Source organism: Elgaria multicarinata, chromosome 20 (assembly GCF_023053635.1).
Source record: "Elgaria multicarinata webbii isolate HBS135686 ecotype San Diego chromosome 20, rElgMul1.1.pri, whole genome shotgun sequence".
NCBI lineage: Eukaryota > Metazoa > Chordata > Lepidosauria > Squamata > Anguidae > Elgaria > Elgaria multicarinata.
Genome location: NC_086190.1, coordinates 990,230 through 1,127,324, shown reverse-complemented (window position 1 = coordinate 1,127,324; position 137,095 = coordinate 990,230). Strand labels below are relative to the sequence as shown.

The window sequence follows — 137,095 nt, the reverse complement described above, 5'->3', positions numbered from 1 at the left end:
GTGTTCAGCATTATTGTTGGCTCTCCCGTTTTGGGGATTGTCTTGCAACTCAGGCCTAGAATTTGTGGGGAGGTTTCCAATAAAAGATGGGAGGTTTGGGGGAGGTGGCGGTGGGGGTCAGGGGCGAACCTTGCAGGGCTGTGCCCCTTTCTCACATCACCTGAGTGCAGGTTCTGTTTAGGAGAAACTCTTTGGCCTTTGTGCTATTTGTGGGTTAACCAAAGTAGACATGAAGTTAAATGTCTTTTTATTTCACCGGCAGATTTCTTTTTAAAAATGCAAATTGCACAGGTTAGTGAGGGGGGGTTGATCATTAGCAGGCATGGTGTAACCCCTCCTTCCTCCCTTGCTGCTGTCCTGAGGGAAAACTTTCCCCTGTGAGGGAATTTGCACTGGGCAGGAAGGCCCCTTTGGCACCAAGAGGGGATTCCTTCCCCTGCAAAGGCCAGCCGGGGGACCCAGCGGTCCGGCTCTCTGTGGAGCTGTGCAGGGATGACTATTGATTCACTACTGTCATAAAAAGTTGTAAAAACCATAACATTGCTTGCATGTGGCCGGCCGGCCCCCTCCTCCAAGGCCCTGATCCACACCCGGCCACCCTTGGGTGCTGAGCATCCCATCCTTCCCTGAGGCATCCCTTTCTGCTCCGCTGCCTGGGGGGGGGGGATGGGGGATTCCCCTTGCTGGCTTGAGGCCCAAATGTGTAAAAGTGAGGAGACTCCCAAACGCCCGTTGCTACAGGGCCTGGAAAGCAAGGTTGTGCAATGGGCGCCGGTCACCGTGAAGCTGCAGCAGCAGCTCTGGGGAAGCGCGGCCATTTGGCCCAGGGTGCCGCAAGGGATGTGAACGTCTCGGAACCTGCCGCCCTTCCATAAAACGGCGTTAGTGCCTCTGTGTTCAAGCAAGCCCGCCATCCATTTATTTATTTATTCATTGATTTGCCATCCGTCAAGAGCCCAGGAAAAAGTGTGGCACAATTTTGTGGATGGCATCAGCACATGCAGAATGGTGCATGCATTTCCCACAGAGTGGCCTGAACAGGCCGGAACCCATACGGACGTTGCATGCTGATGACGGCTGGCGCCCGTGAAGCATGACTCGCGCACCCGACCCCCAGCCAGCAGAAGTGCTGCATCAGCGTAGCCTGTGCATGACTCGGCATGTGCTCGCCAAGGAGCCGCCAGCTTTGACAGGTCATGCATGTCCTCTGTGGCAGCCCCGTAACAGGCGGGGCTTTCATGCTGCACTAACTGGGTGCACAACGGGACAATGGAGGCATCCCATGGGAAAGCATGTCCCACATGTGTTCTGCTCCTTCTCGACGTAAAGTCTGTATTGCCTTGACTGTCTATGTGGTGCAGCTAGAAAGACTTTTCATGAGATTCTGGAGACCGTGTCATCGTCTTTGTCATCTTTCTCCTCCTCGTTGGGTGGCTGGCTCATCAGAGCCAGGGTGTTTAGCTTCATCAAGCACAAAGGGAAGGCCAGGGCATCGCCAGCCGTACTGGTCGGCGGGGTCTCCAATAGGTGTATAGACTAAAAGGTGGCGGCATCAGTGGGGCAGAGTTTTATTTTCAGCTGGTACATCACAACTAGCTCATGAAAAATCTCTTCCTCCAACGGAGAATTACTCCAAGACAGGCCTTTAGAATGCAACCCTATGCATGTCTACTCTGAAGTAAGTCCTCATGAATTCAATGGGGAATGCTCCCAGGTGAGTGTGTCTAGGATTGCAGCCATAGGGCACAATCCTATGCATGCTTAGACACAAAAGAAGCCCTATCATGGCCAGCTGGGAGCTGTAGGGCTTTTTTTGTGCAAACATGCATAGGAGCCTTAATTGCTTCAGGGCTCTCTGGCAAACCCTGACCAGGTGCTGAGATGGCGAGCAGGTTGTCTGAATCCACCCTGAAATGCTGATGCTTGAAATAAGCTTTGTGTTCTTGAGAGTGGAGCCTGCCTTGAGCAGCTGTGTAAACCTACAGCCACAGCAGGTGTTCTCTAGGAGAAGGGCCTGTCCGTATTCGGGATTCCTGGCCAGGTTACAATTGGGGGTGGGGAGGGGGAGACAGGGTGCCCCCATGGCTCCAACTTGCCCTCTTTTGGCAAGCACCACAAGCAAAGTGCTCTGCAGATCCACCCTGCATGGGGCTCACCGCAGGGGTCAGGCTGGCGTGAATAACGCCATCTTACCTAGACTGAATGCATTAAGGGATGCATGTTTCAGCCGATTGACACCCAGGATTCTCCTTAAACGATGGTGCCATTTTGGAGTATACCGTTGCATTCTAGCATTTATTTCATTGAATTATTAGTGAAATGGGAAAGTATCGAAGCCACGGAACAAAACGAGGAATGTCTTTTGCTTTTTTTTTCACATCAGAAACATCACACGGTTTCCCCTTTTTTATATTTTCTTTGTCTTTTCAGAGTGAAAGAATTGAAAAAGGCCAAGGAACTTGAAGAGAGAGACGGCAGCAGCATCCCATAGCGATGTGGCATTGCTTTTCAGACTGTTTTCATTTTCTGTTTTTAGCAGAAACATGCAACAACAATTACAAAAATGATTTAATTATTTAAAAAAAAGAAAAAAAAAGAAACTGACTGCAATGCTGAGAATATCGGCTGCAGGATTTTAATGGTAATGTTTAGTCATTACATTTGCACTTTCATGGACAATTTTTAATTTGTTCAGCAAGACATCTTGGAACTCAAATCTTTGGTTGGATCATGGGGGGGAGGGGGGGCCAGTGACACACCCAGAAGGAGTTTTCACGAGTTGCTTCGTTCCGCTCAAAAATGAAAAACACACAAAAAGAGAAGCAATTAATTTTCCTTTTCATATAGGGCTGTATTCAAACAAACGACGTGTGGAACTGTACAAATATTATACCAAAAAGAAGCAAAAACCCCACAATTCAAGAATGCTATTTCTGCACCTGTCAATCATCTCTGAGACCCGGAAACGTGGGAATTCTCTGACCGCCTCCCGCCTCGCCTGGGCCTGCCTCCCCCCATCTCCTTTGCACGTCTGTCTTTCTGTTCTTCATTCAAATCGCGCTCCACAACGCAGTTGAATGCAACTTTTTAGACCTACTGGTTTTCAATACATCCGTGGGAGTTTTTTCCAGAAAGCTGTCAGTGTTTTTAAGGCAAACGGGTATTTGCAAGGGGGTGGGGATGGGATGGGATGGGATGGGATGGGATGGGATGGGGGGGAGGGCAAGAGAGAATGGGTGAGCGGCTCAAGCAAAAATTTCCTCTTCGGTTTTTGTGTTGTTTTTTTGGGGGGGGGTGTCCTCCTTTCTCTCTCGCCTTCAAGTATGTCAACTGCCATATTGCACTTCTCATATTTGGCACTTTATTTTCTGGCCTTACTTCACCCAAGATTTTTACTTATTTAATTACAATGATTTGTAAAGCATTTTGGTAACCTGCAGACCTCTTGTTCGACCGAAGAGTCACGTGCAAATAAGCTGACTGGACATTTATACCACCGAAGGCGCAGGTGTGGTGCTGCATTCCGGCCAGTAAATTTCTTGTTTTGGCTATTTCATCAAAGGGAAAAATAAAAATGAAAATCTAGGCAGTTTCTGTATATAGAGAGAAGGTAGAAATGGCAATGAGAAATAAATATTTGAAAGGGAATATATTGATTAATTGCTAAATATTTTATTCGCAAAGGGTCAATAACTTGGCAAGAGAAATTTGCGTATTTGTATAGTTTTGTCTGAATGAACGAGAAGCGTGTGGATGTTTGTACATATTGTATATACTAAAACAGATGTGCATGAATTCAAGGCAAAAAAAAGAAACGAAAAAGCAAAGCATTAGTGGCTTATGGTCTGTAAAATGAAACAAAAACTTTATTTCACTATAAGAAACTTTATTTTAAATGTTCTTTAGAAGAACATTTTGCTAAAGCATGAGTAAACTGCAGAAGCAAAAGAGCTAATGTATTTAGACTTAGGAAAAAAAGGCAAAGTAACATTACTTTAAAAAAAGAGATATGTTTACATTTGATTTTGGCTACCAGGAGTTTATTTAATTTTCTTTTAATCTTCTTGATTATCTTTTTATTTTGTATTTAATTTCTCCTCTTTTTTTGCCAATGGTGCCAAGTAAAAGTGAATGCTAATATTGCTTAAGAAAAAATTAAGTTATTTTGCAAAGCAGATAATCATAAGAATACAAAATCTTATCTAGCTTAACACCATACACTCACTCCAATAAAGAACACTTAGAATGAACATAAACTAAAATAAAAATAAAATAAAAAGAAATAGTATGAAAGTAGAAAAAAATGTTTCACATGTCCCATATTTCCTGCTGGAAGTCAGACAATGTACTAAAAATTGCACAACATTTTTTTAAAAAAATAAGTAAAAAATTTAAAAGATGCAAGCAGGTTTTGTAGGGGTGTCATGGTATATTGCTATTTCCACATAGAGAGGAGCCAAAGAAGTCTGTTTTGAAATAGTCATTTCGATAATGTGAAACGCGGACCGCAGAGGAGGGGCCGGGGCCGGGGCCAGTGGGAGACCCTGAAGGCTGACTTCGCTCCGCTGGGCTGGAAGTCCGGGGGTGCAGTTAGGCCCAGCAGTGGACCCCATCCGGCAGCCCCCCGCCCGCCCGCCCTCCCTCCTCCTGCGCGGGTCCCGCTAGGCCAGGCCAGTTGAAACAGGCCAGTCAGGTCGGCCGGTGGGCCTGACCTTTCTAGCCGTTGGGTCGGTGGAACCGTAATTGCTCTTGCTTGATCCCAGTCACCAGGTGAAATGTTTCGTCTTGCCGAGAGGCTTGTTGTGAAGCCTAAAAATACTCACAATTCTGTGCAGCTTTTGAACTGGTGTCTTTAAAAGAAGTTTGGAACACAGGAGGTCGATTGTGGCCAAACGCCATGAACAAAAACCGACCTGGGGTCAGGGCTCTTGGTGCCTTCTCTGTCGTGATAATTGTGTCTCTCTCTTTCTAATCACTTCTTTTCACTGCCAGGACTGAGCGATGCCCGTGGTGTGTGCGCTGAATGACCCTCGTGCTCTCTGTACCTTTGTCCATTGCTGCTTTAGGGGCCCCAAGTCAGTGAACAGGAAAGACAACGAAACCCAGGCCAGACCGGGGAGGGGGCAAGGGATTTGGCTCCCTCCGCGCTGGTGTGGAGGCTGTGATCTCAGGCCCAGCGCTGGGGTTACTGGAGGAGGAGGAGGCCCTTTGTGCCTGGAGCAAAGGGCCACCCAGAGAAGCCAGGAGGGCTTCCTTTGGGCGACTCTCAAACGGAGGGACCGCCTGGCCCTTTTCAAACGGATCGCTTTTTGCCTCCTTTGGGACTGATGCTGCATCTCCCCCCTCGCCAGAGTAATGACCTCAGTGGCCATTTTTGAGCCTGCCTCCATCCAAAGGCCCTCTGAGTCTCTCTCAAGGTGTTTCACTGTTAATCCTTCCAGATCCACAGGCTTGGTGGTGCATCGGTTGAGCGGCAGCTGGGTCTCAAAGTGCCGGGCTGGAGCTGGCCCGCTGCACAGGTGGACATGCCAGTGCCCGCCAGGCGAGTTGAGGTTCACGGCTGCTGTCCCTCCCCCAATTCCGTGGGGAGCCCCCAGCGGGGTCCCCGCCGGAGTGACACCCTGTGATGCAAGTCGGAGACATGCCAAAATGCCTGGCCGTGCCAGGCCCCTCCACTCGGGGCATCACCATGACGCTTTGGCACGTCCCTGTTCAAACATCTCCCAAGAGAGTATCAATTCTCTCCCCCCCCCCTCCACCCTTCCCTGGGTTGCGGGGCTCGGTCAGGAACAGGGAGCTCCCTCGGGGCTTCCTGGATCTGCAAGGTTTCTGAGTGCCAGGGGCCAAGATCCTCTTGTGTCTCCCCCAAAAGCAGAATTGCTCCTTTGTGTGACATCACATGTGTGAAGCGAAAGATCCTGTGTGAACGAAATAAAGAATATAACATGAACCCCCTCTATGGTTGCACGCTTAATGGCAGTTCCACACAGTAGTTGGTGCCCAAACAGAGGGGAGGGGGGGTCCCCGAGACTTGCATGTAAACCTAGTATAGATGTCTCTTTTTGTAAGTTTTATTTTTGTAACTGTGCATGTTAAAAGCATCACTGAATCAATGGATCTGTTGAAGAACTCAGCTGCTGGAACCATGCAAAATGTTTTGAATTGCCCTTAAAATATGGAAAATGTTTTCTGAATGCTTTATATTCTTTCTGCTGTAAATTAAAAAGAAGAAAATTTCCCCATTTGAATTGTGCTTTTTTTTAAAGAACCCTCCCCCCGCATATCTATTGTTGCTCCTTTAAAAAAAAAAAAATCTGCGAGACGGCCAGATAACTTGGGAGTGGGAGTATTTTCACGCACAAGGGTTGGACTCGCCTTTGGGTCTCTCCCAAGCGCCAGCGCCGTGAATGTTGTTAATGCTGGCTGGGGAGAGCTTGGAAGGCACCTTCAGGAAAATGCTGGCCCGTTTAGGAATCTTTAAGAGAAGATTTGAAAACAAGACTGCCAAGATCGCATTACCCTTACAGAAATCTCTGGTGTGGCCACACTTGGAACACAGTGTGCTGTCCTGGTCCCTGGCCCTAGAAAGAGTTGGAGAAAGGTGCAAAAATACTAAAAGAGAGAGAGAGAGAGAGCAAAAAAGATGCAGGGGCTGCAGCACATCCCCTTTGAAGGAAGGTTATAACAGCTGGGACTTGTTTAGCTATTAGAAGAGGCGGGGAGGGGAGGCATGATGGAGGCGCAGAGGGCCGTGCAGGCTGTGGCGAAAGTGGAGACGTTTTTCTCCCTCTCCCATAACCCCGGAACCCAACGGGCTCATCATCACCCGTGAAGCTGATGGCCGGGGGGGAGGGGTGGGGAGGAGAGGGGCAAGGTCAGACCCCCTTGCCAGAGGCGCAACGGGGTGGTGCTCCCTCACCCCCGGCTCCTTGCGTGCGGAGGGCGCAGAGCGTGCGCCTCTCTACCGGGGAGGGAGCCTCATTGAACTCAGCGGGACTTCCCGCTGCGTAGAGGCGCACAGCCCCGAGCCGGAAGGCTCCGGTGAACAAAGTGCTTTGCGAAAGGCGCCAAGTCCAAAAGTCCCCAAAAGGTTCGGGGACATGTCCGTATCGATGGTCGTTGCTCCGCCGCTGCACGCGCACACCGCTTCGGGAGGGGCGAACCACCACAGACGCGAGAGGCAAGGCGAAAAGCGACGACGCCAAGCTCCGATGAAACGGCGGCCGGGCGGGCGGGCAGTCAAGGCGGGCTCCTTGGCCTCGCGAGCGGCAGAGAACGCGGGGCCGGCGGCTCGGCTTCTCCGGCCGGGCCGGGCCGGGCCGGGCCGGGCCGGGAGCAACCCCCCCAGCGGCGGCGGCAACAGCCGCCGCCCTCCGGGGCTGGAGAGGGCGAAGGCGAGCCGCCTCCCACAGCTGCGCGCGCGGCCGCCGAGCCCAAGGCGGTTCTCGGGGCCCCGCCTTCGCCTTCGCCCCCGCCCCCGCGGGAGGGGCTTCCCAGCTGGCCCAGCCCCTCCCCTCCCCGCAGCCCCAGCGCAAAAGCCCCGGGGCGGCGTACCGTGAAGGCAGCGGCGGCGGCGGGACGAGCGCAAAGTTTGCCAGCATGTGAGTCCCGGAGGGGAGGGGAGCGGAGCGGAGCGGAGGGGCGCGCCCCCGGCCGGGCCCCACCGGCGCAGGCCCCGGCCCTTCCGCGCATTTTCGCTTTCGCCCCGAACGGCCCCTCCCGCTCGGCAGGCGCGGCTCGAGGCCCCCGAGCTGGCGGCGGTGACGGCCCCTCTGCCGGGGCAGGGGTCCCGGAACCGGCCGGGAAGCGCGCCGGGAGCGGTGCGGCGGAAGGGCGGCTCCACCCCAGCAGGCAGCCTTGTTCTCCTCCTGCTGCTCATCTCCGCCCTGCCCGGGAGGGGGGCGGTGGGGGGTCTCGCCTCTCCCCTTCCCTTTCGGAGCGCACCTTTCAGCGCCGTCCTGGGGCTCCGCCGGCAGCCCAGCCGAATGCAGGCAGCAGGCAGCGGGACTCGCTCCCGAGGGCCCGAGCGGGAGCGGCTCTCCCGGTGCCCCCCCCCCCTCGCCCAGCCCCTCCCGGTGGGTGCTGGGACCTGCTGGCCTCAGAGCCAGCGGCGCTTCTCAGCCCCGCCTGCCAGGAGCACGAAGTCGGGGGGGGGGGAGCTCTTCTTTACCTCTGAGGAGCCCCCGCCGCTGCGCCCCTGGAGTTGGATCCGGGCGCTGGAAGAACGTAGCGCGCGCTCGAGCCCAGCAGAAGGGCAGCCTTGCAACGGGCGCCCCATGGGCCTGCGACGGCGCCCTGGAGATCCGGAGCCCTCCAGGGTGAGCGCAGCCAGCCTGCCTGCCTGCCTGCCTGCCTTTCCCCAAACCAGTATGGCCCCAGCAACAGCCGCACTGGCCCTACCTAGCAAGTTCTAGTAGTGCCGTTTCCCGCTTCAAGCAAGTGTCCGGCACGTCCGAAGGCCTCCTCGTTTGGAGTTTCGCCCAGCAACAGTTGCTAGACTGGCCAGACTGTGCCTGACCCATCGCAGCTGGGCTCCCCGTCACTTCTGACAGCCATCCTGCGGCTGGTTCTCTTTGTGGGCGCGAGGAAGGAAGGAAGGGGCTGATGCTGCAGATCCGAGGCGCGTTGGCAGAGTGTCCGTTGGCACAGTGTCCGGCAGGGCTTCCTCCTGAGAGTAACTGTGTGTCAGCGTTGCAGCGGTAACTTCGGACACATTCATCAGACAATAGGTCCCATTGGACACCCATTATTATTATTATTATTATTATTATTATTTATATAGCACCATCAATGTACATGGTGCTGTACAGATAACACAGTAAATAGCAAGACCCTGTAAACCTGCGTCAGATTGTGCTACACTGTCAGTTTCATCTCTATTATGATTTATTTACTGTATTTATACACCGCCCCATAGCCGAAGCTCTCTGGGCAGTTTACAAAGAATAAAAACGATGAACATTAAAAATCAATATATACAAAATTTAAAACAATAAAAGCTGAAAATACCCTAGTTTAGTGCTTTCAGTGGGTGTGGATTTCTCCACCCGGGAATTTTATCTGCGCACACAATGCTTGTTTGTAGCAAGGGAAGTTTGGGACTTCACTCTCAGGAACTAGGAAGTGGTTGTTTCCCCTTCTGTTAACTAGGAACTGTTTGCTGAGGTGGGGCTGCTGTGGTGTCGCCATATAAAGGATCACGGAAAAGCAGTTGGCAAACGTTAAGCAACAAAAACTTTAGTGAATCGGTACGGGCAGATCTTGGTTGCAGCTGAAGGCCACCCTCAGACTTGCAGTTTTGGGTCTGGGGGTTAATAGGGAAAGAGGTGTGGTGCTGCCTGTCTCCCCCTCCAACCTCTCGCTTCTTAAGTGGCATGTATCACAACAAGGCTCCTGGATTGAGGCTTTAATTAATATACACATGTATTTTCATTCAGTTGGTTAAAAGGCAGGCAGTTCATCAACGTTAAAGTGCAAAGTCCTATGCATGTTGAGACAGGAACAAAACCTACAACTCCTGGCATTCCCCAGCCAGCCAGGGATTGCACCCTAAACGCCGTAATTGATTGATGGCCCTAAAGAAAATGAGGTCGAGTAGAGATAGAAGGTTTTGTCTCAAACTTTAAACACTCTCAGTCGCTAACTGGTTTAAAACTTAACTGGCAAAATTCTGCTTTTCAGCCCCTCCTCCTCTCTGTCCCCTTCCCCTGTTGTTCCTCGTGGTTTTAATTTTTAAAGGCTAAAGTTTCTAAATGGAGCTGTTTTACAAAAGTTAAGGGCCTTTTTCCAGACTCCAGTATCCAATTAGATGAGGATGCTAATTTAATAGTGAATATGCTGCCTGAATTCTTGACCGTCAGCAGTAGTAGTGAAAACCGTTGCCGTGTGTAGCAGCGGCCCTGGGGTCAAAAGCAGCTCTATAAAAGCAGAGGACGCGTTTCCTATAAGCAACTTACAGCTGGCACTGCTGTTAAGGCATGTTGTCTTGCATGCCTCATAGCCTTCCCAGGGCAGGGATGGAGATCAGGTAGTCGCACACACACACACATATTGTTGGAATACCGCCCCCATTATCCCTCACCATTGGCTGTGCTTGCTAGGGCTATTGGAAGTGGTAGGCCAAGACATTTAGAGGGACAAAAGATTAGGGATTAATCTCAGGTGAGGCTGCTGGAGGACTCTTCTTGAGGGGGAGAAGTGTGTGTATGGGAGAGGGGGGGTCCCCCTCATACTGATATGGCAAGCGTGTTGTCTCCTTGAGAGACAATAAACAGCCTGTGGGTTCTGCGAAGGTATCACTGAGTCTGCAACTGTGGTGCAAATCAACGAAGTGAAACTAAACTATGTTGATCTGAATTGTGAAAACAGTTGAAATATGCGCTTCATTTAGCATAAACCAGGGCTAACAAAAGCCACCCGGCCGAGAAGTATAAGGGCGACCAGCTGACCCAAAAGCACAGGTGGCACTCGTGTAATGTTCAGCCTAGATTTCTCCTGCCCCCGCTTCTGAATGTTCTGTTTCACATCTGCCACCCCTGCATGGGTGTCCACTGGTGCGGGCAGAAAACTGTCTACCTGTGTAGTTGTGTCAGAGAAGTCACGTATGGACACAGTGATGAGAATGTGTCTTTCATTTATCTTAAATTGTAGGTACCAGGTAGGTTGGCATGTGTGCGTGTGTGTTGTTTAAACAAATTGTTGTAAGCCACCTTGGGAGGGCTTCTGCGCTGAAAGTCGGCCAAGAAATGTTTTAAATAAGAAAAATTAAATGAATGAATGAGCAAAGAAAAACACTTGATCGTGGCCACAACTCCAGAAATAGCCATTTTGGCCTTCTCTACCCTGCAGGTCAACCAGCGGTCCCACGGGAGCGGCCTCTGCCCCTGGCAGCAACCGCCGTCTTCAGCAGACGCAAAACCAAGTTGATGAGGTACGTACGGCCGTGGTGTCCCATTGAGACCCCAGGAAGGCTGATGAAACTGGCTTTGCCTTCCCTTTTCTCCGGAATGAGCGGGGCTCATCCTCTCCTTGCTGACTTTCTCTTCCCAATTGCTTACGGGTGGAGCTGCAAGAAGCTGCTTATTGTGGCACGCCTGCTGTGCAGAAAAGGGCAACCCACAATGATCCGGGGCTGGAGCAGATGAGGGGAGGTTACCACTGCTGGGATTGTTTAGCTTGGGGAAAAAGGAGGCCAAGGGAGCGTGCAAAAGGAGGCCTGGTGTGGAGAATGTGGATAGGGAGACATTTTCTCCCTCTCCCAACGGGGTCATTATCCCATGAAGCTGATGGGTGGGAGGTTCAGGACAGATAAAAGGAAGTACTTTGCACTGTACATAGTTAATTAAACTATGGAATTCACTACCACAAGATGTAGTGATGGCCACCAATTTGGATGGCTTTAAAAGGGGGGGATGAATTCCTGGAGAAAGAGAAGGCTATCAATGGCTACTAGTCCTGATGGCTATGTGCTACCTCCAGTATCCGAGGCAGTAAACCTGTGTGCACCAGTTGCTGGGGAACATGGGTGGGAGGGTGCTGTTGAGCCATGTCCTGCTTTGTTGGTCCCTGGTCAACAGCTGGTTGGCCCCTGTGTGAACAGAATCCTGGACTAAATGGGCCCATGGTCTAATCCAGCATCAGGGCTCTTCTTATGTTCTCTTAGCTGTGTGATGCTTTGACAAAGGTGTGAAACCTGCAAGGGAGCATGCAGCTGCTCCCTACTGTGGGTGTGGGTGTAAAGCCCCTGTCCCCTCTTAAGTGCTGAACTAACTGGACATCTGCAAATGTGTCAGTTTCAGGTACTGTTGGTAAGAAAGGGGGCTTGCCTTCATCTCTCTATTGTTGTTTTTTGACCTTAGAAGATGTTCTGCTGTTCCATTTGTAAATATTTTCTGTTATAAAAAGATGTAGCCTTTGCACGGGTGGTTGATATCCATTGGGATTGGTGGGGTGGAGGACAAGAGGTAGCCAGTGAGAGGTGCAGCTAGAGCCGGCTGCAGGGAAAGCTAACTGACTTGGGTGCTGTCCCTGTTCTCCTCCCTTGTGGTGACAGCAAGAACACTTAAACACTGCTATGCAAAACACCTGATTAACAGCAGACCAAAGCAAGGCTTCAAGGCTCCACTTAGCATCCCCCTCCCAACACACACACACACACACACACACACACCCTCCAATAGGTCTTCTTTCAGTTGCATGATCTTTTTACATGGAATTTCCCACAAAACACCATCACATCTACATGGACAGAACTGTAAGATTTCCATATCCTGCATTTTCCAGCAGCACCATGGTGCAAAAACATGGAGTTAAGGCATGGTTGGGGAGTGCCTTTTGATACGAGGGCTGAATGTCATTTCGGGGAAGCTCTCAGGAGCTACATTCCAGTGGTGGGAGGAGCCAAAGGCAAAAGTGGGCAGGACCGAAGGCAAAAAAAGGTGAAGCTGAAGTACCAAATCTGCTGGCCTTTCATTGGCTTAAAGTGCTTCCTGCCTGTAACAGCCTTAGGAAAGGCATTTCAACATGGGAGAAAAACTGCATAAAATCTGGGAAACCACCCCATAATAAGCAGGTGGAACCCCAGGTGGGGCGGATTGGGCTCCTTGCACCTCTGATCTAAGCAGGGATCTTTATAGTTTGTAAAATCTTGTGTTTAGATTAAAAAACATCAGGATGGGTGAACCTTGGCTTAGCAGCAATTCATGTGAAAAGGACTTTAGTGTCTTAGTGGATCACAAACTTGAATATTGTCAGACTATCTTGTCTTGAGATTATTAGTGTTTGGTCATGTACTTGTGTGGAGATTCAGAATAATGGTTTAATCAAATCACAGCAAAGTTAGATGCTTCATGACTTGATTCGGACACAGCGATCAGGAACTAGGCGTGAATATAACTCAGGCAGAGTCACATACTTCCAAGGTGTTTCATGATTAGTGATAAGTGCGGTCACCAGGCAGAGGGCCCCAGCTCTCCTGCCTTAGCAAGGTTTGAGGAAAGGAATCCATCATATTATTCATTGCATTTATTACATTTCTATTCCACCCAATAGCCAAAGCTCTCTGGGTGGCATACAAAGGTTAAAAACCTTAAAAACAGACTACTGGGCAAAAACTTCAGCTACAAAAATACAGCAGACACATACATGTCTAAACAATATCCCATGTCCTGATTAAAACCTATCATACCTGGGAGCAGAGAAATGTATGAACCTGGCACCATGAGGATAACAAAATTGGTGCCAGGCGGGCCTCAGTGGGGAATTAATTCCATAATTGCGGGGGAACCACCAAGGCCCTCTCCCTGATCCAAGAGAGGTGCTCCATCAGAAGGGTTGGCTTGACATACAAAGTCATCAGAAGCTGTGACAGTTCCAATTGTGCAAACTAGCTGTCTGGAAGAGAAACCAGAAGCATCTAGTGCACAACGCGTTGCAAATGGGTGTACGGTGTGGCTACGGGCCCTTTGCCATGGTGAGTGTGCCCAAGGATTAGCCACAGATGGGGACAAGCGTCCATGAGTTGCCCACAACCTGTGTCTAGCTCCCTCAGCCCTTTATCCCTGGCTGCCTGGAACAGTGGAAGGCAGGGCAGCCCTTCCTGCTTAAGCTGGTGCGGGGGGGACGACACGACCAGCTGCAGACAGGCAGGAAGTGTAGTCATGGTGCAGGGGGCGGGGTGGGGAGACACACTAGTTTTGCTTCTTCCGCTGGCTCCTCTCCCACTGCCTAATGCAAAGCCCAGTGATAAACTGGGCCTTCTCACTCTGAAACAGAACAAGGATGTCACCATCTCTCTGCCTGAACAAATACAGGGGAATGGGACAGGATACCTGCGTAACAGTGTCCTGTTAACCTTCTAAATGTCACATTACCGCTATGCGTGCATCAACTTTGCGCATCTGTATCAAAACACGCTTCCCTATTGCCGGCCCCGTTTATTAAGTAAATAAGCTAACAAACAGGTATGCTAAGTATACCTGTTCGTTAGCTGACTTTTCAGGTGGTATCACGAGAGCAAATGCGGGAAAAGGTTTCGGAAAGGTCTGTGGTACAAAATAGGGCTCCCCTCCAATTTTTGTTTTGTTTTGTTTTGTTCCGGTATTTGACCTCATTCACAAGATATTGTACAGTTCCACTTACAAACTTCTATAAATACTTTGTGCAATAGAAAGATGTTGCAGGAGCGGCTGGTAAGGGTTCATGCTGACTTTTCAGGTGGTGGATATCATGAGAGTCAACGTGGACAAGGTCTTAGAAAGGGACCAGAAACTGTCTGAGCTGGACGACCGTGCTGACGCCTTACAAGCCGGAGCATCCCAGTTTGAGACCAATGCAGCTAAGCTGAAGAGGAAGTACTGGTGGAAGAACTGCAAGGTAACAGGGGAGCTGGAGGGCTGCCTTGGGCCACTGGTCCATCTAGCCCAGGGTGGTAAGAACCCCGAGCTTGGAAGCCATGGCGGGTTCTGGGTTTCAGGCAGGGGCTTTTTCATCACCACCACCACCACCGCCCCAGCCCTACCTGAAGGGACTGCCGGGGATTGAACCTGGGGCCTCCTGTGCACAGAGCAGGATCTCTTCTCCCACTGAACTCTGGGCCTTCCTGGGTCCTGCTCTTCATGTGAAAGTCTTAAAACATAGGGAAGTCACCTCTTGTTAGGGGGATCCCACTGGGGGCGCTGAAGAGTGCCGAAGGATGCCCCCTCCCATCACCCATGTTTGCCTGTATTCTGCCTCCACGCATGCAGGATGTTCTGACTGTACATCCTCTCTTTCCCTAGGCACCCCCACCCCCCGCCGCCAAAAAAACCCCATTTCCCTTTCTCTGCTCTGCCATTTTAAGTTGCTTATAGACTTGAATATGGAGTGAAACTTGGACTAGACTCCACATGCAAGGAGAGATCTGGCTGATCCTAGACTTGTGCCCTTCAGATAGGTGTAAACTGTGGCAAGGAGGGGGCTGGAATTCAAATGGCAGCTGAGCACTGTCCTACCATAGAATAGTAGAGTTGGAAGGGTCCTGTAAGGCCATGGAGTCCAACCCCTTGCTCAATGGAGGAATCCACCTCAAAGCATCCCACTTCAAAAGTTCTCCACAACTCTGCTTTCCTCATGCTAATGGCCACTGTTGGGTGGGGGAAGGATGTAGGCAGAGGCCACTTCAGCCTGGGTTTCTGAATCACACTGGGCTTAAGGTACAGTACGCCTCTTCTTTTCTTCTCAGGGTCCTGTCTACAAGGTGAAGGGGTGTGTGTGTTGGTAGTGGGGGGAACCTCTCTTCCTAGGCAGGGTGGCCTCCTCCAGTTTCCATTTCATGCTGCAGCCCTTTCACTTGTGCCAACAAATGTCCATTGGTTGTAGTTGACTCCTGTGAGAAGCCAAGGATGGAGGCCATTTGGTTTTACTCAGTAACAATTAATGCTCCAATTTTACAAGATATGAAGAGGTTAAAGTCTCATATGTATGGGAATATGGTCTTGTTTCCTTGATTATTTTTGCAATGTTGTCATCTTTTAAATAGTAAAACCACAAGTCACAAACTATGTTTCACATGTGTTGAATTCTTGCAAGACTTTTACACGAAATAAAGACAAAATGGAGGAGTATAGATTAAACCTGCAAGTTCTGAGAGCTGTCTCCATAAGTTAAAAAACCCTCTTTGTTTTTCTTGTCAGATGTGGGCCATCTTGATCGCAGTGGTGGTCGTTCTCTTAATCATCATCATTGGTAAGTTACAACGAGGTGTGGAACAACATAACCAGAAGTATTCCTTGGGACTGGAGCCCCTTTTCTCCTGTGCTTTATCCAGGGAGCCTGGTTCTATAGAACCATTGAGTCTGAGTTACCTTATATGCCCCAAGGACAGATTGCAGCCCTCTGTCTCAGTTGCCATCTTGGCCATTGTAAAATGCTGCTTTCCCACTGGAAGGTCCTTTGTGATGACATTGGTTGGCTTTTTCCCCCCAAGGGAAGTAATTCAGGATTTGTAATCAAGGCACTTTGAGAGCCAGACTATCTAGGATTTTACATATTCTGTGTGTGTCCCAGAGATTCATGGTGGATGCATATGTATTACAATCTGATCTTAAAGTTCCATGTAAGAACATCAGAAGTGCCCTTATGCTGGAGCAGACCAAGGATCCATCTAGTCCAGAACTCTGTTCACACAGTGGCCAACCAGCCATCGGCCAGGGATCAACAAGCAGGACATGGTGCAACAGCACCCTCCCACCCATGTTCCCCAGCAACTAGTGCACACGGGCTTATTGCCTCGAATACTGGAGAGAGTACACAACCATCAGGGCTAGTAACCAGTGATAACCTTTGCCTCCAGGAATTTATCCAACCCTCTTTTGAAGCCATCCAGATTGGTGGCCATCACTACATCTTTTGGTAGTGAGTTCCATAGTTTAACTATGTGCAGTGTGAAGAAGTCCTTCCTTTTATTTGTCCTGAATCTCCCACCAATCAGCTTCATGGGATAATGGCCCCATTGGGTTCTAGTATTTTGAGAGAGGGAGAAAAATGTCTCCCCATCCACATTCTCCATACCATGAATAATGTTGTACACCTCTATCATGGCTCCCCTCAGTCTCCTCTTTTCCAAGCTAATCCCAGCTGATGTAACCTTCCTTCATCGGGGAGATGCTCCAGCCCCTTAATCATTTTAGTTGCCCTTTTCTGCGCTTTTCCCAGCTCTATAATATCCTTTTTTAATATAATATCCTTTTGCGGTGACCAGAACTGTACACAATATTCTAAGTGTGGTCGCACCATAGATTTGTATAAGGGCAGTATGATACTGTAAAATGGCTGGAAGAAATCCCTGCAAGATTTTATTGCCTAACCGTATCAGCTCAAATAGATTATTATAACTATTCGGGGTGGGGGTGGGGGTGCAGGTTTATAAGGGAGACAGAGTTATGTGGTAATGTGTAAGAGTCCCCAGGAATACCTCTGCCCTGATCCGCTTAGGTGGTGCCTTGGCTTTCTTGAGGCTCAGAGGTAATGATATCATAAGTGGGGTGGGGGCAGTCTGATTTATGTGGTGTAAGTCAAAACAACGTCTGGCTTTGTAGACCAAAGCTCTTACTCCAAATCCATCTCTAGAAGATCATCAGAAGCCCCTGCAGAACATGCTCTGAGGTGAGGTGGATCACAAGGTTGGTGCATTCTGCAGCATCCAACTTTGCTTGTTGTTAAGTGTCAAAGTATGATAAATCTATTAAGTCAAGTTAGGTTCTTTCTTTAAGGAAACACTCTGCTAACCAGGCATAGTTTTGGAGGCCTCTGCAACAAAAATAATAAACTACTGTTCTCTGCTTTTTTTCTTTTTCTTCACTTACAAAATATAGTTTGGAGCGTGTCTTCATGAACTGCCAGAGAAAACACTGAAGCTGTGTCAACAAGAAACGTCGGTTTTCTACACATAACTTGCTGAATTGCCCAAGCTTTCCTACGGATATGCACAAATCAAACATTGTTTTGGATAGAAATGTTAACGCTGTGTAGTTTATTGACTGTGTGCCTTATTTAAATGAAGTGCTTCAACTTGTAAATGCAATTAAGACTGGTTGAGGCTTCTAAGAGCTGTGTGAACTTGAGAGAAGAAAAATTTAAGACTTCATAATTTCATGATCTATAGAGTATTGAAACAACCACTTTCTGGATATATATTTTTTTAATAGATCGTTTGGGGCCTGTCCTCATTTGTGCCTTCCTGAGAGAAATTATTCTCTCACTCACAATTGTGCCATATTGAACAGCTACTGCCTTAATTGGGTAATACCTGTTTATTGATTTGGAGAGAACTGGCCGTTATGAGCAAGTACTGTCCATCTCACACTGCTCTGAGACTAGTGAAGTTGTACACACTGAGCACATAAAATAACCACCAAGACATCTTGGCTGTATTTAGGACAAAAACATAGTATGGTTTCTGCCCTTCTCACAGTAAACTGCCACTAAGTGCCTTATTGCTCGGGCCTGAACAAACACCACAAAAGTATTCTTAAGCTTTTTTTAATTCTGAGTGCACTAAAGTTTCTGGGGTTGTTCTGGCAAAACTAAGGCTGTAAGAAACACTTCCCTCCGCAAACCAACGAGATGTTTTTTTTAATTACGGATGGCAGAGAGCTCACCGTCTTCTCCCATCCTTCAAAGCGCACCTGGTGTACCTCAGTCCTGTAGGGAACAAGGCTCACACAATCGCTTCCCTTTGCCATTACCTCACTTTTCTCTTATCTCTTGCACTCCTGGTGAAGCTTCTCCAGCTTGGAGACCTAAATTGGAGACATAAACGATAGCAGGAGAATTGGTCCTGCAAACTGTTTTACCAGCGTGGCCAAACATGTGCAGTGCTACGTTTTCTTATAACTGTAACAGAAATTATTAGGAAAGCCTGAACACTTGTAATATTTGTAACCTGGTAGTTTTGAAGGCGGGGAGGGGGGACGCTTGCCTGTCTGCAGGGTGAAAATGAGCATTATGATTTAAAACTCCTGGGGTTTTGCACTTCCTTTATAAATAACAAATGATTGCTCACGTGTTGCTATCAGTGCTGTTACTAACTGTCTGAACTTTGAGCTTAGCCCAAAGCTTAGCTCTGGAACCTAATAATCATATTTTTTCCTAATACTCAGTCTTAATTACTGCTTTCTGGGTAATTGTGGGGGGCGGACCACGTTCCTCTCACCAACATCCAAGCGCTGCTAGCAGGGGAAGAGAAGCCCTCCTTGCAATTGTTTAATAAAAGTGGATTCTAAGTCTCTTCTGTTATCTTCTCTTGTACTGCTGAACGATTTATTTTTTTATTATTGTGTTGGGGGGGGGGGGGTGAATTCCAAATATGCAGACAAATAAAAATACAGTAAATTTAAACCTAATTCATTGATTTATAATAAACAAACTAAGTAACAAATATAAATGATTGTGAGAGACGGGAGACCATTCCACGCGTTCCCCTCACAGATAACTGCATGACTGGCATCATCGTGACAAGCTCCGCCTAAGGCCTTCCCCGCCCCCCGCTGGGCCTGCAAAGGGCCACATCGCGCCTCCCTCACCAGCCTCGTCCTCGAATCGCGCGCCAGCGCCGTGCCGCCCTGCGCAGGCGCGGCCACGAGCAGCCCCGCCCTTCGCGATTCAGAGCCCGCGCGCACGCGCAGCGTCCGAGAGGGCCCCGCCCATGCCGAGTCCGGCGGGGGCGGGGCCTCGCCCAGCACGAAAACAAGACCTCCCGCGGGCTCCTGCCGGCCCCGACCAATGGGGGCCCCGGAGAGCAGCCCGGCCCTGCCTCGCCCCGCCCCTTTGCCCAGCCGGCCAATCGGAGCGCGACTCGGGAGGCTCGCTAGCCAATGGCCGCGTTGGGCGGGGCCTCCCTCACGTTGCGCGGCTGTGTGAAAGTGTGAGGCGAAGAAAGGGCCGGAGAAGGAGGCGGACCGGCGGCCGAGGGTGAGCGAGGGAGCGATATGAGGGGCGGCCGGAGCCTCCCTCCCTTCCTCCCCCTCTGGAGTGACTGTAGCGCAGAGGCTCCTCCTCTCGGAGGGGGGGGGGGCGCTTGAGGACTAGCAGCTTGGAGGGGCCGGGGGGAGTCTGCGTTCAAGACTCCTAATTGAGGGGGAGGCGGTATGTAAGGAGGTGGGATTCGGACTTCGTTGTTGCTAATTGCCCCTCAAGGAGGACCTTTCTAGGGAGCGCATGTGCAGAGTTCCCTCTCTGGGCCCTTCCCCAACCTGGTGCCCCTGGAGTGCAGTTCCCATCGTCCCCAGCCAGGCTGCCCCATTGGAACTTGCATCCCATCCCACGGGTGGGGCAGCAGCACGTCGGGCCTCCAGCCCCTGGCCCCATGCTTGATCCTCTGGCCCTTTGACCCCCCCGGTGGGGAGGGGGGCCAGCAGATTGGGGAGGGTCTTCCTTCTCCCAATTTCTCCCCCCCCCCCTCAAAATCACTGGTTGGCTTAGCTCTATAAGGTGTTTGGGACCCCCTGACTTATTTGGGGGGGTCCCCCTTTTCAGTGGCCCTCCTTCCTGGTCTTAAATAAATAATAAATAGATTTTGATCCTGTGAAAAAGCTGGGAAGTCTGTTTCTTGCCCTGGAGCAGGAGATCTCCTAAGGATCCACCCCCACCCCAACACACACACAAACACACAGAGACTTTTCTCTCCCTCGTTTCTTTCACAACCTCTCTTCTCCCCCCCCCCCCCCCCCGTTCGCCACAACCGCCACTTTCCCACATGGCCAAATCTTGTAGAAAACTAGCCCTTTAGGGGCTCCGGTCTTCTGCACGTGAGCCGTCCGTCACCTGCGCTTCAAAATGATTTCATAGTGGGGAAAAGTCTCCACAACTTGCTGCAAAAAAATGCCTGGCAGAACTAGGCAAGTGTCTCCTTGTTGGTGCCCCAGATTAGTATGTGAGCCGAACATGCAGGCCTGGTCTGCGCTTACTTCAGCAGCGCCGCTTCTGACAAACAGGTGACAGGGATGTTGCCTTGTCCAGACGCATTATTCTATAGATTTCTCAGGAACCTGCTTCATTTACTTTATGCTTTGTTAGCAAGAGGATCAGCAACACTGCTTCCCGAGAAGTTAACTTACAGATGTTTTTAGGAAATGTCATGACCAGAACATGCTGGTAAAATGGTAGTTCAATTTTCAGATCTCTCCGCTCATGCAGCGTGTCTTAATGTTTGCTTTTGTTGTTGATACTGTGTTGTCCCTTTCTTTTCTTCTTCTGAAATCACCTTTTGTGACACACCTGCCTTACAGGTGTTCTGAAATGGCTTCTTCAAACTTTCTCATATTCAGAGATGGAATAAAGATTCATGGGTGTCTTTTGAGCTCTCTTGCTCTGAAGAAAAGCACCTCTTGCCTCGTATGAATAATAGCCTACGTCCAGTGGGTTTTCCGCAAAGTATTTCAAGCAATTGGTGCTAATATAGTTAGTCCTGTGCCAAGCTCTCAGTTGGCCAAAGTTTCCCATCTTTCATCACTTCATCTGGTAGTTTGCAGAAGTTTGTATTTACACGTGCTTGTTATGTAACTGAGTCAAAATTGATCAGGAAGTAGTTTGTAGGAATTTATGAAGGCACCTGGGAGATAAGCTTGTAAAAGTTGCTTGCCTGGGTTGGCTGCGTGTCTCTCAGGCAATTTAGAACCTGAAAGAAGAAAACCTCCATCTGGCATCCACTTTCCTGCCTGGTCCCCCGAGTAGCTTTTACTTGCTGCAAGCAACCAAGTGAGTGCCTTTTTTAAAAAAGAAAGAAAGAAAGAAGCTGGTATTAAGGAGTCTTGACGAAGTCTTTTAATCCAGTATTCAAAAGATGAAGTAGTGATAACATGGTGAAACCTCAGTCACTTACCCAGCAATGGAATTGCATCCGCTTCTGACATGATGGAACTGAAATCACAGAAGGTGCTGGGCATTTTATGCAATAAAAGTAGTTGTAAGAAGTCTCATTGCTTTCAAGTAAATGGATCTGCGGATTTGAATTTGGCATTATGCAGGTAGTTTTCCATTTTAGCATATTTATTGCTGAGATTATACTGAATTATTTAAATATATAAGCCCAAACCATCCAACATTAGGTTTTACTTAATTTCTTACTGTGGGGCAGTCTGGAATATGGGGCTCCCAGCTTTTCTGCATTTCGTGTGAAAGACGTTGATATATCTAAAGCTTAGATGCGCCCGCTTTGTTCCTCTGACTTTGAAGCTGGAGGTGCCGTTGGGTTTTGTGGGGGGAAAAGAGACACAATCCTGGCATCTCCTGCCTTGGCTCCAGCCCAGACCTTAGGCTCACATACAGCCTCTTCCCTGCTACTTTGTTCCTGCTTGCGAGCATGACAGGGAGCCATATATATATTTGATCATAACTTCAGAATATGTCTGAACTGGGAACAATGGTTTACTGCTTCTCAGCAGCCCAGGATTTAAACCATGGTTTAAATGTATTTTACGATCCTGTCTTATTTGGAAGCAATTAGTTATAGTTCCCAGTTTGGGAACTAAGGGCTACGATTTGTTTCACTTCTCCTGCAAAGAGAACAGGAAGGGGGTTGCATGGTGGCCCATGCCGCTGACACAGGTCCCGGTTTAGTAAAACTGGATTTGGTTGTGCAGTGTTGGCATTTGGCAGGCTGGCAATGAGCCAAGAAGCAGCATTTCAGGTTGTGAGAGAATGAATAGACTCTTCCACGTTATGTAATCCTGGGTTATGTAATCCTGGGAGGAATGGAGACGAGGAGCGTCTAGAGAAGGAAGTCCTCCAATTGGGTGGTGGCATTGGAGCCCTTCACAGTGTCCTGCAATGGCCACTCCGGTCATCGTATACTTGGGTTACCTTATGATACCTGCTAATTCCAACCCCTCCACCACCACCACCCCTGTTTGCTTTTAGCACTCTTTATAGATCGAAAGTCAGTTTGTGACTTTAAGACAGCCTTCCCTAACCTTGTGCCCTCCAGGTATTTTGGACTTCTAGGCCACATTTGCATGGAACAGCAAGCCGTAATCTTGGTTTATTGTTCCATGTAAACATGGCCTAGAAGTTCTGTCCTGGCTTGAAAGGGTGCTTTTGTACAATCCTGCCTGTTCGTAAACGAGCTGAGTGCTTTTGCATGCAGCCTATTCGCTCCCACTTGGCTCCTCCCACCAGGATATTCACTATAAGAGTTTGAAAGGGTGTTTCTGTAACTTTATTTATTTATTGGTGTAGTGGCTAAAGTGTGTTGGACTGGGAGTCGGGAGGTCCGGGTTCTAGTCCCCACTCGGCCATGGAAACCCACTGGGTGATTTGGGCTAGTCACAGATTCTCAGCCCAACCTACCTCACAGGGTTGTTGTTGTGAGGATAAAATGGAGAGGAAGAGAATTATGTACACCGCCTTGGGTTCCTTGGAAGAAAAAAGGCGGGATATAAATGCCATAATAAATAAATAAACAAAAAGTCTTCTGATGAGCCTGATGTGGTCCTGGAAATCTAAGGGCCTGGTTTCTGAGGCTTAGACGTTTCAAAGTGAGCTTGGTGTTTAACCTAACACTGGATTATTGCCCTTATTTAGGCTGGATGCTCATCACTTGTGTTTTTCTTTACTTTTCTTTGCCAGGTTGAAGATGTTACCGTGATGTGAAAGGAAGATGGCATCAGTGAGTGCTTCAGGTGCTTTGAGCGTCAATAAAGAGCACTGTGGAACCGGTTCCCCATGTAAGACTGGAAGCGGTGGCGCATCTCCCTCCATCAGAGAGGATGCAGCAATACTTTGAACTGTACCCATTCAGGCTACCTGCTTGTAGACATCATTTTTCCTAGTAAAATGAACAAAGAATTTGATTGCTTTGGTCAAGTTCATGTGGTTTTCAAGCTGGCCTAAAGCAAAAAGAACCTGAAGTTGACCATGAACCTGACCGTGGCGATCAACAGCTCCACACTGTAACTCTTCACTATGAATGAAAACCTACTCCAGAGTGACTGCTTGGACCAGCAGGAGAATTGGTTGCCAGCCGCCTTGGCTGGAATTGGGAAGCAGCAAGGAGGTGGCCAGGAGCAGCCAGACGGCCCCCACAAAGACGAGACCGAAACCTTCTGCGGTGGTAGCGCTGAAAGCAGTTTGAGTGGACATGAGCTCAGCGAACTGGAGTCCAGCGGGCACAGTTCCCCTGGCCTTGAACCCAATGGCCACTCAGTCCGAAATTCCAGCGGAGAGGACCGATTCGAGGGGGGCGGCAGCACTAACCGGTAACTTTCTGTTAGTTTGGCTGTATTCTCATTCTAAAGGTGGATTTCTTGAACTTGGCCAAGGGCCTAGCATGGAGCTGCTTGACCTGAGTTTAGGGGCCAATTCAAATATCAGGTTTCTGGGTGTATGCTTCAGCGTGTTTGTATACCAGTGAACCTGAGGGCTGGGCCTCCTTGGGGGGCAGAGGATATCTGGAAGGTGTAGGCAAAGTTCCAGAAAAAAAGGGGAGGTTGAGGCAGCTGGAGCCTTCCTTTTCCAACCCCCTCCCTGCCCGTACCGGCCAAGACGTCCCTTGACAGGTGTTTGATATGAGATAAACGCATCCCCTCTGCCCCACCATTTGGGACGAACTGCCAGTTTGTTCTACTATGTATTCCATCAGCAGAGTTCCAAGAGGGTGTCAGGAATGCCCTTTGAAAGCCAATGTTGGGCTTCACAGGATTGTGTCTATCGTTGATACTGGGGACATAGGGTAGCGCTAAGTTCAGAAGAGTGGAAACACTTGGGGTGCCATCTGCATATGCCTCACAGTGCAGCATGTGAACGAAACAAACGTATCTTTAGCAAATGTGTATCATGCAGTATACTCATCACTGGGATTGCACCGTGCCTCGTGAAGTGTTTGTTGTTACAGTTTACATAAAAATACACTAAAACATTTCAAAACCGCAATTATTGTTATTTATAACATTTCTGTATCGCCCTGTAACCGAAGCTGTCTGGGCAGTTGGCAAAGGTTTAAACCCTAAAAATACAGGAGCAGTCTAGGCTCTTCACTTATCCTTGTGCAAAGGAGATGCCGCATGAGGATGGGCCTCTTCCTAGAGAGACTGTGGTGTTTTTTGTTTTCATCTGCAGCAGGCCGTCGCACGAGGACCAAAGCAATGAGAAACTCACGATGGTGATCCGGGAAATGAAACAGTACCTCCCTGTTGAGAAAGTGGAGAGTTGTGGCAAGGCCAGCACCCTCAGCACCCTGAACTATGCCCTGAAGTGCATCCGGCAGATCCGGAGTAAGTCACAAATGTAGTCGCAGGTTCCTGGGTTCCGTCCCTCAGTCACACTCGAGGGGTCCAAGGAATGGAGCCCAGGAGGGGTGGGGCTGCGAGGACGTGTGCATTGTCCACATCGCATGGACAGTGCAGGTTACTGTCATAACTTGACTTTCGCTTCTTAGAAAGGGGTCATTTCCGTATTTTTGCCCGGCTCGGTTGATGGCAGGACTGCCTTCGCAGCCTTCGAAGTCGCCCTCTCTCCCCACTGTTGGATCTCCTCCCAATTTCTCGCTTCCCTTCTTTTCTAATCAGCAAAGAGCAAGGCTTTTGGGGCTTTGGGTGAACCTGGAGGATGTTGGGCAGGTGCCCGTGTGCACAGCGTCAAGGAGCTGGCAGCAGTCACATCTGAGCATGCTCCAAAAAACACAGTAAGTGCCCCAGGCTCACCGCCACTCTCTGTGTATGTGCGAAGGCGTAAGAAGTCGCTGAGATGCCGCCCGCCTGCAGGTGCTCAGAAGGCCCTGCGTCGTCATGGCATGTAGGGCTCCCGTGTGCCTCTGTGGTTATGCTGAGAAGGAGGGTGACTTTTGAGCAAAGCCGTGTCTTCCCTTCCAGGACACCTTTGTGGCTGTTTTTTCCTTGCTGTCTGGGCAAGTGGTGCATATCTCCAAGCAAGCGGCCTCCGTTCTGAAATGCAAGAAGAAATCCTTGGGCTCCTTCTGCTTTGCAGAACTGTTGGCGCCTCAAGACTTGGGCGTCTTTTACACTCACACCAACCAGTCCCATCTGCCACTTTGGAACATGGAAACCCAAACAGGACTGGCTGTGCGCAGGGAAACCCAGATTTGGGCATAAGGAGTTATAAAACATTCAGAAGGTTTAAATATGTTTTTCGAGTAAGTGCAGAGCGTCTCATTCGCCTACAGTTTTTGGGTTGCTGTTACCCATTGATTCAGCTGAGTTGTGCCAAATATTTATTTTGTCTGTATGCCTCCCAGTAACCAATGTTACCAGGGTTGGGTTATTAAAGTGTTGAGCTGAGCTCCCGTGTGCCCTCAGATTCCATGTGCAGAGCAAAAAAACAATAATCCTGTGGCACTTTAGAGGCGAACGCATTTATTGTGGCCTAAACTCTGTGAGTGCCTGCCTGCTTCATCAGACCCAAAGAGCCCGAGGGGGCTTCTCCTGGCTTGTGGGATGCTCCCTTTGCGTTATGCCTGTGTTGCTCGCTGTGCGTTTGCGTGGTGTGATCTTCTGTGCTCCCAAGGCCCAGCGCTGGTTTTCCTTTCCGGAGTGTTCGCCTGCATCAGATTGCCTCCTGCGTTGCTTGAGCGTACCTCACTCATTGGTCTCTCTGTTAAATGTTAGAAGCAGCACAGGCATTGTTATGCTGTGCACCCTGTGCCGCACGGCTGGAATACTGGGGCTGTTGAGAGACCAAACATGGGGGAAACCAGTCAAATCCGGGGCAGGGAGGGGCAGAGGCAACCAGGGCGGCCTCAGTCCTGCCTCCGTGCCGCTCCCACGGCCCTCGATTCCTGGGATCCACGTGAGCTTTGTGTCAGCACAAGCAGAGGAGGGATAAGATAAATCTGGCATGATACCATGAATAGGGGCTACACGGATTACTAATTCTACACCGTGCATGCTAAATTCTTACGTTCAGCCTAAATCCTGATAACTTCCTTAAGCAATTTGCTCATGTAATTTTCCTTAGTTTGTCAAAAGAATATCTGGTGATAAATGTTTCAAAGGCAAGGATTAGTGCCAGGGATTCTATTTGGCCAAAGTACAGGCAGATTCACGCACACATGAAATGGGGGGAAACTCAGCAGATCGTCTGATCTGATCACATCCAGGGACCATTTCGGGGGGATATATGCTCCATTTTTTTGAGATCCTCTCTTTCCTTGGAATCTCCCTAAGCATCACTGGCACATCGTCCTGCTGCTGAATTATGTTTACGGTGAGGAAGGAAGCAGTAGCTTGTGTTGGCCTTCCAGTCGTTGAAAGTCCTTGTTTCCTGGCCTCCATGGAGAGCCCAAGATTTCCAAGCAGTTTTTGGGGGGGGGGGAGGAGCAGTTACTTAGGTGCAGAGCAGAGCACTGTGGTGAGGAGGGGAAAATACCAAAGTAGTAACGCTGGTCGCTTTCTCTTTTTTCTCACAGCATCCCTCTACGAGTGTGCCCATGTGAAGTCCTTCTTCTGCAGGCTCAGGTGAGGATTAGGCAGGATTATATCAGGGTGTTCCTTGGACCACATTGTGTCTTGGCATCTAGAGGTGATGTTATCCACCTGTAGTACAGGTGAAAGGGAGCCGGGGTGCTGTAGAATCAGAGAAATGGCTCAACATGACATTTAGGGCTCGCTCCTTTGGCTTTCCTTGTAAATGCTGTGAAGGATAGGTACAAAGGCAGTTATACAGAGGGAGTGCTCATCTCTTTGGTTGCTGCTAGATTTGCCTTTGCCAAGTATCGGAAAGGAGAAGCTAGACACACTGAGGGGGGGAAACATCTCTTGAAGATATGGGACATGATGAGATTAGCTCAGCTTAAATGGAATCCCTTCCAAGGCCTCCCAGAAGGGTTTGGTGCTGATGCTGCTCCACGGACTTTAGGGGCTGGCAGTAGTTTTGCTTCGTTTTCTCTTGGCTGACTGGTTCATTCTTAGGAATACAGCCCAGGATTATTGAGCCGGTCTTTGAGGTCAGCATCTCCTGGCACTGCCAGGAGGTCAGCATCTCCTGGCATTGATTTGTCAGGGACCTGTTTGCCCAAGGAAGTGAAGCACCCCGAAGTCATCAGCACAGCAGCTTTGCTCTTGCACTGGGGGTCCCTCACAGCCGGGTGGTGTTTGGAGCAGGTTCCGAATGAAGCTGGCGAAACCGTCGTTCCATGTGTCTCTTGCAGGGGAGGCAAGGACCAAGGCCAAGAGAAGCACTTCCACCCGTTCCAGATTACCCCGTATTTGGTCCACGTCTGTGACTCTGACCCCAACAAGGCAGAGCCTTGCTGCCTGGCTCTGGCTGAAAAAGTGTACTCAGGATATGAAGGCAAGTCCCGGAGAGCGCCCATGTGAAGCGGGCCAGCCTAGAACCCCAGGCTATCGCTGGGGTCATATCCTGCTGTGGTTGCAGCCCATCTCCCCCTGATGTGCTTTAATGGAACTGGATTGCACCCAGTATCCCTACTAAGCAGCAGGAGAGGTGTTGCAGATGCAGGTCATGCTGCTTTCCGTTCTCCCTTGAGCCACTTGGACAGGATGGTTCAGGCTCCCTGGCTCTCGTCCAAGGAAGCGTGGAGCTCGTCTTCTGAGCCGAAGGAGGCTCAAGATGGGAGTTGGTTTTTAAAAGCATATTCGCCCCCAGCAGCACAGCAAAGAGCTTTGGGGGCCTGTCCCAGATGCCACATCTCACTCGGTACTTCTTGAATTGAGTGGTAATGGCACGTGGGTCAGCTGCTTGAAATAAGAATTTCTGTAGGCAAGTGTGGACCTCAGGGGATCTCTGTCTCAGCTGATAAGAGGACTTCTTTGATTCTGTTTTTGTTACAATGGCTCGCTCCTCGAATTCCTGCGGAAAAAAGGATCTTCACCACCACTCACACCCCGGGCTGTGCCTTCCTGGAGATAGACGACAGGTAATTATTTTGTCTTTCCCTTACGTATGAGATGGGATGATGGAGGGGGAGGGGGGGAATGGTACTGGAGGGTCACAGACTGTATACTGCATTGCTGGGAAGCCAAGGACCCTTCCCTAAAGGGTTCTGAACTCTGGGCGCCCCTTGACTCCAAGGGCAGCTCAGCAAACGGTTGCCAGAAACCACTGTGGGACTGGCCGTTGTCCTGACCCCCGTTGGTGAGAACTGGGGAGTCTCCCAAAGCCGGATCTTCCAGCGTTTCTCGGGTGATGCCAGCTCCATTGCATCCAGTAGCAGCTCAAAAAGACAAGGTAGATGCCAGCTTTTTTAGGACCAATAGTCTCCCAGCTATTTCGTTTTTCATTTCTGTTTCACAACCTCTGTTCATTAGCACCATTTATGACACTTTAACCAAAAAAAGGTAGTGGGCCCATGCAGGTAACATGTCCGTGGCCTCCGTTTCTGCTGAGGCTGAGCCATCTCTTGCTTCCCTTCTTGTGGAGTTGGTGCAGCCCTGGTCTTGCACCTGTTAAGAGTCACCACCTGTTTTGTTCTTGGCAGAAATCAGCTGCCCCAACAGGTACTTAGTGACTGATTTGGATGATTGCGGGGGTGAAAGAACCCGTGGTGAGATCTGTCCCCGCCCCAGCAAAACTGCGGTGCGCGTAACTATTACCTGCGATGCAGCACAGGTTGCTGTGTTGTTTGAACGCAGCACAGCAGGGGGGGGGCTTTGTACCCGTCCCAAACCCACGTAGTGGGAGTGGGGGCTGCATGAGAAGCACATCGCATTCGGGCAACTGAGACACGTGCGGGGGGGGGGGGGCGAGGAAAGAACACACACTGGGTTCTTTCTCCCCTGGGGTCATCTGTAGGCGTCCACCGCCTTCTTTTTCTGAGGCTGGAAGGGTTTCTGTAGCAGGACGGGATCTGCATTGTTGTGCTTTTGTAACCAAGCAGCGGCATGACTTGATTCCAGGGCCGTGCCTCTGCTGGGATACCTGCCCCAGGAGCTGATTGGCATGTCCATCTTGGCGCATCTTCACCCGGAAGATCAGCCACTCATGGTTGCTGTCCACCAAAAGGGTAAGCCTGAGCAGCCTCTGCTCCTTTGGGCCTGAGGCGCTGCGTCCTCCCAGGTTCCCCATCCGGAGCCAGCAGAAGTGGCCGGAGGTGAGGCCGCCTGGAGCAGCTCTCTGCCCGGTCATAGTGCTGCATCCCAAGAGGGGGAAGAGAGCCGGGTGGGTGGGGCAAGGGGTCAACAGGGCTGTCCTGAATTTGCAAGAAGCATCTAAGTTCTGAGGCTTTCTGTCATTTAGCCAACGTCTCCAAACTGGGCAAGAATTCCCTGCTGTGGTGGAGTGTGCTGTAGCATGTGCCACGTCTAGCTTGCCCTGCCTCTGAGTGGGTGGTGGGGTGGCTGGGTCGTTGACCCCTTCGTGGCTGCTCGCCTGCTGATGGCTCAGGGCGATGGCAGTGCAGCAGGTCCCCTGTTCCGTTCACGAGGCGCTGCATCTGCCTGCTCAGCAACCTTCTGAACGGATGTGCCGCAGCCTCCCGTGTCTCTGGTTTGCTTGCAGTCCTGAGGTTCGCAGGCCGCCCTCCCTTTGAACACGCACCCATCCAATTTTGTACTCGGAACGGGGACTATGTCGTCCTGGATACCAGCTGGTCCAGCTTCGTGAATCCCTGGAGCAGGAAGGTTGTCTTCATCGTAGGACGGCACAAAGTTAGAACGTAAGCCTTGTGGAGTTGGCATGTTTTTCCGTTCGAAAGGGTCGCTCGGCCACTGAGCTGCGACCAAAGCGTGTCTCGTTGATGTGGGTCTGCAAAGCACAAACCGTAATACTAAGCCGGGAGTTCTGTTAACCGTGGTTTGTTGAGTTAACCGACAGTGGCCTTGATGATGACCAAACAAGCTGTGCTTCCTCGTGCCTTTTCTTGGCTTCCTCCCCCGCTCCTTTCTGCCTGCTCCTTCCCGGCAGCTTGAAAGCCTTCGTGGCCATGCAGGAATGGCTCCGCCACCTCAGCTGTCCGCTTGCCCTCCGCCCACTGCCTAAACAGGGCAGGGGCGATTCCTCAGCTGAGCCAGACAAGCTGCCCTCTTTCCCCAACCCTTCCAAGGTGCACCTCGGAGTCTGGACCCCAGAGTTATGTTGGGTTATTGTGCCAGAACTTTTCTCTTTCTGGAACTCTGTTTGTGCTCAGAAACAAACACACATCACACAGGTCTTACACAGCAGAGCTGGTTTATTTCCTTCAGGCTTCTGTGCAGTTCAATTCAGATCAGTTCAGATCAGCACACTGAGGCATACACAGAGAGCAGTGATCCAAGAGCAGTGATCAGAGAGCAGTGATCAGTAAGCAGTGATCAGCTCCATTTTACACAAGTGAGAAACTATATACAGATCTACACAATTCTTATCTACATTACATACAGCTGTGATGAGGCTAACTTAGAATCTTGGCAAGGTTCCCAGAACAGCCTCTATCTCAAGGTAATTGCCCACAGATAGACTTTCTCTGTTTAACCCTGAGATAGCCATACACACACAATTTTAATGACTAAACAAGTATTTCTTTTCATATACTTAACAGTCCTCCTCTTGCGCATGTTGTTTAAATTGTGTTACAATCTGAGACCCAGCTTTAAAAGCATCTCTTTGTGTTTTACCATTGAACGTTCCACCTGTCCTTCCTCATTTTGTTTTACTTTGAATACCCATTTACTGTTAATGGCTTTACGACCTTCAGGTAAAGGTATTAGCTCCCACGTTTCATTTTTTTCCATTGCTCTGATTTCCTCTGACATTGCTTCATGCCAGCCCTGAGCTTCTGTAGGTTCCATTTCCTGAATTTCCTCAAATGAAGTAGGTTCATAGGCTATTAGTAAAGCTCTATGAGAAACCTGTTTGCTTTGGTATTCATCTGAGTAACGAATTGGAGCTTTGCGTTCCCTTTCTGGTCGCTTTGGCATAGTTACAGGCACAGTTTCCTCCTCCACAGTTTCTTCCTCCTCCCTCTCTTGCTGAGATTGTTCAGGAATTTCTTCTGTTTCTACAGCTTTTTGTTCTACAGGCAAACTTACATACTGTTTTGTTTCCTGCATTTGTTCATGAAAAACTACATCTCTGCTCACAATTACACTTTTGTGATATGGAGACCACAAACGATAGCCTTTTGTTTGTGTATCATATCCCAACAGTTTACATTCCAAACCTCTTTGAGCTAGCTTTCCTGGTCTGTTTTCTTTCTGAATATGAGCAAAACATTTACTTCCAAAAACCCTTATATGTGACACTCTAGGTTTTCTTTTGTAAAACATTTCATATGGAGTTTTTTCATGTACAGAGTGGTAAAGCCTGTTTAACAAATAATTTGAGGTGGACAAAGCTTCTGCCCAGAACAAATTAGACAATCCTGACTCTCTCAATAGAGCTCTTAACATGTTCTGCAAGGTTCTGTTTTTCCTTTCTGCAACTCCATTTTGAAATGGTGAATATGGAGCAGTAAGGTCATGTTGTATACCCTCATCACTGAGGAATTTTTTAAATTGGTTGCTAAGAAATTCACCTCCCCGGTCCGTTCTTAGATTAGCTATAGGTTCTTTAAATCTATTTTTACTCCACTTAACAAAGGCTTTAAACTTTCCAAAAGTTTCACTCTTCTGTTTTAACACATACACAAATCCAAATCTACTGTAATCATCAACAATAGACAAGAAAAATCTGTTTCCTCCTTGACTTGTCTCAAAAGGACCTGCAAGATCTGCATGAATTAATTCAAAAATTCTTTTTGTTGTTCTCTCACTATGTTTTGGAATGTTTGACTTATGACACTTGGTTTCACTGCATACATTACATTCTACATAGTTAGAACATGGTTTGATTTTCACCCCTTCACACAATTCTGGAATCTTAGAAATTGTTTTATAGTTAGCATGACCAAACCTTTTATGAGTTAAATGGATACACTCTTGGTGTGGTTTGCAATTGGCTATTGTTTTTGTTGTGACTTTGCTGGCTACAACTTCATTTTCTGTACAAGTATTAATCACATACAAAGAATCTTTCATTATTCCCTGCACACACACCTTGTTTCCCTGTTTTATAGTACAATTTTCTTCAGTAAAACAAACCTCATACCCCATTTCTGTTAACTGAAACACACTTAGAAGGTTTGTTTCCAATTCTGGTACATATAAAACACTTTGTAGTTCAACTCCCAGACAATCAAAATATACATTACCCACACCACAAATCTGGATTTTTGTTCCATTTGCAAGGGTAACACATTTTTGCTCTGAAGTAGAAGTTTCCAAGGTTACAAATGAAAGTTTGTCTTTTGCCATACTTATTGAAGCCCCAGAGTCCAAAAACCAAGGATTCATTGTCTCTTTGACTCTTGCTAGAAGACACTTCTTTGTTGATTCAGCTTCATTCATGTTGTTCTCTTCTCTCCACTTTGCTGTTGACTGCTTTTTCTTCTTGTTGTTGCAATCCCGCCGTAAATGTTCCGTGGAACCACAATTAAAGCATTTCCTTGCCTTTAATGCAGCCACCACATCAGAAGATTTATGGCTTTGTTGAAATTCAGCCACAGGATGTTTAAAACTCTGTTGTTTTGAAGCTTGTCTTCTTTCATAGGTTTCCAGTAGTTTTCCAGCTACATACTCGAGGGTTAAATTTTTCTCCTCTTGACTTTCCATCATGGTGACACCCGCGTCGTACGATGAATCAAGACTTGACAAAATCACATAGACTTGGTGTATAGTTGTAAACTCCATCCCTCGTGCCCTGAGTTGATTGAAGATTTCTCTCATGCTTTTCAAATGGTTTGACATAGACTCCCCTGGTTTCAGCTTCATTCCATACAGTTTCCGGGTTAGAATTATTTTACTGCCCGCTGTTTCTCTTTGATATACAGCTTGTAGCGCATTCCAGCACTCTTTTGATGTATTCAAAAACTGAATGAAGGAAATTTGAGAGTCTTCCACAGCTAATGCAATAACTGCCATTGCTTTTGCATCGTCCTTAAACCATTTAGCATTCTGTGGATCTGCTCTATCTGGTGGATCCTCTGTGACTACATACCACAGTTCAGCCTGAATCAGATACATTTGCATTTTGTAAGACCATAATGCATAGTTAGAGTCATTCAGCTTTTCTAACAATTGATGCAAACCAGACATATTAGCTCCTGCCATTCCCTCTGCTTTAGGAATTGGTATCTCACCGTCCTTCTGCTCAGAGTCCTCCTCAGAGTCAGCCGACTGAGATTTTTCCTCACTTTGCAGCACTGGCTTTAGCTTGATGTCTTCCTTCATCAACAGTTTTCTGTTTTAGCAGACTCCTGGTTCTGGTTCTGATACTGCACCGTTCCCACCAAGTTCTGGTTCTTCTGCCTGGGTTAGGCTGGCGTAGACTTGCCTGGGTTAGGCTGGGCTGGGCCCATAACCTTTGTTGGGTTATTGTGCCAGAACTTTTCTCTTTCTGGAACTCTGTTTGTGCTCAGAAACAAACACACATCACACAGGTCTTACACAGCAGAGCTGGTTTATTTCCTTCAGGCTTCTGTGCAGTTCAATTCAGATCAGTTCAGATCAGCACACTGAGGCATACACAGAGAGCAGTGATCCAAGAGCAGTGATCAGAGAGCAGTGATCAGTAAGCAGTGATCAGCTCCATTTTACACAAGTGAGAAACTATATACAGATCTACACAATTCTTATCTACATTACATACAGCTGTGATGAGGCTAACTTAGAATCTTGGCAAGGTTCCCAGAACAGCCTCTATCTCAAGGTAATTGCCCACAGATAGACTTTCTCTGTTTAACCGTGAGATAGCCATACACACACAATTTTAATGACTAAACAAGTATTTCTTTTCATATACTTAACAAGTTACGCTAACCCTTTCCTACCGTTGGGAACGCAGTTTTGTTCCTGGCATAGAATCTGTTTGAAAAGAGTCGTGGCCCTGTTCCTCGGACGTAGCAGCTTTCTCTGCGTTCCTGTGATCCTCATGTTCTTCTGTTCTCTGGGAGCCCAGAGCTCCATGTTGCTTCCCAAAGCTGTGCAGCTGATCCTATGCTTTAAATAACCTGCTCCTTTAATCTTATTTTGCAGCCCTTTCCTCATCTGGTTTCAACATGACGTGTTTCCCTTTGCAGGAGCCCTCTGAATGAAGACGTCTTTGTGGTGGGAAGCCAAGAGACGAACCGTGTTGACAAAGAGACCTGGGCACTGCAAGGACAGATCTATAAGCTGCTTCTGCAGGTGAGAAGGTGGGGGGGATCCAAGCCGGAGGAGGAGACGGTGTCGCCTGGGGTGGGCAGGTGTGGCTGTCAGTGGCGTTGACCAGGCCTGCAGCGAGCTGGAATGTCTGGCTCCATCCCGCCACAGTTGGCTTAGGAAAGACTTGGTTTTCTTTTATTTGCAGCCAGTTCATAGCAAAGGCTCTAGCGGTTATGGCAGCCTCGTTAGCAGTGGATCTTACGAACATTACATCAGTGTCACCTCTTCCAGTGACTCCAGTGGAAACTGTGTGGAGGAAATGCCGAAGGAGCCGGTGAGTTCCTCCATGTCCCTGGTCAGGCCCAGTTGGCCTCCAGTGGTGGGAGCAGACATAGGTCTGTGTGGGATGCAGAACTCTGGTGTGTTAACTAGCAAGGAAGCCAGTGATGGATGCGGATCCGAAGGCTTGAGCTACACAGGGCTAGATTTGTCTGTCATGCTGGATTTTCAGAATATGTCAGGAGGAACCACTGGTTCAAGGCAGTGGCTAGCAGATGTCTGTCTTCGTGCTTGCAGCCCGGCCAAATTCAAGGGAGGCACCTGGCGATTGCCACCATACCAGCTCCCACCAGAATCTGGAATTTCTTTTGAAGTTCTCACTTTTGCTAGGAACTGCAACAACCCTTTCTCATGCACACATATCCCTGCCTGTAAAAATTGCCAGAGGCAGCTAAGGTCATTGATTATTTGAGTTGTACTCTACCAAGAAAACAGCACCCAGGGTAGGCTTACAAACTGAAAGAACTTGGATAAAACAAATACATTAAAGACAGAATAAAACTAGCATCCAGCCCAACAGACTGGCTTGCACACCAGCGAGCTGCAGGAATAAAAATGTTTTTGTCTGCTGGTGGAAGGACAGCACAGAGGAACACATACAAGCCCCCTAGCTTCCTGCAGCAGGGAGATCCAAAGCCTGGGAGCAGCTACCGAGGAGGCCCTTTCTCACATGTCCATCCAAAGAGCTTCCTATGGCACCGGGAGCGAAAGAAGGGCCCTCTCCCAGGTACCTCAAAACCTTGGCGGCCTTATGTGGGAGAATGTGGTCTTCCAGCTGGCCTCTTCCCAAGTCATAGGGGGCCTTAGAGGACATCACCAGCTCTCTCTGAGTTTTGGCCACAACTTTCTAGACCAGCTGAAGCCTCCTAACAGTTTCCAAAGGAAGCCCCACCTAGAGCACATTACAGTAGTCCCAACGGGGCGTAACGCAGGCATGCGCGACCATCGCTAGACAACCCTGAGATTTCAGAAGTTTGCATGGAGACGTTTCCCTGCCTGACTTCTTTTGCCATTTGGAATCTTGGCAAGGGTGCTGAGCGGGAGAGTCTGGAAGCCCCTCTGGAGAGAGCAGTTCAACCCAACAGCCTCAGAGGGGCTGAGGGCTCCGGGGCTCAGCTGGGGCGAGAGGCACATGCGGGTGGGTGAACCCCCGATTCCCCCTGTGGATGCCATTCTGGAGCCTGGCAGGGCCTCTTCTCAGGACCCTCTCGGGGAGAGGCACAGTTTAATCCCTATGGACTGCCCTACGCCCAGGCCCAATCCTTGTGCAGAGCCAGGTGCAAACCTGCTTTCTGCACACTGCCCCTGGGGTTGTTTTCCAAGCACTGAGGATGGCAGACACAATGCTGGTCTGGGCAGAGATACGCAGGCAGCCCCGGCACGCCTGGCGTTGTCCCAAATCCCTTGGGTGTGAGAGGTTGCTGTTCTCCGATCTGAGGCCCTCCCCAGAGGCCTTGGGGAGAGCAGGTGAGGCCCCCCACCTGCAAGTGTCAGCCTCCAAGTCACCCTGCCCACTGCAGGGGGCACTGCGGAGCTGCTGCGCTTGCACTGCGGCCATCCCTTGGGAACTGAATGGGGACACGCAGGGCACCTGCCCCCCACCCCCACCCCCTTGAGCAAGTGTTTTGAGGTTCTCTTTGCCAAACTCTGGGAAGTCCTGAGCTTTGCTCTGTGCGGGCCCAGAGGCCCCGAGTGTGCCTGCGCAGGTGGCCACGTGGAGAACACCGGCTGCATCTGAGCTTGCTCTCTGTCTTCATGACCCCTCTGCGTTGTGTGCTTTGCCCCCATCAGATGACCCGCCAGCAGGTCTTTGTGGATGTCAACCGGCTCAAGAACGTGGGTCAGCAGCTGTACATTGAGTCACACAGTAAGTCTCCAAGTCAAAGAGGCGCAGCTCCACAGCCTGAGCGGGCGAGGGCCCGTCTCCCAGGCCCAGGTGGCCAAAGGACCCGGGCTGGCAGTGGCTGAGAGCCCCTCAGACGTGCCCCATGCACAGGGGTTTGGCAGGGCGGAGGGTGTGCCCAGCCCCTCCCCTTCCAATGGGACACGACCCCTCACATTGGTTGCGTCTGGTGGTTTGGTTCCTCTGCTGTTCCCTGCCCCAAGCAGCTGGGCAGTGAGTGGGCAGCTTATTTTGTCCACTGTGGTGGAGGCGGTCCTGTGTGCCCCAGAGGATGGAGGCCAGAGGGGCCGGCCATGTCCGTGCCGGCACCTGCGAAGCAGCCCAGGCCCCTTCCAGTGTTCATCCTGCAGCCGTTCAGGGCATGATCCGGAAACGTGGGAATGTCCAGGAGGCCAGCCGGGAGTGGTTGGGCGAGGGGCTTCTCAGTCCTAAGGCCGCTCCTCCCCTCCCCACCTTCTTCCAGGCAAGCAGCACACGGCCTCCAGGTTGCCCCACGCCACGAAGAACAGCCGCCGCAGCAGCGCTGGGGAGCCCCCGGCAGCACCCTCCTTCCAGGGCTCCGTGAGCAGCAGCAGGCGCCGCCACCTCCTCTCCTATCAGCAGATTAACTGCACGGACAGTGTTCTCAGGTGATGCGACGTGCCGGAAATGGGGAGCGCCTGAAGTTTGACTTCCTCCGTGCCTGTGGGTGGCAGAGCTCTTGTCAGGAGCTCTTGCGATGTAGCTGCCTTCAGTAACTTGAGAGAGAGCGAAGCGTTCGAAGGAAGAAAACTCCACTTCTGTACCTCATTTTGGAGATGGTGATTTGTCTGAGGCTCTCTCAAAATAGTTACAGTTTTTCCACGGTGGTTCTGCCATTTTTGTCCTTTGGTTTTCCTTTTGGTATCATTAATTAGTTCATTTCATGTATTTGGGAGTATTGTGGACTTCCTCCTCTAGAAATAATAGTGAAATAAAGATTCAACCAAGTGCTTTGACAGCTCACAGAACCACATTCCCTGTTCCCTCCCTCCCTCCTCCTAGACATGCAAGTAAGGTCAGGATCCGTCTCAATGAGAGACGGATCCTGACCTTACTTGCAGCCTTTAGCTCTTGCTTCCATGAAGCTGAAAAATGTAATTGGCAGCCTTAAGCCATCTCCGTCTTACCCAGTTCTGTCAGTACTTCTTACACGAAGGACTGGACCCGCATGACCTGCTCTGCGTTTCCGTAATTGTAGCCGCGTTCCTAAAACTTAGAAGGAAGAGGCCTGTCTGTCTGTCCGTCAGAGAGAACAGTTTCGGTGTTACCGGCTTGTGGCACTGTTAACGGAAGAGCCCTGATGTGAGCTTGCTTCTGTTGAAGCCTGCAGAAATGTTTTTTCCTGGCCTGGCCTGGCCTGGCCCGCCCTTTCCTTCGTTCCGAGTGAGCTCTCAAAGGCCCCTCAACCAGCCCAGTGGCCCTGAGGGCGCTCTCAGCGGGCTGAGAGAGAGGGACCTGTGGCGTTACACCCCACAAGTCAGTTCCAAATGTATGTCTGCAATTTGTAAGTCTGTGGTTTGTAGAATGTTGGCCTGAGTGGGCGGAGTTAGAATCTCTTGGGAAGGGGGGGGAGCGATATATAAGGGAAGGACTGAGCGGATTGTGAGTTCTGTTCTTGTTCTTGATCTTTTCAGGGAATCTTTTCAGGGAGACTTGTTAGGGACTCTTAGAGTCTGTAGTGCTCTCTGTGTTTATGGTACTTAAGTTCTGGGAAATTTGAGAGTCAGTGTAGTGAGTGGTGTCTTTAGGGTGTGGTGTGCACGTAGTGGAAGTATATTAATCAATACTGAGAATAAAGAAAGTTTGAGAGTGATTGTGTGAGAAAAAGGAAAGCGCGAATGTGAGAGTGACAGGACTGTATGGAAGGTTTCAAAAAGGTTTTTAAATGTTGTTATTTGAAACAAAGCTTATGAACTTTTAAAAATAAATTTTGATTGTTTGTTTTAAAACTACCACAAAAATCCCACGTGTCTGTTTGGCGTTTATCATCTGAAGTTTACACATTCAGGACCCACTCTGACAATCATTCACCTAAGCAGATATAACTCACAGCGCATTATTATATATATTAAAATCCTTCTCCATTTTAAACCCCTTTCTCCACATAGTTTGGTGGAAGGTGGGCTTTATCCCTTGCCTCAGGCGTATCAAGCGGTGGTGCTTGGCTTGAGCAGGGAGTAGCCTCGGCCGGGTCTGGTGTTCAGAGCCTGTGTCGCCCCATAAGAAGTGGTGGCAGACGTGAGGTCTGGTGTTCAGAGCCTGTGTCGTGGCAGGACCCTCTTGCCAGTCTCGGTTTTTCTCTCTCACACGCAGATACCTGGAGAGCTGCAACGTTCCTGCATTGAGACGGAAGTGTGAGTCTTCTGTCCACATGTCATCCTCGGAAGAGGAAGATGAGAAGCCAGCCCTGCTCAGCCAGGATGTGGTGCAGATCTTGGGAGGTGAGTAGAAAGGCAGGAAACCTGGAAGAACGTCAGGGCTTCTACAAGGCCATCTAGACCAGCGTTCTGGGCGCTCAGCGGCCATCCAGCTGCCCATGGTAAATCCCCAAGCAGGACATGAGGGCAACTGCACCCTCCAGCCCATGTTCCCCAGCAACTGGTGCATACCTGCGTACTGCCTCTGATACTGGAGGTACAACATAGCCATCAGGACCTAGTAGCCATGGATAGCCTCGTCCTCCAGGATTTTATGCAGCCTCCTCCTAAAGCCATCCACGTTGGTAGCCATCGCCACGTCTTGTGGGAACAAATTCCACAGTTTAACTCTGTGCCGGGCGAAGAAGTTCTGAATCTCTCGCCCATCAGTTCCATGGGAGGACTCCGTGGGGTTCTAGTATTACGGGAGAGGGAGGGAAATGGCTGTGGCCATCTCTGTTCCGAAGACCCAGGGCTTCCATTTACTGCCAGGGAGAGTAATGAGGCTGCTGCCTGCAGTTGCCCACGTGCCTCTGCACCGTCGGTTGCTTCTTTTGCCGTTCTTGGCTGGGAGGGCGCCCTGGGGAAAGTGTCCAGGACCAGGGCGATGTGCCACCTTCCTCTGGCGTGTTGGGGTCTAAGAGCAGGCCTGAAGCACTTTTCCCCTTCTCTGCCTGTGTGTTGCCACTAGACTGCTCCCTCCCTGTGCCTCTCCAGGCCTGAGGCATCCCACTCAGGGAGCTTGGGGCAGTCTTGCTGCAGGCTGCATGAGGATCCTGTCCCTGTGAGCGCCCACCCCAGGGGCCTGGCCGAGGCTCCTCCCTCTGTGTGTGGCCTGGAGCACTGTGGGCAACCTGCCCACCTGCCAGAGGCCTTCTCCAGAGCCGCCGGGCTGCTCAGGGCCTTGATTGCAAGGAGACCTGGTGCGTCTCTTTCTCTCTCAGCGCCAGACAGGGCGGAGTCCCAACCTCCTCCTCCTCTTTTCCCCGTATCGTTTCTGTGCAGCTGATTCTCGGCAGGATAACCTTGATTCAGATGCTCTCAGTCCAACTGCATCTGAGTTCCCTGGCTCCCTCTTGCAGCCTCAGCCCACTCCAGTAGCCCAGCTCGGCTTCTAGTTGAATATTTGGCTGGTGGCAGATGAGGTCCCAGCGTGGATGATTGCCAGTCTGGAGAAGTGGAGGGCTAACCTTTCTCCTCCTCCTCGCAGAAGCGACTGCACTGGAAAAGGCCCCCTTGCCGAGTGAGCAAGTGGATCTGCTCCACGCCAGTGAGCCAAGCGCTGCCCCGGAGGAGGAGATCCAGCTGGTGGGCCTGACCAAGGAGGTCTTGTCAGCACATACACAGAAGGAGGAGCAGAACTACGTGGACCGCTTCCGCTAGAGGTTGCTGCTGTCCTCATACCGGCCGTACCTACAGCACGCCGGGGCCGGAAGCAACCACTACCTTTCCCAGGAGCGAGGTAGGGGCTGCGCGCGTGCGTGGGTCTCTGCCCCCTCAAAGCCAGCTTCTCTGTGTTCAAGGAAGAGGCTCTCCACGGGGGATGCTTCGTGCCCATGGGACCTGTCTCTGGGCTTGCCCTGGGATTCTGCCAGAGAGCAAACTGCTATCCAGCCAGGAGTAGAGCTGGCCCAGAATTGACTTCGCTTCCGGAATACTCGTGTGCACAGGGTACGTGCCGCCTTTAGGGCCACGGCCTAGGTGGCAGAGCGACCTGGTTAGGTGCTCAGGAGGGTGCCATGGAGAGATTTTCCAGAAGCAGGATTTTTATTACGAGAGTCATGAAAAAGAGAACGTATAAGAACATCAGAAGAGCCCTGATACTGAATCAGACCAAGAGTCCATCTAGTCCAGCACTCTCTTCACACAGTGGCCAACCAGCCATTGGCCAGGGAACAACAAAGCAGGACATGGTGCAACAGCACCCTCCCACCCATGTTCCCCAGCAACTGGTGCACTCAGGTTTACTGCCTCTGATACTGGAGGTAGCACACAACCATCCAGGCTAGTAGCCCTTGATAGCCTTCTCCTCCTCCAGGAATTTATCCAACCCCCTTTTGAAGCCCTGCAGATGGGTGGCCGTCACCACATCTTGTGGTAGCGATTAACTGTGGAATGTTGTCCAGAGAAAGGAGGGCTCTGAGGGAATGAGAAGTGCAAAGCCGGCCTTCAGCATTTGGCAGGAAGGAAAACACATGAGGGCATTAGACCTTTCCTTCCTTACGATCTGCCCCAAAACCACGCCAAGGGAGGAGAGCCAAAAGGCGCAGGGGAGCGGGAAATCCAAAAGGCAGCCGGGCCAAGGGAGCTGGGTGGGGGAGTGCAGGAAAAGGCCCCCAGAGCCCAGAATCGCGTTGAGCCCTGGGTTCAGAGGTGCAAGGGTGGCTGCAAGGCCAGCATCTCACGGAGGCTTCCTAGAATCTCTCTGGCACTTTGGGCTTTCAGACCAGTTACAACCTGAGTGCCGCTTTGGGCAAAAAGGCAGGAATCCATAGTCACCTTGGAAAACAAGCAGGACGGAAGAGCCGGGGCGGCCCCGAAGGGTGATTTCCCATTGAGGAAAAGAAGCACCATTGTCTCTGAATGGAAGGAGGCGGGATCTTCCGTGGGGACCCTCAAAAACGCGAGGTTTTCCATTGCTCGTTGAGCAGTGGTGCAGCAGCAGCGCCTTGATTAAACTAGGAAACGGAGGAGCTCAATCGTCCGTGTTTCCAGGGGGTCCTGGCCGGTGGGTGGGGGAGGCGCTCCCCCGTAAGAGGATGTGAACGGGAAGCGCAGCAGCTTTTTGTCCGGCCGTGCCAGACCAAGTGGGAACTGTGCGGACCCCAGATGGTGTTCAGGGGATGCTCTCTGGCAGCACCATCTCCATCCCTCAAGGAAGGCTGAAGTGGCCCGTGCTCGTCCTAGCGAAGGCCCAGCCCAGGAGCAGCCGAGCTGTGGCCTCACGCGTGGCCCCTTAGGGTCAGCAGCACAGGGCCCATAAGGCTCTAGCGCCGGACCTCTGGGGCCTCCCAAGCCCTGGTCCTCGGGCTGTGCCCTTGCTGTGAAATCAGGTGCTGAGTGCAAGTTCCTGGTGCGGCAGGAGTGGGTTGCCGGATGGGGAGAGGGTGGAGGAGAAGGGCTTGGGCCTGCTTCAGCCTTTGGGAAGAGGAGGAGCCTTTCCCCTGCAGCCCGTCGTCTGAGGTAGGATCTCTCTTTGCTTAGCTGGAATAAACCCCGGCAAGCACAATGGCTGCTCTTGAGTCTCTGCCTGCTCACGGTTTGCCTGCCTTTTGCTTCCTCCGTAGGAGACTTCCCTTCCCAAGGGACCAGCCCAGCAAGCTCGAAAAGGAACGGCAAGCAGGAAGGATTTCAGCTCCAGAAACAGCCGGCCTCGTCAGGTGGCTACGGCAACGCCCAAGCTGGCAGCTGCAAGGCTTGGTCAGTGAAGCAGGCCCCCGGCCGGCTGGCCACCCACCCATGCTGCCGCCAGGAGCTCCCGACCCGTCTTTGCGCTGTCTGTAGGGAACTGCAGAATGGTTACAGTGGGTCAGCTGCTGAGGCAGTTTTGGGGAGATGCCTCCTGGAGGGAAAGGTGGAGGGGCTGGAGGAGGCAGAGGGGGGCAGCAGCAGCAGCAGCCTCCCCAGCGTCGTTTTGCTTAGAGATTGCAAAATGCAGATCACTTCCCACCCCCACCCCCAATATCAGCTAGGCAGGCATTGGCAAGGAAGGGAAGTCTCTCAGAGGGCCCCGAAGGCCGCCGTCAGGCTCTCTAAGAGCGAGGGGCGCTGCCCCGTGCCACGTCTGAGCACTCCTGGGGGGGGGGGGACACGGCGGGAGCTTTGCCAGAAAGATCCCATGGGAAGAGATTCAGCCCGCATTGCTGCAGCGTTTGGGGCCTGTTGCGTTAAGCAGCCTCTCGCCTCTTTCAGGATGAAAGAGGAGGTGCTGAAAGAGGACCTGGAGAAGCTGGCTGACATGGAAGGGAAGCAGCCCCATTTCACGGAGGGGCAGCGGCGGGAACTGGCCGAAGTCCACCCCTGGATCCGCACCCAGACCATTCCCCAAGAAATCAACACCCAGGTAAGGCTGCCGGGAGGCAGGAGAGCCGCTGCGCCTTCTCACTCTGTGGGGAAATCCCCGGAGTATTTGCTTGAACTATTGTCCCAAGACTTGGAGATGGGCAACGAGGTGGCTGTGAAGCCGTAGATGCTTCCCCCGAAAGGGCAGCAGCCCTCTGGCCCACCTGAAGGAAAGCGGAGGCTCCTGCAGAATCCCTCTGCCAGTGGGGTCAAGGCGGGCTCCGTCTGGAAGCAGGGAAATCCTGATCCCCAGGTGTGGGCTGGCCAGCCGGCCAGGGCTGTTCTACTCACAGGGTCCCTTTCCTTCTCAGGGCTGCATCACCTGTGAGAGCAGGAGAGCCAGCTGCGGGGTGGCATCGCCCGACGCCAGAGACCCACCGGAGGAGGAGCAGGACGGAGACCCTCCCCTCCCCAGGCACCAGACTAGCGAGACGGGCCCCTGGTGCTTTTGGCCCTGCCGGTCTGGACCCCCAGGCCTTTCCCTCTAGCTCTGCAGCAGGTCGGCCCAAAGTGACCTCCTCCCCTTCACCCCTTTTCATTTGGAATGGACGCATTTCGCATCTGTCCTTTGTTTGGGACAGGCAGCAAGGAGCATGCTGCGAGGGACGAGCAGGACTGGCTCCACGCGCACAAGACTTCCAGCTACCTGAGGGCGGCTGGGGGGGCCCTCTGCCCCCAAACAACAGATCAATCTTTGCCCCGACTCCTCCACATGTACCTCCTGGTTGAAGCTGGATTTGTGGTTGGAAATCAGGTGCTGGTGGAACTCTCCGCCATGCTTTCAACCCTTGCTTTAGGGTAGATTCCTGCACTGAGCAGGGGGTTGGACTCGATGGCCTTATATAGGCCCCTTCCAACTCTACTATTCTATGATTCTCTCTCCACGTGGTGAATAGACGGTTATGTTTGAGAGGTTGCTGGTGGACCAAACCTCTGCCATGGAGGGGGCGCTTCCATTTTTTATCGGTCAGTAGCAGGCAAGGAACCCGCTCAGCCGTCGAGGAGGTCCTGAGATGGCCGGTGTGAATTGGCCCCAAGATCCCCTGCGGAGCACACAGAAATCTCCCCCCACAGCCCTTAAGCAGTGTCTGCATTTGCCAGCATGTGAATTGGGGCCTTCTCCAGGTTCCTCTCCTCTTCCTCATGCCCCATGTTTTGCACACGTGCTGGTGCTAGGCCCTGTCAGGCCAGGTAAGTGGCATGACGAACAAACCTGACAAATCACACTTGGGGCGTTTTGTGTACTGTGGATTAGGGCTTCTCTCGTTCAGGAGTTCAGAATCCTGGTCTCATCCAAGTGTCGCTTTCTCTGATGGGCTGCTACCATTTTTAAGGGTGTGGTATAGACAGAGGTAACTGAAATCCTGTCCGTCACATCATCCCAGCTTTTCCTCTTTTCCGTTTGCCTTGCATCCAGTGCTGGCTCACGTGCCGCTTCAAATATGTACAGGAAAAGAGGAAAGTCTGCTTTCAGTGTAAAAGGAGGGAGGTGCAAGCCTGGATGTACATAGCCATGCCTGCATACACACACACACACACACACAAAGTAGAAAACCAGTGGTGCACCTGGCAGGGCCACAGGCCCAGAATTCCTCCTCTAAACAAAGGCCGTGAAACGTCACTCAACATAACTTGCCTAGAGAGGACACTGGGGCCACAGCTTGGCTGGTCCATGTCTCACTTGGGTAGAATCCCCATAGGGGCCACCGACACTTGTAGCCACCACAGAGCGATGCAGAATCGGTGTTTTCTTCAGATTGACCACGCAGGATAACAACCTACTCCAGCTCGGCAGGGCATGCGATCTTGGCCACAGTCGGGCTGGAGGACGGTATTCTGCTCTGTGCGCACATGGCTGGAACGTCCTCCTGTGTGAAATGTGACGGAGGGGAATGGCTGCGCTTTTCTAGCAAGACTGAGCGTCACCGACCACTTCTTGGGAAAGCAGCAAGAGATTCAGTGACAGCCAGCATTCCTAGTCACTCGTTTTATGTGTACCCTACCTTTCTGCCAAGAAACGGCCCTCAAAAGAAAGAGCATCTTCTCAAGGCAGCCCACATGCCGGCTCTGGAGACTTCTACTACGCCCTTAAGGTAGGAAGTTCTCTCTCGCATCCTGATTTTTCTGGGCATCGGGCAAGTTCCAGTAGAGGAACTGATGCGCAGGAGGGGCGCTTCCTGCCGCCAGAGGACGCGGAGCCTTGGAGGCCCTTGGGTCCCCATGGCAGGCCTGCAGGATAGGAGAGGGGTGTGTGTGCTGTGGCCCCGCCCCTATTTGTCAGCAAAGCTGATTCTAATCTGAAGTTATGATGAAGGCTGATGGAGCCTCTTTAAAGGGTGACAGGCTGCCTTGAACGGGTTCCCTGGCGTCTCCAGCTAAAAAGGTTCAGGGGCGTAAGTAGGGGAGAAGGCAAAAGGGGTTTGCCCTAAGATGCTTGAGAGCACTGCTCAGAAGAGGCACGCTTCTTTTGGTGTGAAACAAGGTCATGATGGTTGATGATGATGATAGCAGGTTCTTAGCAGGATGGTCCTGTGTCCTTAAAGGTGCTGATGTCAGAATCCCAAAGGCTTTTGCCATAAACAGCATGGTGGCATTTAGGGTGGCCAAGTTGCGTTCCTGCAATGTTGGGATAACGTACCGTTCTGCTTACCAAATGCTTTTAAAACAAAATTCACTGAATAATGCTATTATTCTCGGGTTCACACCTCCTGCTCTTGCCTGGTCTGACATTGATACGGGTTTGCAGCAGCCAAGGAGGTTAGGATTCAAAAGGCGGAAGCGCTTATTGCTTTAGTACGAGACCCTGAAACAAAAACCGTATCTCCCACTATGTGCAAAGTTTATATATTTAGGCAGTTGCATTGTGTTTTGCTTTTTAAACGCTTTGAGATGAACCTTTCCTTATACCATTTTTGTCTACTATATCTAGATGGGATCTTTTGGTTAGGGTTGGTTGCTGTCAAGGGAAATGTGTGAACTCCTTAAAAAAAAAAGTCTTGCTGATAACTGTCTCACTCTAAATGATGATGTAGTTTGCCTTTACAAATGGATTTTACCATTTGCACATATGCTGGGCGAGAGTAAGCCCCAGCCTATTGATGCTGGTGGGTTCCTGCCTTGAGCAGGGGGTTGGGCTCGATGGCCTCGTAGGCCCCTTCCAACTCTGCTATTCTATGATTCTATGATAAGGGAGTCCTGCCGCCGTGTCTGTCCTGTCCATGTGTCCTCCCTGCGTCCCACACCCTGCCCCAACAAGAGCTTCACGTCCAGGATTTTGCTTCAGAAAAGAGCGTCCTCCTTTCCTGCAGCCTCAGGACCACTTTATGCTCCACCTCTTGTGTAGATTCATTCATGAAAAAGCAGAGCAGAAGAGAAAAGCGTCTCTTGAAGAAATGTCCGGAGTGTGGTGAATGGAGAAGGGAGACTGTAGAGATTTATGTAAACCGTAGTGGCCATAAATGACAGGCCAGGGCATGCATTTTTGCTTGGCTTAGTGGACAGTCATAATTTGGGTTTGCCACTGTGGTGGTGAAGTCAGCTAGAAGAACTTGTGAGAGCAGGAGTAAGTCCGCTGCAAAGGCCAGTGCGATATGAGAGGAGGCCTCCTTTCTGTTTCCAGAGAACGGGGCCTGGCGGCTGTGTTTCCTGGGCAAGGGCTCAAAAGAAGAGGCAAGCAGTGCAACTAGGGTGGAAGGCTCTGATAGATTCCTCATTAAATAACAAACCCAAATTATTTTGGACACTGGTCACTGATGCCTTGGGTGATGCTTCAGGCTCAATTACCTGTAATATTTCAGCTGACATTTGGGAGAGCCATTTCTCCAAAATTTTTATGGACTCTAGGGAGCAGTCAATTGAAAAACGTTCTTCTCTGGAACCAAATTACCTACCAAAATGGGACCCAGTTTCCCCACTTGAAATAAAGACTTTAATTAAATGTCTTAAACCAGGAAAGGCCCCAGGATTAGATTTAATAACCTCTGAAATCCTGAAGGCCAAGCTAGATTGGTGGGCTCCCCTTCTAGCCAAGCTTTTCACACATATTAACAACTCTGGACAGCTCCCCTCAGAATGGCTGGAGGCTGTTGTGATACCAATATTTTAAAAAGGTGACAGGGAGGATCCATCCAATTATAGGCCTATTAATTTACTGTCAGTTGTGGGGAAGCTGTATGCCAGTTACTTAAATACAAGGCTCACCACTTGGATAGAAGAGGAAAATGTCCTGGGAGAAGAACAAGCCGGTTTTAGGAAGGGCAGATCAACTCTTGACCATTGTTTAGTCCTAAACCATCTGGCAGAAAAATATATGAATTCTTATGGAAATGGTCTGTTTGTTGCTTTTATAGATCTTAAATCTGCCTTTGATACAATATCAAGAGAAAGACTATGGACTAAGTTACCACATTCTAGCATAGACAAAAGATTGTTGCACCTTATTAAATGTTTATATCAACGGACCACGCTCCGAGTAAGGTGTGGTTTGGAGAGTAACCTGACAAAACCTATTTTAGCCAACAAGGGGGTCCGCCAGGGTTGTATATTAGCCCCTACATTGTTCAACCTCTATCTAAATGATTTGATGGGGAACTGCTTAGCATCTGACTTTCATACACCAAAACTGGCAGAGACCAAAGTCCCTCTATTGTTGTATGCAGACGATGCTGTCTTAATGGCATTTTCCAAAATAGGCCTTAAACACTTACTTTGAGTTTTTATGACTTACTGTAAGGATAATCTACTCACAGTTAACTTCAGTAAAACAAAAATTATGGTATTTTCCAGGCGTAGAACAACAAACAAGTGGTTAATAGAGGGACAGCACATAGAGCAAGTTAAGAACTATAAATATCTGGGTATTGTGTTTTCCTCCACCCTTTCCTGGGCTACCCATAGGCAGTCTGCAGTTCAAGCTGCCCAGAATATCAGTAAGGCAGTTTTTCGTTTTTTTATATCAAGGGAGGACAATTTATTCCTGCTGCCCTACAAGTATTGAAGGCTAAAATTCTGGCCCAGTTGCTGTACGCTATCCCAATATGGATCCAGGGATTTAATACAACTGCCGAGAGTGTTCTGTCAAACTTCTTGCACTCACTTTTGGGAATGCCGAGGTGTGTGCCATCTGCTGCATTGCGCCTGGAGGCTGGCCTAGCATCTATAGAAGGCAGGGCTTGGTCCCTTGCCTTTCGATATTGGCTAAAGGTTGTATATGCCCATTCATCCCAAAGCTATCTTTACCTTTTGCAAAGGGATGTTTTTACCAGTTCATGGTATAAAGGTTTTACTGTCAAATTGTGCATATTAGGTCTATCAATGGATTTTCTACATACACAAGATTACTCTGTGGTAAAATCCATAGTAGAACGACGGATTAAAGATATAGATTTTCAATATGCTATGACAAAGGCACGCAGTTCCTGCTCTCCAGTACACTCTGGTCTAATTTTTGAATTTCCCAGATATGCTAGATATCTGGGCTATTTGACCATCCCCAAGTACCGACATGCTTTTACAAGGGCTAGATTTAACTGCCTTACTTCTGCAATCTTGGAAGGGCGTTATCAGGGCATCCCATATGCCCTGTGGTGACAAAGCAGTTGGAACACTAGACCATGTTTTTTTCCAATGTAGCTTCCACAGGGAGGAGAGAAATAGATTTCTTGGCCCTCTTATGAGAAAATGCCCTGGAAGGACACCCAAACAGTATTTGGAATATTTTCTGGCAGGTACAAACAAGTTAACAACAGAGTTAGTGGCTAAGTTCCTCCTCTCCATACAAAGGAATCGCAAATTGATCTTATCTTAATTGTAACTTCTATCCCATGCTGCTGTTGCTTATCTTTTGTACAAGGTGTTCTAACCATGCCTATATATTTTAAATATGTGTATGTTTTAAATAACTCTTTTAGCCTGTTCGTATAATGAACTAATGACTGTGATTTTATGGTTTTAAATTAATGATTGTTGGTATAGTTGGTATAGTTTCTATTGGGTCTGTGACCACATAATAAAATGTATGTAACTCCGTGCTCAGGGTGAAAGAGATTTGACGCTCCTGCCCTCAGTGGTCAGAGGCCAGAATATTTCATGTGCTAGTGGTCTTCAACTGGTCCAGACCCAGGATCCACCTCGGATTCCCAACCTGCAGAATGGGGCCCACTTTCCCAATTTTACTAACTATGCCTACATATTTTAAATATGTGTATGTTTTAAATAACTCTTTTAACCTGTTGAACAAAGACTGTGATTTTATGGTTTTAAATTAATGATGGTTGGTATTGCTTTTATTGGGTCTGTGACCGCATAATAAAAATCTGAATCATCATCTACCAGGAAGGGGTCCTTCTGACCGAAATCTTTCAGTGGGATTTATAAACTGGCTATTGGGTGTTGGACTCATTTGTATGACACTTCCAGTCTACTGTTGTGTGATGGGGGAGTTTTCTTTCGTGGGGGGGAAACGAATAAAAGCTAAACCTGCGCCTTTTGAGTGACTTCTTAAAGTTTTGAATGTGTCGCTGCGCCTTTGAGGGTGAGCGAGCAGCAACCCTTTGTGGCGTGGCGGTTTAGGCGCAAGGAGCGAGGAACGCCAAGGAGGGTTGTGGGGGGGGGCGGGGGGGAAGAGCGCCAGTTGGCGGGAGCAGCGCTTCTGTCCCAGACCTCTGGAGAACCAGGACCCCTCCCCAGCATTTCTGCCGGGCTTCGGCTCTCAGTAACGCTCTGCCTGCAGCCCTCCTTTCTTCCACAGTGCAGCTGGTCGCCTCTCCAAGCCCAGGCCAGATCCAGGCATGCTTCGCTTGTGTGCCTTCGGACCATGTGTGCCCTGGGAGCACGAAGCGTGTGCTGGCCCCCCTCCCACGCCCTGTGCTACTTGCACTGGCTCAGGCCATGCAGGGCTCTTGAGTGTGGCGACCGCCTCCCTCCCCCCTTGTGCAGGGGTTTCAGCTCTGGGCCGGGCACCTTGAGTGGTGGCTAGCACTAGCCCAACACCCCAGGAGAGCAGGACAGCAAAGCAAAGCTCTGGTTGGGCTGGGGGAGAGAGGGCACCATGGAACTTGTACACGGAGAGGAGGACTACGGGAAGGGTCTGTTTTACCAAGTTATCCAGAAGGAGGAGAAAGAGGCAGCCGGGCGGCCACCACCTGTCAGGGATGCTTTGAGGTGGGTTCCTGCATTTAGCAGGGGGCTGGACACTGACTCTTCTGTGAACCACTCATTTCATTCAGAGGCTGGCTGAATAGCGCTGATGGCCACGGGCTTTGTGTCCGCTCACGCCGCTGCTCCTGCCGAGCTGCATTTGAGGTCAGCTCTTGTTTACTGCTTGTCATGAAGAGATTTGTGGTGTGTCTTGGAGTGCGCTCGAGCCGGAGGGGAGGGGAGGGGAGGGGAGGGGGGGTTCCTTCCTTCCTTGAAGCCGGTTTCTCCTCTGCGGTGGATGGCTTTGGTTGGGCTCTATCTGATTGCAAGATGAGGCCCGGGCGGGAGAGAGATGGATGGCAGGCATCTGGGCAATTGCTGTAACCCATTTGTCACTGTCAGCCGCAGTGTTCATTTGAGTTCGAAGGACAGGCAGTCATGTTTGTGCCTAAAGGGCAGGGTGGGGTGGGGTGGGGTGGGGAGGGGGCTAGAAAGCTGATTGCGGCTGATTGGCACAAAGGAGGGGTTGCCCTAGGACAGCCGGTCCCACTCCAGCTTGAGGTGTCGTAAGCGTGCCTCTTACCTTGCCACTGTTTTCCTTCATTGGAAAACTGGGATGGCAAAGATTGTGCCTGACTTGCTGGCTGAAGGCCCGGCCTACCCAACGGCGTACAGAAACGCTGGGAGTTGCAAGGCATTTGCTTGGGAAACCACGTGCCTGAATGGGACCCACTGAAGGTAGAAGAAGACTACTCTGTTGTCACACAGCCTTAGCAAAACCAGAGCTTTATTCATCCCGCAAAGTGCAAGGAATGTGGACCATTTTGCCAGCTTCAGGGTGTTTTGTTTTTTTAATTTTATTTTCATCAGGTTTTAAGTTTCCACAAGTCTATATGCTGGATCCTAGTATAGTTCAAGATCACATCATAAATTAAGAAGCCGTGGGGTGGGGAGGGGGGCGGTCGGTCGGTCGGTCGGGGCTGTCCCAGCGCCTGTCACACGCAGTATTTCCAGAAGCATTCGGAGAGGTTGCCGCGCTTCTTGTACTGTTTCCTGTTTGTCGCCAGCAAGCGGCTGAGCATCGTGTTGCGGGGAACGTTTCCCAAGAGCGCCTGAGGAAAGAGAAAGGCCTGTTCAGTGACAGCGGCACTTGCCCCAAGCCCTTGGCACAGAGCAGAGAAGGAGCCACCGGAGGGGGTGGGGAGATTGCCCATCCGTAGATTTTTAGCCTTGGAAGGCGGCTCGGACATCACCTTGTCCAGTCTAGAGATGTACATTTTTCCAGAAATTGGGCCGGTTTGTGGGGTTGGAGGAAAATCGAAAAATATACAACCTTTTTTCTTCTTTTTTTCTTTCTTTTCTGCAGTGCTCTTTACAGAACTACAGCCCAGGAGATTCCTCTGAGGCAGATAGTTCTACTGAACAGCCCTTATTCTTGGAAGGCCTGTCCTCTTGTTTGCCCTGCCACTTCCACCCCCTTGGTTCTACACCTGCCCTCCGGAGCAACTGAGAACAAGCCCAGCTCCGTCGTCCGTGTGACGACTTCTCAGGTGCTCTCGTGTGTCCCCCACACCTTCCGTCTTCTCCAGGTTAAACCACCTTCCAGCTCGTTTCACCCTCCCCTCTCGTAGGAATTGATTTCCAGCCCCAACATCACCATCCTGGTTGCTTTTCTCCAACCAGGATGGTCCAGTTTGTAGACACCCCTCTGTAAAATGTGGCACCCTGATGCAGCCTGTCTAGTGCAGGACAGAGTGGAGCTAAGAAGGGTGCACAAAATCAGGTTTTATTGGCCCACCATGTTTTGAAATGCACTGCTTTTGTTTGCCTACGTGAACACGGTGGTGGCGGTGTTAAGTGTCCCTGAAGAAGAAGAAGAAGAAGAAGAAGAAGAAGAAAGCTCTTTCCAAACACACTGGGCCAATGAAATGCTCTTGCACATCCTTTGATTTTGTCTCTGCCTTTCTTTTTCTTTGCAATTGCTCTGAGCAATAATGTTGGCAGTTGTTAAAAATGACAAGAGTTCTCACTCTCTCTTTCTCGGGGGCTGGGTTGTGCTTGGTCCTGAGCATCTCTCAAGGTCCTCAGGGGGCATCAGACACACCTGGGGAAAGGAACTGAGGGGTTTTCTTCTTACCTCTTTGACACTTTCCCTGGGGTTGAAGTTGCTGGGCCTGAGACCTGAAACGAAAACAAGGACACATTTAAGCAGCGCTTCCTCCTCTGGAACGGCAGAGCCTTTCCGGATCTTGACTTGTTTCCAAATCCTCTGTCCGGTTCTCGGGCGGTATGTGGGTGCTCCTCCAGTGGGCTTTCTCTCTAGGCGAGAGACATGAGACAGGAGTTTCTCGGTGGCAAGAGGAGGGCACCGTTGCCATTGGGGTACACGGGGTCAGGCAGCCTCTTTCAGGCCGAGGGCCAGATTCCTTGGGGGGCCACATTCCGGTAGGGGGGAGGCGTATTTCAGCATAAAGCTCTTTACTGACAGTAATGAAGCCCTTAGGAGAAGCATTTCTGCCCTTTAGATTTTTTGGGGGTGGGGGGAGATTCACAAAAGCCGAGAAGACGCCATAGGGCGAGCGGTTGGGGATGTGGGTCCCCGGCCAGAGGAGGTTTCCCCACTCCTGTTACCGACTCCTCCTGCCCCAGCGTCAGTTTGCCTGTTCTCTGATCATGCATTGGAGCGGCCTCCTTGGATGGGACGTTTGCAATGGAACAGCAAACGCAACCTGGCCAAGGTGCAGCAGCAGCAGGCACTGTCCGCGTGAGTGGGTGGCACAGGGCGACGCATGCATGGATGTGGAGTGGCTTTGATGCTCTGGTCATTCAGTCCCCAGAAGCCGTGAGACATGGCAGAAGACTCGGTTGCCCACAGGACGGACTGTGGAAACCACACCATACGTGCAAGTGGCCCTCAGACCCCTTTGCGTGGCCGCCCTTGATCTCAGGGGCTGCTTCCCCAGCTGCTACTCTGTGCGTCAGCATCGGGTTGGGAATGTAGGAGCCTCGTGTGCCCATTTTCCCACCAGCAATGCTGCGGTTCAGCTTCTCAACTGAAAGGCCCCACCCCACCCCACACACATGACAAAAGCCAAAGGCAAAGGTAGCTGTGTTGACCATGAGCAGAATTCCAAGACCCCTATGAGTGCAATGCCAAAAGGTCACAAGAAATGTGCAAGCTTTTGAGATCTCCAGATCTCTTCATCAGGAGAGATACTACATTAAAAAAAAACCACATATGAGGGGAGCGGGAGTGGGGTGGGGAGATCTGACTTGATGGTGAGGTCAGAGGATCCAAGATCTTCCCTTTCTTGCTGCCAGCTGCCGCAGACCCAACCAGTAACATGACCTACAGAGCATAATTTGAATGTTTGCAGACCCCTCCCTCCATCTTGGGACTTCTGGTTGGCCTAATAAAGGTGTTCCATTAATATGGTTTTTGGGGATTCCCCTTAAAGCAGAGCTAGGGATGATGTGGCCCTCCAGATGTTGTTGGGACTACATCTTCCATCATCCCTCACTACTGGCTGTGCTGGTTAGAGCTGGTCGGAGTTGCAGCCCCAGAACATCTGGAACAGCCTCGCCTCCCCCACTTCCAAAGGACTTCTGCCCCACAAGGCCTCTGTGCTGGAGTCCACACTTGTGCTTCAGAGCTGTGGCAATTATTCAGACCATGATTTAAATCTACCGCCTGATCTCCTCTCCTGGCTGCTCACATGGAAACAAAGGTACAGTGGCCCTTAGGGAAATGTGGGGGGGGGGGGTCCCACTTTGGGGCAGTGGCGTGGGTGAGAGATTTCAAGCCCTGCAGCTGGTGGCAAGCGGCAAGAGTGACACCTTTGGGTGGGCTCACCTGCACCTACTGCTGCTGAGTGAATGGATGGATGCCCCCCCCCCGGGCGCAAAAGGGCGTATTCAGCTAGACAGTCTCGGAGGAATTGGGGTGGGGGTGGGGGTGTTCTTTGCCTCACCTGCTTTGCGTGGATTGTTGTCTGCCTGCGCTCCTCGTCCCCCAGTCGGGATCTGCTGGAGGGGCCCTCGGTTCCGGGCGTTCAGTGCCTCCAGAGTGAACCTGGCATCTTCTTCACTTGCTGAAGGGGGAGAAGGACGCAAGAGAGAGAAATCAGGAGCTGCCTGGAGACTCCCGCCTGCCTCAAGGACAGAGGCTGAGGAAGCCCAGGAATGGTGAATTCTTTTAGACTTGTTCAGTTTTTGATAGTTGACATGCAGCAGCGTGTAGTATTTTGGACAGTGTTGATAGTAGGCACTCGGAGGCTTCCGAATGTTCTACCTCCAGAGAAACCTTCCACACTGATCTCTGGCAAGGAGCCCCACATGCCTCCCCTACAGCAACTCTGTCTGTGTTGCAAAGGATTCTGGGATTTGTTCCAGGGTGCATGCTCTGTTCACAGAGGGCTCACTGTCCCTCTGAGAGGCTGTCCTAGGACACACCACCGACACACCCCTTGGCTGGCCATTGCAGGGGAAGGTCAGCCACAACCGGAGCTCTGCCTTTCCTGCTTGTTTCCAAATTGACAAAACCTCCAAAGAGCTCAGCGCCCCTGGAAACATAAGTTTGAAAAACAGCGGCAGCTTGTAGTTAAACATTCTCGACCATCCCAGTTAGCATTAGGGAGCATATGGTACAGTCGACGTGTTAACTTACAGCATTTGAAGGAGAACATGCAATTGTACATATCATTTGACAACTACCAAGTCCACACACCCCTCCCCTGTAGAAATATAATAAACTGCCCCACCTGCTGCTTGTGTGTGACTTCTGTGCTTTCACCCACCCCAGTTCCTGCAGTGGCTTTATTTGCTAGGAGAGCCATCCCTCTGGCGTCAGCCTGTCTTCCAACTGTGGCTGAAAGTTGCTCTTTCCTGTGATGCAGCAGCAGTTCTCAACAGCTGCCCCCCTAACAGTGAAACGCCACGAGATGACATGCCCGGCCTCAGCCTGCTCCATGAACATAGGTGCACGTTGAAGCATCGCCCAAGTGCAGGAGCATGGCAGGAGGAGCCGTGTCCTGTTCTCCCCCAGCAAGAGGCCAACTCCACATAGGTGTGCTCATCCTTTCAGGGTTCACCTTGCAGGTGGACCATCCCAGGTCATGCACGGTAGGCTTTTGCCTCTAGACCCAAGAGTCGACTGTGCTTTCAGAAGGAGCCCAAAGTAGGCTATGGACCCCCCTGAAACAATGTTCCCACTACGACAAGAGAGGAAGGGGTCTTACCTGGGAGCCAGTAGGCGACCTCGCTGGAGCTGACCACGGGCAGAGCCCAGAGAGGGCCGAGGAGAGAGAGGCAGAGCCAAGCCAGCTTGTCCATCATTTCCTCGCAGGTGCCCGCGCTGGCTCCCTTGGCATGGATTTCCCAGCTGGCTGCTGAGATTCCCCCATCTTGGGTATATATGCCATCACGCTCTCCCCCCCACCCTGTGACCTCACAGCGCCCACCGCCTCCGCCCAGCAAGGATTCTCCAATGAACGCGTTGTCTGTAGATAGGAAACACAAACACGCTTTTGCATTGATGTCATCTTTCAAAGGAGTCGTTCGTCGCCAATAAATTTACTGTCTCATTGCGTGGTGGACAAAGTGAACATGATATCAAATGGAGGCTGGGGGGGGGGGCGGAGAGAACAAAAAGTTTATAAATCGGGCATAAAATAAGAGAGCACCTTCCAGTGATAAATCATGAGCTAATGAAAGAGTTGGACGTCATTTGAAATGGCCAGAGTATCGAAACGGTTGATTTATGAAGCCGGGCAGGCCTGACGCAAGGCATCCGACCGATACAGAACGGGCTTATGCTCCCCCCCCCATCCTTTGGGGAGATGGATGAATGAGGTGTCCTGTTGCGTTTGAAGCTCCCACGCCAACGAGGAGGGAATTGCAGATCTGCCCGTGGTCCTTCCCCGCCTCTTTGCTCATAAAAGTTGGGATGAAGTTATTGGCAGGCCGTTCCCAACTCTTGCGGCGCTGCTCTTGGGCCTGGGGAAGTGGAAGCCGTGCCTCTGGGATGGTGCCCAGGCATGACCCACCCGTGCCGGGGTGCCAGCGGAACCATGGCCAGGGATGGAGGCGTGCTGATGGAGCTGGCAGCCCAGAGCCATTCCCCGTGCCAAGGCAGTGGGGCTAGCTGCAGGCCCTTTGTGGGCCTGGGCCCCAGGAATTGCTCGCCCCTCCTAATGGCTGCACAGGGCCCAGGGTTGGTGGGCTGGTCAAGGTGGCCTGTTTGCTGAAGGCACTCGGGTGTCGGCTGCGAGCAAAGAAGGGGGTTCAGGTGGTGAATGGGTGTCCCACGTGCGTCACCCGTGGCCCCCTCCCATCTAAGATGCCTGCTTTAATTCTTGATTGGAGCCACCTCGGTCTGCATCACAATCAGTCATGAAGCACAAGGAGGCTGCCTGTGCTCCACCTGGGGGGCCTAGAACAGCTACGAGGAGGAGGAGGAGGAGGAGGAGGAGGAGGAGGAGGAGGAGGAGGAGGAGCTTCTTCCCAGCATCATGGGTAGAGGATCTGGCCTGACTCGGCCCCTGGAGAGACCTTTACCTGAAGCTGGGGAGGGGCTGGAACTGGGGCTTTTGCATTGCATGCTGTGCCCCTCCTCGGTCCTGCCTCTGTTTCGGTATTTTATTCCCCTCCCTCTAAAGGAAAGGGGGGGAGAAACCGCCCTCCTTTGGACTGAAGCAAAGCGGGGGAGGAAGCACTCCTTCAAGGCCAGGCGTGCAGCTGGAGCCAGGCAGCAGCCCAGAGAGCAGGGAGGGCTGTGACAGAGAGGCACTCCTTGCTTCAAGCCATTGTCATCGCTAGTCAAACAGGTTTCGCGGTGCTTCAAAAACTAGCAAACCCAGGGACCGGAAATGTAAGCAGCTACACATGTCCATGAATCACTTGACGCTTTTGTTAGCAGACTGGTGTGACCACAAGTTCAGTTAACACCACCCACTACCAACACTGGGAGGGTGGGTGGGTGGGGTTTCCAGTCCCACTGCATATGGGGGGGGGTTGCTCTCCCCTAGCACTGCCACCCCCTGTGGGGGAACTGCTCCTTCCTTGGGCTGTCCCACCTGAGGGCTTCTTATTTAGAGCAATTTCTTATATTTCTGGGCCTAAGGAACTCTCTGCCACTGAAATTCGGAGTTCCACAAGCTGCCCCTTTCCCCACTGCCACCAATTCTGCTGGAATACTTTCAAACCTCCTGGTATAAGAGGTGTGAGATGGACACCAACACTGGAGCCAAGATGGACTATTCAACAGGTCGCTTATTAAAGGGGTATTTGGGACAGGTAAGCTTTACACTGGAGGCTTCAAAACGTTGCTCGGTGGCCGTGTGTAAGGACTCGTGACCTGGTGCTGCTCCAAGCCTCGTCTTGACTTCTGGGTGGTAAGAGGGAGCGGAGGCAGAACACAGGGGCAGCAGAAGGCCTTTCCTCGCAACGCAGCACTCTGGCCGTTCGGCTCTCCGGACACTTCAGAATGTCAGAACGTCACATGGAGATGTTTCTCATATGCACATGTATTAGATAGGATGGCTTCCATCAGCAAGAAGGCAGCTGATTAATCAACGCTCCCTTCTGGAATGGTGGGGGCACTCCCCCCCCAGCCCACCCTGATGGGGGAGTGGCCTGGCTCCTCCACCCCTCTCTTCAGTGACTCATGCGCCTCATTTCATTTTCCTTTGGCACAAAGTAATTAGGTCTGCCAAGACTGCTTTGACCTCATTGCTCACCACAAAGCCCTTCTCCTTCAACAAATGACAAAGGCATCAACCTGTGTGCCGGCCGGCCGGGCAGCCTCTGTGGAAAGCTAATGAAGGGAGCCGTGCGCCAGGAGGGGCCGGCTCTGGAGGCCGGCGCGTCACTCCAGGAGGGATCGTGCCCCTCCGGCTCGGACCTTTCTTGCCCTCACCTTGGCTCCTGGTCAACTGTTGGAGGGAGCGATGGCGGCGTCTGCAGTGATCACAGGACAGGATCCAGAACAGTTCATGGGACAGTTGAGTGGATTGGTCTGCTTTGGGACTACTCTTGCGTAAGTTCTTCCCCTTTCAGGTGTTCAGGACCACGCAGTCTGCCGTAGGCACAGGGCCGCTGTGCCTGCCGTCTTCTCACAGTTTCCCCTGGAATAACCTCTCAGACGTCACTGACCTTTGGGTATGCCTATGCCAGGTGTGTGGGGGGGGCACACTCCCCCTTTATGCACTTACTGGCGAGCCAGCAGAGGTGTGTGGGGGGGGGAGGTGTCAAGAGGCCCACCTTGGTACACAGGGCTGGGCTCCAAGGAGCCCCCTCCAAGGTCACTCCCAGCTGCCAAAACATTGCTTTTTGCCTTGGCCTCCTCTAGCACGGAGGCCCTGCTGGGCTGCTGCATGACCTACCCAGCCCCCTCCGGCCAAGCGGAGAATTGTGCGTTTTTATCTTTCAGACCCCCACGGTCCGGCACCGCTGGAGGATTTAACAACCCCTAACCCAGCCCTGTTCGACATGAAGGGAAGCAAACCTGGCATGACCAAGGCCTGGACATGCTACACACAATGGTCCTGCGCCCCCCCCCCCCCCCGGGGATGATTTTGCACATGAAGTCAGGTTTGATGGGATTGATTTAGGCAGCTGATGCAAAGGGAGGTTCCAATTCCTGTCTCCTGAGAGGAGTTCCTTGTTTGGGGAAATGGCGAATGAATTGGGAAGGGGCATGACTAGGTCACCTGCTATCTTCTTGTGTTATAACTCTTTGGAAGACCTGGGCATTTGGTGGGCTCTTTTGGATCCAGTACCGCTGCCCTGGAAGGCTTGGAGGACGATGGCGCCAGTAAGCCTGGCCAGAGCTGGGCGGTTTCTCTTCGCCAAGAACAAAACAGCGACCGGGAACTCCTGACCTTGGTCAGATACAACCAGTCCCACCGAGTGACAAAACTACAGAATGACACTGTCTGTGCAAGTAATTGGTGACTCATCTCTCGAACTTGGCACCTTCCGAATAACTCAGTCAGCCAGCCGAGGGAAGAGACCACCTGCTCCTAGCCTTAGAAGATGACCCTGGAAGATGCTCAGCAGATGAGTTTGGTTTGTGCACTTGGCAAATGTATTTTCTCAGGAATAGGAAGATGTCAGTTTTGGTTAAGGGTTGCACATTTGGTCTTGACAGAATGCGACCTGGATGTTCCTTCCCCCCCCCCCCCTTGTATTACAGCGGGAATCCACCATGTCTTTTCTTCATCAAGTGTGATTTAAAACACACACGGGTACACCTCTGTCTCCTGGCCCTAAATGTGGTAGTTCTCACACTGGAATTACATGGCCTCTTTCAGCTTGGTAAGATGAAGATTACCACTTTGGAATGGGATTCTCCTCTAGAGTCTGGATGGATGTTCTGGTTTGTCTCACCATTAACAATTCTCTTCAGTAGCTGTCAGTGGTTTTGACAGATGCCTTAAAAAGAGCAATTTGTGGGTTATTCTTTCTCTTTTATTTCTCGTTTAATAGATTTAATACCCTCCCTTTAAAACATCTAATGTCACGAGGGGACTTGCAATAACTAATTCCAATGAAAACAACCATATGTATATAATATACAACTGCTCTCTGCCTCACCATTTGCTAGAGTGTAATGAAGGCTCGTGGTAGAATGGCAAAAGTTGTTATAAATTGGGTTCCTTTGTCAGTCAAAAGTTCGTTTGAAATGCAATAGGCACAGTGGTATTCTTCAGCTGCAGGCGGTTCTGTCAGAGCACGGGGAGTCTCTTGGGACACCTACAATAGGAGTCGATAACAACCAAACAGTGCCAGCCTTTTCCAAAAGCAAAGCTTTGGCAGCCTCCCCCAACCTCGTGTTCTCCGAGTTGGACTACAGCACTCATCATCCACAACCAGCATGGCCAATGGCCATGTGTTGGTCAGAGTGGGGTGCCTACTGTGGCATAGCCAGCCTGGGTGGATTGACTTGCCTGGCAAAGTCTCTTCCCAAAGGATGAGGAATGACCTCTCCGGTCAAAGCAGGAATACAGGTGGTCTGTTGCTTCTTGCATGGACAACGCTTCATCTCCGTTTTATTCCTGCTACGGGGTGGGGGTGGGGGATGGTCCGGGAGAGTTAGCCGATATGTTTGGCCACGCCCCTTCTAGAAGAGGGCGTGGCTTTTGGAATTTCTGGCCCAGATTAGCCCAATTACTCCCACTATATTGATCACACATGAATAGAAACAAAACTTTAGAAACAGAGAGCAGTACAGCTTTGGAAATCGGTCTATGAATCGCCTGCATAGACCTACAAATATATAATTTTAGCATTTCCCCTCCTCTTCATGGTTTGTCTTGAAAAGGCTTTGTGCTGCAGAGAACCAGGGTGACCACCAGGCTGCCTTCCTGCTAGTGGGACCCGGCTGCATTTAACTTTTGTAAACTGCCCAGAGCTTCGGCTATGGGGCGGTATATAAATGAAATAAATAAATACAGAATAAATTTAGCCCTCCAGGCCGAGTGGCAGAATCCAAGAATGCAAAGGCAGAAGCGGAGGGCCCTGGGCCCTTACAGTTGCGGAGGGCAATAGGATTTAGGGCTCTTTCAAGCGGGGCGCGCACCCCCCACCCCCGCGCTCAGGGACCCACCGCCTCCGAATGATGCCGAATAGCGTTTATGCCGCGTTTTTGCGCACACGCAAACTGCGTCGGTCACGTTGTCTCATCTGTCTTACCCCACGAGGCAGGTCAGTGCGACGCCCCTGATCCTGCAGCGCAGGTGAGAGGCGGAGAGAGTGGGGCTCACCTGAGATCCCCCCGATTAAGCCCCCACTTCGGCCAGGCCGGACTCTGACAGACAGATGGAGGCCCCACCCTGGACTGGGAGAGAATGGAGGGGTGCGGAGGATCGGCCGTTCATTCATGAGACCCCCACCTCCCCCCACCCCCGCGTGCAGCGGCTCCCCTTCGTGCGCCGGCGCAAAGGCGCCTTGGGGCGGCGGAGCCGGCGGGGGCGACGCGCCAGCCCCGCCCCGCATTGCCCTGCCCGGACCCCGCCGCCGCCGCCGCCGAGCCTGCTCGAGTCCCGGAGCCGCGGCGGAGGCGGAGACGGAGGCGTCGCTCCCGGTGCGCCGCCCTCCCAGCCCGCCTCCGAGCCTGGCCGCGCAGCTCCTCCTCCGGGGCGGCCCCGAGCCCACCTGGCGCCCCTGGAGCAGCGCGAAGAAGGGTGGGCGGACGGGCGGAGGCGCGTCCCGCGGGGGTCCCGGTAGGTGGCTGCGGGGGGGGGGAGGGAGGTGGAGCTGTTCCGTGGCGCTTCGTTCGCACCGGCGCCGCGTCCCGGGGGGGGGAATTCTCGGCCGCCCAGCCTTCGAGGGGGCCGCTGCCCTCCCCCGCCTCGCAGCAACAGCCCTGCGGGGAGGCGCCCTAGATAGGGTGGGGTTGCCCTGGCCGCCCTTGGGTGCCCCACAGGCCTTGGGCCGCTGCCCTTGACCGGCCTCTGCAGGGCTGCTGCGCACCTGAGCATGTGCAGAACGCCCCCCCCCCCCCACACACATACACACACCTGGCGCCCTGGAATGCGCCTCCTGCCATGCGACCCAGCGGCTGGGGTGTGTGTGTTTGCCGTCCAGGAGCGGGGCTCGGCCTACCTACCTACCTACCTACCGGCCTGCCCTAAAGGTGCCCTGATCCCGGCGCCGTCGTGATGGGTGTCGCGGGTGAAGGCTCTGGCTCAGCACCCCGCCAGCGGCACCTACGGGCAAGCAGAGGGGCCTTCTCGGGCTGCCGGGAGCTCCGGAGAGGCCCGGCTGTGCTGCTGCCGCTGCCGCCCCTGCCCCTCAGCAGAGGCAGGGCTGGGCCCTTTGGGTTCCCTTGCCAAGAAGCGCGCCATCAGAAAAAGCCTGCCTCTGACCATGTGCAAAGTGCTGCTGTTAGTTCTTTAAAAAGAAGGGCCCACTGCCTCCCACTGCCCCCCCCCCGCAGCTAAAGGGCAGCTCACAGAGGAGAACCCACTGACCCGCTGGCGTAGCAGCGTCCCAAGACCACGTGCCTGGCCTGGCTGCACAAGCACGGCCAGTGTTGCCACGAGGGCTGGATCCTGTGGCCAAAGTCCAGGGGCCCCAGCCCAGCCCCCCCCCTCGCAAGACCACACAGAGGGCAGCAAGGGAGGGGGGGGCAGCAGGCACGAGCTCCGCTTTGTACCCGTAGTCAGGGGGTGCCGTGACGTGTGCGAGTTTAACATGCAAAACTGCACATGCACAGAATTTTTTATGTTGTTTAAACCCTGGCTGTTACACCGTTTTGTTGTTATTATCAGGAGTGTCAAAGACGTTGTGCAGCATGGGGTGGGTTGAGAGACATGTTTGTTGCCTGATGCCCCAAGGGCCTTCCCCCCACCCCCTTGTCAGATCACTGCTTGGGCCAGGCTTTCCAGTGACTGACCAGCACCCTTGGCTGGAGGGGGCCACTCCTGGGCACACGAGGTTGTGCGTGAGCCTTCGGGGCAGCGGGCATTTTGCTGCGCCTCTGTCTCAGGTGGGGTTGCTGTGGAGGTTTATTTTGGGGCAGCGTGGTATGCAAAGAGGGCCCCCTGTTTCTCACCTGTGGCTCCAGGTTCATGGGGAAGGCTCTGGAGCATGTGTGGGCATTCCTCCTGCGTCCTGTCACCCAGGTGCTGGAAGGGAAGCAGGCAGAGCCTTTGCCAGCGCTGGGTTAATGCCGGGTGGGGTGGGGGGCTCAAGGCCAGTCTGGACTCCCTGGACGGCCCCTTCGGTGTTGCCTCTAGCAGCAAGAGCATGAGGGCCATCTGAGACACAGGCAGGAATTAAGCCATCACTTGGCCTCCAGAACAGGGATGGTTTCTCTCTCTCTCTCTCTCTCTCTCTCTCTGAAAGTCCCACGGTGCAGATGGAGGAGACCCCCCCTCCCCAAACACACACATGCGAAGCATCCATGCTCCCTAGGACTGCATGCCCTTACTTGGTCAAAGTTGCCTTCTGGAGCTCAAATGCTCCCCTGGGGAATTGGTGCAGATTCACTGAGGAGCAGCAGAGATTTTGAGTGGCCAGAAAGAGCCACGGGAGGAGGGGAGGGAACAAGATCCATATTTCAGGGCAACGTTTATCCCACTCCTTCCTTGCATAGTTGGGGTGGAGCCCACTGTCCGGAGGCCCCGGGGCTGGGGGTGGCCAGCACAGTCCTAGGCGTGTCTACCCTGAAGTAAGTCCCCTTGAGTCCTGAAACAAATATCTCTTCCTTAGCGGAGGGCTGGGAGGGAGTCGTCTTAGCACCCGTTTTTGAAAAGGGGTTCTGTGCCTGGAGAGTCAGGGAAAGGTCCGCGGGCTTTGATGTCGGTTTCAAGTAAACTGACGAATAATGTCAGGCCTATAGAAGAACAAGGGTGGTTGTTTTTGTGAGGCTCCTAGAGCTACCAAACAAGGGTTATTTTATTTCTGATTTATTAATACATTTATGTCCTGCCTTTTTTTCCTCTTGCAAAGAATCCTCAGCGTCTTGCACAGTCCTCCTACTTGCCTTTTTACTTGCACAACAGCCCTGTGAGGTAGGTTAAGACCGAGAGTCAGGGACAGGCCCACAGTCACCCTGTGAGCCTCCTGGCTCAGTGCCACATGCCCAAGGAGAAAGGGAGAGCTGAGCCTGGTTGAGGGAGGTGGGCTGGGTCTCCACGTGGCTCTTGGGCAGGATGGCTCCATGGCTCCTGCTCCGTGGCCCTTAGGGTGTGAGGGGCTGAGGGGCAGCAGTGGGGCTTCCGGTCTGCAACTGCGAGGGAAAAGAGGCTGCAGCGGATGGGTGCCGCTGGCCCTGCTTGTCCTGACCTTCCTCTAAAGAGCTTAGAGCGGCGGGTCTCCGCTTGGACCTAAGGAGCTTACAGAGCTCCTGCCCCCCTGCCCTGCCCCCCATTTTATCCTCAGAGCCCCCTGAGCCAGTGACAAGCCCACGGTCAGCCAGTGAGCCCGAGGCTGCCTGGGGCTTTGCAGCCAGGTCTCCTGCGTCCCCTCCCCACAGACGGACTCTGTCAGCTCTTCTCTGTCCAGCTCAGAAGGTCACTGACCAAGGACAGGCCAAGTGGGGCTGCTGTAGGGTAACCCACGTGTGCCTGGGCAGTAGAGGGGGAGGCCTCCTCGGGCCCTGTGGGGGAGCCCCATCACGGGGAGCTCCAAGGCTTCCCCATGCACCAACTCAGTCCCAGACAGGACGGAGCCCCGGATGCTGCCAGGGCCAGAAGCGCCCCCCCCCCTTGAGCAGTGGAAGGGTTGAGCGGGGCACCCTTCTCTTGCATAGCCCCCTCCAGGCCCATCGCCTGTGCACTGAGAAGGGGGTCTCAGGCCCCAGGGGGCGGAGGGGCAGACTCCAGGGTCCCCGGCAGCGCAAGGGCTCCCGATCCGACGGCCTCGGGCTGAGCCCCAGTGGCGGTGGCTACAGCCCCTCTGCCTCTGGCCGTTCTGGCCCGGCCCTCGGAGGGAGCCATCGCCTGCTCCAGGAGGGGCCCTGAAGAGGGCTGTTTAGCTGTAGCCCTGCTCGCGTGGCTGCATTTGATGCCAGCTCACAGGGCGCTGTGCTTCTCTGTCCCCTTGGCTGCCTTCTTGCCTTCCGTGGCATTTCAAGGGCGTAGAGGAGCAGCCCCCAAAGGCCCCAATCGGGGTTACGTGGCTCATAACGTGGCTCCCACGCCTGGCTCATGGGGCGGCGGCTGTAGCAAAGGAAGCCGTCATGACGGGCCCATCCAGGCCTCCTCCTTCGCCCCACATTTGGGGGCTGCTCTCAGGGTCCTTGTGGGTGAGGGCGCCTCCCACGCTGTGCTTCGTCTTTATCCTGTCTCCGTAGCCTGTTTGCCCAACCTTGGTCTTGTACAGGACGCGCACGCACGCACGCACACACACACCCCTCTCTGTGTGGCCTTGATGTTTGTGGACCGCACAGCTTCTGATTGGGGTCAGAAACCCAGGCAGGAAGCCCCCGCCCAGCTCCTGAAATGGGGCAGGGCAGGCAAAGGGGTGGGGGTGGGTTAGGGACCTGGGGTGGTCCTGTGGATCCTGGCAGGATCGTGGACAGTGGAAGGGGAGTCACTCCGGTGGGCTCGGAGAAGGGGGGACGTTCCACAGAGGGGTGGGGAGATCTGTGCCTTCTTGTGAATCATCTCACGAGGTTCCTTCACACGTGAGGCAGCCAAAGAGAAACAAATTTGTTCCTTTTTCCCAGGACCGGGTCCTGGAAAGAGAATCCCTGCAAGCCATTTCTCTCCTATTTGTGTCCTGTGAGGGATCCGAGGATCCGTTCCCCACGGACCTTCGGGGGTTATCTCAGTGGGGACCCCCGACTTCAGACTCTCCCCCCCAGCCGAGTGTCACCAGGCCAACTGCACAGGTGTCATTTTGGTTCCAGGCAAGCACCTTTTTTTTGGTCCAAGGCTTTTAAATCTTAAATCATTTTAGTTTGGTTTGTGGTTTATGCTACTCGGTTTAGAATGATTACTTCCAAACTATCTTAGTTGATGTTCAGTCGATTGTATCGATGTGTCAGCCACCCTGGGAATGTGTTGAGAGGCAGGGTCAAATGCTCAGAAGGAGTCAGAATGCCTTACATCACCCCTGCGAGGTAGGTGAGGCTCTGGGAACATAACTGGCCCGAGGCCTCTCCATGAACACCATGGCTGGAGATTCGAACTCCGGCCTCCCGGGTCCTTTGCTCTGTTCTGAAAGGACTCCTGGCATGACTGCTGGGCTTGTCAAGAGGGAAGGAGCTTGGCTTTTCTTAGCAGTGAGAGGATCTTTCGTTTTTTGTATTTTGGTGCGCTTTGTGTGCGTGTGTTTGTGTGTGCGTGTGTGTGTGCGTGTGTTTGTGCGCGTGCGTGAGATTTATTTATTTTTGCCGTTGCTGTTATTTTTTACTTGCTATTTTAAAACGTTCCGTGTTTTCGTGGCCTGGATCCAAAGGCCCGTGTCATTAGTTCCAGGGCCCTAAAGAAAGTTTGGGATTGTGCTTCCCTCCCCCACCCTCTCTCCAAAACACACACAGCACTCTTCTTTTTGAAAATGAATGGAGTTGCGTAACAAGTCCTTGACCTGGGATGATGGGGGCGGGGGCGGGGGGTGGGGGGAGGTGTGTCGTGCTCATCATCCTCGCACCCCCATGCAGAGGAAGCCAGTGCTGGCTTTTCTTCTGTGCTTGCCCCAGGCTTTGGGAGCACCTCAAGTAGCTCTTTGGCTGCCGGCCTGGGTTTCTCAGCCGTCTGGAGTGCAACGAATCCCTCCTCTTCCCTTCAGCATATCATGCAGTCACCCAGTAGCTTTAAATTAAAAACAGGCGTGCAGAGCCCTTCAGAAGCGCAATGGCAAAGTCTGTCTATCCAAAAAGTCTCGGGAACTCTGCACGAGAGCGAGAGCGTTTCCTCTTGCGTGAGCGCAGCAGGAGGGAGTTGTAAGGGAAGTGAGCTTGGTCGCCTCCCAGGACCAACTGGCTGCTAGACAAACTTCCTGAAAGCCACAGTGGCCAGGCGGGCTTGCGTGCTGCGCAGCAGTTCGCCTCAGGCACCTCTGAAGCCCATGTGGGCCATCAGGGTCACCACGGAGTCCCAGTAAGACGCGGTGTGTTCCTGTAGGTGGCCGTGGCAGTCCTGGGGCGTTCCTGCGAGGCGAGGGGGGCAAGAGCGCACGACACCCCCAGCCCTGAAGAAGATGGCTGATGTGGACATTGACCGCTCCTGCCTGGCCCCTGTTCAGGAAGGTAAGCTGGGATGTCCGGGGTCTCCAGGCCAGCAATGCGGGGTGGAAAATCTTCCGTTTCGTAAGTTCATTAGCAAGCATGGATGGGTGCCGAGTGCACATACCATGCGAGGGCAAACCGTTTAGCCGTTTCAGCCTTGTAATTAGTGTTTTCCAGGTGATTATTCAAGAATGCGAGGGGTTCTGTGTCTCTCACTGAAATGCACGTAGGTGTCTCCCTGTGAAATCAAACTAGCGAAACTGAAGGCCCCCAACGACCCTTTGAGGAGGAAGAGGGTTGAACCCTGTTGAGATAGTTGTCAGCGTTTCATGCACGGTTCTTTGGGTTGCTGAAATTGATCTGTGCGCCTTACCTGTTTTCAGTGCCTTTGTTTGCTTTCCTGAAATTTAAACAATGGCAAGGGAAGAAGTACATGCTATTGTCTTTAAACTTTTGCAAGTGTTCCCATGAAAATATTAGCGCAGGATAACATTTAAACCACATTGTGCGCTTTAATTCCCCCACACAAATATTTCAGGTCAAATACTTGTGCTGTATTGGAACAAAAAAATAATAACATGGGATATTTTTAAAAGGTTTGTTTACTAAATATGGGTAAGCTGATATGCTGAATTACTTCGCTTTCTAGGGCATCAGAAAATTTTCTCATGGAAATCACCATATGCAAATTAGCTCATTCCAGGTCAAACTTTTCTGGAAAACTCACATCAACTACTCCAGACCTTGTTGTTTTTAATAGAGATGTCAGATGTTTCTGGAGATGATAACACTATTTCTACTGGGATGCATAGCAAAATGTCGTGAAATGTTACCCTAGAGAGCCATGCCTATTTAATCCTGATACTGAGGGGCTTTCATTTGTAAAACTGAGCCCAGAGGTGTTTCCTGGCAGGGCGAATTACCTGACCCAGGATCAGGGCAGGGTTGCACCACCTCGGACAGGTCAGCCTCTGCATTTGGCAGTGCTTGTTGGTCTGGCACTTCTGTGACGTGTGGGGCGGGGTGGGAGGGTGGGGGGCCTTTCCTGGCCTTGGCTGGCCGGCCAGCTACGACGGTTGCTGACAATGGCTGACCTTGCCACAGCCATTCCTGCCCCAGTCATCTCTAGGTTAGACTACAGTTATGCACTGTAAGGGTGGTGGTGGTGGCTGCCCTTGAAAACTGTCTGGAAATGGCCACGGGTGCAAAATGCAGCCGCTGGGAGGGAGCGAAGGGCTTTGGCCCGGTTATGCCTGTTTGGTTGTCTTGCAGAGAGCGCCCGTTCGTTCCCCAGTGCCCTTGAAAGTGCTGGTGATCACCTTGAAAGCCTTGGGCACCTTCATGGCTGCTTTCTTACAGGCGCTCCTATTTCGGACCCCCCCCCCGACCTCATGATGCGCGGTGTGCAGACACGGGGCTGCCCCCACCCTGAGGCCTGCTCTGCCCACAGAGAGTCCTCAGGCCTCGACACGGCACCGTTTACAAAGGTGTTTGCTTGAATGTTTTCCTAGCCCTGGAGATACTTTTTTTTTACCCTTTATGGTTAACTGCTGTTTTTATAAACACTTTCTTGTTCGTTTATTTGGGCTTTTAAAATGGTTGTAAATTTGTTGCCACTATGAGTTCCCTTTCCAGGAAATAGTCAGGAATATACATTTTAAGAGGAACTAATACGATTGTGCAAGAATGTTCCCAAGGGGACGCTTGGGCTTCCACGGAGAGAACATTTTGATGAGTTGAGCACAACTTTCCTTTTGATCTCCAACAGGACCCCCACCCCACCCCACCCCATTTCCCAGAATTCATTACTCGTATCGCCAGGTGCCCCCCGGAAATAGAATTGCTCCATGCTGTTGTGGCAATTTGGAAGCTGCTGAGTCCTCGGGCCGCTGCCTGGCGAGGCATTTATTTTGGCTCATTCACTCACATTTTATCCGGGGGGGGGGGGGGACACACACGGCAACGCCACCCATTTGTAATCCACCCAGGTCTTCCCAGCACTGCCTCTGTCTGTTCGGGGAGGCCTGGTTTTGATGGGGGGCAGTGACCCGCCAGGCAAATGAACCTGCTGTAGCTCAGTGGCACATTTGCAGTGGGCCCCGTCTTATCACTCGTCTTTCAAAAACCCATCTTTCAAGTCGCACTGAAACACTTATCCAGCGATAATTTTTGTAAACATTATTAAAGTAATAGTAAAATACCATTTAAATATAAGGGTGTTATAGTATTATGCCCCTATTCTTTCTTTTATATTTCATACACACACACACACACACACACACACACACACTGTCACTCTCAGAGAACTCTAAAAGGTTAGTGAGACAGGACTTGCCTTTGCAGTGACCATGTTGATTCTTTTCCAGCATGGCTTCTCCTTCTAAATAATTGACAATAATAATGCTTCCACCAATTTACCCAGAACAGATATTAAGCGAAGCAGCCTGTAATTTCCTATATCCCCTCAGCAATCTCCTTACCCTACATAAGTACTCCTTTAAATCCCTCATCATCCAACAGTCCAGCCACCTCCTTACCCAGTTTCCTGCTTCTGATGTATTTAAAGATTTTTCTAATTGTTGGCCTGAATGTTACTAGCAACATGCTTCTCAGGTTCGTTTTGTTGCTGTAGCTGCTCTATCCCTTATTGTCTGCTGGCATTTCCTCTGAGCAAGTTTTGAGTTCCTTTTTGTTTCCCCTGCCTGGGCAAGTCTTCCATTTCCTGAAAGGAGCCCTTCCTTTCTCTAAGAAGGGCCTCCCTGATCCTGCCACTCTGGTGTCCTCTTGGACTTGGCACTTACCTTTCCTAACTTCCAGTTATGCATTCTTGCTGAGTTTCTATGATTCTGGGTTTGAGTAACCCTCAAGCATTTGGGGGAGATTTTGACCTCTTGACTTTCCTTTTCAACTTCCTTTTAAAATTATTATTACCAGCTTCCTCATTTTACAGACGTTTCCCTTTTGAAACCAAATGTAAAGATACATTAAATCTGATGGGACTGTGGTCACCGTTCCCAGTTGGTTCGAAAGCACTTACAATCCATTAGGGTTCAATCTGAGGTCACCTCCCCTCTGGCCAGTTCCATCACCCACTGTTTTAGGGTTCAGTTATTTAGGTTTGTACCTCTTTGTTGCGACTGACACATACGTATTTATCCAGTCACTGTGAGGGTAATCAAAGTTGCCCATTATTGCAATACTTCCTCATTTTGATTTCCATCTCAAGATATTGGTCATTTAAAAACAAAAACAAAAAGACCTTTCTGGTTACCACACGTAACCACCTTGCTCAAACAGTCTTCTGCCTCCATCAGTTATCATGTGGCAGCAGCCATTCCAGCAGGCGGCAGGGAAAGAAGGAGAACTAGTGCCACGCCATCAGAGAAGCCAATAACTTTTGGCTACTCCTCTTCTTGATCTGGGTTCCATTCCAGAGTTTTTTAACCAAGAACTAGAGTCTGGGCGTGCATTTTTCCTCTTCCCTCCCAATGCTCTATTCCTTTTGTGTCATGACTTTTTAGATGGTAAGCCTGTGGATTGGATCTGTCTTGGCTTTCTTTTCCTTTCTTTTCTTTTTTTGATAAGTCACCACTCTGGGACTATTTTCTTTACTTTTCCGCCGAAGCACTAAAATAATTAGTAATAGTAATAATTCCTTAAATGACTCAGCTTGTAAATTACGAGAGTGTTCAGAGAAGGGCAATCAGGATGATCCGGGGTCTGGAAACAAAGCCCTATGACGAGAGACTGAAAGAACTGGGCATGTTTAGCCTGGAGAAGAGAAGATTGAGGGGAGGCATGAGAGCACTCTTCAAAGACTTAAAAGGTTGTCACACAGAGGAGGGCCAGGATCTCTTCTCGATCCTCCCAGAGTGCAGGACACGGAATAATGGGCTCAAGTTAAAGGAAGCCAGATTCCAGCTGGACCTCAGGAAAAACTTCCTGACTGTTAGAGCAGTGCGACAATGGAACCAATTACCTATGGAGGTGGTGGGCTCTCCCACCCTAGAGGCCTTCAAGAGGCAGCTGGACAACCATCTGTCAGGGATGCTTTGAGGTGGATTCCGGCATTGAGCAGGGGGTTGGACTCGATGGCCTTGTAGGCCCCTTCCAACTCTGCTATTCTATGATTCTATTAGTGTGAGGAGCTATCCATCTGGAAGCCCTTTAACTTGGGCTGTGGTGAGAGAGCATGCGCGAAGCTCTTCAAAGCCATTGTGGGAAGGGGTTGCTGCTGTCGCTGGTTTTTGCTGCCTGCGTCAGCTGCTGCTGAGGGTCGGCCTCCCGAGGCTGCGTGTGGCGAACCTCTCACCCGTGGGGGCTAGAAGTGCCTCCGGAATCAGGGTGGGCGCCGCTAAGCAGGGGGGGGGCATTGCGGGAGCAGAGCTCAGTTCAGGCTGCATACAAAGGAGGCACGTGGCCTCCTTTCTTGCAACCTGAAAATGTTTTTCCTTCCAAGTGGCAAACTTTTCCTTTTCGCATGAGGGTTTAACCTTCAGTTGTGCCACAGCAGCAGAGGCCCTGCCGGGATCCTGTGAAGTGGGGGGGGGGGCGTCTCCCTTCTCCTGCCCTTCCCCCTTGCTGTGTAAACAGAGTGCAGGCGGAGACCTTTCAACGCCCCTTCAGCTTCACCAAATGGAACGCTGCTGGTGCCGTAGGGCTTCTAGGCATGGGGTGGGGCAGCTGGGGCACATGTATGTGTGTGTGTTTGGGGTGGGTGGGTGTTTGGATCCCACACCCAGTTTCTGGCAGACCTCCTGCAAGGCTGCGCCATGGCCTTGGGCAGGGTTGGTTGCATTCTTGGCAAGGAGGTGCTGCCAACGCCTCCTCCTCCTCCTCCTCCTCCTCCCACCTAGGCGGTAGGATGGAGCTGAGCTTGTTGCTGCCTGAGACTGAGCTGGGCAGCTGCTGTGTTATGTACAATTTCTGCAGCACTCCTGAGCACGCAAAGAGCTGCTTCCAGGCAGGCTGCCCATGCAGTGTCTCAGCTGCGCCTTTGAGCAGGGAGGAGCTGCCTTTTGTGTGCCTCTTTTCCTCCTCAAAAGGGCTGTTGCTGAGCAGACGGTGGGGGGGGGGGGCTTATGGGACCCCCAAGTATCAACTTGTGCGAATGATGGTTTGGGTCCAGGTTACCTGCGGGGCGTCCTCCTCCCGTATAATCCACCCCACACACTCCGGTCCTCTGGGGAGGGTTGGCTCCAGTCAGCCACAACCAGGCTGGTGACCGTTACCCAGAGGACCTTCTCTCCTGCCGCCCCCAGACTGCGGAAAGGGTCTCCTGGAGGGGATTCGCCAGCTTAACTCTCTGGTCTCCTCCGGCAGGCCTACTCAGATGAATTTTAGGATGTCCAATGGTTATTTTAATATTGTACCAGTTTCATATGTTCTTAATCAGTCTTATGCATTTTATGGTATTTTCGTATTTAACGTTGTTCCCCGGCTCGATACAGAGGGGGAGGTGGGTAAGAAATAAATAGATGATGGTGAGGGGTCTTAGTCGAGCTGGGGTGGTGGGGGGCGCATTGTTGTTCACTGCGCCTGTTCTTCCCCCCCCCCAGTTTGCCGGGATTTTGCCGTCCTGGAAGACGGTGCCTTGGCCTACTGCCTGCAAGAGCAAGAGAGTAAGTGCGGGGTCTCGGGCGAGTGGGCCGGGGCCAGAGGGAGCCGGGGTGCCCGTGCCTTTTCCGGCCAGGGTTTTGGGGGTGGGGGGGCTTTCTCTTTCCTGTCCTGGGGGTGAGCCCCACTCCGCCAGCATCAGAGCACGTGTTTAAGAGGTCACGGACCTGCTCCGGAGCCCCCCGCGAATGATCGAGGCCTTCAGACGTTGGCCCGGGGCGTGGCAGGCACAAGGCAGCCTTCGGGAACTGTCTGGGCTTCCCACGCGTGGCTGCCTCTGCCTCTTCATGCCGGTAGTTTATGACTATTTTTTAGTTAATGAAATGGAGTCCAAGACTCCAGTGAATCACCCGTGCGGATTTTAACAAGGGCCTGGTCTCCCCTGCGGATGCTGCACTTTGGGGGACGTTCTCAAGGTTGGCTTCTCTTGGCAGCGGTGTGAAAGGAATGAACCCCCCCCCATCCTCCTACGTCCCACAGTCACCACTTTGCTCATCCCATAATGGTTTTGGCTGCCACAAGTCGTGCTCATGAATCATCCAGTGGCGTCAAGACTTTCCCACCGCAGCCACGAGATCGACGGAAGCACCACCCCTTTCCTTCCCACCCGCTGCCCGTGGGGATGATTCATGGCCCTGTGCAGGGGCGTGCCTGCGCCGGGTGGCCGTGAGCGGCCTGCAGTGGGACGCGCACGGACGGACGGACCGGCGGGCCTCGCCTGCATCCGGAGGGGGGCCTGTGGGGACGAGGGGAGCCTTCCTCCGCCACCACCCTCCCGGTTTCCCCGGCTTCTTGCGAGCGGAAGGAGGCCTGAGCAGCAGACGGGGAAGACCCCGTGGGGGTAGGGCCCACCGCCCCCAGGGTAGGGGGATGCCTGGTCGGGTTGTTGCTTGCAAGGAAGACACGCGCACACGTGCTCACATGCACAGCCCAGCTCCCCCGGCATCATTCCTCTGGTGCCTCGGAAAGCAGGTGTCTTGACCCCCTCCAGGCAAGGAAATGCTGCTGGGCGCCCAAAGGGCTGCAACCTGCAAGGGAGCGCCGGAGAGTGCCGCTGAGCCTCTTCCACCCTGCCGGTCACCCTGCAAGCAAGCGTGGCTGAGCCTGCTGCCTGTGGCGTTGGCCTTGCCTGGGCGGGCTGCCAGCCTGGGGCCCTCCTTGTCCAGGAACAGCGCCTCCCTGGGCCCGTCCCCTCTGCCCGCCTCTCCTGGACCCCTGGGCCTGCTCAGCGCCTGTGTGGGTCGGGCGGAGGCCTTCTCGTTCCCGTGCTTTCCGCGACCCCCCCACTCCCGTCTCTCCTCCAGTTGAGCAGCATTATGCCTCCAACGTCCAGAAGCACCAGCTGTTCCGGAGAGACGTCCGGATCGCCAAGAAGCTGCAGCGCCTGGAGGAACAAGCCGGCAAGCGGCCGGACCCTGAGCCACAGCAGCAGCAGCAGCAGCAGCACAGGTAGGGTGAAGGTTTCTTGGGGGGCTCTTTTTGGTGGGGAATGCGATGCTGTCCAGTGCCGTTGGGGCAAGCCTGGGTTCTAGTCCTGCTTCTGCCGTGGCTTCAGAGGGTGGTGGGCCCAGTGGACGGCCCGTGGCATGCGTGAGACTGGCTGGGCTAATTTCCAAGCCCCCTCCCCCTTTAAGCCTCTGCCAGCCACAGCTTCCCTTGGCCAGGCGGAGAAGGGCCGGGGCAGGGAATCAGTTGGGCCGGGAGGGAGGTAAGCTGAGGGTGTGGGGCTGTTTTCTCCAGCTGGGATTTTAATCCAAGCCGGAGAATAATTCCCGGCTCTAATGCTTCTGATTTGGGGCAAGCAGGATGAGCCTCCGAAGGGCATGATTTGCCCACTTCTCTCTGTGTGAAAGGCCAGCCTGGGCCCCCAGCCTCATTTCAAAGCTCCCTGGACAGAATCCTCCGCCTCTCCTCTGGGTTGCTGTAAAAGAGAGACAGCGTGGGAGAGGAGATGGAGGAGAGGGAGAAACGGGAGGGGGAGGGGAGGCTCCGCCCACCCCCAGCTCTGGCCCCACCCACTGCTGACAGGTGGCCCGGCGGAATGTGGTCCTCGGCAGAAAGGTTTTCCCCACCCCAGGTCTGGGGCGAGGTCGCTTCTGGCGGTGCAAGTCCCTGGCTCATGGAGGGACGGAGGTCACCGGTAGCATCCTGGGCCTGCAGACCGGAGCTGAGGGGTGCCGGTGCCCTGCCTGAGCGCACACAGCACCCATCTCCTTGCTGGGCCGCATCCTGTAACTGGCCAGGCCAGGGGGTGGGGGTGGGCGCTGCTCTGACGGCGTCTTTCTTCTCTCCTCCTTCCGTTGCACACAGCCAAGAGACGGGTTCCGCCCCGGACGGTGCTCGGAGGAAGGCTGAGGAGGGGCGCCAGGGGAAGGACCAAGCCCAGCAGGTACCTGGAGCCCAGGGGGAGTCCGTTTCAAGCTCTGTCTGTCGACCCAACTCTGAATAGGACCGAGCCCTTCTCGAGGTCTTTGGGACCCTGAGCTTGTCGCATTGGGGGCTGCGCGGTGACCCTCGCCCACACTTGGAGTTGTGCGGACCTCCCTTGCTGCTGCTGCTGCTGCGCCTCCTGGCAGCGATACCTCCCCGGCCTGGAAGGCGTGCGGACGGACGGCTCTCGCTGGGCACCTGCTGCCCCCCAGTGGCAAAGAAGCAGTGGGGCCTCCCTCTCTCTCTGGCAACCCCCCCCCTCCAGTCTTCCATCCTACGGTGTGGGAAATTCCGCTCTCTTTACACATCACAAATGTTTTCTTGGCACAGGTAGCTTGGAGACGTCGTACGATCCAGCAGGTGTTGATTTTAAAAAAAGAAAGAAGAAAAACATAATGTAAAACAGATCCATATACACAGTAATTATTTACATCACCCTTAACAAGAAAGAAAGAAAGAAAGAAAGAAAGAAAGAGGGAAAGAAAGAAAGGGAGGGAGGGAGGGAGGGAGGGAGGATGGATGGGGGAGAAGGATTTGACACAATTTCAAATCTATTCATTAATCTAAGCAGACCATATATCTAAATCAGTATCCATACGTGATTGACAGCTGTTGGAGCTGAGTTCAGATGCAGCAAGAGCAGGGAGGGATCCATTGAGGGATCCAATGGGGGCGTTTCTATTTCCAATCCTGCAGGATGCCTCTTGCTACCTGTGAGGGCTCTCAGCGCCCACTTTTGCTGCCCATCCGTTAATCCCCACATCACAGGTATTGAGAATAAAACGGCCAGTATCAGATTGCCTTTCAAACCTATGGTGATTACATGGAATAATCGCCATGTAAGAGATTCAAGACAGATAAAAGGAAGGACTTCTTCACACAGCGCAGAGTTAAACTGTAGAACTCACTACCACAAGATGTAGTGATGGCCACCAATTTGGATGGCTTTGAAAAGGGCTTGGATGAATTCCTGGAGGAGGAGGAGACAACTCCCAGTGGCTACTAATCCTGATTGCTAAGTGCTACCTCCATGATTAGAGGCAGTAAGCCTATATATACCGGTTGCTGGGGAACATGGGCGGGAGGGTGCTGTTGCACCATGTCCAACCCTAAAGAAGCCTTTGTCCCTAATTGCCTCTCCACAGCAAAGTGGTTCTGTCTCTAGGAGCTCCCCGGCTTAAGTTGCCCAGGTTGGGGGAGCGCCGCTTCCCCCCCACAATGATCTGCCTTGCATGCAGGGCTGGAGGAGAAGCAAGCTGGTGGTGGTGGTGGTGGTGGCGGTGCTGGGCTCAGGGGATCAGTGACTGGACTCAGAACGAAGCAGCTCTGTATTGCGGGGGGGGAGGCTCTGCCAGATGTTTCCCTCTTAAATGGAGCCTGCAGCTGCAGCACAAGGCCTTGGCGATCGAAATCAGCATCTTGGGGATCTCTCCTGTCGGGTGTTTCTGAAGTCTTGTGCCTCACAGTGGCTTGCCATGACGCCCGGACCCAGCGTGGTTTCCACAGGCTGTGGCTTGTTTTTCATGACCCCTGAGAAGCCATGGCTTGTTAGTGGGTTGTCCATGGTGGCTTGTCATGACATCCAAATGTGGCAAAGTGGGTTCTGCACAGCTTATTCTCTGAGTGGTTCATCCTGACGTGCGAAGCGGCCCCGTGCTTCAGAGCAGGGGCAGACACCCACCCACACACCCACTGTTGCTCTGCCTTGTGGGCACGTGGCCAGGTGACGTTTCCGTGAGTTGAGAAAGGAGAATGGCTGTTTTGGGCCGTACCTGACCAGGAGGGCCAAGAAGAGAAATCAGAAAAAGGGGGACAGTGGCAGGGGGTGAGGGAATAACACTGAAGGAGGAGAAGGTTGCCCTGCTTTGCAGACGGAGGGGCCTTAGAGCAACCCCGTTCCTCCTTCCTTCCTTGGGGGGGTGCGGGGGGGACCAGGAGGCACAAGCGGCCAATGCATCTGTCCGCAGGCTGGTTCTGGAGGCGCCTTCCTTTCCCACCGGGTCTCAGGGTTTTCTTCTTCCCTGCACAGGAAATTACAGCCAAGCGATTGCAGGACCGGGAGGAGCCCGAGAAAGGGCCGAGGCACCGGCAGAAGCAGAGGCTGAGGAGCTGGCAGGGGCCGAGAGGTAGTGGTCATCATCACCGCTGCAAGGCCGACCACGCTCCCGAGAGGAGGCTCCACGGGCGCTTCATGGCCACGTGTGGCTAGGCAGTGGCGAGAGTGCGCGGGCTTCTCTGGGCGGGGTCTCCACGCTCCAGCTTTGCTCCGGCAGCACCATTTCGCAGGGCAGCTGTTGCCAGGCCGCATGAGAACGGCCGTCCCGCCTCAGGCCCAAAGCTCAACTCGACCAGCCCCGGCCACCGCCAGCCAGAGGACCCACACCCACACACTCCTGGGATGCTCACGGAGGGGCTTCCCCTGGGGTGGGTCCCACGGAGGCTCTCCTTGGCCACCATCCCTCGCTCGGCCGGCTTCCCCCCTCGAGGAACTTGTCCAACTCTTCCGAAACGCCATGGAGAGAAGAGGCCCCTCTCCTAGGTGGCCCTGCCCATTCTGTGCTGGCAGCAGAGCAGGCGGCCGGTTTCGTTGGTCCCCTGGTGCCGATGGGAAGGACGAGAGTGGTGTCAGGACACGAGGCAAGCCACGGGCAGAAGCGCCACGTGTGAGGCCAGAGCGGGGCTGTGAAGCCCCTGTGGCCCTTTAGGGGGGGCCGTGGCAGGGAAACCACGCTGACAATCCTGGCCAGGCTTGGGGCCCGCTGTGCTGGTGCTGCGTCCCCTCCACGGGCCTGCCATTTATTTGCCTTCAGTTGACTTAGCATCGCCGCCGCCGCCGCCATCCGATCCTTTCCCAAAACTCTGTGATCCCTGCCCAAAAGGACGCTTGCTCTGCAGGCCCCGGAGAAGGGAATCCCCAAGGCACGAGGGAGGACGGGCGTCCAGACCCAGCTGTAGGCGCTCGTGGGGGGCGTGCCAGTCCACGAGAGGCGGGCCAAGCAGCAGCAGTGTCGGCAGGGCAGAGCTTGTCCCAAGGTGGGGGCAGTGGGGGGGCTCCCTTCAGGAACTCTGTGCCTGCAGCAGTATTAGGTTGCTCCCCTCCTCTCTCTCTATTTCTAAAAAACTAGGTATCAGCACAGGTGACCCCAGAGCAACGGACATCACATGTCCATATATTGGTCAACGGACCAATATAACAGAGAAATGGTCAGTTGCACGCTTGGTGCGTGCACGCACGGGGCTTGCTTCTGCTCCCATCCAACCTGGCTTTTGCATCTCTGCCTCTCAGGTGACGACACTGAGCCCCTAAACTGGGCGATGGCAGAACTGGAGCTGCAGGGCCAGCAGCAACAGCAGCAGCTCCGGCGAGATGAAGCCTTGGCCTGGAAGCTCCACGCGGAGGAGCAGATGCAGCTTGTGAGTGCCCCCCTCCGGCTCTGGGTCCGGGCAGGCCGTGGTGGAGGGATGGCTCTTCCTGGCCTAGGAGAAACCAGGTCTGCCCAAGCGGGGGAGAGGCGAGGAGGCTGGAGCAATGGCTGGCAGGCAGGCGGGGGCCACCGGCGTGCATGTATTGGGGAGGGCGGCAAACCCCTCGGGCTCGGGTCCCTGTAGGGCCAGCCCCGCTGGGCCCACCAGAACGCACTGGGGCTTACTCGGCTGCTTGGGAGAGGAGCCTGTGCAGGCCCCCGTCCAGAGCGCAACAGAGGGAGGGAAGCTGGGTCTGGCTTGCTGGAGGTTTTTCCGGTCCTGCCTCCGTTTCCCAGGCGGGTGCAAGAGAGAAGAGAAGACGCGTTGCATGGGAGCCGCGTGTCGTGCCTCATTCCCCCCTTCCTGTCTCGAGGGGCAGCTGCCTTGGCCTGGATTGCAGGCCGCCAATGCAGCCCTTGGCCGGGGGACACCGCTTGCAGCGTGGCGTGAGCTTGTGTGGGCTGGAGCGGCAAAATCTCCCGTTTATTTGCTTTTCGCCTTCTTGCGCAGAGAGCCAGGAAGACGCGGCAGCGTGGCGATGACTACAGAGCTGCCCAGGTGGCTCAGGATGAGGTAAGATGCGGCCTGGTGCCAGCCTCCTCGGCTTGGCTTGGCCTCCGACAGCTCTCGGGAATGGGGGGGGGGGGCATCGCAGCAGAGGGGAAGCTGCTCCGTCTCCCCAAGACAAAGGCAACTCTGTGGCTGCTCCGCTAACCCTCCCCCTCCCTCTTCTCTGAATTGGGCCAAAGCACTCCCGCTGGCTCACCGGTTGGCAATGCCAGCCATGGAAGGCTGTCACTCTGTCACGCGGGCGGCTGTTCAAATGGCAGAGGAAGGGTTTCTCTGGGGCTCCCGATGCCCTCCCCTGTCTGGGGCAGCAAGGGGGGGGGCGCTTGTGGCAAAGGCAAAGGTCCCTACCACCACCAGCAGCAGCAGCAGCCCAGTCCTGCCACATCTTTCAGAAGCAGTCCCCTCTCTGGCCCCCTGGCATGCTGGGAGATGAGCCCCCCTGCCAGCTCAAGAGGGCCAGGCCACCTCGCACTCTGGGGAGGCCCTGGGGCTCCGGCTGGGAATAGGATGGATGGCAGATTATTATTATTATTATTATTTATTTATTTATATAGCACCATCGATGTACATGGTGCTGTGCCTTGGGATAGGGCAGGCTCCCCACAGCCGTCCCCTACAAAGCTGCCTGGACGGGGGCGGGAGTACTCTGAGGGGCATCTCTGACCCGCACCTTCTGCCTGGCCTTTGTGGCCCGCCTTCCAGGAGATCGCTCGGTACATCCAGGACCAGGAACTGACAGCACCGTGGAGACCCCCAAGTGAGGACGTGGCAGCCCAGAGCTTCGTGGAGGCACACGGCAGCCTCTCCGAGCCAAGACAGAGACACGGCCGACAGGTAAAGGGCCAGCGCCACAATACAGCCCACGCTCCTTGCAGTGGCTCGTGGCAGCTCACCCACCCCCAGGCAAGGGCCTTCCCTCGGGGTCGGGGGCTCTAGGGGATGCTGTGTGGTTTAGGTTTTCAGGAGACCCCTAATGAGCCGGAGTGTTTTGCACCCGTGGAGGGCATTGCAGCGCACCCACGTGGCAGGCGGTGGTGGCCGCTCCAGCCACGGGGATCCCAGCTGCCCAGCCTGATTCTTCCCAGCCCAGAGGGAAGGCCGAGCCAGACGCCGCCGGCCAGGAGAACTCCAGGCTGCCCTTACGTCAGCAAGGGAGGGGGAGGGGGAAGGGGCCTGCAGCCCAGGCGCTCTGCCACCAGGCACAGCCCATCCCTCCCCACGCATTCAGCACAACAGAGGCGTTCAGCTCCCCTACCCCCACCCCCCCCAGCCCCAGCCCCAGCCCACCATCCCTCCGGTCCTCCTTCCTTGACTACCTCTGCACCCGGGGTTCCCAGTACCACTTGTGGGTGCTCAAGCACGCAGACTCTTCCTGGCGTGGGGGCAGAGGGGGAAGGGCTGGAGACCCCCAAACGTTCTCTTGTGCCAGGTGTGGCAGCTCTAGGGCAAAGCTGCTTCCTCCACAGGACGTCTCTCGGCTTCCTCACTCACCGTGCAAAACGCCCCAGCTCCACCAGTGGGAGGCCTGTGCTAGATGGAGGGTCCTCATCCCCCCTCCGCCCTCCCTCTCTCCCTCCCTCCCTCCCTCCACAGCAGCCCTGCAGGGTAGGTCAAAGAGAACGGGCAGCCCAGGGCCACCCGGTGAGCTGAGCAGGGGTTCTGGACGTGTGCCTCTCCAGCCCCAAACCTCACCTTCTTCCCTCCCTCCGGCGTGCCGCTTCCCATAGAGACGGCCTGTGGGGGGGGGGGAGTTCTGCTTGGGTCTCCCCCCTCGTAGGCCACCTCCACGTGGCCCTGTGCCCTTCGGAGCCCCGTGTTTGGGCAGACCTTCCCGCTGCTGGCGGCTCTCCCTCTGCGGCTGGCTGGCCTTTGGCTGCTCATGCTTGCAATTGCGGAATAAAAGCCATGCCGGTCGTTCACGGTGGCATCTTCAATCCTGCGTCCTGAGAAGGACTGAGCAGGACTCCCTCAAAAGGACTCCCTCAGAAGGACTGGACAGGCCCCCGAAGGGGCTCCAGACCTGTTCAGCCACCAACCCCCTGGCCCCCCGCTCCTTTGCTTTGAGCGTGTGGTGTCCTGTTGCTCTCTTGCCAGAAGGAGGCCCGGCAGAGCTGCGCAGTGGCGTCCCCCATCTCCGTTCAGCCGCTGGAAAGCTCCGAGGCGCCCAGAGGAGCAGCAGCAGCAGCAGCAGCAGCCATCAAGTCAGTGCTCTTGTGAAGGATTGCGGGGTAGGTGGGTGGGTGTGGAGTTCTCCTTCGACTTTGCAATCTTGAAAAGAAGTTGCATCCTGAAACCCGTGTAGCGTCTTGAGAAATGGGAACCGGATTTAGAGGGGAAAAAAGCAATGCAGGGTTGGCAGTGCCAGGACTCTTGGTTCTCCCTCAGGCCGCAGCCTTGCCGGAATATTGCTGAAGATCTGGACCCAACCTTTAAGGCCAAAAGGATGGAGCCCCCTGCGGCTGACGGGCCCACCTGCTCCCAAGGTATGATGCGGCCGCCCCCGCCCCGCCCACAGCGCCGTCCCGCGCACCCTGGCTTGGGAGACCCACTGAACTTCGCAGGCCTTAGAAAGAGACGCAAGTCTGACTGAGGGAGGAAAAGGTTGCGTCTGGGTGGGCCGCAAAACCACAGCGCCGGTGTGAGAGGTGCAAACCGGTCCCCTGGTGAGCCATCCAGGTGTGGCCCCCGAGCCTTTTATTCGCCCCCCTGGGCCGCTCTGCACGTGGAAGAAAGAGAGACCAGAGCTCTGGTGCCGTGTATAGATAAACAGTGAACTTTTTATTTTTGTAATGATGTGATCATTACAAAAATAAAACGTTCATTGCTTACTATACACTGCACCAGAGCTCTGGTCTCTCTTTCTTCCACCTTCCTACTGGTGCCAGTTCCCTTCATCTACCACCGCTCTGCATGTGCCAGACCTTTGCTCTCTCTCTCATCCTCTCAATGTGACGGTTGATCAGAAAAGTCTTTTGGGTAGCAGGAGACGGGCTTAGAAGAGTGACGTGTGCTTGGGGCTGAAGCGAAAGGGAGGCGGACAGGCGGACGGGGCTCCGCCTGGAAAAGGAAGCTGCGCGTGTAGCGACAGCTGGAGTTCTTTCTCTGCCCCCCTCCCTCCCACCCCCATCCGGCTCATGTATTTTATGATTGCTGTTTTCCCCGCCTCAATCCAATTGGAGAGGCAGGTAAGAAATCATCATCATCATCATCATCATCATCATCATCATCATTATTATTATTATTTAGCTGCTGCCCCGGTACGGCCGGTTCCAGTGGACGGCTTCTTTGACTACTTGGATGAGGTTGCAGAATCTACTTTTGTGTCCCCGACCAAACGACAGCCAGAAAAGGTGGGCCGCCATAAATCTAGGGACAGAAAGGAAGGCTGCAAGCAACAGTGAGCTGGCAGGGACTCCAAGCGAGGAGGCGTTGCCCCTCGTGCCTCTTCGCCAGGGACCGTGTCTGCCCTGGGGCAGTTCCTTTGGGGGTCAAGGTTTGCTTTATTAGGTCCTGGGAGGTTAGACCTCCGGTTAGGCAAATATAAACAGTTGCCGAGGCAGCCTCCACTTGCGCTTCGAAAGGTCTTTGAGGGAAACGGGTTGCCCCAGCGTGGCCCTCGTGCATCATAGCGGGGCAGGCAGGGACATCGTCCCAGACTTCTCCTGCTCCCAGCGCTTTCGTCTCCTGCATGTGCTGTCTTGAATCCTCCGGCGGGTCCGTTGAACGCAGCTTTGCCAGGCAGCCGTTGCCATGTGGTGAGAAGGCAGGTGCCCGTCAAGGTAGACCATGAAGAGGGTCTGGGGCCATGCACGAACCCTTCCAGGAACACATGGCTTACTATACAGCTATCCCAGAGAAAGGAAGCAAGGAACCGCATCAAATGCTTTGCAAGAATGAAAACAGAGGCGACCAAGATGGAAATGGGGTGAAGCCCTCGATGTCTTCAAACAGGCTTTCCCGCAAAGGCCCAGGAGGGTCAAAGGGGTGTGTGGTGGATTCCTGCCCCCCAACCTGCCTGCCGCTTTTACCTGATCACGGCACATGATGATACGTTGTGGAGCGACCACGTTGCGCTTTTCAGGAGATCCTAAAATGTGGAATGGGAAAGCTAAGCTAAGGGAGCAAATGAACTGGTAGCGTTTGAGAATATTCTATCAAATGCATGGTTTTCTAAGAAAATATTTGCGTTATATGCAGGGAAATTAAAAGCCGCCCTTGCACAGGGGCTAACCTTTCACGTAGGTGAACCTCTTTTGTTCTTCCTAGTATTGGCTCCTACACTGTAGGATCTTGGGCTGCAAGATGTGCAATTTAAAACTGGTGCTAAATATTTTAGGTTTTCACTTATGTGAAAATGTAATTCTGTGTGTGTGTGTATTCGCTGTGCTTGTGTCATGAGCCGGATCTGGTGCCAGAGAAAGCAAGCTTCAATAAAGCTTCCTTTTGAATTAATATATCCTCGGGGGTGGGGGTGTTAATTTTTTTTAAAAATAAAGTCCTTACTCTAAAGCTCTTGAATTATTATTTTTCCCATTTTACTTGGAGGAAACGCTGCCCTGCTCCGTGGCTTCCCCCGTGGTCAGGTGCCGGTGACTTGCGTTCTTTGCGCTTCCCCCTGCCTTCCGGTTCAGTTCAGTTGCCTTCTCGCCGGCATCGCTCCTAGGGCGCGAGGGCCCCCACCGCCCAGCACCACGCAAGCCCTGCCTGCAGAGGGCCCAGGGCCCATCTCCAGGGATCGGGGGTCTCAGTCATGGCGGCCAAGAACAGGCCCCCAAGGCAGCTTCGTACAAAGGCAGGCAGTGAAGGGGGGCAAAAACACAAGAGGTTTTGTTCTGAACCATTTATTTACTACAACACATATTATACATCTATATTGAGCCCTATAAAACAGTACGTGCAGCTTCTGCCAAGAGCTACCTCACACATCTCTTTAATACATTACATAATACTGTAGGGTGTGACGCACATCACGATTCCATAAAAAGATGGCTGTAAAAATATTTCCTGCAAAGTCCTTGTAACTCAAGGCTGGATTGTCCCCTCTGGGGCAATGAACTGCTGGAGGCTTCCCCCCACTGCCCCCCAGCTTAGAGAGTAGAGGCCGAAAGGTCCCTGCCTCAAGGAGCTTACAATCTACAATTCAGTAAACGGCAGAAAGCAAAGGAAGGCAAGAGAGAGGGAGGACAAGGCAAACTGAGGAAGAGGCACAGGCATTTATTCCTTGGACAGAGGCAGAAGTGCTCCCAGAGGTGTTTCCCCAAAGCCCTTCAAGCCAGGTCTCAGGACCACACAGGGCAAAACACAAGCGAGGTGCTCCTGAAAACCCAGGGGCCTTCGTGAAGAGACGGGCACTTGTGGATTCCACACATACAGATTCTGGTCATCACTTACTTCTGAGTAGACATAGGATTGCATTACAAGTCATTTTTTTTCCAGTAAAACAGAGCAGAATGCTCTAGGAGGCCAGTTGCTCCAATACATCTCTGGTCGTTTGAACGGCAGCGAACATCTGTGGCTGAGGGTTCGATCACCCATATTTCACCCCTAATCCAGTACATAACACTGGTTTTTGCAATCCAGTTTTTGCATCTGAAAAACTCGACTTTCTGATACAGCGTAATGTTTAGCAACCTTTGCTTGCCTATTTTCTAGAAAGCTTTGGGATTTTTTAGGAAAAATCCACAATCTTTATTTGCTATCATCTATTTGGCTCCACCCTCAATTTTGCTAGAAATGCCCTGAAAGTAATTTGGCCTGCCTTGAAAAATGCAAAACGTTGGAGACTTGGGGATATATGCATTTTATTTTCTCTCAGTTGGAAAATACGAGATCATAACCCAGACTGGAAATTCTCCAAAGTGGACTCCGTTCCACATGGAGTTTGGAGGACTTGAAAGTACAGAATAAAAACATAATGGGATTTAAAAAAAAAATGTTTTCCCCATTATGAAGGCTGCAATCCCAGGCACTCTTACTACCTGGGTGTAAGCACTGCTGAACACAATGATTTACCTTAGAGTAAATACGGTTAGGTTTGTTCTGCAGCCCTCTGCACGCTTACCCAGCAGACGTGCTGAGCGTTGCCCCCCTCCCCTCCCCCTTTTATTATTATTATTATTATTATTTATTTATATAGCACCATCAGTGTACATGGTGCTGTACAGAGTAAAACGGGATCTACGGCATCACAGCACCTTCCGTTGGTGCCGGTTTCTACGCTCCAAAGGCTGGGATCTATCTCTGGGTGCAAATCCCACAGGGACTTGGTTTACATTATTATTATTATTTATTCCTCAGCCAGACATTTGCCCTCCGTCACTAGAAGCGGCTTCGAAAGTTTGTGGTGCTCACAAGCTGACGTAGAGGTAAATACTAACCTCTTTCTGTTCACGTATTTCCATCCTTTGGTGGTGTCTAAACATAGAAACACAGTCCCAGATCTGCATTGCCACACCGCAGCTGTGGTGAGCTCCTGTATGCGCGCCCCCCCGCCACCCAAACCCGTCGCATTGGGTCGGAAGAAGGCAGACACCCTTGCAAGCCGCAGAGATGAAAGGCCTCCAACCAGCCCGTCACGGAACCGAGAGCGGTTCACGAAAGAGGTGACGCGCAGGACGTGGCTCTGCGTGAGTCATTTGAGAAATGTGAGCAGCTCTTTCACAGGGGCTTGGCGAGAGCTGCTGCCAGGTGGGAGGAAGGCCACGTATCGGAAACGGGTGAGGAGCCATGGCGTGCTGCGCGGCCTTTGGGCTGCTGCCCGCTCCACGGTGGAAGGGGATGGAGAGACGGAGGCTGACAGGGCACCGCAGCCCATGAAGCACAACCCCAACCACGAAAGGGAGACACGGTCCGTTGGCACTGCCCTGGCCCAAGCAGCGACGAGGAGGGCAGCTGAGCCAGAGCAGCGCCTCCTGCCGGATCGCATCTGGGGAATGGCTCCGTTTCTTTGTGTGCCCCCCCACCCCACCCTGTGAGCCTTGGGGTGGCCACCATCTCCTGCATCACGGCAGGGGCACTTCTGCAGCAGGCGGAGGTGTGGGCTTTCACTTAAAGGTCACTTGAATGTCAGCTGCACATTTTCACCCCCCACGTTCTAGGAGAGGAGACCTTTGCACAGTGCAAAAGACGTCCCCCCTGGGGCTCTTTCCCCACCTTGACTCCCCCTCCGCCCCAAATGAGTCTGAGCTAAGCCCAAAGCAAAGTGCAGCCGCCTCTTCGGGGAGGCAATTCCAGTGTGCATTTTCAAAAGAAAGCCCCAGTTGGGCTTTACAAGAGAGGACAGCGAAGGCTGTGCTGTCTGAGATCAGCCAGTTTCAATTTACTACAAGCCTCCATATAAGTTGAGGATGAACGTTTTTGGAGCTCCTTGAAGGGCCATCTCTGTTTCTGGCAGGGAACCAGGGATAATTTCCAGAGGTAGATTTGGCAGGGTTTGCCTTTGGCGTCCTTCATTTGGCAGAGGAAGCCAGTTGTGTGACCCATTAAGGGATGTTTTCCAGTAGCTCCTCCTTCGGTCCTTCTGTGGATTCACTGCTCCCTCCCTGTTCTTCCTCTGGGTAGCGGTAGCTGCAGTCGTCCACCTCCTGGGCCAACTGCCCATGGGGCACTATGGAGGGCGGGGGGCGAGGGGGGGAGAGAAAGAGGTTATTCCATTGCACCCAAGACAGGCAGACGGGCTGGAGCCTGACCAGGTTTTGTCTCCTACAAGGCTGTAAGTGCAACCATCAGACTCTCTAGGGCCTGAGCCCAGAGGCACTGTGGCTCCAAGGCCCACCAGCCACGGCCACTCATGCCCACCCACTCACAAAATAGGGAAGCCTCTCCAGGAGTGAGTTGCTTGGTCCTCCAGCACAAACATGGCTGGGTGGGCAGACCAAGGGCTTTTCAAAGATCCCCGCCCACCTCTGCTCGTCCCTTCAAAACCACCACCACCACTACTCTTAAAATAAAAAACCAGCCCGACAAACCCCAAGGTAAATGGATTAGGAGGTTTGCCAGATGGGCGTGACGTGTGGCATTCTTGGGCACAAGACGTAGTGAGGCTGCAAGCCTGGCTGCCTTCCGAAGAGCGAAACATGCTGCATTATTTACATGCCAGCCAGCCTGCCTTCCCAGCGAAACATGGGCAGGGCTGCCTGGCTGTTGCATCTTACCTGACAGAACTACTGCACAGGGGCATCTACAAGGAGAGAGTGGCTGGGGAGCGCCCCGAACTGTCATCGTCATTGTTGGTACAGGGGAAGCCTCCAAGGGGAGGGGCATGCCCTGGGCCCCTGAGGCGGGGGGGGGGGGGCGAAGCAGAGAGGGGAGAGCTCCTCTTGCTTTCACGCCCTGCTGGCGGGCTTCCCAGAAGCACCTGCTCCACCACGGCTGCAGGTGCCCCCCCTCCCCGTGGTCTGAACTAGGAAGGGGACGGGGAAGGCGGTGCAGGTGCTGCCCTGGAACCGGGGCAGGAGCCGTTCTGCGCTCGAATGACGTGTTGCAGCCAGACCGCTCTAGATCTGGGTCAAGAAGGCTGACACGTGCGGCCGACATACACTGTGCAGAATCACTTCCGCCACTCGTGCACAGTCGGTTCTGCGGTCTGGGCTATTTTGCACCATCCACATTTGGTAGTCATGGGAGGAATAGGTGCTTGGCAGGGCCCCAAAGCCCCTCCGAAAGCCTGATTCAGCCCTTTCAGCTTCTGAGGTTTCAGCAAAAACAGCCCACGCCCTTCCAAGCCTATCTTTGCAGACACAGGTGCTAGACACGGGTCTTGTTAAAATGGGGAAGCCTAGATTTGGGGGGGGGGGCAGGCCACATGCTGTGCTCCTGTGGGAGCCAGATCCACGGGCCGGGGTGCCCAAGAGGAGTTTGGGGTCACCCCTCCATCTTCTCGGAGGCAGGCCCCACTGCAACCCTGAGTTCCGAAAAGCACGATGCGGAGCCCCGAGATGGGAGGGGGTGGCTGGCAAGAGGCAGCTTTCTGGCCTTACGTGTCAGGAGCTTCCTGAGGGCCCGGGATCGGAAGAAGAGGCAGGACAGCAGCAGGATAAAGGCAAACAGGAGCAGGGCCAGGAGCAGGGCGACGCTGACGGGGATCAGCTGGCTCTCCATTTCTAAAAAACAAGCAGAAGACATCCCTCGGGAGCCAGGGCAAGACAAAGCCACGAGGCGCCGCAGGGCTTGCTCAGGGGAGAGCCGGGCCAACGCCTTCCTCTCCCATGGATGGGAGGCCTGGCAGTAGAACAGTGCCGCAAGGGCCCTCCTGTGGGGCTGAAGGAGGGACAGGCCACCAAAGCCCTTTGCTTGGGAAGAGGTCGGCTGGCCAGGTGGGACCCACCCACCCACCACGCCCATGCAAGGGCTGGCAGCCCCTTCCCCTCGCCAGTGGCAGCCCCTGCAGCTCCCCCGGCCAGGGCGAGGGAACAGGCCCCAGGTGGACGCGAGGTGAGTGGCATCGCCAGCCAGGAAATGGCTGTACTGGGACACGTTCTAGAAGCAGCGCCCAGGCATGGAAAGAAGGGAAACCGACTCAGAGAGCAAAATGGAGGCCTTGGAGCAGACCACGGGCCGTGCATTGGAACTGGGTGTGTGTGTGTGTGCCGGCATCCCCCCACAAGGCCAGCCCAGAGCCTCATGAAATGGGAACTGGTTTTCTGAACAAGGATCCGGAGTGCGTGGCCTGGGTGTGGCTGTGGCTGCACCATCCTGCTACCCTGGCATGTCACTCCCTGCTCTGAGGCCGAAGAAGCGCCCTTGACAGGCCTTGTGCTTCCCTTCCATGTAGTCACTAGTTTATGCGCTCTGAGTCGGTTTCCCTTCTTTCCATGCCTGGGCGCTTCTTCTAGAATGTGTCCCAGAACAGCCATTTCCTGGCTGGCGATGCCACTCACCTCGCATCCACCTGGGGCCTGTTCCCTTGCCCTGGCCGCGGCAGCTTAAAGACTAATGAATGCTTCCACGGCATGTGCCAGATGCCTTTCGTGGACACTTTGGCCCACTCCATCAGATGCGTGGAGAACCTTTGCTGGGGTGGATGGGGCAAGAATTGTAAATAGCGAGGGCAGAGGGAGATCCGGGGCGGGATGTCCCAGGGGTGGCCCTGGGACTCACATCCCGAGCAGCGGCCCTGGACAGCGCAGCGGATGAAGACCAGCAAACCTCCTCCACCACCAGGTTCTCCCTTCGCCTGTCCGGAGAGACCAAGCAAGCCCCTCACCTGGAAGTTTAGTGGAGACGACCACGACGTCCATGGGGGGCTGGGAGGGGCCTTTCAGCTCTGGCTTGCAAACCACGTCCTTCTCCTTTGTCCCAGGAGTCAAGATCTTATTGCCGGGACACCTGCACACATTCACAAAGTGGCATGAAAACACACACAACCAATCTCTTTTTGCTTAGAGATTTATTTATTTATTTGTTTAATTTTTTAAATTTATTTATTTATTTATTTATTTTGAGAAAGGACTTACTGACTCCATGGCTGGCATTTACCATTGGTGTGATTGTAAAAAGTTCCTTCACGACAACTTTGGCAACCTTTGAGAAATGCACAGGTAGGCATCACTAACAGGCAGCAAGAGCCCAATCCAGCCCCCAAGACCGGCCAATAGTCTGACCTCACCCTCAAGTCCACTGAGTTGGCCGGGCTCATAAATTACTCCCCCTCCGGCTGACTGTGGCAAGGAACACACACACACCTACACCTCCAGGAGGCCAGGCCAGGGAGGGCGGCACAAGCAGCTGGTTTTAGGTTAAGACATGGGCCCCCCCCACACCCCAAGGTCCAAACAGGCAAGAGAAACAATGTGGGCTAGTAACTTCCTAGCTTATTTGGAAGGCTACAGTGGCATTTTTAGGGCAGCCACTGCGCAAGAGTTGAAGGCAGCCTAAACCAGCCCCGGTCTGCCCATGCATCTCTTTGGGGAGAATGTTCCCTCAGGGCAAGCTTTTGTGGGTGAGCTGTGACTTCATTGCCATTTATCTTGCTAGCTGCAGCAAGCGGACGCCTGACATATCGTGGCATATCGTGGCAGCCTCTGAGGACTACAGCAACTGCCACTTTACTCATCAACACCGTCTCAAGAGAGTCTGCTAAGACGTCCAGGTGTGAACAGAAAGTGTGTATGGTGTGTGTGTATGTGTGTGTGTGTGTGTGAAGGGCAGGCGTTGGGAGCATCTCTGGTCCTACAAAACCGCATGGCTTGGGCCCAGCTCTTGCCGTGGAACCAGGGGTGGGGTGGGGGTCCCCCAAAGGCTGCCTGGTTCCCCCCTCCCGGACAGGGTTCCTCTGTCCTCTCCTCATGGTCGGGATCCCCTCTCAGCCTCCTCCTCCCTCCCTCCCTCCCTCCCTCTCCCAGTGCTCCCCCACCCACCCCCGCCAGCCATCTCCTCTTCCTCCCCCCCCCTCTTTCATGAAGCCCTTTTGCCTCCCTGACCAACTCAGGTCCCAGGAGCGCAGTAGCCAGACATCTTTGGGGCTGCCCTGCCCCATGGTGGCAGGAGGGCCAAGGTCTCCTCATCCACCACCAGCAGCAGCAGCAGCAGCAGCAGCAGCAGCGGCCGCCTTGGGCAAGGAAATCATCACTCAGGGAGAGGGGTGGCTCACCTTGATCTGTGTTCTCCTTCCCAGGTGCACAATGACACGTGTGGCACTCCTCCACTGCCTCTACACACGTGTGTCCGTAGAGGCATCTGCAAACAGCGTCGGCGTTCTGGGAACAGGGCTGTGCGTACGCCCGGTTTTCTCCTTCAAAGTGGAAAGGGTTTTAAAGGACCACACGACCCTGGAGAGGCGGCTCTCTGCTCCTCCCACCAGGCGTTCAGAAGACCAGGATCACAACGGCTTGTCGTGGATCCGGGCTGAGGGCGATGCCCAGGAGGGAGTCCACCACCGAAGTCCAGGGGCACCAGCCTGGCAGCACCTCCTCCTGCCAGGCTGACCCACTCCAGCGGGTGAGGCCAGAAGCAAGGGGCAGCCAGGGCCCACCTGCAGGGGGAGGGCTGCCACCCCCGCCTGCTGCTGGCCGGCCAGCCGTGGCTTCTCCCTGCCTGTGCTCCACAGGCAGAGGGTCCTTCTGGGAAGCCCACCCACGGGGTGGGCCCACCTGTGAGGAGCCCCCCTCTGCCCCACGGGCCCCGGGGTGCGCGAGGCTGCAGCTAAGCAGGGCTGGCTCTGGCGGGCAGCCCGGCAGGAAGCCCCAGAGCCGCCACGCGGGGACTCACCGTCGCAGACTCGGCAGGCCACGCAGTATCTGTCGGAGGGGTCCTTGCGGAAGGCATCTGCAAAAGCCAGAGGCGCCTTAGACGGGGGTGGGGGGGACACGGCCCCGTCCCCTCCCCTCCGGCAGGGCCACGATCCCCCGCCCGTCCGCCCTCCCCCCAGACCACGTGGCCCAAAGGCCAGAGCCCAGCAGCAGCCCACAGCCCACCCCCGGGCACTCACTGGGCTCGCAGGGACCCGAGCAGAGGCACGGACGCCACAGCAGCACCAGCAGCACCAGCGGGACCGGGCGCCCCATCCTCGGCGCCCCGCAGCAGCAGCAGCAGCAGCTCCGCGCCCGGCCGACGCGTCGCGTCCCGGCGAGAGGCGGGCTGGCGGCGGCACGTCGGGGGTCGCTGCGCTCTCCTGCCAGCTCGCCGCCCTGGGCGCTCCTTCCTCTGCGCCTCCGCCGGCGGCGGCTCCGGCCCCTTAACGCGGAAGGCGGGGCGCGGGGCGGGGCCCGCGGGGAGCTCCCACATCCCCTTCCGCGCGGGGAGGCGCCTCTCGGCCTCCGGGAGTCTCCCGCGTGCGCGGGGCCCGCTGCTCACCCGGAGACCCCAGCTCCGCAGGGCGCCATCCGGCCCCGGAGGAAGGGTCCTTGGCCGGGCGGAGGAGGCGCCAGGGCCGCAGTGGCCCTTAGCGCTCGGAGGGCAACGGCCGTCGTGGCCGGAATGGCGGCGGGGGGGGGGGGCGCAGCTCCCGGGCGCCCACACCACGGGCGCCCATGCGCCAAGCCTGCCCCGCTCTGCCCCAGCAGGACGCTTCAGGTCCCAATCCCAGGGGCCGCCAGGCGCACCGGGGCTGCAGGAAGAGCCGTGCGCGCGCGCGCGAGGGACCACGGGCCCATCTAGGCAGGCAGCCTGTTCGCACAGGGGCCAACCAGCCGCCTCCAAACAGGGCATGAGCAAAGCCCAGTCGCACCTGTGTTCCCCGGCCTTGGGGACTGGAGGGGGCACAGAGCAGCCGTCAGGACTAGTAGCCATGGATAGCCTCCTCCTCCAGGAACTCATCCAACCCCCTTTTAATGCCATTCAAATTGGTGTCCATCACCACATCCTGTGGTAGTGAGTTCCACAGTTTAACTATGCACTGCTTGAAGAAGTCCTTCCTCTGACCTGTCCTGAATCTCCCACCCATCAGCTTCATGGGATAATGAAGACCCCACTGGATTCTCTAGTATTATGAGAGAGGGAGAAAAGAAGTCTCCCGTTCCACCATGCATGATTTTGTGCACCTCTATCAGGTCTCCCCTGAGCCTCCTTTTCCCCCAAGCTGAACAAGGCCAGCTGTGGCTGCTCCGGAGCGCCCCACCAGCCCCTCTCCCACTGCAGCATGGGCCGTTGGTGGGGCGCTCTGCAGCACCCAGCGCAGTGCCACGATACCAGGAGCAAGACCCCATTGGCTGGGGTGGGGGGTGGGGGTCACGTAATGTGCTACTCCAGCCCCTGAAGCTGGGGCCCCACCCAGCCTCATGGGAGGGCTGGGCTGGCCTCACCTGCCCCTGCTGCGGCCTGCAAGAGGCGGTGGCCCCGCTGGCCTTGAGCCAGTCAAGACCCCTGCCCCCCCCCCCATGAGTCCCAGCCTGAGGCCAGGCCAAACTGGGACGATGGTAGTGAAGATTTACATTTCTATACCGCCCCATAGTTGAAGCTCTCTGGGCAGGTTACAAAGATTAAAACATTAAACATGGATATAGAAATCGATTAGGGGAAAGGAGCCCAGCACTGACCACACACAAGAAACTGTAGTCACGGCAGAGCTAGGCCCTTTGGGATGGGGTGGATCCAGAAGGAGAACGAGGGGTGTCTGGGGTTGCCAGGCGGTCACCCCCAAGCAGTGCTCCCGTGCCTCGGACAGTGGGCTCTATGAATAATGGGCGTAAGGTTCAGGGTGCTGCAGGTGGGCTGGCTCTGGTGGCCCGTCCCCACGACACACTGCAGCCATGGAGTGAGGATCACTCATGCCTGAATCAGCCCCGAGTTCACACATTCACCGCACCAAGCACTGTGGCTGTTCCCTCCGCCTCCGCCTCCTGCCCCTTTCCGTGTGTGTGTGTGTGTGTGTGTGTGTGTGTGTGTGTGAGAGAGAGAGAGAGAGAGAGAGAGAGAGAGATGCCTGTGAGACTGTAAGCCTGTGGGAAGGAGCGGTCTTCTCACCGATCGAATGTAAACTGCTCTGAGAAGCTTTTTGGCTGAAGACTGCAGAGGAAATGCTTAAAACACAGACCAGACTCTTCTCCCAGCTCAGGACAGTGCGTGCGGGTGAAGCGAGGGTGGAGGAAAGCTACTTCTGTCTCTTCCTTTGCATTTCAAGGGAAGCCTCCCCTGGTGCTGGCTCAGCCCAAACCTTCTGATGGTTAGAGCAGTACGACAATGGACCCCATGACCTAGGGAGGTGGTGGGCTCTCCCACACTGGAGGCCTTCAAGAGGCAGCTGGACAGCCATCCGTCAGGGATGCTTTAAGGGAGATCCCTGCATTGAGCCAGGGGATGGTCTCGATGGCCTTAGAGGCCCCTTCCAACTCCCACTATTCTAGGATCCTGTTCTAGCTCATGCAACACCTCACGAGCAGCAGTGCTTTGATGGATGGTGTCAGCAAGAACAACAATCATGATGATAACACTTGTTTGTGTGAAAGATGAGCTGTGGGCTTCTACGGCCTGCATCGCGTGGTACCTCTCACCTTGCCGTTGGGGGGCTTTCCATGACGGTCCCCAGGCGTGAATATGGGCTTCCTGGGTGGAGGCCGGCAGCTTCGACCGCTGCCTTTTGGAAGCCCTGGGTCCGTTCCTCCTTGAGCAGGCTTTCAAGGACAGGTGGGGTTGCACCCATTCAGTGTCACTGGGCCAACGGGCAAAACCTCAATGGAGGAGGACCAGGACCAGGTGTCTGCCAGAGGGGCCCGGCCGGACGGGACCCTTCCTCTTCTGCTTGCTGCTTCTCAGGAGACTCTCTTTGGTTGGTCAGGGGTGGCTGAGATATCTGGCTTGATTTTAATCTGGGCTGAAGTTGTGCCTGAGCCATCGGGGCCATGCCAGCTGTGGATGATGGGAGCTGTAGTCCAGGGGGGGCTAACGGGGCCCAAGCTGGGAGAAGCCACTTTTCCTTGATGCAACTGCAAACCACCCCTGAACCAATTGTCTTTCGCACGAGCAAGTGCTTCCTCCTCCTGCTGCTGTGGTGGCGAGGGTGAATCCTGCCTACTGGCTTCGGGACCCACAGCGGAATCATTTCACTGTGTTTCATGTGGATTATTTTCAGGCTGCCTGAATGGGTAGAGGCCTCATGGCAGCCTCCCCAACCTGGGGCCCTCCCGACATGGACTACGAGTCCCATCGCTTCCCTGCCAGCACGCACCCAGTTGCTGGGGAACATGGGTGGGAGGGTGCCATTGCACCCGTGTCCTGCTTTGTGGGCCCCTGGGGGAGCAGAGCGCTGGACCGAGATGGGTCCTCGGCCTGATCCAGCCTCAGGGCTCCTCTTGTGTTCTGACGGCCCGCCACAGTGGGCTGGGGATGATGGGAGTTGCCGAGGCTCGCCTGGGGAAAGCCCCATGGGCCCACAGCGCACATCGGGGCGTCGCCATGGCGACCAGATGCGAACCAGGCGGGGGCGGGAACTACGCGCCGCGCGTGCCGGCGTGACGTCAGCCCGGCTCCCTCTGCGGCGCCCTTTTCCCTCAGCCGCGCGAGCGCCCAATGGAGGCTGCCCCTGCCCTGCTGCGTCATCACACGTCACCGCCCTCGCCCCTCCCCCCGACGGTTCGTTCCCTCAGACGAGGCTCCGCTGAGGGACTTTCTCTGAGGTGGCGCCGAAGGCCCGACTGGGCCGCTGCGGTTCTAATCGTAATGCTTCGTTTTCATCGCTTTATTCAAGATATTTTTTTAAAACTTTTTTTATTTACAAAAAAGAAACAACAACACAACATACTACATACATTTTGAGTAAATGTTGAATACATATATATGAGTAAATATTATCTATAACCAATCCTATCATACAATATAAGCATTCTTAACATATACGTGCACCCGGCACCTCGGGATCTATTCCTGCTTCCAAAATCTCATGCTTTCTTCCGCTGGCGGTTTCCCACTTCCCTTAGAAAACACAAATATTAGGAACTGTTTCCAAATTCCTTCAAACTCATTTATTTTAGTTATACCTTTCCTCCACTTAATATTACAAGTCTATTTATCATTAATAGCTATATCCCATACTTCTCTATACCATTCTTCAATAGAATATCCCCCCTGAATCTTCCAGTTCCTAGCTACTATCAATCGTGCTGCAGTCAGCAAACTCGATATCAATTCTTTAATTCCTTTTCCACATTTTAAATCTTCAAATAGTGACAGTAATGCAATTTTTGGTGTTTGTTCTATTTTCATTCCCACTATTTCTTCAATTTCAAGAAACACCATCTTCCATAATCTTTGTACATATTTGCATTCCCACCACATATGTAAATACGTTCCTTTTTCCCCACAACCTCTCCAACAATTTGCTGAATGCTGATTATTTATCTTATTCAATCTAATCGGGGTTAGGTACCACCTCCACAAAATTTTAAAGTAATTCTCTTTTATTCTCACTGACATACTTCTCAACACTCTTTGTTTCCACAGTCCCTCCCAGCTCTGTCGCCCTATTTGTACCTTCAAATCTGTCTCCCGTACCATTTTTCCTGAGCTATCCATTAGCCCTTTTCCTAACAATATTTTATATATTTCGCTCATTAACCCTTTTAAGACTATACTTCCTCCTTTACCTTTTTCCTTATTTACTATTAACTCCTCAAACTTCGTCATTTCTCTACAAACTCTATTTTCTTTAATCCACTTTTTATTCCACTGTTCTAATTGCCTATACTCTAACCAAGATAACTTTTTCTCCTTTAACAGCTCTTCCATATCTTCTCTTGTATTTATATCTCTTAACCAATCCTTTAATTTCATTTTGTTTTTCTCTTTTAATATTTTACTTAATCTACCCTTCAGTTCCTCTGGGAAATTCTTTAACATTATTACCGGTGACAAGGGAGAGTTGCTCGGAAGCAGCTTCCCTTTAAATTTACTCCAAATTTCCCATTGAGACCTCAGGAGTGGATTATCTATACTTTCAACCCACTTTCTCCCTCCTTCCTTAAAAAAAACATTTTCCAAACTCATCTCTACATTACATATAGTTTTATCCTCCATCCAATCTAAATCTCCTACTCCTATAATTGCTTCTACAATATGTCTTAACCTGTTTGCTACATAGTATAATTTTATATTTGGGAGACCCAATCCTCCCTTTTTTTGGCTTAAATACCATTTATTCTTATTTACCCTCGCTTTCTTATCTCCGTTACAATATTTGTTTATAATATTTTGCCAACTTTTTATCTCAACTTCTGAAATTTTTATTGGTAACATCCTAAACACAAAATTAATCTTAGCTAAAATCTTCATTTTTATTAATGCTATTCTTCCAAACCAAGATAGATTTAATCTTTTATATTTTTCCAATTTTTCTAATACCTCTTTTTTAAACCTCGTTAAATTCTCCTTTTCTAAATTGTCTAAGTTTTTTGTAATTTTAATTCCCAAATATCTAATCTGTTCCTTAACTCTCATTTCTATTCCCTTACGTTCCCATTCCTTTTCTTCCTATTCAAGATATTTCTAAGACGCCTTTCAGGGCAAGAGCCCCGCCCCGACCCCTCGCGAGGCGGCTTACAACAATAAAAATAAAAATACACGTGCGAGTAAATACGGGCTTCTCCTGCGCGACACCTTCCGGCCCGATCCGCAAAGCAGCTGGAGACAGAAACCAAAACAAACGAAGGCCGCAGCCGCCCGTGAAGCGGGTTCAGGCGGGGTGCGGGGAGGAGAAAAGGCCTACAACTCCCAGCATGCCCCAGCTAGCCGGCTGAGGCATGCTGGGAGTTGTAGGCCTTCCAATCTGCCTGCACAGGCTTAGGGCCTCTACGCGCACACAATGAACCACCACCGTGAAATGGAGCCCTTTAAAAACACACACACACACACACACACACACACACCCCGCCCCCGGCGCTTCTTCCCCTCATGGAAATTCTTAAAAGGCTGAAGCCTTCAGAGGTTTGGAACTTGAGAGACATCCGAGAGGAGCCCCTGGGCCTCGTTCCCGCCTCCGGCGGCACACCAGGGGGCCCCTGTACAAGAGGGTGCATTTTGCCTATCCTGGGACCAGAGAGGCGGGCAGGCATCCAACAGGGCGAGCGACTTCCTCGGCCCTGGACCGCGGGGGGGGGGGGGAAGCCGGGCCTCACGGCGGCGGCGGCGGCGGCGGCGGCTTGTGCCACGCGAGTGCGCGTCCGCCTGGCAGCGCTCGAGGCGGGAAGAAGGAGGCGGAGGAGGCCCCTGGCTGCAGCTGCAGCTGCCGCCGCCGCTCAGCGCGCGACGGGTTAACAAGGGGGCGCGGCGCTCCTCTGCCCTCCTCCCTCCCTCCCTCGCTGCTGCTGCTGCTGCTGCTGCTGCTGCTGCTCGGCCTCCCCGCCCGCTCCCGAGGGCCTCTTGCACGTAAGAAGAGGGGCCCGGGCGGGCCTGCCCAGGCGCGCGGGGGTGCGGTGGCCGGGGGGGGGCGCCCTGAGCCGCAAGGAGCCGCAGAGGGGCGGGGGAGAGCGACTCCAGGTCCCATCATCCAGCCATGGCGGCGGCCAGCCTGGCCTCGCTCCAGCAGGAGGCGGGGGCTGGCGCTGCAGGCCCCATCCGCTCCAGCCGTGGACAATGGGGGCTGTAGTCCAAGGCCCTTGGGGCGCCGGCTGCCCGCCTGAAGGTGCCCCTCCAGCCCCACACGTTATCCAGCCCGCCCCGCCCCGCCCCCGAGCCCGTGGCTCCCAGGGCGCCGCGCCCCGCCCAGGACCAGGCCAGCTGGAGCCCCGTGCTTTTCATGGGTGGGGGTGGGCGTGTGACTCACCCCGGGGGCCCCCGCGGAGGGGGGATAGGAAAAGCAGGAGCCCCTGGCCTGGCCTGGCGGCCAGGAGAAAGCAGCGCGGCCACTGGCCTCACCTGGCACTTGCCAGAGAGCGGGCTAATGTGCGGTGGGGCCCGGTGGGCTGGCTCCCTCCGTCCCTCCCTTCCTCCCGCCAATGCCTGTGGCTCTTGTCAACCCATTTATTTATTTATTTATTTATTTATTTATTTATTTATTTGCCCACTGAAAAGATATCTTCAATTTCTCGTTTTGCTGGTTTTTAGATGATGGGAAAATAAGTGCGAGTCTATTGCAGGGCCTCCTCTTTCACAGGCGTGGTGAAAATCCACGGTGAACGTGCAGAGTTCTAAGTTGGAAGTCATCTCAGGGCAAGCGATGGGGCCACCTTAGTGGGGGTCTCCAGCCCTGAAGGAGAAAGGGGGCTGGGGGCATTGCGGGACAAAGCGGCCTTGTGTGTGTGTGTGTGTCTGTCTTTGGGGGAGGGAGGGTTTTAAGCATATGCTGTAGGGTGCCGGGTGGGGAGGGTGGGTTCTGTGTGCCATGAGAGAGAATTTGTGCCCATCAAGTCATCTCTGACTTTGTCCCCTGTCTGCAAAACACATAAAAGCTTTACCCTTCCCAATGGTATTATAATAATCCATACTGTAACAAATTGCAGTCCGTTATTTCTTTCTGTGACCTACTCTATGCATTTTGATACCCGGGAGGGGCCGTAGCGCAGTGGTAGAGCCCCCGCTTGGCATGCAGAAGGGCCCCTGGTTCCAATCCCGGCAGCCGCTCCAGACAGGGGCGAGGAAGGAGTTCTGCCTGCAACCCTGCAGAGGCTTTGCTGCAGCCAGTCAGTGCAGGCAATGGGGATCGAGTGGACGTTGTTAACAAGCACAGTGCGGTGGGTGCTTTAACATACCAACCATTTGCATGCCTTTTGGCACATGAGTTTCCAAGGGTTTTTAATCCTGGGGTTGTCCTCCGCCACAGAGGCTTGTTTGATTACCATAAAGTTAAACGGTTGGGGCTTCACTTTGGGGCCAGGCCAGCTTGTTATGGCTCCCTTACCTGAGAGAAATGGATGAGGGGGCTCCCTGCAAGGGCCACCTTGCATTGCAGGGCAACGGTATTTTCCCAGCCCTCAAAAATAAAGGTCTCCTTGCCGTGTGCAAAGGGCCTGCACCTCTCTCACCTGGCGCTGTGATGTGCTGCTCCTGGGGTCCCGCTTCTGCGCCCACCTCTCCTTGGCCTGCATCCCCACGATAACCACGGCTCACTGCAAAAGATATCTCTGATCTGGAGTAGATGAAAGCACCAGAATCAGATATGCACACGGCAGGAAGCCCCAGGCTCATCACTGCCAGGAAAGAACAGCTTAATCAAGGCTTCTGTGGAAAGGGGCTCTGGCCTTGACCTTCCCGGGCCTGGGTGGTTGCCCTGGGCCATGCAGGGGTGTGTGTGTGTGTGTGTGCGTGCGTGCGTGCGTGCGCGCGATGGCAGCTGCTTCGACAGGGTGCCTCCATCAGCCTCCCACCAGCCGCTGCCCTCGGCTGCGGGGCTTGCCTGGCTCCTCAGTTCCTCTCCTGTGGTCCGGTGAGCGTTCCTCCGCCAGAACAAGCGACCTCCAAGTATGAACAGCGCGAAAGAGAGGACCGCTGCTCTGTTAGCGGCTCTTCAGAGGAAAGATCCCACCAACCCTCCTGCCTCCCTCTCTAGCATGGTTGTTTGAATAAACTTTGTGCATGTGCATAAAACCTGCAACCAGTCTAATATTTTCTCTCTGCTTTGTGCTATAGTTCGAGAGACTTCGCCAGCGTTTCATATCCAAGTGAGCAAGTCCCCGGCTCTCAGGATGGCTTCCAAAAGAGCCCTGGTGATTTTGGCCAAAGGAGCGGAGGAGATGGAAATGGTCATCCCCACCGATCTCATGAGGAGGGCGGGAGTGAGTAGACTGGATTGCAGGATGCAGGCCCTGGCTGCTGCCCGGGCGTCCCTCCCTCCCTCCCTCTCCCTCTTCTCTGCCTGGCCCGAAGTCTGGGACGGGCTCTTTGGTTATTCAGGCTGTTATTCTCTGTGCAGGGTGCTAGAGGACGTGTCTCTGCCCACAAGGAGCTTCCAGTCCGAGACTAGCTTGGCCTGGCTGTTTCCTGGGCGGGAGGCTCACGGAGGGGATGCGTGGCTCCTGGGGCGGGGCGGGGCTGGAGCCAAAGGGCTGCACAGCGGTGGGGCTGGTGATGTGATCCCTTTGAAGTGGTTGGAAAAGCTGCACCTGCCGACGTGCCTGCTGAACGGGCGCCCTTTGCCTTTTCACGTCAAAACCTCCAAAGTGGAATGTTTTGGTGTGGCTCAGTCTACGCGTGAGCCGCGTAGTCAGGCTGTTCTGGGTTGTGGGGGCCGGGTCGCTTTGCATGGGCACTCACTCCTCCCACTGCACTGCCGTGTGCCAACCCGGGAGGGAGGGAGGGGGGTTACAAAAGAACCCTGGCTTTTTTTTGTCCCGCCTTTCTGCCAAAAATGGTTCTCAAGGCAGCTAGCAGCCATCAAATACAGATTAAAAACACAACCTGAATTAATGCATTCAATCCAGTACATTAAAAGCACAACAATCGAAGAGACAGACCCCAATCAATTCACCACCAGCCCTCCAGCAACAGACCAACGGAAATGCCGGAGGGCTGCTTGGACCAAAACCTCTTTGCCCGCCGGCAGATGGACAACAGAGAGGGAGGCTGATCGAGGCTCCTTCAGCAGGGAGTGACAGAGGCTGAGAGCAGTCACCGAGGAGGCCTTGCTTTTCTCCCCACCCACCATACATTCGGGGGTAGTTGGACTGAGGGGGGGGGGCACACGGCCCACCCCACCCCAGGAGATTGTCAAATTCAGGGAGAGGCTCACATGGGAGAAAAAAGAAGGAGCATTTGTATATGAAAATAATGGGGGAGCAGCCAGTCATGTCATGACCCCAGACTAAAGTGGTGCAGTCTAGGAAAGGGGTCCGGGGCGGTGGTCAGTTGCCCCATGGGCACAGAGCGGCCTGCAGCAGGTTTTCTGAATGTTAGTCCTTCTGTTCCCAGAGGCCTCACAATCTCAGGCTATGTTTGGGGGTAAAATAAGCCAAATGAAATTGAAACAAAGTCTTTTAAGTGTGTATGTGTATGTACACAATCTCCAAACCCTACCACACCCTGAATAACCAAAAAGCCCCCCAGGGGTCGGTGTTTTGGGCAGGCAGGCCCCGGCTTGTCAAAGGTGTGTGAGTGGGCGCCCGGCTTGAGCGGGGCTGGCTGGTGAGCACAGCTTGTTGCAGGGCTGGGGGCGGTGATCCATTTGGCCACGTGACCTGCCGTTTGTGCAGACTAGCCGTGCCGGTTGGAGATTTGACGGCTGCTGAATTCCATGCACGCCCTCCGACGGCGGCAGCCTGCCTCTGCCAAAGCAGCACTCTCTCCTCTCCTCAGATCTCCGTGACGGTCGCAGGCCTAGCTGGCAAGGATCCCGTGCAGTGTAGCCGCGACGTCGTCATTTGTCCCGACAAGAGTTTGGAAGATGCCCGGAAGGAGGTTGGTCCCCTGAGTCCCCTGCGCTTCTCTGTCCATGGTGCCACGGGCCACGTTGCTGAGCAAGTGGGACCTGCCTTGCTGGACCCCTTCCGTGCCACGCCCGACTTGTGCCACCCCTCATGAGGTTGGCCTTGTCTTTGGGCAGGGAGGTCTGTGGCGGAATGGCCAAGTGGTGAAGGTGGGGCTGTCCGTTAGTGGAAGTTGGAAGACCGCTGTGAGCTGAGGTCGGGGCGTTGGCTCGGCAGACCTTTTCCTTGTGCTCCCAGCTCTGCTTAGCGAAATAACGTGTCTCTTTGGACGTGCCCGCAGTCCAGCCACCCTCTCTCCCTATTTTTAGGGGCCCTACGATGTGGTGGTCTTGCCAGGAGGGAACCTGGGAGCTCAGAACTTGTCAGAGGTAAAGACCTGAACGGAAGTGAAAACACGGCCGTCTCCCTCCGCCGCCAGCCGGCGCTCTTTTCTCCTTCTGAATGTGAACAAACCGGAGCCCCGTCTTTCCCAAGACTTGTGAACTCGTACACGACATCGCTGGCTTAGGGGGATGTGTCACCCCAAGAGGGGGAGGCCTCTTAGCCACGAGAGGCCCATGGAGGCCCTGTGCCCCATGGTGGCCCAAAGCTCTGCGGCTGGTGACAGATAAGAGGGGAAGGGAGGAGCAGCCCAGAACTTCCCAGAAGCGTCCGGCTCGCTGCTGGAGGTGCCAGGCAGGCGAGACGGGCCTGGCCTGACCCTGCAAGGCACTTCTTGCCTTCTTCTCCCCTGCTGAGCCTGGCGGCCCGTCGGTGGCTTTCCAGGGCATCTTCCCTGTGGCAGAGGAGCCCAGGACCAGTGTCCTGGTTACCGCCTCATGCTTGTGATGCTCACCAGTCCCGCTGCCTCCCTTGGCCACCACTGGGCATCCTGCAGGCATCTTGCTTGGAGCGGCCTCCTTGCACCCAGCCCGGCCCTGTTCTGGAGGTGGTGCCTGCTTCCCCTCTCCGGGGCCACGTGCTGCCTCTCCCGTCTTCCCTGAGTCACTTTAAGTAGTTGTAGACCGGCTATACAGGCTATGCAGACCTCTCAAGGCAAGGCACGCATTAAAACCACCATCAAAGAAGATAGACAAAAACCCACAGCAAAACCTGTATCTTCCCTGACACACACACACACACACACACACACACACACACACACACACACACACCGCTCCCCCCACCCCGTTCTGTGGGATAATACAGAACCAGCTGTGCTAGGTTGAGCCAGCTGTATTGAGTGCTTCAGAAACATTTGTGGGTTGGACCTGAAAAGGGCCCAATGAGATGTGGGGGGTGGGATCCTTGAGTCCTATCACAGGTTTCTTGTGCCACCTTCCCAGGTGCGTATGCATAGCTGGAGCAGAGTCCTTTTTCGACCCAATCCCTTTTCTTGCAGTCTCCGCTTGTGAAGGATGTCTTGAAGGAGCAGGACGGCAGGAAAGGGCTGATTGCCGCCATCTGCGCAGGTGCGTGCTCGGGGAGCCAGATTGGCGGTGGCAGCAGCACCAGCACCAGCACCCCCCACCCTCCTTCCCTGTGCCACATGGCCCTCCTTGCTGTGGTCTGGCTTGCTTGCGCCACAGTGGTGGTTTGATGGCAAGCATGACTAATCCTGGCACCCTGCAACCCGGAGCGTTTCAATGATAATTCTCAGAACTGAGAAACTATCTCAAATCTCTCCCCATTCTGGAGAGAAAGGCAGAGATACGGCGCCTTTATCTGATGATGTGGGGCCTTGTTTTGAGCATGCCCACGCGCCCATTTGTGATGCCCCATTGGGCCTGGTGAAGTTCTGTTTCTAAAGTGACGCACGTCTGAGCCTACCCAGTTCCCGGAAGGGTTAGGCTCACTGGTGGGCCATGGGGCCAAGGAAGTGGGTCATGCAAGACCAGGCCCTTCTGGGGAAGCCCCGCTTCGCTCCTGCCCACGGCCTGCCACGCTGCTGGAGGGAGAGAATGATAAAGCCCGAGGAGTAGCAAAACGCCAGAAGTAGGTTGTTTTTTTTTAACTTAGCTTGCTCTGAAGCAGAAACTTGCCAGTTTTTTGGCCTGGCGTTCCAGCTCCCTCCCCCCGTCCCTTGCTAGCTACGGTTCTGCCGCTTGTTCCATCTCGCGTTGCTGATGGGGCCGCTGTACTCTCTAGCTAGCCATTTGTGGAGACCTGACCTGCTGTTGCCCCATGGCCTTTGGAGGTTGCAAGGGGTCGGGTTACGCATCCTCTGGGGCACGTCTTGACAGCAGTGCGGTCTGGAAGGACTCTGGCGAACAGCCATGCTGTGGAGGGGCACATCACGCGGGTGGGAATCGGATCACCTCTGGCTACTTTTCAAAATGCAGACGATGTCGTGAGCTGCTGGGCCTAGACGTTCAGGGGGCCTCTGCCAGGGCTGTGGGAAAGAGGGACCGTGCCCCCTGCGCTGCTCCCCTGCTCCCAGGTGGCCATTCTCCACGCAGCGCCTTCCGAACGGAAATGGGCTTCCTCTTGCCCGTGGCGGTGAGAAAGCCCCCCCCCGGCGGCCTGGCCGTCCTTGGCAATATTTGAACCCTGTCAAGTGCTCGTTTGCATGAGACAGTCGGAGTAATGTGTTGCTGGATTCTGGGGCAGACTGCCAGAGCTGGAGCGTGTTCAGAAGAGGGCAACCAGGATGATCAGGGGTCTAGAAACAAAGCCCTATGAAGAGAGACTGAAAGAACTGGGCATGTTTAGCCTGGAGAAGAGAAGATTTAGGGGAGACATGATAGCACTCTTCAAATACTTAAAAAGGTTGTCACACAGAGGAGGGCCAGGATCTCTTCTCGATCCTCCCAGAGTGCAGGACACGGAATAACGGGCTCAAGTTAAAGGAAGCCAGATTCCGGCTGGACATCAGGAAAAACTTCCTGACTGTTAGAGCAGTGCGACGGTGGAATCAGTTACCTAGAGAGGTTGTGGGCTCTCCCACACTAGAGGCATTCAAGAGGCAGCTGGACAACCATCTGTCAGGGATGCTTTAGGGTGGATTCCTGCATTGAGCAGGGGGTTGGACTCGATGGCCTTGTAGGCCCCTTCCAACTCTGCTATTCTATTCCCTGAGCTCAGCCCTCGGGGAGAGGACCGATGTTTTGGATGAGGCGTGGCGGGCGCCACTTCCAGCCACCCCACCACTGGAAGTGGCGTTATGTTTGTGCACCTCCCGGGAGACGGCCCTCTGTCTCGGATGCTTTTTCCAGCCGTTTATTCTACAGCGCAACTCTATGCACGTTCATGTGGACATGAGTCCTGCTTTGTTCGTTAAGGCTTATGCCCAAGAAAATATGAATAGGACTGTAGCTTAAATTGCATAAGTTGAGAAGTGTGTGTGTGTGTGTTCAAGAGGGGATACTTTTTATTGTAAGAAATAATCAGTTTTCAAACTCGATCCAGCAGTGTAAACCTTTTAATTGCACGTTTTTCAGAAATGATTTTTAGGCCGCCGTTAAGGGTAGAACCCCACCCCACCCCACCCGAGGCGTAGTTAGCGCTGCCGCTCCCTTTCCGCGCACTCTGGAGTGGTTTTTGTCCAGCATGCTCCAGCAACGGCCCTTCCTTCTTCTCTGTTGATCTCCAGGCCCCACCGCTCTGCTGGCACACGGCATAGGATTTGGAAGCAAAGTCACCACGCATCCTTTGGCCAAGGACAAGATGATGAGTGGAGGTAGGTACAGAGAAGCGTGGTCGCTGGGGGTGGGGGTGGGTGGTGGGTGGGGGGGTAGGCGGGAGAGCGGCCTCTTGGGGGAAAACCACCTTTTGAGAAGGGGCCGTTCAGTTCCAAGATGGAATGTAAAAGAATGTCAAGTAAGGTTGCAATAGCTGGGGTTGTTTAGCTTGGAAAAAGTGGAGCCTTTGGTCTGATCCAGCATCAGGGCTCTCCCTATGTTCTTAAAAAGCAGAAGGCACCATTTTTGGAGCCACGCTGTCTGCTTTGCTGAAGCAAAGGAAGACTCATGCAGAGTCCGGCTTCACTCATTGTCATCCAGAGACAAGCTCACTTTACCTCAGGAAGAACCAGAAACTGCCTGATTCACATCCCTACTAAAAACCCAGCTCTGGCCTAGAGGAAGTTGATGCTGAATCCTAAAAGGGACCCGCTGGAGTGCATGCGCGGCCACGTGTGGTCTGGAACACTGAACGTTCACTTTATCTGTTGAATACTTCAGTGAGACCCCAAATTGCACCAAATTAAACTGTTGGTTGGTGGAGGGATTCCGTGGGATCTCTACAAGGGCCGGCAGCGATGGATGGGCCTCTTGGAGGGCAGGTGTGGCGATGAGTGACCCCAGCAGTGCTGGAGTGTTCCAGTTCTAGGCCTCGAGAGGGGAGGGGGTCTCGCTAAACACAGTTACCGTTCCCACAGCAGCCTTCCCCAATATTTTTGCCTCCATCATTATAAACTTTCTGTCCAGCTAAATGTAAAGCCACCTACCTCAATCAGTGGGGCTGCTTGCATGCTGTGGCGCCCCCCCCCCCACTCCCCATGGGTTATTTAACCTACAGTGAAGATGCGGCACGTGTGAGGTGTGTATTCATGAATATGCTACCTTTGCTTGGGGGTTGTTGTGTCATGCGAACCCAGTGAATGTGGGTTGTGCAAGGGTTAAACAAACCTCACATAAGCCACACGCAGCTTGTCGTGGGTTAAATAATCCAGTCTGTTGTGTGTCTTGCAGTGTCCGGTTTAAGAGTCGAGGGCTGCAGCTTCTCTCGCGGTGTACTTTGAGGAGAGGGCAGCGGAGGTTCTAGGTGGGCGTGGTGCCAGTTTCCTGGCTCTGGTGCTGGCCTGAGTGACTGACGCCCGCCTCTGCCCTGCCTGGCGTTTCCTTCTTCAGATCACTACAAGTACTCCGAGAATTGCGTGGAAAAGGACGGCCACATCCTCACCAGCCGGGGACCGGGCACCAGCTTTGAGTTTGGCCTTGCCATTGTGGAGAACCTGCTGGGGAAGGAGCTGGCTGAGCAGGTGAAGGCACCTCTGGTCCTGAAAGACTAGGACAGCAAGGGCTCTGCCGAGGAAGCCTTGCAGCCATCGCCGTCGCGTCTTCCCTCGAAAGAAAGAGCGGGAGGGAGGGGAGCCGTCACGCGGAAGCCCAGGAAAACCGGCGGGTCGCTTTGAGACCAGGAGCTTTGCCCTGACAGCCACGTAGCAAGTGTAGCTCCCCCACCTCCAAGCAGGCCGGGTGGCTCGTAACGCCACACCCTGCTGTCCTGTCCTTTCTGTGCCTCCTGAGGTCTTCAATAAAAGAGGAACTCTGCTGAACAGAGGGGTCTTATGGCCTGTGTCACTCATTAAAAGAATATAAAGGCAAGAAACACCAACACCCCATCCCCAAACCACACAAACATAAAACATGGATATGCACTGAAAAATCCCAAAGCAAGCTGTAGAATGAAACCAACAAGATGCTGGTATGAAGCTGCACTCGCCATCCAAAAATCGCCTTCCAGAAAAGCCAGGTTTTAGCTTGCCTGAATCCGTAGCTCAGCTGGGCCGCCCGCCCTGGCGAGGGCATTCCGCAGGGGTGGTTCCTAGTGGGTATTCACCCTACCTCTTTTGATGCAGGCCCCAGGAGGTGGTCATGGTGGTGACCAGAGGGCACGAGGAGGGACACACAGGAAATGAAATCTCGGCTGACAGGCCAGTCAAGGTTGGAATAGCACGTGGCTTATAGAATAATGTGTCACTTCCTGATCCCAACCTCCAAGATGGTTTTGTGGCCTGGTTCACACATAATGTGTTGCTGTCAAGTGCAAATCTGGCTCCGCTAACAAACTATGGTTTATTAACCATGAATAACCCAGGAAGAGAGCCCATGGTTTGTTGTTGGGTTGTGAAGTCTGGGTTGTTCAAGTAATGGGTTGTCGTGTGAACCCAGAACTATGGGTTGTTTCTCCAGGCTATGGAGATGGCAAGTAAGAGTGGTCAAAAGAAGACCTAGTTGCTCTACCTGCCGGCACTACAGCGCTGCAAAGGCATTTGGGATACAGGGAGGGAGCAGGTGAATGAAGAGGGAAATAAACAACCCAGGCAGGGATTAAGGAAACCAAGGAAGAGGAACATTTCTGCTGTAACATTTACCCGCACCAGTCCCATCCCCAAAGCAACCGAGCTCCAAGCTGCCTCCACTGGACCTGATCTGCTTCCTCCCCCCCCCCGAGCCCCATGGGGAAGGGGGGCTTTTCCAAGGTAGCATCATTCCAGTCTTGCTTTTGTGCATGCTTTGTGTGCTGTGGTGTTAGAATCATAGAAGAGTAGAGTTGGGAGGGGCCTCTAAGGCCGTCAAGTTGAACCCCCTGGTCAGTGCAGGAATCCACCCTAAAGCCTCCCTGATGGATGGTTGTTCGGCTGCCTCTTGAAGGCCTCTAGTGGGAGAGCCCACCACCTCCCTAGGTCACTGGTTCCATTGCCGTGCTGCTCTAACAGTCAGGACGTTTTTCCTGTTGGCCAGCCGGAATCTGGCTTCCTGTCACTTGAGCCCCTTATTCCGTGTCCTGCACTCTGGGATGATTGAGAAGAGATCCCGGCCCTCCTCTGTGTGACAGCCTTTCAAGTCCTTGAAGGGTGCTATCCTGTCTCCCCTCAGACTTCTCTTCTCAAGGCTAAACATGCCCAGTTCTTTCAGTCTCTCCTCCTACGGCTTTGTTTTCATTACCAGCAGGATAAAGATGATGAACGCGAAGTAACTGTTCTTACACGTTTCTGTAATCGTTCAGAGATGTGAAAATACCCTGAGACTTTGGGGGTTGTGGTGACGGAAAGGGCAAACGTGATAGACCGAGGATAGAGCGTTCGGTTAAGGGGCCGGAAAGGCCTGGTGGGTTTAGCAGGGAGGGGGAATTTGTGAAATTCTGAGAAAGCAGACAGATAGAAAACATCCTTCTCTTTCTGTGGGCACCTCAAGCGCAAGAAGCCGCTCCAGCTTTCGACACCCCCGCCAAAGGCAATGATGTTGCAGCCACCGCGCAATTCACCGGTCCTCATGGTGTCCTTGTGACAGGGCTCCCCCTTGTGGTATGCAGGTGGAATGACATGCTTATCCCATGCATTGATCTCTGTCCATTCTTGTCAAAAGGAAATGTGAGGATTTTTATGTGGCTTCTCCTATGTAGAACCAGGAGGAAGCAGTATAGGGAAGTATGTGTCTGTAAGGACAATTGCTGTGTTCAAAAGCAAAACTCTCCATATGGGCCACAGCAGAATTAAGATGGCCGCGTCTTCCTTTGGTAGGGAAGGCTAGAAATATCTGACTGGGAAGTTCCTGAGCAACCCCAGTAGAAGGGGTTGCCTTCTGACTGGTAGAAGGCAAACCTGAGCCAGCAGGGAGCTGTTACCCTGTTTCCAAGGAGAGGGCAGGCGGAAGGGCAGAAAGTCGCGTGCGTTTTCCAAAGCCAGGAAAGCCTTGGCAGCGACTCGAACCAGGGGTGCAGAAACTGAGGCCCAGGGGCCAAACCCCTTCCCCTGGCTCCCACCCCGGCCCCCACCCCCTTTCTCCATTCGGTGGTTTTATGGTTTCTGTGCAGCGTTTCCCCATTCTGAAAAGCTTGAGGTGCGGAGACCCTGGCGGTGAGAGCTGGCGTTGGGGAGATGTTCGGCTCTCAGAATTTGGCCCTTGGGCAGAAAGAGGTTCCAAGCCAGGGGCCTGTGCTTCCCGGAGGGGTTCCTGTGCCCTGAAACCCCCAAGGGCTTTCTGTCCTGCCCCGCGGCGCTCAGTGCTGCCATCCCGTGCCATTCCCCAAAGGCAAGGCCACGCTTCCTCGAAGGCCTTGTGCTTGCTGTCATCACTGTCACCACCTCACCACCATTCATCTGCCTCCGTGAGCAAGTAAAGATGACAAAGCCACAAAACGCAGCCGGCCGGTTCCCAGTCTGTCCCATGAACATCTAAGAGAAGCATTGTGAAACCTCCAATCTTATGGGTAAATTTCTGAGCCATTCAAACTTCTCCCGAGCAGCTTAGAAGGCCGCACCTGAGGAAATGCCACACTATGAGGGAGGTGGGAGTCCATCCTTTCCTCATGGCTTCAGAGGACTCGTTTTCCTTGCCAGAGCATCGGTTTTCCCAGACCTCCCACTCCTCTAGGTTCCAAGCCCAGGCGCCCTGTGGGCCAAAGGCAGCCCCTAACAAAGTCCGTGTTGCGTCACTCGCTTGGCAAAAGGGTGACCGGACTGGCCCAGGGGGATTTGCTGCTTTCGGACAAACGCAATCTCCGCCATGTTCTGTGCTTAGTGGACATGTAAACGCCACGGCCCGGTGTTTTCTGAAGCAGCTTTGCAAGGGCGCAATTTCGAGCAGCGAAGTAGCGGGGGAGAGGAATGCTAGGACTTTTGACTGAGCTGGAGAGGAATTTCGGTCAGCTCCGGTTTACCCCTTGTGGATTGGACCCGTGCCCTGCTTGGTTGAAGTGGGGGTAGGGTGTCCAACTGGCTAGTGTGCAGCCACTCCTTAAGAAACCAGCTCTCGATCCATCGCTGCTGGCAAATGACCGACCAGTCTCCAACCTTCCTTTTCTTGCCAGGGTGGCGGAGAAAGTGGTCTAGGGGTGGTTCACCATCATAATTATTACTACATGTCTAATAGTACAAGAAGTCATGTGTCAGCCCACCCATCAGCACCAAAGCATTTGGCATATGTACCAAGGGAAGCATGAGGGTGGGGTGCACCTTGGGACTATTTGGTTGATAAAATGCATTAAATTGAATGTGTCCGTGTGGTTAAAGCCGCACTACCACCTTCAGTCACGAGGTGGCAGCGCTGCCTAACTGCTGCCGCATCACTTTGCAGCCCATACAGTTTGAAGCCCAGCCAGATTTGCAGGGCAAGGGGCACCGCTGTAGGGCTGCCGCCCCTCTCCCCTGCTGTGGGGCAGTTCCCCCTCAGGGAGATGGCGTGGACAGTCCCTTCCTCGGGGGTGGGTGAGGGTGCAGAGGTGCACCATGCCAGGAGCCGTGCCCATGGGTGCCACTGGACATGTCTACATGCAGATGGGGCAGGCACATGGCGTCCAGCTCTGAGAGCTGCCTAAATTTGCTTGAAGGCTTTGGTGGATCGAAGGAAGGGCTACTCCCTTCCAGGGGAATACGGAATGTAGCAGTGATGGGTACTTAGGGAGATGGAGCAGGCAGGCAGGTGAAATCCCTCTCCCCACCCCTGTCCGACCTGGTGAAGGAATGGAACACAGGCAGCTTCTACTTCCAGGAGAAAGCGAGAGATCCAGGAGCCACACCTGTGGGCAGGTGGCGCCCATTTCTCCTCCCCAGCAGAGGCCACATGGCTGAGGAAGTCCTTTGTGCAAATCATGGAGCAGGCTCTCACCTAAACCCGCTTAAAGGACGCTCCTGCTGCTGTTTCCCGCTCCTTGGCGAGGCACTGGGCAAGGGCAGAGTCCGCTGAATGCTCCCGCTGCCTTGTGCAATCGAGGGTTCTTCGTTAACGCTGACTGAAGAGAGGCTGTGGAACTGCCAGGACGTGCTGTTCTGGTTTCAATGAATACATCAGCAGCGGAACTCACAGTGCTGAGAAAGATAAACGTTTCCCTGTCTGTTTATTTATCGCATTTACTAAATGACAATTTAATAAGCAATGCAGCAGCGAGTTGAAGGGCCATGAATGAAGTGTGATGGCTTTCGGATGAATTTTGCCTTCCTGATCATTTATGAAATCAGCCTCTCTAGTTCTGGTTGGCTGAAGCTGCAGCCTGGCTGTGCCTGTCAGGCTGTCCAAGGGGCTGTGGGATAGGCGGCAGGGGGATGCGGCCTAGGACCCCTGTCTAGCCCTTGTGGGAACTTCATCTTCCCAATGGTGCAGCGTCAATGTCGGGGCAGGGGGCAGGGCGGGGGACGTGGACGTCGTAGGTGGCCCAGGAGAGGCACCATGAGGTTTGGCTTCAGGAGACGATGCCATGTCGAGGGAGGAACAAAATCCCCAAAGGGTTCACTTCCCCACATCCAGACTATCAGCCTCACAATACATAGAGGACTCTTGTGCCCCCCCCCCGGTACATTTACCTGCCCGCCATCGGCCCACTGAGTCAAGCACTAAACCCTCTTTTCGTGGTACATCTGCTCTAATGATGGCCGGCTTGTACCCATTCTCTCCCCACCCCCACCCCCTGGGAAGGAAGGCTCTGCTATAACTTCCACTTTGAAGAACCAGCCTGCTCTGCTCAGGGTCTCCGTTTAACCTCGCTCTTTCCAGCAGGTGGAGCGGAAGGCCTGGCTTCACTCGCTAGGATTACAAACCTGCCTCCTGTCCCCAAAGACCATTATCCAAAACAAATCGCTTCCTGGGCTCGTGGTGCCCCCAACAGCTTTTCAACTGAGCCCACCCACTGCCTACGTTTTTCTCCAAGGAGTTCCTTATTAGTAGCCTGTTTCTCAGTCAAAACTCCCCCCCCCCTCCTTCCCCATCTTCCCATTGGCTTTGGAGCTGCTCATTACAGGGCTCCTACTCTGCCTTGGTTAATGTCCGGATTTCCTGCGGCCCTCAGTGCTGGCTGCCTCAGTGCTGGCTGCGTATGACAGGCTTTTGTGGTCACCTTTCAACTGCAGATTTTTCACATTCCTTCTCCTTATCTGCTAATACTAATTGGGTCTCTCTCCTCTCCTCTGTAACGAGAACAAAACCTGTTTCCATGAGCAAAGCTGCTTGTCTCTGCCTACATGCAGGCTTTACGTCCTCTGGAATATGGCTCCAGCAAACGCTCCAGGCATTCCAACTTCACTGGGGGAAAGAGAGGTCTCTGGTGGCCCAGGCTTGGCTCCATCGGCTGCACGCTCTTGCTTAATTTAGATTTAGGATGCTTCCAGACAAGGTGGTGGGAGAACGGGGGTGTCTCACAACTGGACCTGCCCTTCAATTCTGGGCCTGAAGCAGGGTCGGAGCCCCATCCGGAAGCAGGCGTAATCGTTACAGGGAGACTTTGCAGACTGGAAAGGCCTCTCTGCCTCCGGCCTTCTGTTCTCCTGCGTTTTCTCCCCCACCGAACATCTTATTGTGTCACATTGTTGTGTCAACATACAAAAAAAGAAAAACTTGTTGCTCAGTGCACTTCCACAATTTCCAGCCCTGCAACCATCCATGAAAGGTCAACAGAGAAAAAGTGTGCAAAGAAACGAGAAAAGACACACACACACACACACACAGAGAGAGAGAGAGAGAGAGAGAGAGAGAGAGAGAGAGAGAGAGAGAGAAGAGGGGGAGGGCAAAAGGAAAAAGGTCTTGGAACTCAAGGCTTTCACTGAGGCTTTCAAAAGTACGATTTAAGGACAAGCCTGAGATAAAGGTCCTTAGAAGAGCTGTGCAGCTTCCGGCGGGCGGCTCCTGGCTGCTCGTCTTCCCCTGGTCACTGTCCCACATTATCAAGATTTCCAGAGGTGTTGCTTTACCACCACCACCACCCCGACAGAGGCTCAGCTGCCACCTCCGTCAATACCTGACCTTCATGATGCTCCTTAAAGAGCGTTACCTATATCAGGTACTTGAAAAAATTAACCTAGCCAGGAGATTTCGAGAACAGGGAACACAAATGTGTGCTTCTCCCAGGACAGAAATGTGTCTCAAGAACGTCTAGATTTTATAGCCAATATTTCTCCCTTCCTTGCTCCAAAGCCCAACCTAGAACCATCACATGACCTGCAGAGCCTAAATTATTATTATTATTATTATTATTATTATTATTATTATTATTATTTATTTATTTATTTATTTATTTATTTATTTATATAGCACCATCAGTGTACATGGTGCTCCCTCCCACGTCATCTTGGGACTCTGAACATTACACTCCCCCCACCCCCACCCCCACCCACAACCTGTTTTTTGTGATGTCTTTCCTAAGGAACAGATCTGAAAAGCTCACACATTATTCTTGTGATCTTTTGGTTGGGCTAATAAAGGTATTCTACTAATACGGATTTCGGATTGCTTCTTACAGTCAACAGTTCTTACTGTCTTCTTGTTTTGCTTTTATTGTACATTTGTTCCCAATCAGCAAGTATCTTAGTAAAGATACTTAGTAAAGAATCAACTCAATTCTCCTGGCAGTGAGCGAGGCGGAAGGGAATCCCTGAGGAGCCCTGAGGCTCTTCGACACTGGCAACGTTTTAGGCTTCAGGATTTAGTTCTACCATCCTTTAATGTCACCTTAGTCACAGGTGACCTTTCATTCACTCTAACTCATCCAGAACAATCCCTCCTGAGTTATTAATTATCTTGGATTATTTTAGTATAAAAACAGAGTATAAAGTGAACTATAGTAAATCAGAAAGGGAATATTTCTTCAGACGAGAAATAATCCTAAGAATCACTTGCCCCACATGAGAGGAATTTCATGGCAGAATATTCAGATCTAGACTTCCTTTCAAATTCAATTGTACAAAAGTATATGAAGTAATAGAGAAAAGGTTAAAAGTTTGGTCAAATCTCAGTCTCTCTGAATTGCTTAGAATAATGAATATATTGAAGTTAATAAAGTTATGCCTCGTTGTTTAACTGGCGTCAGTGAGATAAAGATGTGAAAATGGAACAAGACAATGTTGGCATGGGGGGTGGGGGTGGGGCGTGAACTTGGTTTGGTTTGGCCTCCAGGGCTCAGCTAATGGCCCCGATGTGGCTGAGATCACCTTGGAGGCCGCCCGGTTCGATTCAGGTCCACATCAAAACCTGCCTTTGGCAAATGCAAAGCTCTGTGGCTCCCCACGGGGCGATCCCTGGGAAATGGCTCTATACCTTTTTAACCTTTTGTCAGGACTGGATGAAATTTGCAGGCATAGTAGCTCCTCCTGAAGGAATGTAGGTTGCCAACTTCCAGACAAATAGGTGGTGGGTTTTTTGTTTGGTTACCTACTTTTAACTCATCGGGTTTATTTAAAAAGGGAGCCGCTGACAGCTGCTTATTGCTTGGCAGAACCGGCAGGCATGATTGACCCTTCTGGATGAGGCTCACCCAGTTCGAGATGAGCAGGTCTGCCTGCTGCTGCTGCTCCATAAGGGTTCTGGGGCTGCAGAAGCTGCTTCCCCACTCCCGGCACGGCTGCTGAGAACGGAGCGGCTGGCTTGGGATTGCCAGCAGAGAGGACGTCGCCCTCCTCTGCCTCTCACAATGCTCACCCACAGGCATCACCTGGCTGAGGTGGGCAGTGCTGCCACGCGGGAGCTCAGCGGCCTCCAAAACTGGCCCAGGAACTCTTTCTTAGTGGGACGTGGGCATCCCACGGGCACCTCCACAGTGGGCTCTGCGCACCCAACTCCCAGCGCCTGGGCACCTCGTGGGTGGCTGCCCCTGGCGTGGCCAGCTTCTTGCGCAGCAGGCACAGGGAGCGCCAGAGGGCGCCTAGGGGCTGAGCCTTCCGGCCTGTGCCCAGTTCCGGCTGCCTCTCTGGCAGCACCCAGCTGCTCTTAATGCTGCCATGGAAATCAACCCCCACCCCAGTGCCCCATTCTTACAGCAGCTCTGAAGGAGACTGCAGGGAGGGGCCACGTTGCCCCACCCAAGGGCACCCCTCACAAGGAGGTGGCATCTGTGGGCTGCGCATGCTCAAACACCCGCCCTCACCCCTCCGTCTGCTACCCTGTAGCTGGACAGCCTCCATGTGGCTCACGGGCCACCCTAATTCCCTGTGGGACCCCCCGCCCCCGGCACCCCTGCCTTCCCACAAGTGCCACACCCCCCACCACCACCAGTGTCCTCTGGGCCCACCTGAGAGGGACAGGTAGCCATGCACTCTCCCCCAGCCCCAGCCTGGCTGGTTCAAATATCAGCGACCAAGAGCCCATTAGCAGCTCCGCCTCCTGCAACGATGCCACGCTTCCTCCGTGGCAGCCTGGCCCAGTGAGGACAGCACAGTCTCCCTCGAGGTGGGGAGGTGCATAATAAGGGTCACCGGCTCCATCAGGCTCTGGGCCCCGACGGAGCGGACCAGGCTGCTGAGCCCAAAGGCCGTAGTGCCGGGGAGTGCAGCCAACACAGCGAAGGAGCCGAGCGCTCCGGGAGTCTCACGCACCGCCCACTCCTGCATTCCTTGCTGCTGTTGAGCACCCCAAGCCCTTCATTAGCTGGCAATTATCGCAGGATCTGGAACGCTCCGAGTGGCAGCATGCACAGCTCGCTGGAGGTTGATGTAATCTCCTCCTGGCAGCCTCATTTCCTCTCTGGGATGGGAGGAGCAAACCGGAGAGCTTTTCAATAAGGTGCCTAGATGTCCCTCGTGAAAACTAAACCCCCTTTGCCCTGGCCTGGCCGAGAAGCTGCCCAACGCCAATGGGGGAAGTGGGAAACCGTTTCCTTCCCTCTCACAATCACCACGAAGCCGCCCTTGCGTGTCAGGGAACCAAACAGAATGAAATCCAATACAGAGACTAAATAGTCAGAGACCAAAGCTTTGGGAACAGAAGGTCCAGGGTTGCCAGGGACCGTCTCTCATGCGAAATGGCATTCAACTCATAGGCTTATTTTCCTTTCTCATGAGCTGCTCACTAAACAGGCCTGGTGGCCAAAAGAGCGGGGGGGGGGAAGAGAGAGGGTCTAGTCTCACACAGGAGGCAGTTAAGGTGGCAGAAGGGTCACTGGGGTGGGTGGGTAACGGACCGGGCAGGTGGCCCTCCAGAGCAGGCCCCATCCCCATTTGTCTCCAGATCCGGGCGGATGCTTTGCTGCGTCCACCCAATTGTCTTTGCTGACCAACATTGGACTGGTTGTCATTGGTTCTGGGTTCTCCAAGCCAGGACGAGGGCCATTTTGCACAGCACTCCGGCAGCGTCTTCCCTTCCACGGAGAAAGGGGTTTTTCTGGCTGAACGTAGAGGCTGCTGCGCTGTGGCCCTGGGTGCCTGTGGCTGCTCCCGCCGAGGCGGAGGGGCGGCCTTTGCACAACTCAGTGCAGCTCAGCAGCGTGCAGAGATAGCAGAGCCGGGTTGCACAAGCGGCTGGCTGCAGACGTGGTTTCCACATGTCATTTCGGGTGGGGGGAGGGTAAGAAGGAAATGACGTGCCGGTGGAAATTGGTGCGTGGGCAGGGATTAGACAAGGCCCCAATTACTCCACAGGATGGGTGGAAGAGGAGAACTCCTGCTTTTGCCCAGACAAAAGGGCTAATGACTAGGTCAGCCCCTGGATTCCTAGCAATCACGGTCATTACACCTGGCAGAAGCTGCGAGTCTGCTTGATAAGCCTGCGTTTCTAAAGCGGGCCAAGGTGAGCACAGGGGCGGGGCGGGGCGGGGCGGGGCAGCCAAGCCACCCACCCGCGCACCCACTCACCCACCACCGGGGCTCCCTTGGCCGGGCAAGGAGGAGACGGCCTCTTCCAGCACCTCCATGGAGGAGGAGGCGGCCCACGTCGCCGCCACTCTGGCTTCCTGGAGAGCATCTCCGCCTTCCTGCCTGCCGTTTGAGGCATCATCACCCAGCCCAGCCCAGCCCTCTCTGCGGTTGCCAAATACCTCACTCAGCGATTGAGCAGCTCCTTGCACAAGCAAGATAGGAGGCCTTGACAAGCCCCATCACGCCCCGGTCGGCAGCAGGATGAGCAAAGGAGCGCCTGTGCGCTGCCCCCAAAGCGCAAGAGGCTCCAGCCCAGGCTGGGCCAGGCCATCCAGACAGCAGGGCGGGGGGGGGGGGGGCAGAGCTGGAACCGGACAATGGCTTTTGACAAGCCCCCGGAGGGAGAGAGGGAGGGAGGGAGGGAGAGAAGGCATCTGCCCACTGCCAGAGCACCAGTGGCCAGGGCCCTCGGGCACCTCCACACCCATCTGCCCAGGCTCTTCACTGGGAGCAATGCCGGGAGCAGCGTGTCCCTCCCGGGGAGGGCGACCAGGACCGGGGAGGAGCGGTTGGAAGAGCCAGGGGCATTTAGCCTGGAGAACAGAACACGTGAAGGGAGATGCGAGAGCGGCCTTGGAAAGCCTGCGGGGCTGTCAGGCAGAAGAGGCAGAAGCGCGCTTCTCCGCTGCTCCAGAGGGCAGGACCAGAACCAAGGGGTGGAAACTGCAGGGGAGTGGATCTGGACTCAGCACGAAGGAGAAGCATTGTAGCAGCTCGACAGGGGAGCAGACTCTGCCCAGGGTGGGTGGGGTGGGTGCGGGGGCTCTCCTTCGCTGGAGGTAGCAGGGACACCGTTGCTGAAAGATTCTTGCCCTGACCAGGGGACTGGACTGGATGACCTCCAAGACATAGGATAAAACAGGAATCCTCCTTTAAGGTCAGAGACCAGAGTTCTGATCTTGGATCACTCATCCACACCCTGCAGAAAATTCCCTTCCCTGCTCCGAAGGGGAAAGGGGGAGGACGGAGTTACAGGATGGCGGAGGCTCCAGAACTGCCGGTCCCAAAGTTCTCTCTCCCTTGATGCCCCTGCCCCCAGCCTGTCAGAAATTTAGACCCGCTCTGGAGCTGGGCGCTGTGGGCATTGGGCGCGCCAGCCTCCGATCAGCCCCACGGCCCATGCAGGATCGCCCTGTGGGGGTTTCAGACTATAAATCTCCAGCAGTTTCAAAATCAATCAATCGCTGTGCAATGCATTCTGAAGGGTCAAGTGCTATTTTATGCTGTGGGCTGGATGGTGAAAAGGTCCCGTGAGAGACGTCAGCCTCTCCGTGCGCAGCCACGGCCGTTCGGTTTTTTAAAAGCAGCATCACAAGCAGGCTTGAGGCCACCTGTTGTAGCTTTGTGCAAAATTAAAGCATTGATTCAGAAGTTCTCTTCTTTTTAAAATCAGTTTTTATTGTAAGTTTTAACAAAACAGTAAAACAAAAACAAAAGGAATGCAAGTGTAACGACATACTTGAAAGGCCTCCGTTGCAAATATTTCAAAGCTCTAAATGAAAAAAGGGGCGAGGGGGTAAATTACACATAAGCCTCAATAAAAACAGGCCAAATAGAAGTCCGTTCTTCGACGGTGCCTGTATGCCACTCTTTCAAATGTTGCTGGTGACCATTGCTAAAGAGATGCTTTGCAGACCCAAAACAAATGTTTTTGCTGAATAAGACATAACTGGAGGTCCAGAGACATATCCGCTACCGATGGCAAAACAGCAGTCCATTGATTAGATAAACTAGGACCTTCCCATTCCCTGTTCCATTTATAAACGTGAAGCGTGGGGCAAACATTGCATTTGCGAGCACGGCCACTCAGCTGTAGCAGGCAATTCAAATTTATCTCACAAAGTTGAAAATAACAAAAATTCATCAACAGCCAATAATTGATCCAGGGTAAAAATCATTGCTTGTCCAGGTCCGCCACAAAAACATTTTCTTTCCAATTTGGATTTCCCCATGAAGTCAATTTAGCATGGGAAAATGGGTCAAAGTGCAATTGGCATTATACACCCTAGTTCTCTAACCACCAAAATTGTGGGAGGAGCTTTGTCCTCCTTAGTGTGTTGAGAATCTAACGCCACCCACTTGGAAAGACGATCCAGACAAGAAGATTCCAAAACTAACCAAGGCGGAAAATCAAATCTAAGTGGACAAGACCAAAGTTTGGTACAGATCAGCAGGTAAGCCCGATGGTATAGAGCAAGATCTGGGAAGGCAAAGCCCACCTTCTTTAATTGGAAGGTGCATCCTTTTCAGGGATATCCTTGGTGGAGACATTTGCCAAACAATGTTTTTGAAAAGTTTTGCCAGGTATAAGTAAGGGGATTTCACATATGATGTAGACCATTTGAGGCATAGTATTCAACTTGAATGGAGGGAACCCAGCTGGAGCTGCCATGGAGAAAAGAGAGGCGCGAACTGAACTACGGCCACAGGACGGAACGGGCCCACCTAAGAACATACGGAGGGCCCTGGTGCAGGATCAGGTCAAGAGTCCCATCTAGCCCAGCACGCTGCTCACGCAGTGGCCCACCAGCTGCCTGCAGGAAACCCACGAGCAGGAGATGAGCGCAACAGCAGCCTCCCGCCCACGCTCCCCAGCAATCGGTGAACACAGGCCTCTTTTCCAGCCCTTCTCCCCTCTGCTGCTTCCTTCCCAGAGCCCTCCGCTGCTCCTTCTCCCAGGGCCTTCCTACCTGCCCAGTCAGACCACTCCAGGACAAGACAAGCCCATGAGTGATACACATGGGCTGAGCCAGGGCACCAGGCTCCCCCCCCACCCCCCAAACACATGCGCAGGGACACACACACACACTTTGCGGGACAATAGGGCAGCTGAGTCTCTGCTGGAGAGGGCGTCCTTGTCCCTGCCCAAAAGTGGTCCCTCCTGGCTGGCTCACCTGGCCCCATCACGCACTCCCCAGTCGGGCAGAGAGCTGCCCTTGCCCCCCCTCTCTCTCTGGGAGTTTCACCTCCTGCCCACACCCATGATGGGAGGCATCGGAAGGATGCCGTCTTGGCGCCCTGCCCAATCTTGATAAGGCACATAGCATGATTTTATGGAGCTCCTCATTGGCTCCCCTGGGGAGCCGAGAGACACTCCCCAAGATGAACCAAGTGCCAGCGCTGTTTTGCAACTGCAGAATCAGGCCTCCTGCACCGCGCACGTCTCCGGGGGAAGACGGAGCGCTCAGCAACTCCATCGAAAGGAGACGGGATCCCACACGGGCCGGCCAAGAAAGGCGAGAGACGCCACGTTGTCATAAATAAGGACATAATAACTTTATTAAATTCAAGACATGGCAAGATCCAAAATACAAAGTGAGCATCATAATTCTTCCTCAATACTGTACATCTGATACATACCTCTTAGTGCATTATTTCTAGAATGTTTGTGTTGCCTTCATTTAGTTTGTATTAGAACCAAGTCAGCTTTTCCAGAAGTTTCAGAAAAAACTCCCATTCAGCAGGTATTTTTAAACTGTAAACAGTTGTGCTTATGTCCATTGGAAGACCACAGCCACAGCCAGACCTCCGCCAGAGAGCACCTTTCCCTTTGGGCGTGGGATTGCTGAGCAGTTGATGGGGCAGAGAGGGGAGGGGAGGAGGAGAGAGCATGCAGGGATAAACGCAGCACCTTTTGCTGAACCCCAAAGGGGTCAAAGAGAGGCTGCCTACAACTGAGGTTCAAAAAGGGGAGGAAGGGGCGGCCTTGGCCACCTTCCAGAGGGAAGGCAGCATTTGCGCGCACACACAACTCCGCCGCTCCCCCCTCCCTGCAGAAAACACTGAACCGGAACTCAGGCCCAAGACCAGCTTGTGCCACTTTGCTATGTCTAAACACCTTTTCTGCCCGGAGGACAGAAGTTGGTCCTATTTTTAAAAGGTCTATTGCCCGCCCGCCCGCCCACCCCCATTTACAAGGCTGCCCCTTCTCTTAGCTTACGCGCAGCAACACAAACCCCACGGCTGCTACGCAACTGCAAAGACGTGCCATGGATTCAGAAGGATTCACACAAACCCTTCTTCAGGTCTGTGATGGGGAGGACAACTGCAGGCCGGGAGAGATGGGCGTGTGCTGGTCCCAGCCGGAAGACAGCCAATGGGATTGTGCCCAAGCCCCTTTGACTCCCTTGGTGGGAGGAAAGGCGCCTACAGGCACCACAGGTGAGGTCCCCCAAAGACGTGACCGCAGAAAGACAACCGCCCAAAGTCTGCAAAGTCTGGGCATGGCTGGCAGACAACCCCCAATTTCTTGGTCCCCCAGGAGGGCAATTCCTGGCACAGAAGGACAGGCCTCCCCGGGGCAGAGACGGGGAAACGGGCTGGGGAAGAATGTTGATGGCCCCAGCCCCCATGCAGAAAGCCATCCCCCCCCCATGGGCCCAGCCAGTGTTCCAAAAGTGCACTTTTGCCTGCGCCTTCAGCTTCAGCCGCTGCCCCGTTCGCAGGACGGCTGTCCCTTGCCCACACAGGGGAGTTCCTAAATACACTGCTCCAGAAGAGTGACCAATGGGCCAACCGGGGCTACGGACGTGCCAGTCTTTCTCCAAGCCTCCTCCTGAGCAGACCTGTGAGAAGAGGGCGCCGAGGAGCGTAGCCAAGTCCAGGAGCAGGCCGCCATTGGAGAAGGTCTCGCCGCCAGGCCTCCTCCTCCGGAGACACCACACAAGGCGAGTGCCTGCGCTTCACGGGCCGGCTGAGGCATCTTCCTCACCTCACGGCTGCTGCTGCCGCCCTCCTTCCGCAGAGTCGCCACTAGCCTCTTCCGCTTCCTGGAAGAACTTCTCGTACCTGTCCAGGTAAGGCGGCCTTTCGGGCAGCAGGTAGTAGTGGGTGGAGCTGACTTTCTTGCCCTTCTCGATGATGGGCAGGATGCAGGGGGCCTTGCTGGAGGAGCAGCCCTCACTGTGCTGCCTCTGCAGGGCCTTGCTGCTGACGTACTTGGGGTCAGGGGCGAAGCTCTGCGTGGCCGGCATCACGCCGTGGAGGTACGAGGGCAGGCTCTTGGGGCTCGGGGTGCGGGAGAGGCTCTGCGAGAGAGGCTCCCGCGGCGGCACGCGGGGCGGCTTCTCCTCCTCACCGCAGGAAGCCACTTCGGCCGACCACCGGCGGTAGTCCGGCTTCAGCACTCGGGGCGGGATAGGCGCCCGGGGTGGCACCTCTGGCTTCTCCTCGCCGGAGCTGGGGGAGGCCCCGTGGACGTGGCTCGAGGCCCGTGCCACGGGCTTGTGGAAGGAGCCGGCGGGCCCGGAATGCGAACGCCGCAAGCGCCGGTGCAGCTGCTGCGCAGGGGGGGGCGGGGGCGGTGGAGGGCCAGCGCTAGCTGCACAGCCGCTCTGCTTCACGGAGGTGGGTGGGGGCTCCTCGGGCGCCAGCCCCGTGGGGGCATCAGCAGCATAGGCGTAGTTGATTTGCCCGCAGCCCCTGAAGCTGAGCCTCCCATGAGAGGCGGCTGTAAAGGCCGGGCTGCTGCTGCTGCTGCTGCTGCCGCCGCCACCGCCTTCCAACAGAAAGTCCGTGTCGGAACCAGTCAGGAACTCCACCTCCCTGTCCACCTCGTCCAGCAGCAGGTCCTGGGCCAGGGGCAGCGGGGGCAGCGGCCGGGCGCTCCGCTCGCTCGAAGGCCCGGGCGGGAAGAGCAGCAATGGCAGTGGCCCACTCTTCACAGGGGTGAGGGGAGGCGTCGCGTCGGGAGCCCCGCTCGGGTCGAGGGACAGCCTGCCGAAGCCGGGAAGGATGCCGTCCCCTGGGTCGGAAGTGGGCCTCTCGGTCGGGGGGCTCAGCAGAGGAGGGCTGGGCGAGGCGTGGCAGCCACTCTCTGCACGGCCGTGGCCTTGGGAGGCGTCAGGATAGGAAGCGTGGCCTAGGAGGAGAGAGGGCGACAGGTAAGGGCACACGTCTCAAGCAAGGAAGCATTCCACCCCCCACCCACTTCTTTTCATCAGGAGGAAGGGGAGGCAGCTGGATCGGGGCCAAAGGTCCCCCTCGTCCCAAAAGACGCTTCTGAGAAGTGCACAAGCAGGGAGGGAAGGCGACGACAACAGCGGTGCCCTGAAATGTCGGTTCATGGATCGTGGCTGCTCCTTTCGAGGGAGACGGCGCCTCACCTCAGAAGCCACGTTGAGCGAATAAGCACACGAGGGGATGGCAGAATCAGAGGAAACGAGGCCCAGCGGTGGCCAGTCAGATGCTGGAAAGGCCACGGCAACACCCCCCCCACACCCACCCACCCAGGCATCCCAACTGGAAATCTGCTCAGCCGACACAAAACTGTGTGTCCGGCCATCCCTGGGAGGCAACGGGCAGCCTCTGCAAGGCTCACGAGATCCTTGCAGTGCCACCAGCCCTGACCCAATCCCCACGGGACCCTCCTCTCAACAAGAAGCTCCAGCGGCCCTACAGCAGCCACAGCCACGTGGGAACCCATGTGCAACGGGGCACGGGGGACAACTCTGGGGGCAGCACTCTGCCCTTGAAGGCAGGCCTCCGAGGCGCCCGACCACACGAGAGCCTCGACTCAGAAAGGCCCCACAGCGAGGCTCCACAGACAGGAGGCCACGCTTGGGTGGGGCCAATCGTGGAGTCCGTGTGTCATAGCCTTGTGTTTCCCCATGGAGACACGCCTGTATCCATCCGTGGGGCCAGGCATTTACGCCGATGACGGCTCTCAATTGCCACTAGTGGCTGTGAAGGAATCCTTGGCAGCTCTCCCACAAGACATTGCGTCACTACAGCACAGGCCAAGGTCCGGGGAGCAAAAGGCCCGTCGCCCTTGGCTGCAGAGACTCCAAAGGGCCACCCAGGCGGGGACCACCCCCTCCCTTGCGGAGCTCAGCCATTATCCCGTGGCACCTTCAAGGCCAACAGGTCGAAGGTGGCAAAGGCTGTGGTGCCCACGTGCAAGAATTGGCGAGTGAGAGAGCGAAGATGAGCATCAGAGAGGGGATGTGGGGGGGAGAGAGACAGACAGACAGACAGAGGGAGGCCGCAGGGCCCCCCTGGATCTTCACGCCTCCCTCTGTCGGCGGCCCCTTGAGCAAATGCGTGGGGCTGGTGACCGGACCCACCCACCGCCTACGTGGCGGTCTGAAAACGCTACCCGCAAGGGAATACAGCCACTGGCAGGAAATTCTCCCCACCCCTATAAAAGCCACCACGTAACACCCACACAGACGGACGGACGGTGAACCTACCGACAGACATCAAGCGGTGCTGCGCAGATGGGTCCAGGCTGTAGGCCATGGTGACAGGGTCCATGTTGAAGAAAGAGCTGCGGGAGAGAAGAGGGGGCCAGAGCGGGGGGGCATCAGTAAAGGAAGCAAGGCCCTCAGGGAAGCCTCTGAGGCACCCAGCACCCGCCTAGAGCAGCACTCACTTTTCGAACCCGCCGCCGTGGCTGCTCCAACAGGTCTTCAGGCCGCCAAGGCCTTGGCCGCTGTGGAGAAAGCCAGTCTTCAAAGGCAGCCTCATCTCTGGAGCCGCGATGCCAGCAGTAGACATGGTGCCTCACCTAGGCAAGGCTCTCGCTAGTCGTGCAGACGCTGCTGGCGTTCGCCACGAGTCCACAGGCTCCCTTGAAAGGAAAAAAAGGGGGCAGGGTAAGTCCCACACAGCAACCCATGGCGAACACACACACACACACACACACACACAGCCCTTTGCGATGCTCCTCTGGCCAAGGGCAAACCTGCTTGGGGGGCCACCTGCCCTGGTCAGAAGGCCGACCCAGCCAGTCCCAGGGGTGGGAGGGAAGAGCTTGGCCCTGCGGGAGGGGGGAGCCCTGGCAGCAGAACGCCGCTTCTCCACTCTCCCCAGGGAGGGCCCAGCCCACGGGGCCACTCAGCACGGCAAGCCACGACACCTGGGGCGGGGCACCACTAACCCTGAGGAGGCAGTGGAGGCGGGGGGCTCCGACGTCAGTGGGGCAGCTGCTCCGTGTCGCAGTCAAAACTCAGACGGAGCTGTCCAAGGGGCAGAGAGCGGCGTGGGGGGTGGCCCAGGGCTCCTCTTAGAGTTCTTGCTGAGACCTGGAGCTGACACCCCACTGCCATTGGAGTCACCAGCCTCTGCTGTTGGATTACCACCCCCATGACCACTGGGGCTCGTGGGAGTCAGAGTCAAACCGCACCAAGCCCATTTTGCCTTCTGGGGATTTTAATGCTCAAACATGCTCTGAATCCCCCCAAAATATCCTTGGGCTGAGGTGGAGGCCCTGGGTGCTTCCTAGCACAGCTTCTCTGACTGGGGGAAACAGATGGTCCTGAGTTTATGCGCACCCCCCCTCAAAAGCCTGGCCCAGGGTGGTGGGGGTGGTGGAAGGGGGCACCGTCTACACACGCTTCACACGGAGCCCTCTCCAAAGATCACCTCCCAAACTCTGCAGCTCCTTGGGAGAACAGGCTTCCCAGTCCTCCAAGTGCCACTACATCCTCCCCATCCCAACTAGCCTGCCTCCAAGGAGCGCAGGAAAGAGTCTGTGGGGGTCCCCATCCCGTTTTCAGCTGCAAATCAGGTTAGACCGGGAGTGTGATCGCAGCCTGTGATCACCCAGCCATGCGGGGATCTGCTCGGCTCATCCTGGCCGAACTGCAGCCCTCTGACGAGGGCGTCACGTTGGCTCTGATGCTGCAGCGCAGGAGACAGCTGGGGTCAAACAAGGTCCCCCCCTTGCACAATTAATTGAGAGCTCCAGCTCAGAATAAAGAGTTTGCATTCCGCCCTCGTGAATAGATTAATTGCCACCACATGGAGAAGTTCAAGCGCACTGAAACAATCTGACGGTGTTTTCAGAGCAAGGCCTGTGCGTGTGCGCGTGCGCGCGCACACATGGTTGGGGTTTGATCTGGTGCTTCAGAAACATCGGCCTATATAAATAGATATTTCCTGGAAGACACTTCACCATTCTCTGGGCTGATAACCAGGGAGCGGGAGAGAGAGGTGGAGGCACCAGCGGCCTCCGTGCAGCGCAAATGGCCCAGGGGAGAGGAGAGGAGGGCGCCACGGAAGCGGTGGCCTCCCCACTCCACAAGAAGGGGCAAAGGAGGCACCACGGAAGCGGCTCTTCTCCACCCGAAAGGGCTGCTGCTCCCGGTGCACACAGGGTGGGGGTGGAGGCCTTCTGGTGAAGGGGGTCTGGACCGTGAAAACCAGGGGCCCCGGCAGCCCCTCACTCCCTGGGCCCCGGTTTAGGCACACGCTCCACTCCGTGGGCCAAGAGAGCCACGGGGACTCTGGCCACGCAGGGGGAGCGGTCTCTCCAGGGAGGGGGGACATGGCAGGCCCAGGCTGCCTGGGCAACGACCGAGTCCTGCGGAGGAACAACCTTGTTATTATTCATCCGTTCTAGATGCCAAATGCTCCGTGGGGTAAACCAGAAACAGACGGCCGAGTGTGCAAATTAGCACGCCTGTGAATATCTGTTCACTGTCCCCAGGGACGGCCACTCTTGCAGCAGCAGCAGCAGCAGCAGCCGCCAACACGAAGGAGGCCTTCCACGACTGGCGGATGGAGGCCCCCCTCCCCCCCACTCACTCTCTTGCCCCATCCAATTATTTCCAACGGATGCTTCCAATTAGCCTGACCTAATTCCACATGGATTAAAGGCAATGAAATAAACAACCTTCACGCACTTTCTGGAGACTCAACTTACGCCAGTCGGTGAGGAGTGGAAAAGACGGCCAGCTGGCCGCCTCCCTCCTCCTGCCCCAGCAAAATAAGCCAGAAACGCTCTGTGAAGCCGCAAAGCTGCAGTGGGCTTGAGGGGGGAGGGGCGAGCGGAGGTGTCTCGGGGTGGGGGGAGCGTGTGTGTTTGTAAATGCAGGGCGCAAGCATGGGGCCCACAGGGTGCGAAGGCAAAACCACAAAGCACATTAGGGCTGCAACCCGGGGCACGGGTTCTCCCCAACTCTCCCCGCCCCATCCTTGATGCCAGACGATGCCATATGCTGCCATCCTCCCCCCCCCCCCAGCCCTTTGATCAGTCACCACTGCAGGCACACCTGGGGGAGCAGCTCCCCCCCCCATCCATGCCTTCCCACCCTGGCATGGCTGGCTCTCCTGCCCACGTGGCCCAAACGGCGCGCTCAGGGAACCATGGCCATCTTAGCAGTTCCCCTGGCCATGCCAAACTCTGCAGCCAGTACGAACGATACAACTGCCACGCTCTCATATGCGGTCGAGGGCCACTTTCACTCTTTGGCAGTGGCCCGTCCGTGTCTGCACACCCTGGGGAAGGGGGAAAAACCCCTCCCCCGAATCTTAGCCAGCTCCTCCTAACAGATGGGCGCCAGCAGGCAGCCCACCCACGTTGCTCCACAGGGGGTCTTCATGGCCACCAGGGACTAGAATCCTGCCTCTTTGCCTCTCAGCAAAACCAGGTTCTTTGGACGTGGCGCTCAGCCACTGAGGCCTCCTTGTGTGGCCACGTTCAGCCCACTTTGACTCTTCTGGGGTAGTCACAGATCAGCTCTTGGCCCACAGCACGGACCAATGGCTCCCATCCATGGGGATGGAACATTCCTGGAAGCCAGAGGGCCACCAGACAGTTGTCCAAGGATTATGAGCTGGGCTTGAACCAACACTTGTCTCCACGGATGCGCCGTGCGTCCCATTGGCATTTTGGAACTGTGGCACAGTGTCTTCCTGCCGTAATTTGTACATCTTCCTGGCTGCCTGTGACTGAAACAGCCCTGGGGGCACCACTGTAGACATGTAATAAGTCACGTGGGTGTGCTTGCCAGGGGCACGGAGACTTCCGGGCCACCTACGGAGCTTTTCCTGCCCCATGTGAATATTTCCCAAAGTGCAGCAGCTTAGACTGAACTCTGAGCCCCGACCAGCTTATTGTCACGGTGCTTGGCAGCAGAGATCTGCCCTTGGCGGTGTGGCTATGGGGATACACAAGCAACACTTGCCAGTCACCTCAGGAGCAAGGAGAAACACGAAGGGCCTTCACCAGCCAGCCCCAATTCACAAACCCATGTGGGTCCCAGTTTTTAGGCACGATTTAGGCCTTCGCTTGCGGCCCTTAAGGGAGACACACAGTGGCTATTGCTTGTCGCAGGCCCTGGGACGCTGCTAACGCAGAACGGAGGCCAGCCCGGCAATTTTCCTGCGACCACGGCCAGCGAACCACAAGAGAGCAGGCTTTCTGTGGTTCAACCAGGTGCACGGAAGAGCCAGTGTGTGGATCCCCTCCTGCTGCATCTATGTGCCCTACATTTCCAACCAGAAGGAAGAGGAGGTGGCAGGAGCCTGCCTGCCTGCCTGCCTCTCGCTCTCTTTTTCTGTAACCTACTTTCGTCTGCTTAGCCACCAAGGATCATGAGTGAACCTCAGGAGGAGGAGGGAGGGGCGCATTGCTACCAGCCAAGTCACGGGCTCAGCCGGCAGCTCTGCCCTGTTCCACAACCTCCATGACGTCATTTCCTCCTCCTCCTCCTCCTCCTCCTCCAAACACTTCTGCCAGTTTGCAGCCACTTTTAACACGCTCTTAAAGTATCACAGGTCTCTGTCAAACGCTGAAGGGGAAACCCGCCCGCCCACCCCCCCCCCCTCACAGGCCCTCAAGGCAGACTCCTGCTTCCTGGAAGCCCTACAAGGGAAGCTCCGGACAGGCAGTTGCATAATGGGAAGCGAGGTGGCAGCACCGACTTCTGCTCCCAGGTAGATGGAAGCCAGGAAATCCAGCTCTCTGCCAAACTCGGACGCGGCAACAGGGAGAGATCTGGCCTTCGACAACAGCCTGCGGCTTCCTCCACCCCACAATCCTTCACTGGAGCCGATGAGCACCCCCTGCCCACCCGCTCTTTTCCCGTGCAGGACCCAGCCGCCTCCCTGCCACCCAGTCCTCCGCTGCCTTCGAGGGCAATCTGAGCAGGGGCTCTGGCAAGCTGGATGGAACGGCCACCCTGCCTGGGCAAGGGGAAGGCGCTGAGGAGCCCACAGCTGCCATCCAAAACAAGCCACACAAGGTGACTCCGATCTCACAAATAGCCAGATCTCCTGCCCCCCACCTTCTGCCCGCCACCATGTCCCTTGAGTCAGGCCATGCTTGCCCCCCTCCACTGCTCTGCTAGCCCTGGGCTCAAAGGCGGCACATGTGGGCAGAAGCTCCACCGGTCTTATGCACTGGACGGCCCTCCTATTCCTGACCCGTCCAATATAGAGGACATCCGCCGGCTGGGATCAGGGCCCTTCACTACCTGTCCAGGACCCTGGTGCTAAAGAGTCCAGCACAGTTCTGACTGCATTTTCAAGTCAAGGGTGGCCCTACGTGGCATCTGGGTGGGTGGGTGGGGTTCTGACACTGCACAGCCTTAGTTGCTATACGCTTTGCTGTGCGCTTGTGATTCTAAGCATTGGCACATGGCTGCGTATGTTATCGTGCTGGACGCTGTTTGGACTTTAAGGGCCGGCACTAGAAAGAGGCCGCAGACTAATGGACTCTTGCCCAGGACCTGTGGAAGAAGAGACCCTGCGCTCTTCCTGGCACACAAGCTGTGTGTGTGTGGGGAACCCAACACCGGAGTCTCTCAACGCGGCTGCGGGCAGATCCCACGTGTGCTCCCCTGGACACGGATGCCGTTGCAGCCAGAGCAACCTGAGCCTCTCTGAACCAGCCCTACGTGGGGAAATCGGAGGGTTTTTTTTTTGCCTCTTCTCAACGCTGCGCTGTATTCTAACGGACCGTAGCCACACACAGATGTTCTTTTCCGGGTGGGTGGGTGGGTGTAGGGAGGGAGGGAGATCATGGCAGCAACCAACTCTCTCCACATACCAGATGCCACACACCTGCCAGAGCATTTGCACAGAGCCCCAGATGTGCACAGGTAGGGAAAACAAATCTGCACAGGGCAAAAACCACATCAGCTGGTAGGTCCCTGGGTAAACGTTCAATTGCACATGTGGACGCAGGATGTAGCAAACGGGCAGGCTGAGCCTCCACAACCACAACCGTGCGCTTCCCCCTCCCACAGACACATGTGTTGAACATCTGCGCAGGGTTTGAGTGTTCAAGGGGAACTTGCCTTGGGCTTTGCATCAAGGCCGACGAGGGGGGGGGGCAGAGAAGTCAGGCAAATTGGGCCACTGCTTGGCAGGCGGCTTGGGATGGCGGCTGAGGAGAGGCAGAAATGAGAGCAGAGAGGCGGCCGTCCGGATTCTGAAATAAAGGCAAAATTCTATGCCAAGGATGGCTGAATTTTACAACCTGCGAAAAACATAGAAGTTCAGCCAAATTGTGCTCGACTTTTAAATGCTGTTGTTTACCCTTCAGTGGTCGGGGTGGGTGGGTGCTTCTCCTTTCACGTGGCTTTCAGGATTTCTCCAGGTAAGGCCCTGAGGGCTAAACTCTTGGCGATCATCCCCCCTCCCCAAATCCAGATAAACTTTGAATTTTGTGCATATTTCCAAAGTGTTGAGTGTTTTCTGAGCGTATGAGGAGTTGCTTAGAGACGGTAGGGGAGGGGGAAGAGAAACCACCCTGCAAGCTTAAATATGAAGCAGAGGAAAGAAAAGACAGATTGGGTGGGGGGAGCCCCCCCGCCTGCCTCAGAAGGGAGCCCCAAGTGCAGTTTTCCTCCCTGGGGAGAGGGTGCTGGTGGAGCCACCCTGCCCCCGCCAGCAGAAACACTGCTCACCCTGGGCATGGAAAACAAGGTCAAACCCCAGGCGGCTGAGAACGGAAGAATCCGCCCCCTCCTGCGCTTCCGACACTGAGAAAGGAGTGGGAAGCCGGCAGCGCTTGCCCAGTGAGTCCTAGCCCTGGGCAAAGGCAACGGTGTGCATGCTCAGAAGTTGGCAGGGGCTCAGGACGGCGCTCTGGGGCACAAGCCCCCGTGCACATCTCGCCACTTCCATGACCAGCTGCCTCCGCCTTGCCACCTGCAATGTGGAGCTAAGAAAGCTGGCTTCCCTTAGACAGCCCGCTTGGGATGACAAGGAGGCCACACTTCGGGCGCTCAAGAAGGAGTCCCCAAACCTAATTCCCCCAGTAGCCAACACTCCCCGAGGCAGCCCCATCCGTGGCCTACGCAACCCTTCCAAAGGATCCGAGGGCCCGCAGCGCATCAGCAAAGGGCTGCCCCCACCCAGCGCTCACAGCCAGGAACACAATCCGGGCGCTCAGGTGTGGGAGCTCAAGGGGGGGGGGCAGCACCGCTTTTCGCCAGTCCACTTTGGGCCCACGCTCAGAACTGAGGCAGAAACTGCAGAGCGGCAGGACAAACCTATGGGAGCTTGAGTCAAGTTTATCTCCTCACAAAGCAATCTGAGCAAGGTATTTAGGCAAGGATCCCAGGACCTCCCCCAGCCCAAGCTCAGGGGGCAGAGAAGGAGAGCTTGTTCAGCTGCTGAAGTCTGCGGAGGGAGACGGGCAGGCGTGCTCTTTTGGCGGTGCTTGCGGGGGGGGGGGGGGGGAGGAAGGAAGCAGGCTAAACTGCCGCGCTCCCTGCTGCACATGAAAAATGCAAGGAGGCGCCCACAGTGACAGGAGAAGAGACGACCTCTGGCCAGCGTCGCCTTAAAGATGCAGCCCTTTTGCAAAGATGTCCTTTTACTAGTCAGAGTATTCCAAGTTATTTGAGCCCCCACAACAACAGGCAGCAGGGATGAAGCTTGGCTTTCTGAACAGACACTCCACCCCCCACACCCACCTTCAGAGTCAGCAGAGACATCTCAGCTCCCCACCCCACCCCCACCCACTCCACAAACTTCGAGGGTTCCAGGATCTAAAGTGTTAATGGGAAATACAGGTCAGCCCTACAGCACCGTTCAGGAGCCCTGGCTTTTGAAGTGGAGGGGGAAACCTTTGGTGCCAGATGCTGTTGGGACTCCAACTACCATCAGCCCCAGCCAGCATGGCTCATGGTCAGGGATGATGGCAACTGGAGTCCAACAACATCAGGAAGGCCACAGATCGACCAAATTAAAGGGAAGCCTTTTTATACACCTCAGTGGCCTGGCAGACACACACCACACCTGGGGACATCCTGGCACAGGTGTGCGCCAGGTCAATCCATTCCTGCAGAAACCATTTTGTGGTCACTCAGCACTCTGCCTGTCAACCAATGACCAAAGCTGATCCACCTCCAGCACTTTGGCTGCTTCCAGTCAACCTTAATGAAGGTGCTTTTTCTGAGATGGTGAAGAATATTTTGAGATTATTATTTTTTTGAGATGGTGAAGGAAAGATGAGAATTTGATGAATGAGAACCGCCGCTTCCTGCCCACCAGAAAGTCCGTCTCATGGCAGCCGCAGAAAGAACTCACAGTACCCTCAAACACTGGGTCCCCATCCTCGCCCCACCTCCCAGGCAGGAACCCGCGGTAAAGAAATTAAAACAATAAATCCAGTTATTAAAAATGGCAACTGACAGGCCTAGATAGAAGGGCTCTAATGCATCCTTTTAAAAAAAGGCTGCCACGGAGAGACTCCCCTACCAGATCCCTCCCTCAGCCACCACGGAAGTCTCATTTTAAGATCCGTGGACACCTAGACTTCCCTGGGAGTAAGCCCCACTGAGGGCAATGGGGCTTACACCAGCGTAGACACGCAGACCACCCAGTGAACAGAAGAGGTCACCAGCAGTAGTCCCAGAACGGCATTAGAACCCCTCCCCGCCACAGAGCAGTTCTTGCAGCCCTGTCGGAGGCACACCAAAAGCCCCTTGGCTCAGCCGTGATCGGGGCGGGTGGTCCCCACTGACCAAGGCTCCAACAGGGTGCCCGACGGCATCCCCCCACCCCCCGCGTCGTCGTCTTCCGGAAGGCCGGCTGGAAGCGTCTCTGCCCCCAACGGCGATCCTGCCCCCACCACAACACGCCAACAGCCTGGCATGGAGGAACGGGGGGGCGGGGGGGAGAGAGAGGGGGGCGTTGAAGCCCAAACCACGGAGCGCCTTGCGGCACCCGGAAGCCTCACAAGTTTTTCCACGGCAGAAGCTTCTGTAGGCTGCAGTCCACACTGCCACCCCCCCCGCCCGCTGGGACTCCGCGTGAGCCCCCCCCCGTGACTCCATGCGGGGGGGGGCTTGCTCCAACGCGCCAGGACTCGGCCAGCCAGGAAGACCCGAAGGGATCGCAGAGCCCCACCTCAGCGCGGCTACCTGGATCTGCCTTCGGCGCCCGTGTGCAGCGACACGGAAGCGCAGGACGTGCCGGCGGGGGTGGGCGGGTGGGGGTGGAGGCGCAGCCCCGTGGCAGCAGCGGAGCCCTCCCGGCCCCAGGCGCGCGGCGGGGCTGCGCCAAGCGCGGGAGGGGGCGCCGGCGCCACCGCTGCCGGGGAGGCCCTTCCGGGCTCGGCATGAGCTCACCTTCCTTCACCTGGCCGTCGCCTGGCAACGGGTCTCGCCCTACCTGTGCGGCAGGTGCACACCGGCTCCTGCGCATCCTCCTCATCCTCACCCCCTTCCTCCTCCTCCTCCTCCTCCTCCTCCTCCTGGCCAGCCCGCCTCCGCCTCCCCGTCCTTTCAGGATTATGACTAAGCCTTGATTCACGAGGGCGATTTGTATCAGGCAGCCGCGGAGACCTGTTCGTGCAGCGGCGGCAGAGGCGCAAGCGAAGGAGGCACCCAGGAGGGGAGGGGAGGGGGCGGAGGATCCCCTCCCCCGCGGCCCTTATTCTCTAGTACAGCAAAGACCGATGGAGCGGGTCTGGGCAAGGGATCGGACCCCCCTCCTCGCTCGCTCGCTCGCCCCCTCTCTAGCCAAGCCTTGAACCCCACAGCATCCCCCCTCGACGCGCATCCGTACCTCGTCGGCCGGGCAAAGGAGCCGCGAGAAGGAGGCTCCGAGCCACTTGCCGCGACTCCTTCGGGAAAGTGCACACGGAGCTACCTGGGACGCGTGTACACCGTCCACACATGGCAACCGCCCCCTTCGCCTCCCCCCACTCCCCGTCCTCGCTTACCCAGTGGGCAGCGCCGGGGCTCGGCATGTCCCTCCCCGCCGTCACTGCGCATGCGCCAGACCGGCTCCTGCTACAGCAGCCGCTCCGCAACTCAGTCGCGGCAAGCGCCCGCCGCAGCCCCGCTTTATAGGGGCGGGGAGGCGGGGCCCGCCCCCTCGTTTAGACTCCGCCTCCTCACTGAGCGCCGCAGGTCTTAAAGGGGCAACGCCGCCTCCGCGCTCAGGATCAGGGACCACCGCCGCCTTCTTTGCCCAGGATCGTGGGGTTTGCTGCCAGGCCTCGTCGTCTGCCTGCCTGCCTTCAGCCCGGGCAGAATCCCGCCATGCCAGCCTGGGAGAAGCTGACCCTGTGGAACTGCTATCTGCAGGCGAAGGGTCGGTCCCTTCGCCTGTGGAATGCGCACGTGCTTTTTATTTTTTATTTTTTTATTTAAGGATTTTTATGCCGCCATTCAGCCAAAAAAGGCTCTCACAGCGGCTTACAAAAGTATTTCTTGACAGTCCCTGCCCACAGGCTTACAATCTAAAAGACATGACACAAAAGGAAAGGGGATTGGGAGGGAGGAGGAGGAGGGGGGAAAGGAAAGCAAACTCAGGCACTACAATCTTAGTTGCAAAGTTCAGCAGTTACAGTTGACAGCAGGAGGGAGGGGGCTCTCAGCTGGATCTGGACCCAGGCACGGTGGAGAGGTGCCTGGCTGCTGCTTCCTCCCTCACTGGTGGCCTCTGCAGAGACAGTTGGTAGCAGGAGGGAGGGGGCTCTGAGCTGGAGCTGGACCCAGGCACGGTGGAGAGGTGCCTGGCTGCTGCTTCCTCCCTCACTGGTGGCCTCTCCAGAGACAGTTGGTAGCAGGAGGGAGGGGGCTCTCAGCTGGAGCTGGACCCAGGCACGGTGGAGAGGTGCCTGGCTGCTGCTTCCTCCCTCACTGGTGGCCTCTGCAGAGACAGTTGGTAGCAGGAGGGAGGGGGCTCTCAGCTGGAGCTGGACCCAGGCACGGTGGAGAGGTGCCTGGCTGCTGCTTCCTCCCTCACTGGTGGCCTCTCCAGAGACAGTTGGTAGCAGGAGGGAGGGGGCTCTCAGCTGGAGCTGGACCCAGGCAGGGTGGAGAGGTGCCTGGCTGCTGCTTCCTCCCTCACTGGTGGCCTCTGCAGCTTTAGCTTCACGGGTGGGCGAGGAAGGGGCTGCTGGCTTCAGCCCTCGTCGCTCAGGCACGAGGGGCTGCTGTGACCGGCGTGACAGCCCCGGACCAGTCCCACTTCTTCGTCCCTTCCTCACGGGCTCGGATGCGCAGCGGGCTCCTCTTCCTCCACCGACTTCCAGGGAGGCGCGCAGAGGATCTTTGCAGGCCGACTTGGAAGCTCAGCTGCACCGCCAGGGAGGAGGGCCCAAGCAGGGAGCCACATTTGCTGGGAGCAGCAGGTCTTTTGTGAACCGAAATACTTTGCATTGCAACAGGGGAGTCTCTCTCGCTGCTGGGAGGAGTCATTCTCTGCCCCGCCCACCGTCCTCTGCATACTAGCTCCTGTGACGACTGCAGCTCAGCTCAGCGGGGAGGTGGAAGCCCGAGGGGAGCAGCAGGTGACGTCAGGGTCCCGGCTAATCCCAAAGCGCCGGACGCATATGTTCCACCACACCATGGCAGGCATGTGGACGGGGAACCTTTAAGCGTTTCAAAAGACAAAAGACACCAAGGTCCTGAGATGGGAAACCCAGAAGAGCCAGGCTGCGTCAGGCCGATGTAGGACCATCTTCTAGCCTAGCTCAGCAGCCTGTTTCCAGCTGTGGCCTGGCAGCTGGAAGCCCCCTCCCACCAGTCCAACCTCATGGCTGCTCCACTGCAGGGGGCCCTAGGCCAGAAGGACCCACCCATGGCATTGTTCTTCTCCATGGACTCGTCTTCCAAAAGCCATCTAAGCTGGGAACCCATGTATCTGGCAGAGCAGTCAGTGAATTTCTGATGTGGTGCAGCGCTTTAGCTGTATTTGGTGCAACACCCCGGGGGAAGGGCGCCTCCCCTCCCCCCCACCTGCCCCCCCCCTAGAAATGGCTGTAACCGGTGAAGAAAGCCTCCCCTCCATTCCCCTGTCCAGTTCTGGGATTTTGTGAGAAAAGAGCTCTCTGCCCACCCAGGCGTGACTTTTGGCTCCTGCTGGGCAGCTGCCCTCTTCCCCGGGGGAGGCCTTACAAAGGTGACTAGGATCAGGGCAGCCCCAATCCAGGAAGGCTCTCCTTGGGGGAGGGCGCTGGATTCCTGGGGTGCTTTCCAGGCAGACGGAGGGCCTCTCCGGGCAGCAATGGAGAGGCCTCACACAGCTCGCCTGGCCTTTTTCTCCTTAACGCATTTCCTGCTTTAGGAAGAAGCTGCAAGGAAACCCAGGAAGGTCATGAGTGGAAGACAATGGCGTCCGTCCCCTGCACACACACCCCGGGCTGGCACGGGCATCACCCGCTGAGCGGACGCACCGTGGAAGGTGCCCTGGAGTTGCTCCTGCTCTCCACCCTTGCCGTGGGCTCATTTGCTGTGCCTCTCACTCCGTCCCAGGCCACGAGGGGATGGAGGGTGGCGGGTGGCGAGAAGGAGCAGCAGCAGCAGCAGCAGACCCCACAGCCTCCTGGCTCTTCCTGCCTGCCTGTCAAGGCAGCAACGCTAAGGAAGAGGCGGAGGAGCAAGGGCAGCTGGTGACGATGGAGGGGAGACTCGCTGAATGGCTATGGAGGGCATCTCACCCAGGGGCCCATGAGGCAGGGCTGTTGTGCCGCAAAAGCCTCACCTGGAAGCCCACCCCCACCCCCGGTTACGGCACCTTTCTCCAGCCAGGTTCATCACTCCAGCCCAGGGTCACATGG

At 54.2% G+C, this 137,095-nt stretch overlaps 8 protein-coding genes across 9 annotated transcripts in view; 5 read left to right on the top strand and 3 right to left on the bottom strand.

Moving 5' to 3' along the window:
• Positions 1–2,483, top strand: part of CAMTA1 (calmodulin binding transcription activator 1) — a 696,337-nt gene extending 693,854 nt beyond the window's left edge. The window contains exon 24 of the mRNA XM_063145348.1: positions 2,431–2,483. Coding sequence (XP_063001418.1) covers positions 2,431–2,435 — 5 coding nt within the window. The 3' untranslated portion in view covers positions 2,436–2,483. The remainder of the gene's footprint in view (positions 1–2,430) is intronic.
• Positions 2,484–7,513: 5,030 nt separating this feature from the next.
• VAMP3 (vesicle associated membrane protein 3) lies at positions 7,514–17,602 on the top strand. The gene is made up of 5 exons (XM_063145347.1): positions 7,514–7,601; positions 10,849–10,930; positions 14,215–14,373; positions 15,672–15,723; positions 17,352–17,602. Coding segments are annotated over exons 1-5 (315 nt in total). The 5' UTR covers positions 7,514–7,599; the 3' UTR covers positions 17,372–17,602.
• Positions 17,603–21,161: 3,559 nt separating this feature from the next.
• PER3 (period circadian regulator 3) lies at positions 21,162–43,834 on the top strand. The gene is given in 19 exon segments (XM_063145423.1): positions 21,162–21,234; positions 23,104–23,732; positions 24,592–24,746; positions 25,041–25,156; positions 25,344–25,541; positions 26,893–26,945; positions 27,638–27,779; positions 28,287–28,366; positions 29,346–29,452; positions 29,947–30,103; positions 34,541–34,646; positions 34,810–34,938; positions 36,735–36,810; positions 37,310–37,475; positions 39,181–39,308; positions 40,495–40,746; positions 42,572–42,704; positions 43,197–43,347; positions 43,658–43,834. Coding segments are annotated over 18 exon segments (2,619 nt in total). The 5' UTR covers positions 21,162–21,234; positions 23,104–23,439.
• A 7,450-nt stretch (positions 43,835–51,284) lies between these two features.
• On the bottom strand, positions 51,285–56,599 carry LOC134411558 (urotensin-2-like). Its single transcript, XM_063145422.1, has 4 exons — positions 56,528–56,599; positions 54,455–54,770; positions 52,621–52,664; positions 51,285–51,595 (listed from the first exon to the last, which is right to left on the bottom strand). Exons 1-4 carry the CDS (start codon positions 56,597–56,599, stop codon positions 51,479–51,481), a joined length of 549 nt encoding a protein of 182 aa, XP_063001492.1. The 3' UTR covers positions 51,285–51,478.
• A 5,023-nt stretch (positions 56,600–61,622) lies between these two features.
• Positions 61,623–83,745, top strand: LOC134411323 (coiled-coil domain-containing protein 50-like). The gene is made up of 12 exons (XM_063145050.1): positions 61,623–61,705; positions 66,907–67,182; positions 72,720–72,782; positions 74,082–74,214; positions 75,085–75,166; positions 77,237–77,333; positions 78,494–78,621; positions 79,183–79,245; positions 79,945–80,076; positions 81,337–81,443; positions 81,628–81,725; positions 82,489–83,745. Exons 2-12 carry the CDS (start codon positions 67,134–67,136, stop codon positions 82,641–82,643), a joined length of 1,107 nt encoding a protein of 368 aa, XP_063001120.1. The 5' UTR covers positions 61,623–61,705; positions 66,907–67,133; the 3' UTR covers positions 82,644–83,745.
• A 2,082-nt stretch (positions 83,746–85,827) lies between these two features.
• Positions 85,828–94,318, bottom strand: TNFRSF9 (TNF receptor superfamily member 9). The gene is made up of 9 exons (XM_063145420.1): positions 94,170–94,318; positions 92,035–92,247; positions 91,670–91,914; positions 91,450–91,506; positions 90,833–90,973; positions 89,697–89,763; positions 89,447–89,568; positions 88,221–88,343; positions 85,828–86,848 (listed from the first exon to the last, which is right to left on the bottom strand). Exons 1-9 carry the CDS (start codon positions 94,316–94,318, stop codon positions 86,724–86,726), a joined length of 1,242 nt encoding a protein of 413 aa, XP_063001490.1. The 3' UTR covers positions 85,828–86,723.
• Positions 94,319–97,926: 3,608 nt separating this feature from the next.
• On the top strand, positions 97,927–107,283 carry PARK7 (Parkinsonism associated deglycase). Its single transcript, XM_063145541.1, has 7 exons — positions 97,927–98,034; positions 100,234–100,379; positions 101,896–101,997; positions 102,335–102,394; positions 103,408–103,477; positions 105,598–105,684; positions 106,856–107,283. Exons 2-7 carry the CDS (start codon positions 100,290–100,292, stop codon positions 107,014–107,016), a joined length of 570 nt encoding a protein of 189 aa, XP_063001611.1. The 5' UTR covers positions 97,927–98,034; positions 100,234–100,289; the 3' UTR covers positions 107,017–107,283.
• A 13,310-nt stretch (positions 107,284–120,593) lies between these two features.
• ERRFI1 (ERBB receptor feedback inhibitor 1) lies at positions 120,594–134,336 on the bottom strand. Of its 2 annotated transcripts, none has more exons than XM_063145466.1 (4): positions 134,249–134,336; positions 124,715–124,912; positions 124,533–124,609; positions 120,594–123,202 (listed from the first exon to the last, which is right to left on the bottom strand). In XM_063145466.1, the coding sequence occupies exons 2-4, from the start codon at positions 124,837–124,839 to the stop codon at positions 122,055–122,057; spliced, it is 1,350 nt and encodes a 449-aa protein (XP_063001536.1). In that variant the 5' UTR covers positions 124,840–124,912; positions 134,249–134,336; the 3' UTR covers positions 120,594–122,054. The 2 variants fall into 2 exon arrangements, with proteins under 2 accessions (XP_063001536.1, XP_063001535.1); XM_063145465.1 differs by lacking the exon at positions 134,249–134,336 and adding an exon at positions 134,092–134,220.
• Positions 134,337–137,095: the final 2,759 nt, after the last annotated feature.

Excerpts from the sequence above, each read along its gene's own strand:
- TNFRSF9 (XM_063145420.1), bottom strand. The coding sequence starts at position 94,318 with ATGGGTGCAACCCCACCTGTCCTTGAAAGCCTGCTCAAGGAGGAACGG. Across the intron at positions 91,507-91,669 it reads CTCGGGTCCCTGCGAGCCCA|ATGCCTTCCGCAAGGACCCC; the intron begins GTGAGTGCCCGG and ends TGGCTTTTGCAG. Across the intron at positions 88,344-89,446 it reads CGTCTCCACTAAACTTCCAG|AAATGGAGAGCCAGCTGATC; the intron begins GTGAGGGGCTTG and ends CTTGTTTTTTAG.
- PARK7 (XM_063145541.1), top strand. The coding sequence starts at position 100,290 with ATGGCTTCCAAAAGAGCCCTGGTGATTTTGGCCAAAGGAGCGGAGGAG. Across the intron at positions 100,380-101,895 it reads ATCTCATGAGGAGGGCGGGA|ATCTCCGTGACGGTCGCAGG; the intron begins GTGAGTAGACTG and ends TCCTCTCCTCAG. Across the intron at positions 103,478-105,597 it reads GATTGCCGCCATCTGCGCAG|GCCCCACCGCTCTGCTGGCA; the intron begins GTGCGTGCTCGG and ends GTTGATCTCCAG.
- LOC134411558 (XM_063145422.1), bottom strand. The coding sequence starts at position 56,599 with ATGGCTCTGGGCTGCCAGCTCCATCAGCACGCCTCCATCCCTGGCCAT. Across the intron at positions 54,771-56,527 it reads CCGCTGGCACCCCGGCACGG|AACATTCGGAAGCCTCCGAG; the intron begins GTGGGTCATGCC and ends CTCTGGAGGTAG. Across the intron at positions 51,596-52,620 it reads CCAGGGAAAGTGTCAAAGAG|GCGCTCTTGGGAAACGTTCC; the intron begins GTAAGAAGAAAA and ends CTCTTTCCTCAG.
- LOC134411323 (XM_063145050.1), top strand. The coding sequence starts at position 67,134 with ATGGCTGATGTGGACATTGACCGCTCCTGCCTGGCCCCTGTTCAGGAA. Across the intron at positions 74,215-75,084 it reads GAGCCACAGCAGCAGCAGCA|CAGCCAAGAGACGGGTTCCG; the intron begins GCAGCAGCACAG and ends TTCCGTTGCACA. Across the intron at positions 78,622-79,182 it reads CGGAGGAGCAGATGCAGCTT|AGAGCCAGGAAGACGCGGCA; the intron begins GTGAGTGCCCCC and ends CTTCTTGCGCAG.
- ERRFI1 (XM_063145466.1), bottom strand. The coding sequence starts at position 124,839 with ATGTCTACTGCTGGCATCGCGGCTCCAGAGATGAGGCTGCCTTTGAAG. Across the intron at positions 124,610-124,714 it reads CACGGCGGCGGGTTCGAAAA|CTCTTTCTTCAACATGGACC; the intron begins GTGAGTGCTGCT and ends TCTCTCCCGCAG. Across the intron at positions 123,203-124,532 it reads GCACCGCTTGATGTCTGTCG|GCCACGCTTCCTATCCTGAC; the intron begins GTAGGTTCACCG and ends CTCTCCTCCTAG.
- VAMP3 (XM_063145347.1), top strand. Across the intron at positions 14,374-15,671 it reads ACTGGTGGAAGAACTGCAAG|ATGTGGGCCATCTTGATCGC; the intron begins GTAACAGGGGAG and ends TTTTCTTGTCAG. Across the intron at positions 15,724-17,351 it reads TCTCTTAATCATCATCATTG|TTTGGAGCGTGTCTTCATGA; the intron begins GTAAGTTACAAC and ends TACAAAATATAG.